At 36.6% G+C, this 144,179-nt stretch overlaps 1 long non-coding RNA gene across 2 annotated transcripts; it reads right to left on the reverse strand.

Annotated features, from left to right (window-relative positions):
• Positions 1-7,523: 7,523 nt before the first annotated feature.
• On the reverse strand, positions 7,524-114,493 carry LOC308062605. 2 transcript variants are annotated; one of them, XR_013927632.1, is made up of 3 exons: positions 70,243-114,493; positions 62,560-68,834; positions 7,524-60,085 (listed from the first exon to the last, which is right to left on the reverse strand). It is a non-coding gene; the product is annotated as an uncharacterized lncRNA (long non-coding RNA). The 2 variants fall into 2 exon arrangements; XR_013927633.1 differs by having other exon boundaries at positions 62,560-114,493.
• Between the last annotated feature and the right edge of the window lie 29,686 nt (positions 114,494-144,179).

Consider the following 144,179-nt stretch of genomic DNA (forward strand, 5'->3'; position numbering starts at 1 on the left):
TGTTTTGATATCTTAGAATCTGGTAAAGTGATTCTTCAGAAAGAACTTATCAAGCTGAACATCAGCAAAGTTGTCTTTTTCCATTACTGAGCAATCAAAAAATTCCTCAAAGATCACATCATGGAAGCAGATAGTGGGAAGAATTGGACCATTTCTCATGCAGTCAGCAACAGAACATTGCTAACAAGCATTTAAAACATGAGAGATCAAAGCCATGCATGCATTCATTCCAGAATATTTATCACCACCCTTCTTTAATAGGTTCATAAATCAACAGGTGAGGTAGACTTTCTTGTATTCAAATAATTTTGTAAACAAAGACAACATCATTATGAATTGTCTATTATAAACTTTTCTACAGAAAAGTTCTTTTATGTTTTTGTTTTATTTAACATCTTTATGCATATTATCTTCATTAAATGCCACATCTGCATGATCAGGCAATACTAGAGGGTAATAAGTAAAAGACATGAACTTCACAAAACTTTTACAATTCATATTGAATTTAGAAAGCCATGTCAGGTTTAAAAATAACACTTTTGTCCTTTTTTCAGCAGTTGCCTGGTATTTTGCTTGCTTTCCTTCATATCCTAAGATGCAAGTTTGTTTGTACATCTTTAATGTTAGCCTAACTATAAACTTACTAAACTATGTCAATTTAAATTATTGATAGTATAGATCTTTAAAAATGCTCCAATAGTTTTCCCTCATAAGGAGTTAAATTCAATAGCATCTGTTAACTTATATTTCTGTATCTTTCTCAGTGATGGAAATTGCATGCTACAAGAACTTTATAGACAATTTTATCGGCTTTAAATACTTTTTGTTCAATGTTTTTCCATTAAAAAAGATTTAATGACATTTTAGGCGCCTTTGAGTAAATCCCACCTTGTCAAGAAGCATTTTCAAAGTTATTCAAACTATTTCAGAATTTGTTACAAAAATTAGATAAAATATAAATATTTCCACATGTGCATGAGGGATGCTGTGCAGTTTCCATCCATGGAGATATTCAAAAACCCTGGCCCTGGATAACAGGCTGTAAATGGTCCTACTTGAGCAGGGAAGTTGGACCAGATGGCCTCCAGAGGTCCCTTTCAGCCTCACCATTCTGTGACCCTGTGATTCTGTGACCTGTAGGGAGGTAAGGATTATGGTCAACACTAAGCCCAGCTTTCTGGCCATGGTCAGAAGAGATAAATTTCATTGCATCTCTTATGCCATTTCAATCACGTGGCATGTGGAAAAAATATGGTCTTACTCTATCAGTGATCAAGCTGACTAGATGGGAGCTTCCAGCTTTGGATTGTGGAAACAGTGCAGTAACGTGCCCAGGGTAACATACTGCCCCTCTCTGCAGGGCGTTTTAGGTACATTGGCAGAGTGACACTTAGCAATGTGCAGTGTTCACATCAAAGAAGGCTGGCTTCTGCTCAGGATACATTGAGTCCTGTTTGTGCTGCATGTCTTGTTTTACTGTTAGGTAGGCAGGATTATTCCTTTCATGTCTGTGTAAAATCCATTTATTTAAGCTTGTAAAATTAGCCTTTGCAAAGGGCCAATTTTCACTTGCAGGCTTTTTCACTGCAAAAGCTGCAGACATAAATTAGAAAGCTGCTTCCTTAATTATTTTGCAGGGCTCTTTCTTGGGAAACAGGAGACCTAAGCTGTGAGTTTCATCTCATTCTTGTGGTTAATTGTGTCCTGTGAGTTTGTCTACTGAACACTGGGTGTTTTTTTTATTATTTTTCTTTAATGAACAATAAAGATATTTCCAAAAAGCAGCAAACACCACCTTGAAATGTAAAATGTGTGTAAAAGTTCTTTAATTTATTCATGTTAGAGAAAAAAACCAAGGGGGACGTGTGATAATTTAGTTGGCTCCAGAAGGCTTTTTATACTGCCAGTAAGGATCAGCCCCTTGAACTATAAACAACTTTCTGCCCACTCAAAATCTGCAAATACAAAAAGCAGGAATCCGCTGGGTGGACTAGTGCCAGTATTCTCACAATGGTGCAAATTGCTTTGTCAGTATCAGCCTGGCTGCACTGGGTAACTTCTGCCAGAGTTTAATACAAAAAGCTTCCTGAGCCAGGAAGATAGGCCAGTCTGTGAAAGCTTGAATCAACGTTTTGGTAGCTTCATGTTACTGGTTTGCTTTTGTGTTACTATGCATCTGCTTTACTCATTTCCCAATTTCCAACTTCGTTTTTCTAAATCCGTTCTGATCAGATTACATACAATCAAATTACTTCAGTGAACAAATCATGTTCATAAATTTGTCTTATTGATTGTCCAGAACACAGTGCTTCAAGAACCCAGTGTGCTGCATGGCTCCTGTACAGCTCTGCAAGACAATAAAATGATTTATTCTAATGGATGACCTATTTATGATGGAAAAACAAATCTAATTTCAATTACTGTTCTAATTAGGATGACTCATGAAAACTGGAACTTATGTTTTAGTATAGGTCAAAAAAACAATGAAGAATGATTATTATTTGTTAACCAGACTCCTTCTATTGGCTATTTACCAATTTAAATAATATATTTCAGTTTATGTTTTTGTTGACACTAAATTTTCAAGAGAGAAACGATCTGTAAGCTGCTTTTGTTATTCTTTTAGAGATGCCTGCAAAAAGGCATCAATATGGTGACTGATAATAATACATTATATAGACATTTATAGTGAAGAAAAGGTAATCTGCTACATCAGGTTTCTGTTTATTGGAAGTATTTTTCAGTGGAGTAAAGATCAAAGAGGAAGCAGCAAGGCCAGCACTGCTGGAGCAGGAGTGGTTCACTGTCTGCTCTGTCATTGCTGTCTGTGTGTGATTTCCAGAAAAGCCAGGCTAGGACATGCAGGCATTCAGTAAGTGGTGGTGGTGGTAGTAGAATACAGCAAGTGTTGCTCCTAATAACATGCCCACTCCTTCCACATCAGAAAAAGCAGATATACAGCTCCACAAGAACACACTGCTGACTCTGCCTGAGCTTTATAGCCTAGGTCCACCCCGTTTCCATCCATCCTTCTCTATGAAACTTCTAGCTCTGGTTACATCCCAGTCTGTGATCCTTGATGTGATCCTTGATTGCTTCAAATTCTTGACGTTGCTCTGAAAAGCAGAAAGAGATTTATAAGCTTGAGCTGTTGTAGTCATTCAAGACCCTAGTGAAAACAGCATCTTTCATGAAATAAGGACAGTTCACCTAGTCAGTATGAACTGCATGAACCTCCAGGGTGGATCCTGATAACACTGTGCCCTATTAATGACAGATGTTGAGAACAAATCTCACAAAACAGGTCAACATAGAAAATCATCGGATCTGTAGCCTCTGATAATATATTAGTACCAATATTAAGATTATTGTTTTATTTTGCAGTAAATATTCAAAGAGTCCTTGGGAATTTTGAGTGTCTGTTGTATAGACAAGCAAATTCTGAAGGAAGAAATTTTTTCTTAAAAATGCCGTTCTGTCACAATTCACTGACAAATGTATACTTTCCTAGTAAAGAGTATATTACATGAGGCCTTGTTTTACTGCTCAAAAAAGATTTGAAAGCCCTCCAAGATGTTAATGTGCATTTTCAGTTCTTCTCAATATTGGTTTGAAGAGAAGAAATATCTGGCAATTTGTTTTTGTATCCTCAGATTAGCTCCTTCTTTAGTGCCAATCTCTGGACAAAACACTTCAAGATATGTGAATTCCCAGAGGAAACTTATGTATATTGAAGGGTTGAAGTGTCAGGGGACAATCTCTGACAAGTGATGCCTCCCAAAATTTAATGACAGTGATGCAAATCAACCCAACCCTTAATTCAGCACTGTGTCTAGAAGCCTTATATAAAGACACTTTTTTTCCAAGTGAAAGGGAATAAATAAAACCTTTAAGCAGTGGAGCAGCAACAGGGAAAACACATCAAAGTCAGATGGCACATCCTTTATGAAAACAGTCTTACAAATATGCTGGTCAGGTCAGTGAGATGAGGGGTGGGCGGGGGGAAAAAACAAGTACTTTCTTTTCTCCAGCTTTTTTAAGTGAACTATCATAAATACACTCAGAACATGACTCTTTACCCAGCAGAAAATACAAGAGTTAACATATACTTCTTTACTGCTAAATATTAAAAATCCTTACATAGAACATACACCTTAGTTGAAGAGATTGCATATAATTGTATAGTCAGAATAAATTCCAATTCCATGAATTCCAGTGAGTGTGCAGTACTTCAGTTAGCAGAGAAATCCAAACCAGGCCTCTCAGATATTTTAAGAAATCAGTTTACTCAAAGGCTGGTGTTTATAAAACTGGGGTTTGAAATGTTAGTTCTTTTATTTTGCTGATTTGGTTGATTCTGTTTGGTGTTTGTTTGGTTGGGGTTTTTTTTGAACTGAATTTTTTTTTGAATTGAAAAATGGAAGTAAAGGACTGAAACAGCATAAGAAACTAATTTCTGCTATATTTCTAGTTTTTATGAGTCATCTTGTAGGATTTCCAAGTTTCTAAGCCATAGAAGTATGACTATATTAGGATAACTAATTTAAAACAGAATTTTCTGAGACGTTGTTTGAAAACTCATCAAAGTCAATGGTAGTCTGCCTAATAATTATGGTGGGGAAAACTCCTAATTATTCTGAAGTGATCAGGATTTGGCAGAAGATCTCAAAGGATTGGAATTAAGGATAAAAAACTAATGACACCCTACAAGCATACTACAGTAATGTATACCAGAACTTACAGTAAGACCATTTTTTTTCTAAAGGGACTCCTTGTGTGTGTCTGTGTCACCACAGATTTCTAATAACTTCTCTTCCAAGTGTTAGCAAATCTCAGGAGCGTTCAATGTCTAAGATCCAAAGTGATAGCACTGAACACATTCCAATGTCTATAGAGAATAAGAATGTTTACAAAAAGTATAAAATAATATATTTAATATATAAAACAGAAATAAATGGCTATTGTCATTTATTTAGAAAAAAAAACCCACAAAACTTAGATATCTGGCTTCTGGAATCACAATTAAACTGCAGTTAATTTAATCATGAACACGATGTGTGGTGCAGCAGCTCATAACAGTGAGATCTGATGTTTTTTTGATGTGAGAAATTCCATTTGATATCACTGGGAGAGCTACATGTCTTCAGATGAACTCAAAAATGGATGTGAATGTCTAAGATTAGTTTTGTCTGTAGAGAAGTTTGTTTTCGAATAAAGGTATTTTCATTATCAGACTTCCAGTATACTTGGACATACCCTCTATATTACTTTGTAAAATTAAACATGTGACTGTCATGCTGGCCATACCCGTTACAAAGCCATGGTAAAGAATTTGCATGACTGGTTAACAAGAGCTAAGCTATAGGCATTTGGCATTCAATTATGGGTTTCAGTGCTGAAGAAATATCCCTGGCTTAGTTCACTGGAAACTATTAATTTCTTATCAATTTTGAAACACCATTCAGCCTTTGGTCAGTTAGAGATTTAATTTTAACCCTTGTAGAATATTATTTGTTTGACTGCCTTATTTTCTGGATTCACTGAAGGTACTTATCTGGTGCTGATACCTTTTACATTTGTCAAGACATTCTCCCTCCTATTGCTGGCCCCGATGTTGTCTGGGCACAGATTCATCTTATGCTGGAAATATTTTGCCCTTTTAGAGATACTCTAACATATACTTCTTTATTTTTTTCTTTTAAAAAAAAAAACAAAATAAATTAAATCATCCTTTCAGAAATGTGACAATATACTCAAATCAGTTCAGCCCTCAAGGACTGTAAGGATTATAATTTCAGAAGACACTTGTCTGAACTAAGTGTGTGGGAACCGATTCATCAGTGCATTTTTTCAGTATTAGTCTGGAACTCTAGAAGGGTGTAAAATTGTAGCGGAGAATGGGTGCATGTCAAAAATGGATGGAAAGTGTCCTTGTGTTGTGACTAATGCTCGACTTTTGCTTTCACACTTTGCTGCAGCTTTGATAGAAGTCAACATGTTATTCCACTGAGTTCGATGGGAATGGTCTAAGTTTTCTGTTACCCACTGATAGCGGCCTCTGAATTTGACATAAAAAAGCAGTTTCAGTCCTGTTAGTCACATTTGCATTTCCACATAGCAAAAAACAAAATTCCAACCTGTTCTCAAGGGACCGAGACTTGGCTTAGACCACTGCTAAGACTTCAGTACTAAGAACTTCAGTATAAACATGAATACAGAGGTAGAAAAGATAATGGCACATAATTTTAAAGTGTTTAACTAGCTGACTGTCAGCAGATAGTTAAAATGAAATCTTTGCCCCCCACTTTAATCAGGACTGATTATTTTCAAGTGTAGTTGTGACAGTTTATGCCTCTGACATCTACCATATAACTGTGTGCAGTGTCATTTCTACAGCTGCATAAATCCTGGAGAAATGAAAGTACAACACAGAAGAAGAAGACAGACTATCCTGGGCCCTGTTTCAAAGCTGTTAATCACTGAAGTGCAGGAACAGTTTTCCAGGTCATATTGAGTTTAGAACAAGCATAATTTTTCTAAAGTGTTAATGACCATCAGTTCTACATAAGAGAAATGGAGCACTAGCTCTAGTGTCAAAAAACTAATTTCTCAGAAGTTTATTTTTTTACTTTTTCCTCCTTCCTGGTCCACCATGTTTACTTGTAGGTTGCCATTGGAACTGAGGAAGATGCTTAGGCTCCCAAAAGCACAATGCTGCTGAACTGCAAGACATTTAACACAGTGCACTGAACTTAAATTTACCTGAAAAAAGAGAAACAAAAGATTAGCCTGCCTGTCTTAAGGGCCACACTCTGTAATATTAAGATGCATGTCAGTTCCTTTTAAAGTAGATGTGGGTTTTTTTCCCCAACTACTTAATGGATATTTATTGTGGTCTTCAAAACTTTTCATTCTAAATAAGTTTTATTAGTACCTAAAATAGAGATGTTGGGTAGGTAATTATGCAATGCCTTCATCAAATCATAACTTTATCAGCAGCTGAGGTGATAATTACATTAAATTGAGTTTTTGCGCAATATTCCCCATGCATGTAACCCATATTAACGCATACACTAGCAACATAAACAGAAGTCAGGCACGGTGACATGTACCATTTATCTGGAATAATTTAAGGGGAAAAAGACATTATGGAAAGACAGATCATTCCTTACAGGTCCACCCAGAACCAGATCATTACAGAATCCTCCCTAAATTCTCACAACTTGCTTATAGTTACTATTACACATTCCTGCTGGCTGTACTGCTCAGACAATGCGGGTTCGGAGGAATGGTAGCATGAATCCTTTCCCTTTGGGCCAATGTGTTGCTGGAGAGAAGACTGAGATAAGTCTTCATTTTCCAGTGAACACCTGAGTCTGAAGTCAGAAAGAGGGTAGAAAAGTTATTTGCTCCTCTTTATCTTGCCAATCACCTTACACTCATGTGCTGATGGAGGTATATGTGGTCTTAACAGGAAGAATTCTTGCCTATGCACATATTTTTATTTAATTTTAATTGTTTGCTATTGTCTCAAGAAATGGTTTTCAGCCAGCATGATTAACATTTTTCAATACACAAAATCATTTTGATTAACACCAGGTAAACCATTAATCCAAAATCGTTTAGCTGTGCCTTTTCCTTTCTGCAAAATTTAATGATTTTTTTTTCTTTGGGTTGTTTTTTGGGTTTTTTTTTTTTTCCTTCATTATTTGCTGGACTTTAGTTCAATTTTGGTTTCATAAACTCAGGCAATTTTCTTGAGCATGGCCTACATCTTATTATGCTGTGCATATTTATTACAACTGAAAGTATTTAAAAGACATAACCACAGTCACCAAAGTTAGTAAATTGATAAGTAGTTTCCAGCATTATTACCTTTCTGTTCTTTTAATTTACCACTTGGTTTCTCAGCTTGTAACATTGTGCCTAGATAATATTTTCCAGCTTTTGTCTCCTAAAGTTATTTTCAAATTCCTTATATTCAGACAAGCTTATCTGGGATTTTAAAAACTTACATAGTCTCCAATGAAGAATTATTAATACATCATCAAGGGTTTGATTTGCAGACAAAAGAATTTTTCCGCTGTTCATTTGCTGCAAAATAAAGCACACAATGAGCAGACTTGAGTGGACTTTAATTCTCCCAGCTTGCTTTCAGTTTTGTCATTTGCTTTGTCTAGTGGTCAGAGTGAGCTTCTTCAAGGAAGATGCTTGGTGATTCTTTAAAGAAAAACTAGCCTGGAAGACATTTCAAAGGTCATCTAATTCATACCCTACTCTCAAAGAAGGCCAACATTCCCAAGAGATATTTGCCTAACCTTTTCTTAAGACCGTCTTCTATGTGATAAACCAGATAATATGTCCTGGTAGTTAACTTGCCTTACCGTCAGATCCTCTTCTCTTTGATGTTAATTTTCTCTCTCCCACTTTGATTTCTGCTTATCTTTTAACTTTTCATGTGTTGGGATTCTTTCTTCAAAAATGGCAAGTGTAATTCCTTTCTTCTTTCTTTCAGGTCAATTTTTGTAGGAGATTGACCATTCCACAGTGCTCATCTGAACTCTTCTGGATTCTTACCTTTGAATGCACTGCTCAGTGCTGGACACTGCTTCAGCTGGAGCTCTTCCAATGCTTTGTAAAGGCAGTTGATTCGTTATAGGTTCTACTCCTGTTTGCACATACCTATTGATATTGCCTGTCATTGCACAAGCATAAACGTTATTTTTATTCTGTTTGTGCTCTCTTATATCCCCAGATGATTTAATGCAAATATGCCATCTAAATCACTTCTTCATTCTAAACTTGTGCTGACGACTTCTTACCTAACTTTAGATCTTTGCACTCTTCCTTACAGAACTGCATCCTATTTCATCTTTTCAGAGCAATTCTCCAATCTGTTACTATAATGCCAATCCAGTACATTAATATAACACCATATATTTGTCATATGTAATTTAAATGAGCAGAATTTTTATTCCGGTATCCTATTAATTATAGAAAACAGCAGCACCAAATACAAAATTGACCCCAGAAGAAGTCTACAAAAATGAGCCAATATTAGGCAGCCTCTAAGTACAATCTTCTCATTTGCCTGTATCTGACTGTAGATGCAAATCAGCAAATTTTTAGTCTGATTTTTAAAAGATCATACAGGACATTTTGAAAATCTTCCTCTGGCTGATACATGAAAACTACAGTTTCTCCTTTGCCCACATGATTTGTCAGTTGATATATGCAAAAATTTTAAACTTTTTATTCTTGAGAATTGGTGTTTGCTATTTCAAATTTCCTGTTATTTTCTAGAATAATTGCTTACAAATAATTCTAGTATTTTACCTAGTATTTTTCTGTAACTGAAAACAAAATGAATGGTCTATAGTTGCACAACTCCTTCCTCTTTTAAAGATACATATTACAATTCAGACTCCCATCAAAATACTTTGGTCACTTATCTGTGGTACCCAAATTAAGAATCTTGACAAATTAGGCATCCCTTGTAATCACTGTAGAGAGATAGAAAACTTTTATATATTTGGATTAAATACTAAGTGTAGACAATTAACTAGTTTAGATATCTATATTAAATGCCTAAAGTCAGGGACCAAAAAAAGCTTGTTTATTCACGGAAATACCATCCATTCTCCATGAGTTCTCAATAATTCATTAATATTTTAAAGATTGACTAGGTTACTTCTCTAATCAATCCAGAATTAAGTTCACCAAACTCAGCTGATCCAAAAACAGGCATCTGTTCTAGCTTCATTTTTTTACCCTTTACTTTTTGTTATGTTAAAATCAACGGAAACCATTTGAAATTTTACTGAAATACGATGTAAAAATGACACTAAACTCTATGTTCTTCACATTATCATCCTTCAATAGATTTCTTTACTGGGCAGTAAATGAGGTCTCTTCCTTTTGTCAGCCTTTCACTACAGTATGCTTATTCTTTCTTGTTACACTTTATAGCCTTTTCTAGTTCCATATTACATTGTGCTTTGGTTTTCTCATTTTTGTCCCTAGAGGCTTTCTCCTGCAGTTATCTGAAGTCATTTGACCTACTTTCCTATATGCTTCCTTCAATATTTGTGATCACTGAAAAGCTGATGGTGTAGGAAAGTTAATAATTTTAAATGTCTTTCCATCAAAATGGTGGGTGTTTGTACACTATTAATATAATTTCCTTCAGGAATTGCCTGAATTATAATAATGCTGAAATGCCACCACAAAATACAAAATTAAATTAAATTAATGTTGTGGATGAGATTTTCATTTCAGTGATGTGTACCCTATAGAAGGATGGGCAAACAACAGAAAAAAAGGGTAGAGTAAAACTCCAAATCATCAAGGATTCATTTCAGCAAGGCTGCTTATAGGCAAATTCAGACTTCTCACCATGAGTGGCTTCTATATATACTTAATAAATATTTCATTCCTACTGTTCAATCTGCTCAATCCACCACTTGCTAATGAAACAGTTGTTTTTGAAAGCTTGTCTGTTTATATCCACCTGCTTCAAATGCACAAGCAGACTGCTTGATATAGAGAGATGAGGGAGACATAAATATAGATGTGCATTGATCTCATTTTGACTGCAGTTACACTTGGTATTACTAGAGTAATTCTAAATCTAAAGGTACATTAGTATAAAACCAGTGCATTTGAAATCAGTTTCAGACATGTAGTGTTATGTTGCTGACGTGTTTGTTCATCATGCAGCATTTCCTCATAAACAAAGCATTAGGAATACAGTATGCAACCTGGAAAAGAACAGTTGTTAATAGTATTTAATGTATTTTACTAAAAAATCCTTTGGCATAAGGCTTTGCTATTGCTTCAAGATTTTGGTGCCTCTGTTCTTTGAAGGAGCTCTAGTGGTTAAGGATACTCTAATTTCTCTTAAACTATTCCTCTATGTATGATTTCAGACATAAAATATTACAATGTCTGAGGTATTATAATCCTTTGTCCTTGTATTACATGATCAAAGACACTATGATACCAATGATGGGAGTAAATTGATGTTTGCTTTATTTCACTTAAGTAGAGAAAATGCATTTTAAAATGTCTGTTTACAAAGTCTGAGGAAGGTTGAGGTCAGTGTTTCTACAGTATCTTAGTTTGCAAGAAAAAAAAATTCTCCTCACTTGGAAAGAAATTATCATCTGGACCTTGACACTCGATCTTAACACAGAAATGAAGAGCTAAGTCTCCATTCAAAAATAAAAGAGTCTGTGTTTGACATATTTTCAAGTTTTTAAATAGAAGTGCCAATCTGTTTAAAATCTTAAGCTCTATGGTGATAGACATTTCCCAGGCATTTGCAATTCTTTGGCCTGTATTAAGCAGAAAATCAGATGATAATGGTCTCTCTTAACCTTAAAATTTATTAATATAGCTTTAAAATTAGAAATAATAATGATAAAGATTATGGTCAGAACTTTTCCATGGAGTGCAATTGTAATGTAGCACTATGAAAAAAGAGAAATGCAAATGCAGATTCACAGAAACTATATAGAGTGGCGTAAACAATTCCTGGTCTAAGCCACTGAGTGTAAGTGGGCAAAAGATGAAATTTGTGCACCATTGTTACCCGTTGGAGGAAAACTAGGAAATGGTTTATTTTTATTTAAGTGGAAAAAAGAAATCAACTAACCAAATGGAAATAACCACAGTAAAGTACACCAGGGCTTAAAAACACAAAAGGGCCTCAGGTACACAAAAAGTACCTCACTGCCACTTCAGGAACCTACACTCAGCACTTAAGTCACTCATCCAAAAAACAGGGAGACCTGAGTATCGGACCGTACTGTCAAGATTGCTTTACTCTGTGTTGCACTTACACTGAGTTTTGCATCAGACAATCAGCAGATAAAGGGGGGGCGGGGGGGGGGGGGGGGGGGGGAGGTATAAAAAAAAAAAAAACCAAACCCAAGCTGTCTGCCTAACAGCTAGTCTAGTTCACTCTTTCTCTTAGTTCACTCTTTCTCTTCAAGAAAAATCTCATGCATTTGTGCACTCCCTAGTCCTACCAGGACAAAGTGGAGGGCTCCTTTTTAGACTGTTCTGCACTCTGATAGCTAGGAAGATGAGGATTTAAGCAGGCTCGAGCAGATGAAGGATCATCCCAGCTGCCTTCTCAGAGTGGACTGTTTCCCAAGGAAAGCAGCAGGAGCACCTCCTCCAGCCAGCTGTAGGCAGCACAGCACTTCTCCTTGCCAGAAACATGGCTCTGGTGAAGGCTTAGATTCTGGGAAGAACACGGATATCTGAACCCTAACTTGCCAGAGCATCGGGAGGAAGAGGAGTTCAGACTCCTACACCAATTGCCCCTTCCCCAAGCCAGTACTGAGGGGTGTCTGGGGCTTGTGTGACGCTATCCAGAAGTGCCTGGCTGGGCACTATGTGTGGGGTGTCCTTTACCTAACTTTAGCTGTGTGTTATGGAGAGGTCTGATGTCATCTGGTTATCTAGCTCCCTCTATAGCCAACTGAGCTGGAGATGCTACCAAAGGGTGGGTGGCTTATCCTTCCTCAGGTAGGAACACCTGGGGCTGGACTCTGAATCTCCTCTGGACTGGTTCTTCCCAGATGAAGAGGAACCTTGCAACTTCAACTGAATCACTAACTTTTAGATAAATTACGTGAAGTGTATTCCAGCCCAGACTTGCATATTAAAACAGGAGCTATTAATCTAATTATTGTGATATCTGAGTTGGGCATTCCCAGCTAGGTGCTCTGAATCTTAACTATCTATTCTTAACAGCACCAGTTAAAATGTCTCATAGTAACATTTTACTGACATGTGCCTGAGTTGTCAGATATATTACTTACATCTTGGATGAAAAAAACTCAAAAATTGATACTCTTATTAGATTTATATTCATCAAGTATCAGCTTTCTTTTACTGGCAGAGTCATTTAGCCTACCTGAATGCCAGACTTCTTACATTGTGAATCTACGTGCTTTAATAAGCGCAGATTTGCATCAACATCCTTTGAAAACATAGTTAAATGATCCACAGATCACTGAGGATGCATGTTATGTACCCCAGGTTCTATTTTTTCCCATGTTCTCAATATATTTGGCTGTAAATTTAACTCCAGTAAGCAGACTTACCTTTCACTTTCGGCACATTCCCTTTATTAAACTACATACATTCCAGACTTCATTTAAATAAAAACAAACAAACACACTTAGTTTCTTAAGATGTGTTTTGTTTTGATCGGGGAGTGTACAAGTGAAACCATACAGGAAAATATCCATTTTTTTCACCTTCATGTGAACCCTTCAGAAAGCAGAAACACAACTTTATTTTTAAAGCCAGAGGAAAATTTTTCATGGAACCTCAGAATTTGAATGTGTTGCTCTGCAGTTAAGTGCAAAAATAATTATGTTAGGGACCTCAGGTTAGCTAAACAGAGGTTGTTTTCTTGTTTATTTGTGTGTATGAGTGAGAAGGAGGGAGTTACTATATATGGTATTTCTTAGGTATTTGTGATTCAAAAATGTAGGCAAAAATCAAAAGTATTATTTACTTCCATGCCCATGGGATCAGAGCCACAAAACCAAGGAAAATGTGTGGGCCAGATCCAAGAATTTATTTAGGAGAATACAGCTGGCTTTGGTGTCTAAATAGTTTGAATGTTCAAACTTCTGAAAGGGTTTGGGACACTAAAATTTAAGTTTGATATTTACATGGTTTTAATGATCTCTGGCTTCCTTGACACTGTCATCAGTCATCACTGATACCATTCACATATACTCTTAGAACAAGAAACAATCGATTTTGTTTTATCCACATTTATAAAGAAGATGAGAGTATCACCCTTCATCTTAAGAAAATTAGAAACTTAAATAGAAAAGCATGTATACTATTGATACTGCTAATAAATTTATAACTTGGCCTAGTTAGAAGCTGTAACAATGCTAAGGGTGTTCAAATCCTTTGTTACTGTCTTAGTAAGGATATGACACACTTCCTACTCAAACACTTAAAAAAAGTTAACTTGAAGAAATTGGCTATAATCTGAGTGTTTGAATCAATACATGGTTCATGTCAATGGCACCTTCTTGGAAAGCAGCTCCTGTTTCCAGAAACAGGGTTTCCAGAAATACTTGGATCCCTCTCAAATCTGCAATAAATAATTTGTGGTTGTTAAAGGAATCATCCCTTCCTTGTCCATTGTGTCATTCTATTGTGCAGTGTGTCATTATCTGTCGAAACTGGTCCCAAATGTAAAGCCTTGATATAAACTAAAAAGCAGTGTGGTAATGCAAAAGACAGTTCCTTTTACAGTTTCCTAAGGACATCACATTTTTTTTCCTAAATTTTGACTATAGATCACCATGTAACAGTGGAAGTAGTGTTAGAACTACAATTCACATATGCATTGGCTCCATGGGCCTGTTCATTTTCAAGTAAACAATACAAAGAGAACTGTTTAGGTTAGCAATCAGACACCGGCAAAAAAAGATATTTAGAAAGAAAAATATTTTCAGAAGCATTATGTGAATGTTTTGAAAACAACCTGAAAGACAGTAACATTGTATCTTTAAATACTGGTCTCTAAAGAGATAATTACGAGCTCAGGTAGCTGGATGGCTTGCTGAGAAGGAGAAATCTTAGATCTTCATGTAATTAAACTATGGAACATTTATAGCCTTAGCCAGTGTCATCTGATGCTTCTTGAAACAACTTTTAGTTAAAACACAAGACTTAATGTTAAAAACTGAGTATGTTCCATTCACACCATTTTAATTGCGCTAGGAGTTAATGTCATTTGGTGACACACTGCAGTGCAGGAGGACCAGATGATCAGACCCATACAGGTCCAGTACATGATGGTTAATTCAGATGCTTCAATGAATTTGTCATTTATGTTTATTCATGAGGTGCATGGAACCACATCTTCTTAAATTTTCTTTCCACACAGACATCAGAACTCTTCCATTACCTCTGTAGTCAACTTTACCAAATGTAGTATTAGCAAGTGAGTCACTTGTGTGGATGAACACATGCACAGGAGAGAAAAAGGAAGAAATAAAGTCACTGATCTTCATTCAGGTCCCTGCTCCAGACTTTCCGTGCCAATACTTGTGTTGATATGATGCAGACAGGTGTAAGTTAAGACATTTAACTACGTGAATGAAGTTTCCTAATTATGTAATTACACTCTGCAGAATCTAACATGTTAAAAAATAGTATCTACAATTATCTGTACATTGGCGTTGCCAACTCTGCTTATCACTAAAATGCAATACACAGAGCGCAAGGTAGAGCAAAGGATGCGTATGTTGATCATTAAGTCTCAGGAAGTGCAAATTTAGATGTGTCTTTTGTCACACAAAAAATACAATCCATCAAAACAGCTCGTGATGAGCATGATGAGGCTCATTACCTGTGACAGTAATTGCTGAGTGATCTCTCCCTGTCAATATATTAGGCCAGAATCACCACACTTAAATTTAAGGACATTGAGGTCCCTAATTTAGAAGAGAAACATCATCTTCAGTCCCAGGTAGAATAAAGTAGTTGCTTATGCTGGTGTTCACACAGCATTGTCAGTTCAGGTCAGACATATACTGCTGTAACAAATTTCACAATTGACTAGTCTTACCACCCTTCTGTTTGTATCATGGAGAAATTCTTAAATCTTGGCGATCAGACACCTTTCAGGTAGAAACTAAACCAGAAGGTGCTCTCCAGAGGGACTCACAATGATTCCCAGCTCCTAATGGACCCGTAGCTTGCAGAAGCAGACCAGAAGTAATCTGAACAGCAACCCTAGAACACACCCAGTCTGGATTTTTGAGTCTCAGTAAGAAGTTTTCTAGATCTGCTCTTGGTGCAGTGCAGTACTTGGTGGCATACACATCACTTCCCTGTGTCTGTGGGCTGAATAAGAAAAGCATTTTTATAATTAGAAGTAAAGTAACTAAAGGGACTAATTTCCTAATTTAAGCTTCACAGTGAAGTACTTACAGTCGTGTGGTTCATATGTCATGTTTTGAAGGAATCTGCAGACCATTTTAGTGATTTACTTAAATCAGAAAGGCCCTTGACTGTGGCTGGAAGCCAGTTCCTGTTGCCTGATGTATTACATTAGAGGGGGAATGTATTCTGAGCTCAACACCTATTATGGCAAATATTCCACATCCTTTATGTTATTGAGCTAGTTAGAATATGGCTGGATTGTCTGGGGAAGATAAATATTGCTGCTGCAGTACTAATATGGACCAATTTCAGATCAGCTTCTTCACCAGAGAAACTGCAAATCAGAGAACAGATCTTACTTTTGTCACCCTTTAAATAGGGCCAATTACATTGATAAAAAATAATGTTTTTTTAGACTGTTCATAAATACAATTTGAAAACAGAACAAAACAAAACACAAAATACTGACCTGTGTTGCTTGATCATTTTTTTAAATCTCTTCTTCAGGACCAATACACCAGCATTTCTGATATATTATTAAAATTAAATATTAGATTTATTTTCATATACTTTTATTCTCTTTGAAATGCATAACCCTTTTAATAATGCATGATACGCTTAGTCCCTATTTGTGCAGGAAGAGTTGTGAAATTGACACCTTTGGAGCATACACAGGTGCAAATGTATTTCACTGCCACCCTTAAAATAAACATAACCCAGACGTCTTCTGAATAAAACCTTTAATTATGCATTACTTTTTATCTCATTATTTGTTTAAACATTTGCAGTTTTTGCAGAGCTGACATTGAACCAGTGGTTTGTGTTTCTGTATCCTGAAGGCACTGGTAATTTCACAACACTTTGGAGATTTATGAACTGCAGCAGACAAGTTTTCTGAGTATCCTTCAAAGACCACACCAATTTATTAACATGCCATTATGATTTTTTTAAAACTTAAGGACAAAATAATGTTTTCTCATCCATCTACTAAGACAGAAATTGCATTTTCATCATCTCTTGTGCTACTTTTTATGTCACATTATTTTTATTGATCATAGACAGGAATTAAATGGGAGGTCTCTTAGCAGGATTTATGAAATATTCAAATAGGATATCATAATCTGTTATAAAAATCTGTTTCCTTGCTATCTTTGATTTACTGTTTTTTAATGTATACATCCTACTGTGTTGGGCCCAATCCTCATCTGATAGAAAGCAATCAACCAAAGCAATACAATAGAAAGAAAGTAAAAGTAGTATATTTTTATGCACTGATGACCCAATCCCCTTTTCTACCATCTGAGAATTTTGTCTCATCTGCATACCTATTCCACCTGCTAGCTAAGAACAGACATTTTCTCCATTAGGTTTGTTAACATGGAGTTCGGATGTTTTTTTTCTGTCATCTGTGAAATATATTGCACAGGGGTGGTCTCATAAAAAAAAACCAACAACACAATTGATTAGTCTGATAATGCTTTAAGAGTATTTTGGTATGATTTAATTCTGTGATCATGCCATGCACATCATCCTGGCCACAAGCATGCCTAAATATTTCAATTATTTGGGTCAAATGTGTTTGATTTCCATTCTAAATGAAGGACCAGATAAGACAGACACAGTATCATGACTAGTTTTTGTTAAATTAATTATTTTAGTATGTTCTTTACTAACTGACTAGGAAATAAACAACAAAGTGAATCCTGGCTTTCTGAAGATTATAAGAACTTTTCCATTTAGTTAATATTTTATTCTCAATTTAAAACTGTTAATAGTCCTCATTGATGAAGATTTCTAGGCTGTTGGTGTCCACGTTTCTCTGGAACTTTGGAGTCTTTTCTCCTTTCCTTTGATTGCCATTTTTGTTGTTGTCAGGTGTACACTTACATTAAGCATCTGTTTTCATCATCAGCTATTTGTGGGCTTTGCATTTGACACTGCAGTAAAATCCAAATATTAAACTGTGATTCCTTAAGAACAAATCCATTTCATGAATTCATTGTAAGGTTGAGCAGAACAATAAAAACTTTTTCAAATATATTAAATAATTGCAAAGTACATGCAAGAAATGAGCACATAGTACATTAATTTTTATACTAAAATTTGCAGCATAGTGCAAATTCTTTTAAGGATTGATTCTAGGAATATTTTCAAAGACAGCAAGAACAGTTAGTTATCCAGTTCTTATTGAAAATTAGTGGGGCTTAGGTACATTACTCTGCACTGTCAAGAACTTCTTCAACATGGCATTGCAGTTGTCCATGTGTTTGTCAGTTTTGAGTTTCAGTTACTGTGCTGCACTTTTTCCCAGCCCTGTTTCTAGAATAAGTTTATTTGTGAGCATCTGTTCCCATTAAAAAAAAAAAAAACAAACCACCAACAAAAAAACAAAAACCAACTTACTTTTTTCCCATTGTAGCCTTTTCCTGAAGGCAAGAGAAATAAAGAAAAGAGCAAATTAAACAAACCAAATAAATAACTTACAAAATATAATTGGTCTGCAACAATTTATCTTAAGTAATACCGGTGATTTTGGGAAGGCTTTCTTGATTTTCTGAATTCTCATGCTCAACCGTAATGTTTTTTTTTAAAAAAAAAAAAAAAAAAAAAAAAAAAAAAAGTTAAAATTGGTTTAATTTGCATGCAGCTCCAAAAGGGCTAAAGCAAGAATATCTGGGTAGATGCAGCACAAGTGGAAAATTCACATATAGGTCAGTTCATACTGTTATCCCTACTAATGCAGCTGGGCAGCCTTGTAAACCTTTTGAACAGCTGGAAGACTGCCATTGTGGTTGTTTCTCCTGATACAGTGCCATAAGTAGTTTATTCTGGATATCTGTCACACAATCTCTTTTGACTGTCTTGTGACACCTGTAATAGAGATCAGTGTATTCATGTTATAGCTTTTGACAGTCTTTATTTTTTTAAATTACTTCAGTGGTCTTCCATCTCATCCCTAGCATGTCTATTTTTCCTGTTTTCTGTCAGCATGCCATGTCAAAATATCTATCAAAACTATCACCAGTCAGACAGAAAGGCACTGCAAATGTAAAAATCCACATCTGCTACTTATGCATCTTTGGTTTCCAACACCAGGCAAAACTATCTCCTTAGCAGAAATTCTATCATCAGGTGAGAACTGGGTGCCTGAAATGAGTAGTTGTGGGTACCATCATCCAATACTTCTGCTCTCAAATATGATCAGTGACTTCAAAAAACAGATGTCTGCTTGCTTTTAGAACATTCTAAATGCACTTTTGGCAATTATAAAGGGTGTCATTGGGCATCATATTTTCTCTGTCTGCAAGCAATTTTGAACAGCTAAGTAAATATTTATCTGAATAATGTTGAACGTTTCTTTTCTGTACCTTGTACAAATGGTCGTTCACTCATTCTCACTGTATTAATGATTTTAATTGCAGAAAAACTATAGTAGGAAACAGAGGTCCAAGAAAGAATACCCATGTGCTGTGGATTTATCCTCAGAACACTCACCATGGTTCTCTTAAGTGTTTATATTGTGTGTCATTTGGTATTAAAAATTATTGTAGTCCTTAAAGTAAAAGGAGGAAATATTTTTAAACATCAGCTTTTTCAGTATTTGAGTACAGGCTTCCACACCTTCCACACCTTATTTCATTATCTTAACTAGGCTGAACACAAAAAAAGGAGTTATATGTGGGAGAGCCAGGAGGAATTCAGGGCATTTAGGATCTGGACAAGGATTTCAAGAAAAATTGCTGAGCAGTATCAGTACGTGTTGGTTTATACTGTTTGGGAATTTGCTAACTTAGGTTCGAGAGGCTCCTCTTACAATTAGCAGGGAGATAAAGGTACTTTTAGGCCATGATCCATTTGGCGTACTTTATCTGCCTATTTATAATGAACTAAATAGTACCCTGGACTTTAATGACTATTGCCTTCACAATGCTTAGATCTCCACTGACTATAAAGGCTCAGGGCGAAGAGCTCAGATATAAATGTAAATGAACTGATCATCAGTCAAATGACTCAATTCAGGTTTGGTTTATCTTGCTACATTAAACAGAAGAAGTAAGGACCTAGATTTGAAAACCAATGCATTCTTCTCACTGATTTTAGCCAACTGACAGTTACTTTCAGAACCTGATTGATCCCAACAACTCATACACCTACCTTACAATGTCATCTATGGCACTCTGGAGGTGAAGGTACTTTTCTATTGACTATAGTGGAGGTTAGGTGGTTCATTTAGACTTAGACAAATAACATTTAGGTAGCTAAAATGAAGTGAGAGGAACATCCCTCAGATGCCAAGTTTGTGGTTTTGAAATGGCTTTGGGAATACCTTTATGAAGATTTGAACCATGTTGCTCAGTCAGAGATGTTGCCTTAAGAAGAGATGATAAACTACTTTAGAGACAGAGTCAGTATTATTTGATGATAATGTTGGTGATTTTAAGTACAAAGTGCTCAAATGGAAGGTTAGAATGTTCTGACCTTTAATTTATAGCTGTCAGTCAGCCACTGAGGTCAGTGGAAACATAACATGATATACAACTGGAATTAAGAGATAAAGCAACTTCTGTGTAACACCAGAACTGCAAAGATATACTGGCATGCACTATCTGCCCTTCCTTCTTCCTTGGCCTCCTTCAACGCAGCTTTTCTCTAGCTATCACTGTATGAATCTCCGTCATCTGTTCTTGGCCAGTAACAACATTTCCTTGCAAGATTGAAGTGTAGGCCCCTGGATTTGGAATAAGCTTTTCATCTTTGCCACCTTTCTGCATGGACCTGTGTAATTTCAGGAAAAGACGCAAACAGCTGTAAGTAAAAAAAAAAAAAAAAACAACAAAAAACAATGACAGAAGTTTAACAATTTATCTGCAGCAGGGTTAGGATGATACTTCTGATTTGTTCAGTAATAATTTAGCCCAAATAAGAAAGACAACAGTTTATTTAAGCAAGGGACGTTTCAATACCATTGGCTGCTATTTAACTTGTTGGCAACAACTACTTGGTAATTATGAAGGGAAAACATTTTGGTACATTTAACTGTTTCTGTTAAGTAGTTGTGTCCTCTATATAGTAATTTTCAGGCAAAATAGTTTTTGTAAGAAACCATTTCCATATGAAATTAATAAGAATTCTTCCTTTTGTAGGTTCCCCTAGATTTACATGTCTTGGGAAATTCCTAACTTGTTTAATCTAGGCAAACATGCTCAAAATTAACTGCAGACTTAGTTAAGGAAATGTTTGCAATAATTCTTATGATTTTCAAATCCTGTTTTGATCCCATGCAAGTTCATGAGATAGAAATTATTGGAATTTAATTAGGAAATTCTTGTATTTGTCCAAATAATTTCTTCTGTTATGTAAATGAACAATTTATATTTTCTTATTCAAATCAGGGAAATATAGACCAACTGTTAACATGGATTTACAGACCAAACAGCAACAAAATAAGAAGCAAACAGATTACCAGTTTGTGTCACTTTTTACAAAAACCTGAATGTCGAGGAAAGGGATTTGGTTTGATTTAGATTTCTTAGCTGGTTTTCATACTATTCCTTAGCTATATACATACATTTCTAGTCTAAAATCATCACACTAACATTCAATTTCATGGAAAGACAAGAAAGGAACATTTACTAGTCAATATATAGTAGAAATATATACTTTGTGGAATTCTTTAAATAATATCTATTTCACTCCAAATATAAAACTTCCACAAACCAGTTTGAGTCTGATGTTGCTTATTCTTGGGACTAGATCAGCCTTTCAAGCTCTAGATGCAGTTTTCAGGGGGTTGGCCTTTATGGAAGAAGGTTACTGTTACTTTCAACGAAATTTTGGGCTTTCTCAGATTTGAGATCAGCTGTTTTTACAACCTGGAGTGTTGCCTAATAGTGGCAGTAGAGAAGGTCTAAGAAAAGGGAAAGTTCCCTAAATGTAAAGTCAATGGTGGCTCTATTTTTACAATAAATAAAAATAGAAACATTAGTATTTTTATCTGAAAAGAAATGCTGAACTCTTAATAATAATGACAAGTGGCAGCTTTGAGGACCTTAATCCATAATGTTCTGAGGTAACGATAATATTTTAATTGACTTCGGAAAGACATTAATTCATACTTCAAATGTTATTTCAAATAATCTGATAGATAGTAATATCTTCCCTCACTCAAAGCACCACCTTACTCGTTCAAATGACATTATTAAATGGGAAGTGAGACACCTCTTAGAAGAATGTTAATCTACTGCCCATATCAATGGTATCTGTTTCTGAGATTCTTAATTCTATCTTCAACATTTGCATACAATTATAATATTTTGTTGTGGTTTATTATGAACAATATTACAACTAAATATGAAATATGCCACTAAGAAAAATCTCTTTTTACTTGCTTTAGAAAACACATTCAGAAAGTAATTATAGTCCAGTCCTTTGTCTTCATTACAACAGTACTGAACAGTCACTTCTCATAATGCTGCTATATTGTAAGTGCTCAGCTCTCTTGAAAAGCAAACTTCTGTTTAAATGTTTTTGTACTTTCAAAAGATTGGCTTATGTTGCTACGAAATATTTTAATTATAAAGGCTATACTAAGAACATTAAAAGCTATATATTTTTATATTGGAATAGTTAATCTCTAATCTCATATATTTCTGGTTTTAAAATTGGGTCCTGGGAAAAAATAATTTTGTTTTGCAAGAAATAATCCCCTTCATGAATTATTGACTAACCTCACCACATAAAAGCAAGACGCTCAAGGTTTTTGTAGGGGTATTACTCATAAATTAGGAACATTGCCAAAGATTGGGATAAACTAAAGAATGCAACTATAAATCTCTAGGGTCAAGTACAGGGAGTGTTTTATTTTGAACATGATTCAGATGATCTCTCAGTGTGTTTCTTTGTTCTTCAGCTCTTTAAAGCATAAGCTATCAGTAATTCAAAGTATGTGTCTAATGTGTACTTAAACCCTCTATATTCGGAAGGTGTAACAGTACATTTTCTTAGCTGTTTGAATTGTTGACACCCTAAAGCAAACAGTAAAAGTTCACATTCTTGCTCTTGTATAGAACAACTGCTAGGTGTTAAATTACCCTTAGGCATTTCTGCTTTAACAATACAATTAACAGTTGTTGTTTTTTCCCTCTTACCAAAATAAGTTCATTATTCTTGTGATATACAGGCAGAGATGTTGCCAATATTCCTTTCCTCACATGAATACACATCTTGATAATGCACAAAGTCAAGCTGGAGTATAGAAGAAAGACCAGCTGCAAAGCTCCTAGTGCCTCGGTTTCAGAGGAGGTAGGTAGGAGCTATAGCAGTCTCTTCTTCATTCCCCACAGGTCAAGTGACACGTGCTGGGCCTCATGACAAGCTATGGCAAAGACATTCACAGTCCTTTAAAAGGGGAAAGCAAGAATTAATGTATAGTGCTTCATGGATAGAGTACTAACTGGTTCCTAAAACTCTACAGATTAGAAAGGATCCGTTCTATTTTATGTCCAAGACCTCCTACAACATTAAGTTCTTCAATTTAAATAGCTTTTATGTTAGTGTAATAATAATAACAACAATAATAATAAGTGCAAGAGAGGAAAACATCCACATTTTTGCACGTAAAATTGATGTAGATTGAATCCTTGCTTACACGCATGTTAAGGTACAGACAGAATTGATCTACTGAATATTTCATTAAGGTGTTGACAGCTAAGCATCTGAGATACAACTGCTGAGATTATATGTGAAACATGCCAACAGAGAGTAAATAACAGACTAATCAATCTTTTTCTCTAGTTTCAGTTTCTTGGCCTCTCTCTTTCTCTTTTTAAACCGCATACAGTGTAAAATCTGGCTCACATGTTTCTGCAAAGGCAAGAGTTGAGGTTCTGATTACTCTGTGAGATTACAATGCACATTATTCATACAGAACTGCCTATGCAGTTGAGAAAAAGCCCTGAATCCTAGAAATAAACACAAATAAAGTCTATGTGAAAACTAACTCTGAGAGTCTTTATTGGATCTAATGGCTTCTTTCCAGCTTTAAAAAAGTCTCACATAGAAAATAACAATCCATAGGGTAAAACAGAATCTATGGAGACAAAGTGAACAGCTGCACTCAACAAAAGCAGTAACTTGCAAGCACTGTTATTAAATAGTTTGCAACCAATAAGTCCAATAAACATTATTTACAAATTTTAATAAACAGAAATCATTCATTTCCATTAAATAATTCTGTAACTCTGTGCTACTACAAATGCATTTCTCTATTTTAGTACATCAGCCTACAGCTAGTATAACAAAATGGGGAATTAGACCTATATATTTTACAAATTAGGACTACTGTGTCTATGATTAATTAATAGGAAAAGGGCTACATTTGCAACTAAATATTTTGACAATGAATAATTTATCCAGGTTTACTTTTAGCATACTGGTACAGTGAGCTTCATTTCACATACTGCACAATAAATTCTCTGTAAAGGAATTTATGAGACCAAAAAATTACAAACATAAAAATCAATTGCTCATTTCCGTTTAAAACTTGGAGTAGAACTATATACAGTAAACTTAGGATATACTCCTAATATATGTAATTGTCTAGGAAGGATATGGGTTCTATTATTCACAGAAAGAAAAAAATTGTTAATTTCCCTACAAGCAAGTTCTTTGTGTTAATTTATGCATTCACATATTCCACATCCCCGAGAAAATAGGTCTTTGTGAAGAAGGAGGAAAATATATAGTAAATTAAAATTGGTGCAGTGATTTAAAGGACCAGATATCCTGTAAAGGGGTCAAAAGATAAGTTATCTTAATTTATGAACCTTACAGTCGTGAGTCATGTCCTGTTATGGTGATTTTATTTATGAGGTCTAAATGACTGCTAAAATAAATAGCAGATCTATGACAATCCAAAATGCATGATAAGAATGCTACATAAAACCTTCAAAAAGATACCAAGATAACAACTACATATTTAATTTCATTTAGTCCACTCAGCTATTTTCAACAGCAATAATGATGTATACCAATATGCAATACTGATGTCACAAGAAACCTTAACTTTGACAAGCAGGGTCTAGAATTTAGAGGTATTCTTCTCTAAATTTCAAATAATTGATGGTATTGTGTTCTCTCTTGAGACAGCAGGAACTGAGATGCCAATGCGAAGAGAGGCAGAAGGACTGACATGTTACAGACTGTTCACGGATGTGGCACTATCACCAAAAGAGGCAAGAGGAGTGAACCCTTTGTGTATCTGGCTGGTTACATAGCACAGAATATCAATCACTGATGAAAAAAATGTACCATGTTTCAAAGCAAAACTCTTTATTGTACATTAGCCATAGAAACAACACCAGAAAATTATTTTCCATACAAAGTTAGCAAAGCTCTTTTTGCTCTAATGGCCTAATGCAAATTGACAGTGAAGTATATCCCTGGAGAACTGAAGCACTATGCTGTAAGTGAAGACAAGACAGCACAATTCCATTATTACTGACATAAATGCCAGCTTATAGATTTCAATAAGAAGAGGAATTTTTGACACTTCTTTAGGGGTTTTAACTAGTGTAGATTCAGATTTTGATAATGGCTTCTTTTCGTTTTCTTTTTTTTTTTTTTTTTTTTTTTTTTTTTTTTCTCTAGTAAAAACACTTAGGACATAATTGCCATGTCACATGTTTCATCACCTGAAAAGACAGAAAATAGATGACTGATCTGAATCTGCTGCTAACGTAGACTGCTAGAGTTTTGTACGCACCTCAGCCTCTGCCATACTCGTCCATCCATTTCCACCATTCAGTGCCAGAATCTTTAAAAAGCGTCACAACCACTAGTCTGGTTTATTACTTCCTTTGAAGGTTGCCTGATTAGTTGTGCAGCCCTGATTTTATTGTACAGTTCTCTCATTCTCTTTGTGTCAATTGCATTATATTTTTGTAGATTTTTCATGTTTCCACTAACTGGTAGACAAATGAGCTTTTACATGACTGCACAGTAAACTGCATATGCAAGTGCTGTGATGGTGTATGGATTCAATAATTCAAAACATGAATGAGACAGGAAATATAAGGCATTCTTTCCAAGCTCATTATTTATTGCAAAGAAAACACAAGAAAAAAGAATTATGCTCAGCAAAGGCAATTTCCCAGCTGCTGTGCCATACTTTTAAAAGATGGAGGTGCTGTTATATTCAAAATTCTTCTGATAGCTGTGATGAAAGCATCAATTTGTAGCCCTAGGCTGACTACCAGTGCTACCCAGGAACTTATTCTGCAATCAGTGAAGTGTAGTAATTATAACTGCCACCAGCACACCATGTGATCAAAGGAAAAGACTGACTACTTGCTACTGCTCGCACTTTTTTAGCCCATTGTTTAAATCCAGTAATTAAAGTTTGACTTCTATACAGGGTTCCTATGTCTGCAACATTTACAACACAAAATACCGCATCATCAAACTCATAAGACAGGAAATTTTGAAGTTGCTCCTATTAAGCAAATTTTTTATTGCAGTGTTCAAAACACAGTGAAAGTTTTAAACTTGTAGCAAGTCCAGTATTGTGGTAACATCTGAGCAAAGTACAAGGCATACTCCAAAAGTGAAGCTTAGGAAATTTCTATTGTCTTTTGTTTAGGCATTTAGACCCAGCTTGTATTTGGAAAGCAGGAAGTATGACCGTCTCACTAAATGGATGACCTTTACATTGTGGGGAATATCAGGGGTGTTAATGATGGCCACAGCCAATCTTACTCTTCTTTTGACACGAGTTGGAAATTACAACTGCTGGAGAACTCAGTAGTCACTTTTTGCTGGACGAAACGTACTACAATTCCTTTTACATTCTGGCACTGTGACTACTATCATTGTTCCCAGCCTCATGTGTGACCTCTAAGAGAGCTTCTTTCCATGGTTAAGTCTAATACCCAGGGAAAATCTGAATCTGAATGATGCAGCGGTGTGACAGTACAGGGCAGGAAACCACTTCCTTAAGGTATAGGCCTTTGCTACCTGAAAAAAATGCTCTCAAAACCAAATTTGTACACGTGTTTCAATAAACCACTCACAATTCTGTCTTCACAAATGCAAAATTCTAACAATATGGAAGCGTTGCAAAGGAGATGTAATATGATACTCTCAAATTAGAGGAAACTCAACAGGCCCTTAAATTCAACTCAGCTCAATATATAAATTGACATATTTGTTGTGGGTTCACTGTAATCATACAGCTTCACATCAACTGGCTTTACGAATACACTTGTCCTTTTATTTGTTCCCGCTGAGGTGCTCAGCATGAGAACTGCAGTGATTTAAAACTTTATTATTTAATTATGCCTTTAAGTTGTTATTTTGTTCCAGCTAGGAAAAGTGGCATTTCACTGAGTAAATTTTTTTTTTAATTCCAAAATGGAGTAATTTCTGGTGGATGCAAAAAGAAAAAGTAAACACATCAAAAAGAGCACATTTTTCCAACTTCACATATCTTAAAAATAGCTGAAAAGGGTTTTATTTCTTTTCTAACTTTACATGAAGAATATATCTGAGTTCAACAAAGTAAGAAACCTCTTAGACACAAAGGGCATATTTTCATAAAATTATGAACAATCAAAAATAGAAGGCTAGGTAGACTTGTTATACACATAAGGTTTGTATAACTATCAATGGCATAAATGCCATTCTACTTTCACTAAATATGATTTCAAACATTAGCTACTGGCCTTCTGGGTTAAATATTTATTTTCTAGAAGTCCCATCTGTTTCAAGCTACCAGCCAAATGAACTGAATAATACAATGTAAAATATACACAGTCACAAGGTACAGAACAATATTTTTCAGGATGTTTGCACTTCTGTTAACAAGAACAGAAAAACAGACCCACCACTGGCCAATGCACTTTTTACTGGTGCAAGTTTTATCCATTAATCTGCTGTTTGCTGTGTTAAAGAACTCCAGAAAAGCTATGTTTACATGCTGCCTTCCACTGCAACTTTCAAATGGTCAAATCTTTCTGGATTTCAATACTCTCTTTCTTGTTGTGACTGACGTGTTGCAGTAAATAATACATGGTAATGCTGGGGCGGGGGACAGGGGTGGGGAGAAGAAAGAAAGTGAAACTATAGCCTGAAAAACAAAGATATATTCCTATCTTTTCTGTAATGAAATAACATTTTCTTAGCTCACATGGCACAGAGCAGAACTGCCTTAATAAAAAGAGTTTACAGTAAATCCAATAACCTCTTATATAAGGAAAATTGTTCTGTTTACTTTGGTTGTTTTCATTTTATTTTGTTTTGATTCTGAGATGTTATCATAGAAATCATGGTTTCCAGCAACCTATATGCAATCTATAAACCCCAGAATATTTCAGCTGTTCCAGACAACAATTTTTATGCAATTATGTATGAAGTCTTAATCCAGTAACAGTCTGAGATTAAGCTCTGGCTGTAGCATGTATGTGGCACAACTGGGAGGCTGTAGACATGCAGGTTTTATCCTCATAATTTTGACGGTTTGGAAAATGCTAGTAAAAGCAAAGGGCAAAGCAAAGCTCCAAAGGAAATTCATTTAGGTTTACACATGCACTCATGCAATCCCCTTTCCACACTGTTACAATTGCAAGATATCACAGAGAAGACCTCTTGAAACAGATTCTTTAAATAAATAGATTGCTTACAGTTTAGAAATTGTGAGAAAAAACCATAATTTATAGTAGCATGCTTTATGAAACATTTCTTTGCAGTTTTTGTAACCTCAGTGCACTGCAGACATGAAATAACCTATAGTTATATTTCCTGGTGAGGCAAAAAAGTAGTATTATATTTCTTTAGTTCATTTTTAAAAAGCATGGTTCTCCCTTTTTTGTGTTTTCCTGCTTTATCAACATCATTTAAAGACTTCTGCTTTAGTCATTTTGAGTCATAGTCACAAACTGTACTGTCTTCTGTACTTTGGCAGTGATACTGTATCTGGGTTTCCGTAGTGATCCACCAAACAGATTATTTTTTCTCCTCCCATACAGAGCACATACTTCTAATGGCATTCCTGTTGTGTGGGAGGGCAGCTCCGCTCCATTCACACACTCACAGATGTGGCCTCCTGGGTTTACTCCTGTCAGGCTTTCCAACAGCAAACAGTTGTAGCCTCAAGGCCACTCTCCAGTCTTCTAGTAAGCAGTCAGGGCATCGCAGCACAGGCTTTGTTTGTTCCTTTTACTGATTTTTTTTTCTTTTTCTGTGAAGCTGAGAATTTGTCTTTGGAAGAGAGGGAGCAAGGGGGGAAGGGGAAGGGCAAAAGGAAGAGAAAAGGAAAGGGAAAGGAAAAAGCAAAAACAAAGGCAAAGGAAAGGGAAAAGGCAATGGGAAAGGGAAAGGGAAAGGGAAAGGGAAAGGGAAAGGGAAAGGGAAAGAAGGGAGTTTTGAAAAGCAATTGATTTTGGTGTTTTCTAAAACTGTCAAGGATCAAAGCACTGTTCCATTTATAACTGCTGTTTTACAACTAATTTTAGTTTACCTGGCTACAAAGTAACATGGAGTTTTAAAGTCCTTGGAATAAAATCATGCTTGAAGCCAGTGATTTGCTCAAGAAATGCCACAGATTACAGTGTAATCTAATCTCTTCTTAGGCAGTTAATGGTACACATGAATGACAGAGAAGAATACATTTAAATCATCTTATTTCTTTGAGAAATGTTACCGCAGCAAGCATTTTATCATAACAGCTGTAGCTGCTGCTTCTGCCAACAGGATATTTATATGACTGTATAGATCAGCACAGGCCATTTCCTGTGGGAATATTTTATTCCATACCTAAATCGGGGAAAAAAAAAACACGTGGAACACAGTTAAAGGATGTAGAGACAGTTATTTTGAACCAGATTTTACTCCATAGTATACTTCCTGATAGCTTGCTAATGGAGCTTTCTGGTGTATTGTAACATAACGCAGGAAATGCAATGGCCTCATGAAGGGAAAATGCAACTATATAGCTGTGCATCGGGAGGCTGGGGAACTGATAGCCTTGGTGCTAAACTGGTACTGCAGGGAGGGAGATGAGGTCATTGCTTCTGCCTGAAAAGCAATATGCCAAACACAAGTAACAAGTGAATCTGATTCTCCCAAAGCATCTCAACTTATTCTCTCTGCCTGGAGAAGACAAAGAGAGGGTCCATGAAGAACAGAGCTATTTCCATTTTCAACTTGACATTGTTGTCATAACAAAGCATGGGGAGAGGGAGAAATGAGAGGATTTCCCTGCATTTGATTGTGATCATACTCTCTCCACCAATAATTCCTCCTCAGTTCATAAAGATTCTTCTAAAGAGCAATTTGATTTGTCTTTGAAAAGCACTGGAGTGCATCAAATACCATCAGTTCTTTAAATATGCCTACAGATTAGTGCAGGCCTGGGGCTTTGTGCAAAGTCCCTTGTCACTCCTGGCCCTCACTTTTTATTTGTAGGCTTCCAAACTAAAGTTGTCTTCTGTGTGTTTCCAGTAGCACATAGGGAGTAAAGGACTTTAACCCATTCTCTATATGAGCAGCAAGGCATAGTGGGTTATGCTTCAGGATATGGTTAAATTGCATGATTATATTTTAATGGATTTTTCCAAGAAGGGAAATTTTGAGGCAGTTTTGAATTTTGAAAACTAAACAACTAATTAAAATTATTCATATTAAATCAGTAGTATATTATCATTGGACTCTTTTTTGGGTATACTTACTTAGCTAAATCTCCCTGCTTTATACTTGCCTAACCACTAAATTCTTCAAGAAATATCTGATGGTCTCTAGCCTTAACAATTACCTTTTTCTCTTCCGTCATCCTTTCACCTACTTTTCTTCTTTCTCCCCCACTTCCATCTCACTCTTTAGGCTCTCTGGTTTTCCAGTAAGGATAATTATTCTCCTACATCTTCACCTTCTTTCTTTTATAACTTGAGTAGTGTCAGCTATTTTTCTATACTGAATAATTCAAGCTCTGCAACTCCATCTTTAAATGTTTCTCTGTATCCATTCCCCTATGCATCTACTGAGCATTAATATGCTTTTGCATATTCCATCTTCCAGTACTTTCTTTCTCCTACATGCTCCATTAAGAAGTGGTTGCTCTGATTGTCCAAAAGGATTGATCATACAGGACTGCCTTTTTAGAAATGGTGTTACTTTTAAAGACCTGCAAAGGGAAATCTGGGCAACTGTGTCTAGTGCCAAAACTATAACCTACCTTCCCTGGGAAATGACATGCTTGTCCTGACTGGGACCAGCTTAAACCACAGACTGTTAGAGACATGTTCAGGCAGCACGTATGTTTAATATTAGACAGTTTTGTAGAAAAGTTTGCCAATCATATTGATTTGTGTCAAATAAAGTGCAATGGGATTTTTTTAATATTTTTTCTTAAAAATCCCTGTGGACAGCTTAGAGGCAGGAAATTAAACAAACCTTTTTTAATAATCATCTTGGCTGAAAGTAAACCATGGTCTTAATCAGAGAAGGACAATCATGTTTTAAAAAACTATCCCTCAGATAAGGAATGCTTGCCAAAATTAAACTCTCTGAAAAGAAACAATAAGAGAGGCAACTTCACAGGCATGATCTTGATTTTACAAACAATACTCTAAAATTAAGAGATAATTCCACACATTCATCAACTTCCAATGAAGTTTCTCATCACCTTACACTATCAATGGATTATTGTTAGAGTTGTCCTATGAATCAGGGAAAGATACTGATATTAAAGAAAGACATACCCTATTTTCATAGATTTCACAAGTCTATCAAGTCCTCACTTCACTTCCAAATACTTTAAAACACCCTTTCTAAGCTTAAAAAGCTTCTTTGTGGATTACTATTTTAAATGAGGGCAGAGCCAGCAGTAACATTGTACATAATTTGTGAAAATTACCAATTACTTCAATCAAGAAGATACTTCTATGGGTCTGCATCACAGAGCTTTTGGGACTCAAACTTGCCCCTCCTATGAAGGTGAAGACAAAGACGTTTCGCCTTTAAAATACGTTACTGTCAGGATTACTACTGAGAAGTGTTATGGATGACTATATTTCTCTTTTCCCTCTTCTGTAGTATCCAGATCAGGTTTTGGCTGCTGCATGACTGATGGCTGGTTTTGATACCCAGAGCAGACAGTAGTACATCATTTGTATGAGCTCTGAAGGCTGGCAGAGTCCCCAGTTGCAGTGACTGGAGAGTGCTTGGAGGGATCTTGTCATATTAAACTCACTGGGATGTAGAACAGCAACACTTTTCACAGCCCCTCTTGTTAAGGTGACAGAAGAGGGAAGCCAAATCACAACTAAAAAAAATTTCCTATAAGAAATAGCAATAAACTTTCCCATATATCTCACTTTTCCAGGAAAAAATATAACTGGCAGAACTTTGCATGTGCTGTTGATAATTAGGAGTGACCCATGTCTGGATTTTATTTAAAAGCATATCCAAGAGAGGATAGAAAAGTCCAAGAAGTTTATCACATAAATAATCATTTACTGAAGGTGCAAAGATAAGGCACCAAGACATGCCTCAATACTTGCTGCCAAGGATTCTTCTAACCTAGCTTTACACATTTACATGCAGATGACAACAGTGTAAGCTGGTTTTATAGTAAGTTTGTTTGTAAGGCATCATTAATGTTTTTTAGGCATTTACTTTAAGAAAGTTTAATTGTGTCTTAGATGCAACTTTACTATCCTGACTTGATGTTCGAGAGCAGCAAAGACAACTTAGGGTGACTGTGTTGTAGATGTGTACATTTAGTCAGATAAATCCCACCTTGGCTTGCTGCTAAGTCACCATATATATATGGTATATATATTAATGAGAAGACGTGTCCTGCCTTCTTTTGCTGTGCATGGAGTTATTGCATATTGCCACACAGTAAAAGTGAAAACTAAGAGCAGCTTCCAACACAAAATCAGTTGTGTGTGTTGCGTGGCATTTCCTAAATTTCACAGTTGAAATCCTTGAGAGTTTTGGCTTTCAACCAATATGAACAGGTCTGAGAGTTTTGCTTGCCCCCACCTCCACCACCAATACACTCAGGGAAAAAAATAAAAATTCCAGAGGGACAAGGACACTTCCAAATGTTCCTTTCCTAGATGACAGACTGCTATCTCTGTCCCTGCCATCAGCAAATAACTTGTCACAATTTGTTTAGAAAGACACTGAGACATCTTGCCTTTGCACCTTAAATGCAATATTTTTTTTTTAATAATATGTGTTTTGTTGTTGTTTTTTGTGCATTGCATAGAGATATAAATGGCCTATTTGTGTGTGTGTGTACACCTGTAAAGGACTGCTTCCTATGTTGTGTTACTGAGCATTTTGCTAGATATCGTTTCAAGAACAGGATTTTCTTGCTAAATTTCAAGACACACTAGACATCTCTACTCACATTTAACCATTTTTGAAATTCTGTTTAGATGGCTATAATTAAAGGTTGTTTGGTGACATTGGTTGGTTATTGCTTTGTATATGCTTAAAAATGTTACTGCAATATACAACTGTTTTGTGTCTATTTCTGTCACCTTAAAAAATGCATACATATATATATGTGTGTGTGTATATATAGATATGTATGTATAAATTTGGAATCTCATACAGTAGGTGTCATAATGCCAGAGCTTCATAGACATTCCAGATTGAGATCGTCATGATTTGCCATTTAGTCCACCTTTATGTCAATATCTAGGCATGTCTCTCTCCAACAAATATCTATATTTTCTATCAATTTTCAAATATCTGTATTTTCTGATAATCCAAAATTTGTCTTGGTATGCTGGTCTTCAAGATGTATACATTTTCTTTTCCTGAAATTGATTCCTGAAAGTAATTATATCTCCATGGATTTCATTTAACATCTCAACTGATACAAGATAAGAAAACAGATTTTTCCCTGTTCTGGCCTTTTGTGAAATACATAAATCCCATTGATCATGAATCTTCCTGATGACAATATGGCATAAAAAATCTTTTAAGGAAAACTCTGCCACAAGCTAATATTTGCTAATGACACACTAATAAACCTTACCTAGTTAGATGTCTGACTGTACTAATACACTATGAATAGACTATTATAGTCTTTAATTTTTATTTTTATTTTTTTTCATTTTATACTGGTGTCCTGAGTGCCAAATGGCATTCAGTTCTCCTTGGGCTGAGTACTTCTTAAAAAGAAATAGTAGCAATAGATGGATAATGTTGAAGCTGTGCAAACTGTTTCAGAAGACCTTTGTGAAATCTGAAGACAAGTTGTCTCTACCCTGTGCTTGCGCTAGATGCCTATGCCTTTTGCTTTAAGCAAATCAGATTGGACACAGAAAACATTTTAACTCTTCAATATAAAACCAGGTGCAGCCATCTAGCATTTTATCTTGCTGTAGAGAAGTGTGCCTCTTGCTCAACTCCCTAGCTGTCTGATGCAGAAATACTCCCATATTCTTCCAAATCCCATACTGGTCCTTTAATCCGACCAAAGCTAATGGCCTCCTCTGCTAAAGCACAGCCTGTCTGCTGTGTGGAGGAAAAGCCTTCATGTCACTGTTCCCAATATCAAACACAAAGTGCAGCAGAGAGGAGGATTTCTCCCTGACATCATCTTCTGTTTTAATCAAGTCCCTAACTTATTTTCTTCATAGGCTTCTTGGTAAATAAGCCCTACTAAGTATTTTCTTCAGGAAGAAAGTTTCTTTCAGAATTCTACATACAAATAAATTTTATTTAAATCCTTTACTATTTTTTTCCTTAATTTTTTGAATCATGGTCTCTCTTTTTCATTTACATCACAGGTAGATTATTTGTACTCATTTTCTAATAATTTTTATAGATATTTCAATAGAAACACTCTTGGGTTTAATCTTGAACCTCATCCAGTTCTGTACTAACACTTCAATAAGGTCAGGTCTATGCAAATGACTTCTGCTCCTAGCCCAGCTAATGCTGAGAAAGGCTAAAATACCCTACAACAGTTTCAGCACTAAGTATCTTATTTTTCACATCTACAATTTTAAACTGAGAATTTTGCTAACCAAAAAAACCTTAAAGACTATTCAGGCACTTTGATCTTACCAGGTCTTGTGCTTTTACCACGAACTTAGCAGTACTTGCAGTGAAGTCAAAACTTTTGTGTTGACTTCCCCAGGGCCTACCACTTTATCTGTAGTGTTGTCATTTTTCTACAGCCCCAGATTCTGGCATTATGAACTTGTAAATGAAACTCAGCTTTCATTTTTTAATGTCAATTTTTACCGACACAATACTTGCAAAGAAATCCAAATGCCAAAACCAAATAAAACCACCCAAACAAGACAACAAAAACCCAAACAAACATCTCAAGACAAAAACAACAAACCCACTCCTCAGACAAAAACCAAAATTTATTTGTGGAGCATTAAAGTTGCACTAAATTTAGTCATTCCTATTTTTTCGAGCCTGAAAGAAAATATAGGAACATTTTCAGTTTTCAAATCTGTATTTTGAAATATGTCTTTAATCTTATATTTTATTTTATTCTCATTCTTATTTTGAAGTATATATTTCATTTTATTGATGTGCTTAAGGTATTTACTATATCTCTCCAGCCTTTACTTTTCTAAGCAATTTTGATTTTTATTGCCTTCTTACATTTTTATTGATTTCCCTGTTCCTCTTTCCATAAATTTTTCCAGTTTATGGATGACTCTTCGTTCACATGACATTGGTTTGTAGAGTAAAAAAGATGAGAGGTTATAACAGGGCTTTTCAGTGGTCACCTCATCTAAGCTTGTTTGTTATCGGCACGAATAGATCACTAGCAACATATTGACTGAAGTGTTTAAGCTTCAGGAGTTTTATCTTGCACCACTGACATTAATGGAAGTTTGCAACTGACACAGTAGATGCTGAATAAGACTTTGGATTGCTACCGTATCATGCCAATCTAAAATGAGCTTCAATTTCTTCTCTATTTTGTATAATCATAATTTGCTTGATTATTTTTCTGTAATGATTTAGGTATATTTTTTACAACTTCATCACATAAGTAAAGTTTTTGTGCAATCTTTTTCCAAAGAGAGGCAAGAACCCAGTTCACACTAATCTGTATTCATCCGTTAGTTGGAATTTCCACAAATAATTGTCAGTGCACCATTAAGATGTTCTACTGTTTTCCAAGGATTGAAATACCTATACTAGCATTTCCACGGGCACCTGCTTGACATGTGTGTTCAGCGTGAATAACTGTGTATGTACCACTGAGAATAAGATCTAAGGTAAGCTTTTGAGTTCCTGATCGTAATTTGGTTTCTAGTTTTTATATTCTTACCTAACTGGAGTATGGGTTTCCTAAAAACATACCAGTTGCTTTAAGTTGCATTCCAGATAAACAAAGAACATTAATGGAGTGTCTGCAGAAATTCAGGATACTCATATTACACTCAAGAATTCCAACAAGCAGACAGTATATGTCTAGAAGTCTTAATATATCAAGATAATCTACATCCTCACAGTAGTATATAACTTCTAGGGTCAAATTAAAACAAACAAACAAACAAAACCCTCACCTAAATGTATGTCTGCTTCAATTTTCCTTCCCAACAAACTTCTAGCATCTAAATAATCACATAATAGGATTCAATTAAGAAAACTCCTTTGGCATTTCAAAAAAATGGGTGTTTTTCTGTTTTATTTCTCTACCTACTGCAAAGATATGTTTATAATATTCACAGAAATTAATGCTTAAAAGGATAGATGAATTTGTGATGATAAGATGAACACACCTAAGTGGAATTCCTCTTCTATTTTGGATACATAGGGGCAAAGATGTGTTTATAGTGAAGAAACATTACAATCTGATATACTTCATAAGCTGACATTTTAAGCATAGCATAAAGTTTTCCAAGTTCAAGTAGGCACTAGTGCAGTTGTGTGTCTTCCTGTCCATATATATATATGTGTCTTTTACCCTTCCAATAGCTTTCTGGAAGAGCCACCACTGACCTGGAGAAAAGTCATTCCTATAACATGCATGTTTCATAACACCAGTATATATTCTTCCTCCCTTTGGCAATAATATGTTGGTATCTGCTACCATGTCTCCATCCTCCTTGTGAACAATGAGCAAAATTATTAATTTTGGTCTCAAGCAAATTTCCTCTTCAATAACTTCCCTTTGCTGTCTCTTAGAAGAACGATGTTCTCATTCACTGGCTTCTTGTTCTACATATTACCGAAATATTTCCTATTATTTATCTTAATCACTTGTGTAATTATCTTATTCTCTTCTTTTTGTTTTTCTTATAATTTTTTAACTTCTTTTGCCTTGTTTCAATGACCTTTTAGTTCTTCTCCAACAAATGTGTTTTATAGTTCATCTCTGCTGCCTTCTTAATTTCTTTATTATTTTTATGATGAATCATTTTATTATTAAATGTGTTTGTCTTATATGCATATACTCCATATTTTTTAATTAGGGTATGCAGGTAGCATTTTTTTTTTTTTTCTGGAATGTACAGCCCTGAGAAAGAAGGAAATAGGGACTTTAAAAACTGATATGTCTTAATATATGGCTACAGCATTAATTTTACCTTCTAGATTAAAAACATATATTTCTCCAAATGCTTAAATATAAAAATGCACAAATATAAATATATATTTAAATAAAGTTTATAAATTAGCTTAGCATATGATAGGACAAAGCAAGCAGAGCCAAGAACCCAATAACTCAGATCAACCAAGCCCAGTGTTCCGGGAGCTTGCTGAAGTCTTAGTGAGTGGAGCTTGCCCACTACAGATCCACAGACAGGAAAGCCTATGATTTCCTGGGGTTTAGGTGTTACTTACGCTGCTGCAGTTCTTCTCTGAAAGTAAACAACTGTGATCACAGATGGGATGTGCTTGTCAGAAATAGGACTCTAAACCCCATAAATCTAGAATCAATCACCTATGCAAGTGCAGGGTGGGAAAGTTCTTGGTTACTTTTGAGTTCCTTCTTGAAAATGCTGTAGAAATATACAACAACCAAATGTCTTCTATTGACATGAAGGTAGACGTTTTTCAAAAGTGTATGTGCATACCTTTAATGGACATAAGAATCTTTGCTATGAGGCCTATAATACACCACTGAAATAAATATAGCAACATTTTAGAAGCCCTTGAAACAGATTACACAGGACATTAAACAAAGTGGCATTTTTTCCAGTGTTATTCAGTACTTGTAGACATAGGTCACTAGATTCTTTTCTAGTTGTTGGAAGCCTAACCTAATTATTAGAAGATACAAAGAAGAGTTGAAGGAACCCTGAATATTACATAGTTGTTTTTAATTTAATTTAATGTTTTTAATTGCTCCTTCTCTTCTTTAAGATCCTGTCAGCAGGTCTATTTTCCAAAATTAATCATAACCAGATCTAAATTACTTCTAAAATCCTATCCAGTTGACTTACAGGTATCCAGCTTATTTCTGCAGAACACTGACAAAGAAACCTTTTGATGGCTCTGAGCAATCAGAAGATTGTTTAATAAAACAATAAATATTTGATGCTTGTTTAAATCCGAGATTGTAAAAAAAAAATAAATCAGTTTTTTAAAACACATGTGAGTTTATGAACCTGCTTTAGGTTAGTTAAGTATTATTCATAAATCTGAATGTACATCAACATGGTACAGAACAATAAACCAAATAGAATAAGAAGTGTCAACATGAAACAAAACATCTGAAAGGTTTGGATCATCACAAATCCTTTCACTGAAGCCCTAATATGTGAACTTCTCATGAATTTATTCTTCCACTTCCTTCTACTCGTTCTTGCTGTCATATCCATTGTCAGCTAAGAACATATGTACTTCCACAACACAAGCAAAGACAAACCAAAATATGTATACAAATGAACTGCAATTAATAATATGTTGCTTCAATACATTTTTATTCTCACAAACAAAGAGTGAGAGATTGTCTTGTGGTAGTCATTAAAGTTAGTATTTTTTGTAGGGGCTTATGTATATAAAGAATTAATTGTTCTGAACTACCACATGAGTTTAATTGTTATTTACTTGTGCACCCCCACCACCCCCACCCCCATTTCATTAGAGATGTGGAAGGATTCAGATCCCTTCTGTTTTGGGACTTATGTTCAATATAAGGGAAAAGGTCAACAAGACATCATGAAAAAATGTGCTGATCTGGATGGCTGTTGCAGCTGGTCATATCTTTTATTAAAAAAAAAAAAAAACAACACGAGACATTTCTATATTTAGAAGCTCTAAATTACTTTCTTCCTGGTCTTCAGCAATTTACTTTTCCTAGGCCTCTATTTTTCTTTCAGCTGAAAACAGCAGACTCAACTACAGTTGTTATATATTGACCTAAAATGTGATATTTTTTGTCTGCTTTTTATTTGATTCATGAATCATGCAGTTCACCTGATTGTGATTTTACTTTGCATTCACAGATTTTCTGCTGAATATACTTGATGCAAAAGTTTCAGATTATGACCTATTAAGAACTCGTCTAACAATTGTTGCCTACTGCAAGAATAACAGCACAGGCTCCAGGAGCTGTTTATGGAGGTCTGTTAGTATTTCAGATTGCTTTTTTGGCTTCCTATTTTTCCTGTTATAGTAGTGAATTATGGCCAGGTCTCTTGTTTATCAATGCACTTCAGCTTAACATTTTTATTGCTTGTCCACCAGCTTACAGTAATGGGAGAAATCAACCTTGAATAGAAAGGCATATTTTGTTTTAAACTTAAAAAAAAGGGAGGTTAAATGTAATCACATACCTTTTTCATTACTGCCAGAAAGTTTAAATTCTGGATGTGTTATGTGTATTGTTTATTGTTTCTCCTGAATTTTTTGTATGATTTCTCTACTTTGATGTGGTTGGTTTGAAACATTTTAGACCATCTCCTTTTTCTTGTGGAAGGAATCTTAAGAGAGAAATTAAAGCTGTATCATTTAGTTGTTCCACTTCTGCTTCACTCACCACGTTATTTGGTTTTTTTCTTCCTATTACATCATTGCTTCAGAGGAAAATTACTGGAGGATATGTTCTCCTGTTAAGCTTCCTTTGCCATGTAGTAAGAGGGTGGGTAGAGGCTGAGCAAGGAATAACAAAGAACATATTGTACCAGTAAAGAAAGTCTTATTCAGATTCCTAAAGGCACAGAGAGAATCTGGCCAAGACTCTGCTAACATTTTCCATCACTTTTTATTGACCTTAGCTTTGAATCAGAAAACATCACCTGGGTATACCATCTGCAATGTAGCCCAAAATAAACACTGCCAGTTACCACACACTCAGGGGATTCCCTTCCCTTTGTAATAGGAAGCAAAAGTAATAGCAAGTGCAGAAGAATTTATGTGGTGCTGTAAGTCTTCCATTCTGGAAGTCTGGAATCCTCACTATGATGTTACAGCCATGGTAACTGATCATCCAGTGTTTTGTAGCTAGGGCTATGACAAGCCCCAAGGCAGAGCTGTATTAGTTTTTTTTCTGATTGTTATTTACGCTGACATTTCCTAACCCATTAAATATAGTCATTGCAGACTCGATGCTATCTTTTAGCCAAAGTCCTCAGCAGGAACAGCTGGATGTCTATACAGGCCCAGAAAAAGAAGGGCAACTTCTTCAGCAGTTGTCCAGCATAACACTAAATTTAAACTTGAGAAGGTTCATAGGCAAAGATCTAGCATAGGACTTAAGCAACAGAAGTGTAACTGAGGGGAAATTCAGAGACCCACATTCAGAAGACAGCCAAATAAATGCCAAACCATTCTTAACTTCCTTAGTGTCTGAAATGGAGCAGTAACCAAACACGGAGGTAAACATTCCTTTAAATAAACAAAATTCTGCTTTATGCTTGGCCTGATCATCTAGATCTCCTGTGCTTTAATTCTGTGGGATCTTAAATAAAGTCTTTGAAAAGTCTGTGTTACTAGAAATACTTTGAGTACACCTAAATGCATGACACTGCCAACCTTTCGCATAACAACGCTTCAGTCAGAGACCTCACGTAACAAATTGGAAATATGAGTCAAATGGGAAACCTGAGATTTTTTCTTAGATTAGGCTGGAAGGAAATTGTACCTCCTCTTCTGAGGGAGATACTATGAAGTACAGTTCAAGCCAGCCTTCTCAGTTTTTCAGACTATGTAGCTTCAACTTGCATAGCAAAGTTCCGAATAAAAAGATAACAGTGTCTCAGAACCTTTCAGCACATGTAAACCCTGAATACAGCAGTAGTTTCTGATGTTGATCAGACACATGAGCCCTAGGATCAGCAAATCTCATCAACTCACAGCAGAGACTGAGTCCAGAACACCTTGATAAACTTGGGAACAAGGCCAACAGAAATTGTAGAAGATTCAAGAAGAAAAAGTGCAAAGTTCAGCAGATAGAGAATAGTAGAGGCTGGGAAGACAATAGCTAAGAAACAGCCTTGTTGAAATGGCTTCCATCATAGTATTTATGCAGAAGAACCTCCAAAGCACCACATGAGATAGGCAGCCTTACCTGTCTTGTGTGCATGCAAAGGGGCTTTACAGTTAAAAACATGGCTTTAGCTTCTCAGCCAAATTGGACAAGACTCAGTAAAGAATACTTTTTTTGTTGCCTGTATTTTATGATTTTTACTTCATAGGCACATCTTCAGGTACTGTTTACGTATTTTTTGGCACTGAGTGGAATATCTCCAGTAGAAGTCAGCAAGCATAATTTCTCCCAAATCCCACTCCCATCATCTTGTTCTTGAAATCTTCTAAAAAGCTTGTGAGACAGATTTAAATCTTTAAGTCCACAGAGAAAAATGCATATATTCAGTACACTTAAGTATATGCAGGAGAATGTCTTCTGGTTCCTCCAGCTGGGTATATTTCATTTTGCATGGGACACATATTTATTCAGAGAGCAAGTGAGAATGACTGTCTTAGCCTAATGATTTCCATTTGTGATACTAATAGCTGTGGTTCTTCTTTCTGCTCTCTCAAAAGTCATTCCAAGAAAAAGTTAACATCCTTAGATGGAGAGAATACCTAAAAGTAGGCTGAAGCACCAAAAAGAGGACACAGTTCTGGGGGAAAGGAGAGACATAAAATTAATCAGTCATGAAAGGTATTGAATTTTAGTTCTCCTGTACTGAATGTATTCTTTCCATTCTGGACTGCTGCATCAGAGAACACCACCAATCACTGCTTCTGGCCCATTTGCAAATGCAACCTAAAAATGCAGAATTTTTTTCTGAAATTCAAACAATGTAGTTCGCATATTTTTAGTCAACTGCATTTCACTAACAAAAGCTGCAGCCTGCCACTTGAAGTGCCTTATTTTACACGGGAAACAAGTGGAGCCATTGTGCTTGGCAACCCTGGGAAGAGGGATGCAAAAGGAAAGCAATTTCTGTGCCTTTCCATGAAAGCTACATAGTAAAGATTACCAATCTCATTCAACACACAATGTACAAATGTGCCAACACTCCGATTCACAAGCAGCAGTATTTAGCACTCTGGCTAATATTTTAAACTGGCAGGGAAGGAGTTAAAAGGGCTCCAGTACGAGTATTTCTCCTTCTTCATGGTACTGGAATCTCTGGGTCAGAGATGATCTACTCTTGCAAAATACCAGTGGTTCCCTCCTTTATTTCTCTCTATGTCTGTCTTTAGGTTATGGAGATTATTTTCACCTCAGAGGGTATCAGTCATTACAGTCACACAGTACATTCATCTAAATATTGCTGGAGAAGAAAAGCATACTTCCATTTATAACACTTTACAAAGATGACTAGGGCTTTCAAACTAGTATATTATCAAAACCCACACATTTAATATTTGTTCTCTTAGCTAACTCAATGAAGACAACACTTTTTTTTTTCTTTTTTTTTTTTTTTTTTTCATTTTCCTTTCTGGATGTTGCCTAGCAATGTATTACACTGACTTTGAACAAATCTGTAATAGTAAATATTATGGTTCCATCTAACATTTCAACTATGAAAATAAACTGCATAAAATGGAGTTCACATAAAAGATCCAGGGTCAAAGACCATTGGAGTAGGCATTCTGCATCCATTACAATACACTACCCATAGGCAGTGATTATTTATTGGAATATGTTATGAGTCATGGCAATTCATAACACTACAGTCTCTGGAAAATTCCATTTTCCACTCTGAGCCAACATCAGGCTTACAGTACATACATTTTGATTAACTGAGACACAAATGTATCCCAGCAGTTACAGGAGAGTTGTTTCCTATCTTTCCTAAAATTGAGAGATACTTATTATTTCCAGGAAAATAAATAAGGTCATGTGGAATGAAGCATTTACAATTCTTGGCAGGACAGTTAAAATTAATAAGACTGTACATGAAAGCTTGTTTGACTGTCTATTTAGTTTCATTTTAAAGATTTTAGTCTTATCATTCATGATTTATGCACAACATGTACTGCCACTTGCTGGTCTGTTCTATAAATACCTTCATAATTTGAATTAAGATAATGCGTTATCTGTGCTTGGTAGATGTATTACAGTTTTGTACTCACTTAAAGTTCCACCAAACCGTAAAGCCTTTTTGCATTTTAGATTTAGCTAAAAATATTCCCCCATTAAAACAGCAATCATCATTAAAATTAGTTCCCTGATTCTACTGATTAATTTTTCAGTAACAAGCAAGGTTTCCAAAAAGTTACAATTAAACATATTTTTAGACAAAACACGGCAATTTTTTAAGAGTCTAGAGAAGTAATTACCTGGTCTAAAAATCTGCAGGACACAATTAGAGGGAAGAGGAAGTCATGTGAAATAAAAATATATATTAATATATACACAGTCATAAGAATATTGCCAGAGGCAACACAGTGGTGTTGCTAAAAAAGTTTTACATTAGTATTTCTGAGACCTTTCCATTTCTTTCCAGACAAATGTGAATCCTTCTATAAAGGCAGCAGATTGTTTATTTCTGAGTGTATAGTTTCTGGTTAATGGGGTTTCGAACCTTTCATCTTCTATCACCTCTGTAGTCCCACTAAGACAAATGCTAGTACTTGGCTGATGAGATGCAAGATAAGGATTTGTAATTACTTTCTGGTAAACAGGCATTTTTAGCCACATGAGTAATTTCAATCTTGTGCTCAGCGTTGGCTGTTACAAAAGGGGAGGGGAAGAACCTGTTCTCTGTATCTGTGAGACAGAACAAAAAGTGATGGAGCCAAGTTGCAGTGAGAGGTATAGCTTATGTCTATTAGGGAATGGTTAATAACTGGCACAGGTTGCTCAGAGATTTTGTGAAAAAGCTATCACTGGAGATCTTTAAGATAAGTTAGGCAGTAAAAGTTTGATGCCTTTATTCAGTTAATCTAAGTATCACATAAATGTTCTGAAGAGCATTTAAGAGATATATAACATTTCACATAAAGCCATAGAGCATCTTGTATCTTTCTTCCATATTCACCTTCGTTTACAATCAGAAAAATCTGAGATTTGAGTGTTCATTTATTATTTTTACTTTTACTATTTTCTTTCGTTTGATTACTTTAGTTCTACGAGGAGGGCTCAGGTATTTTTAAATATTTTGTGGACCATTTCTCATGTCTTGTGGTCTGGCAGTTGGTAGCCACTGAATTAGAAAACCTCTTGAACATCTCTGTCCTCTTGTTTGCCACAAAGAAGTTGTAAAAGATCATCTTTCTGTTTACCATTTAAACTATGCTTAAAATTCAACTGCAATAATACAGATTTTAATTTTAAGTCTGAAAACAAGCCAATGATGATGACTGCCAAGTACTGTCATTGGTTAGGAAATATTAACATAGGTACAACCCCTTAGAGTTTGGCACATTCTAGAACTTTTGTAATCTTAGGCTGATTCTCAAAGAAAGCTGTAATGGCATATATTTTTAAATTTAGGTCTGCCATCACCCTTAGATGATGGGGGTAAGGGGAAACCCTGCATAGGCCCATGGCTTTAGGGTTTTTTTAATACAAAAGTACCACTTTTCTTTTTAAGTGGAAATGATGCCCATTGCCTTAAATAAGCTATGTACCAGCAAACAATTTCTTCAGTTTACCACCTTTTAAAATTATTTCATTACTCTATTGCTCTTGAATGTTGGATATCTTAGTAAAACTTGATTTCCAGCAGCAGTAAAAATAAAAAAGAAAGCAACCTGCAAATGCCACTAGAAGCATAATGGGGCCTGAGAATGTGTATTTGTTGACAAGACAGAGTTTGTGAGTCAAGGAATTAAATATTGTTCAGCTGACAGTAACTGCAAATGCAGTCATAAAATATTGGTGATGGACTGAAATTGCAAATAATAGCAGGGTACAGGCTGTCACAGATGACCACCAAATAATAATCTTTCCTGAAATACCATCCTTGAGTGTTTTAAATAAAGACCGGTGGTAGATTTTCCAAAAGTGTGGGGGAAGGGGAAGGAAGAGCTTGTAACAGACTGTTTTGATGTGTCAGGGCAACACAGAAATCATTAACTCAGGCCTACCTGTCTGTGCTGTACAGGAAGCGCATTGTGCAGAACTCACAGCTCCCTCCTTGGCCTTGTGAACATTGCAGGGATAAACAGGAATGACCTAAACTCTAAGAAACAGCTCCAAAGCCTTCTGAAGGCAACAGGCTCATAATCAGCTCCATGACTTGGCTGAAGTCCTTTGTGCACATCGCACCCCCTCCGTAAAGGCTGTCCTGAGCCTTTAGAATGAGCCAAGCATGGGGGCCTGGTGATAACTACCTCAGCTCTCAGCACATCAGACAATAAACTTTGTCTCCCCTTTTGTTCTGTATTCTGCAACATAGAAAAGCGTACAGTAAACATATCAGCACTTCTGGCTCAGCCCTTTTCTGACACAGCATACAGAGGAGGCCCTGTTTGTTCCTCACCCTTTGTTGCTTCCCCACAACGTTCCCTTGATCCACATCCTCATATTTAGCAGATAAAGGACATCAATACAGTTCAAACATTTTTTTAAAGTCATCAATCAAAAAGATGGAAGAGCCTCATGGGCTACATTGCTGCTTCAATTTATGGAAAAGAGAACAAAATTTCCCCTTCCTCTGCAAGAGGAGCTCGGGCGTGCTCACAGCCCTCTGTCACCCTGTGGTGGGGCAGGGAAGTCAAGGCGACATGACTGTCTCCTGCACAGCCCCACATAGTGAGGTCTTGTTCATATCATTCAAGTAAGCTCTGAATTGAGATATTCACCCAAGAATTCCTGGTAAATTCTCACTTCTGACTCAGAATGGTTAGTACATACCCTTAGCCATTTGAATAAGAAAAAAGAGCCTGTCTCCATTCCATCAGACTTCAGCCACCTAAAAGTGACTGGTTTGGACAACTGCCCATGTTCTCGCTGCAGGTGAAGGAAAAGGAGTATTTCCAATCCCCAGTTATACAATACCCACTTTGGTACTAAACAAATCACTTCCTAGCAATGCCTGCTTCTCTGCAAAGGCAGTATGGGCTCCTGGGGGACAAGGCTGGAGGAGGGCTCTCTACCTTTTAGACGGTGCAAGTAAAGTCAAACGCATTTCACCAACAGAGTGCTGCTGCTGTAAATCGCAGCGTGCTGCTGCCCAGCCCCCTGCCACACGGCTCTCCCAAAGTAGCTGTAAGAAGTGACAGCTGCCTGGCAAGATACTAGACCTACATGTAAGCAGATAAGAAGTGAGATGCCAGCATTTTAGAGTTAGAAGAAAAAAGAGGAAAATTTGAATCATCCACTTTATACAGTATACTATATCCTTCATAATTCAAAGCAACTTTGGTGTGCCCCCACCCTCCTCAGCTCCCCTGACCTGGAGGGTCAATTTCAAATAGGTTGTCTCAAGATGCTTTTCAGACATGTAACAGAAATGTTCTAGTATTCATCTGAAATGCAATAACACCCCTCAATTTTATTGCTTCATAAAAAAAAAAAAAAAAAAAAAAAAAAAAGAGAGAGAGAAACTTTCTCACAAGATTTTGGTTGTTTCCAAGCATCAAAAATAAAGATAAATTTTTATTTCAGTAAGAGTTCATGGTTATCGGCTTTAAATCCTAGACACAGACATGAAGAAAAGAAAATAGAGGGAGCATTGAGGGAGAGAGGAAGACGTTTCTGAACTGATTAAAGATGTAGATTTAAGTGGGGCTCTTTTGGATTTATGGCAGGTTTTATGTCTGTTTTTTATAGTTTTGTTCACGATTAAGAATTCCCTTTCTATAAGTGGAAATCTTCTAAAATACCTCAAAGTGAATGGTCATGTTCACCATTCCTACAGTTGTAGAGGAATGCAGGCAGTGGGTTAATTAACATTGATAATATGAAGCTGTGGGCTTGCTTCAGGAGTGGTGGGTTGATTGACATGGAGGATGTGCAGCTGTAGCTCGTTCCTGCTAAGTGGTTAAATAGCCCTGAGGAGTGTGGGAGAGGGGGTTGGATGGAGGTGGAGCAGGGTGGTCTGGCCTCTGGAGGAAGGAGAAATGGCACAGACAGTGGAGTCTGTCTGATGGTCAAGCCTTTCTGCAGCCTGGTTGCTTGCTTGTGCTGCAACATACAGAAAGTGACCATTGTTACTTGTTTGTTTCATGAGGGAAATTTGGCAGTACTAATCCTTTTAAAACAAAGAAAGAGCAGGCCAGGCTCAGGCAAATGCTCAAATACCATTAATGGCTAAAAGTAATGTCAAAGCAATGTTATTGATGATGAAAAAGGGCTGATGAAAGGGTTTGTGATTGAGATGTAAGCTTCCCCTTCTTCTTTCTTTCTGTTGTTCAGTGTTTTTAATTAATTAAAAGAATGTTATGAATATTTAGAGAATCCTAGGTGGAGGCTGTTTATTGAGTATGGTTAGTTCTTCTTCTGCCTGCCATGCTTGTATTGCTTTGAGATTCATGCTTTAGTTTACACAAACAGGGATGATTGACCTGTGCAATGATTAATAAGATATTATTATTAATTTGCAAAACATTTCAGTACTCTTTAAAGGAATTAGTAATAAGGTATTCATGGCAATATATTTTCGGTGGTTTCAACAGGTACTGGTTAAGTCCCACTGAACACTGCATATGTAAGGAGATAAGAGATGAAACTAAATAGGAAGCTGTCAATAGCAGCAGGTCAAGTCCTATACAATATTTCTATGCTGTTATTCTAGATCTACCTTGAGATCATATTAACTAGATTGAGCTACATTAAGTCTTCATATAATAATTTGTAGCACATTTGTATTTTTCTTCTGTATTTAGAATGATGTTGTAGTAGGAATTGATTCCTCTCTAGGAATTTAGAGTCAGAGAATCATAAAATGATGTCTTTTCCCTTTTCTCTTACTGTGAGACACAAAAGGAGGAATCCTGGTTAAGAAAGACCTTCTTTCAGGGACAGGGAAGATGGGACCAACTGGTGGACATCCTGTTCCTCAAAAGCTATGTTTACAACTATTTCACACACACAGCAGAAAAGGGAAAGCTGGGAGACATCTTCATATCCGGCAATGCAACAAAGCTTCTGTGATGTCAAGCCACAGTGTTTGCAATATAGATTATCAAACTCATTTTGAGTTTTAGGCCAGCTTCCAGACTGACAGATGTTACCTTAACTAGAAAATCAGACACTGGTGAGCAAAACTAAAAATATAGACTAACTGGAAACAAGATCTTCGTATTTAGAAACAATGTGAATTGTCAGTTTATTTTAGTTTCACTTTAGCATAAAAAAAACCTAAAAAAAAGAAAAAAAACCAAGAAAAGAAAACATTTGTGCAAAGTTAAAACTTAGGTTTTATCATATTTTCAATATGATTCTGAACATGCTTTACATGTAGTACACTCCAAGTATTCAAGCAGACTGGGACCAAAATTTTAGATCCAGAATATATTTTTTTTAAAAAAGACACTTTTCTTAAAAGGTGTGTTGAAAAGGCATTTCAGCCCAAGTATTGTTTCTTTGTTTTGTTATTGTTATTTGTTTGGGGTTTGTGTGAGCAAGTACCATTTTTTAGTAGTCAGGAAGGGAGAGTTCTTAAATACAGTGGTGTCTTACAGTCATTATTATATGGGGTTTTCTATGGTAATTGGCATTTAAAAAAAACCAACCTTGATATCAGCAAAGAAACATATTTATCCAGAATAGGTGGAATTGGACCTAACATGCTAATTTCCTTTCCCTTTGTGAGTTAGAAAAAACAGAATGTCCTCTCCGCTGCTGGATACTGTTCTACAAACTCCTTCCAGGTAAGCTGATCAGACTGGTCTGATCCATCTACCCAATGTCAGCAAAATATGATAAAATTAAAGCTATAACACAGCCCCCAAAAGTGTTAGATACAGAATTACATAGTAATCTTTTTTTGTAATAAGTTGCATACTGGCATTGAAATAGTTAAGCCCATGAACCTTTACTCACATTTCCATTCCTCAGAAGACGGTTAACATTTTTTCACTCTATTCCAACAGGAGTGAACTAAAAGACATACCTATTCCCGAAATACATTACATATCTTCTTAATTTCAAGTTATGGTTCAGGCATATTTAGGTATTCTAAGGGGCAAAATGGTATGTACTGGGATTTTCTGAAATATGCGAGTACCTGTCTCCCAGGAAGGATATTTATGAGCCTTAAGTTCCATTTTTACCTGCACAAAGATATCAGAAGATCCTCTACTCTGTGTAAAATATTTGGGTGTGCTTACAAAATTTTCAGATTCATAGTTCTGTGAGCAGTCGACTGTATCAGAATCTGTGACACTGATTGCAAAGTCTAGGTGAGACCAGTAACTCCAAGGCATGTGAATAACCCAGACTCACAGGAACAATTCTGTTGAAAGCAACAAAAATGAAACAACCCCCCCAAGGCAAAACTTAAGAATGAAGTCCCCCTGCTGTCAGAAGTGTTTGGGGAAAGCATTCTTTCTTATCAATGTCTTTATAGTGCTAAAAGTTGTCTTATCGGTCTGAGATTAATTTTACTTCTATTTTACTATAAGCCTTTAGTAAATTACTGCCCAGAGCACTTTTGTACCTTGTCAATACCTGAACTTCTTCAAAAACATTGCTTTTTAAGCAGCACTTTTCAGCTCTGAATATGAAATTGTTTTCCCTCATTTCTCCTTAATAATCTTTCAATTTAAAAGATACTTTTATAAAATATTTTTTTTCTACTAAAAAAAATGAGCATTTCATTTTAGTTTGCTGTTATCCTTGAAGTTTGGTGATAGCAGTACTGCTCTTAGTGCCAGTGGACCTTCATAAAATTAGGAGCTGGTAATCCCTTTTATGCTTTATTATTTACATGTGCCAAGTGCTGCACTCTGGAGCACACCAGGCTTCAATTACAGTGAAAATCTCTAATAAAATATTCCATCAAGTTTTATTTTCTGAGAAAGTTATTGAACTTGGCTCCATTTACTGCAAAGTTTGTAGAGGCCAGGTTATATAAAAAGCATATGCTGAATAGACACCATGCAAAAAAAGTTTTCTTGAGAATAATATATGGAAAAACCCAAACAAAACCATGCAGTGAGAAACAATGTTTAAATAAGATCACATTACTAAGTAGTGAAAAGATTTGGTGTTTAGCTTTTGGTATTCTGAAATCAGCTTCCACTCATGTTATTTTTCTTAACAGTTTTCTGTCTCTGTGAAGAAGTATTTCCAAATAGAAAGTTATGTCTGAAATTGATCAGTCTTAACAGCAATATGAAATGCCTAACAGAAATCTTTTATTTCAGAGGTATTAGTCTAGCATGGAGGAATCTCTTTGTATAGTCCAACATGCGTATGCTGGCAAACAAAATTTTGTAGTGGGAGCAGAAAAGTTGTACAGATACCAGGTTATGTATGGGAACAAATGATGACAAATGTAGTATGGGAGAAATTACGCTCATCATTATCTTATTGCCATAAGCTTTCTTAGCAATAGTGTAAGTGTATCAATTAAAGTCTCCAGGCAAATCCTTACTTTTGAGGACAAGGGAAATTCACCAGCTGAACAAACTCTAGGTAAGTGAGATACAGGTTGTCTGAGGCATGTGTGCATGAGAGCAGCCATGTAAGAGTTTTTCTCACCTAACGCCCTTGCTGAATCTTCTCTAAAGTTGCCCCTTCTCTTGGATTTGCCATTTATGCTGCCTTGGAAACAAAGAAGAAACTGTAAAGTGCAACACCAACTTACTCCTTTGTTGTTGCCTCTGCCTTTATGTCCACCTGGCTCTCAGAGAAAACCTCATCCTTTCACACCCCTGGAAGTGAAAGGATCCATCTGTTTGATAGGAGAGTGAGTCAGTGTGAGAGCTCAGTATCTGTATGAAGGACCCTTAGAAACAGTTATGAAAAAACAGATCATGTTTGCAGATTATATTACGTTTCATTATTATAGCAGAGGAAAATGTCTCAACTTCTTTCAAACACTCATCAATACATTTTTATGCTGATAATTTCTGGTTTTATCTACCTCTCAGCACTTCTGCAATGAATTCTGCCACCGCAGGTATCATTTGATGTATATGGCATTTTCCTTGAAAATTCATACAGGTGTAGCTTGAAGATACTGATATTTACCTTGAAACAGTTTTTGCACTTAAAAAGTTTCATTGAACCTTGGAAAATATATCCGTTCTTCCTTTGCTTGTGATTTAGTTTGAAGCTGTCAGCAAGCACAGTTCCTCTGATGATCCATGAGCAAAGCATCACAATGTCAAAACCTGACTAAGGAGAGTCATCAGGAAAAGGGACATAACTTTCATAGTCATTAATATTCATCAGTTCTAGAAGATTTTAAGTTAGCTTGAAGACAAGTTCCCTGGGTAAAGGCACTGAGGAGAGCTATGATGCCAAAAACCTCTGCTTTTTTTTTTTTTTTTTGGCAGGTAAGCACCACCTGTGATTTTCCAGCAGCAGATGTCTCAGCTGTATCCACTTCATTTCACAGTGGAGAGGAATGGAGTTAACATTAGCTGAGAACAACCAGACCTGAAGTATGCAATTTATGTGAACCATGCAGTTATTATTTTGTGCCTTTTGAATCTGTCTGGAATTACTTCCTAGCTCTATCTATTTATTTCCAGTATTTATGTTTAGCTGTGCTCTGTCCAGGTCTGACAAAAGAGGTTGATTTTGGCTACTTAGATGTGGAAATGGGTGTCAAACCAAGAATATTCTGTTAACTGGTACCAGCACGACTGATTCATATATGGGTCTCTATATAAAGTTGGGTTTCTTAAGCACGCCCACAATTTTTGCCCCCTACCATGCAGTCACATGGCTGAATTAATCTATTGTAGTTCAACTTTCAAACACTTTTGTTAGAAATTTACCTATAAGTGGGCTAGATCCTTATTACTCAATTCCCTACACTTTTCTAAATGGACTTCTACTCATCCCTTTAAGAAATGGAGAGCTAAAGGAGAGGGCCACGGCTCCGATCCAATGTAGGGAAATGGCCAGGTTTATTTATAGCTGTGGTCAAACAATTAGGCTTTAAATAATTTACCTTACCACAGACAAAGCCACTTCCAGAAACAGCTATAAGTTTCTGGAAGGCATTGGCTGCCTGTACAATGGCTGCTGCAGCATTCCACTCCTCTCTGCTCGACATGTGCCCCATGCACAAAACATGAGTTTCTTTTAAGCGTTGGATGGAACAGCAAAGAAATTGCTAAGAAGAAGCACTGCTGGAATAGACTGGTCAAACCAGGAGGAAGCACTAGGAAGCAGCCACATGTCTAAATCATTCTTCATGTTATCCTCATTGGAAAGAGACATAGTTTATGTTGTCTAGCCAGACACAGTAAAATTGATTTGCTTATATTTACAGTGGGAAATGGTATTTAGTGCTGATTTAGTACCATTTAGGGTGATATCTAATATTCTATTCAACAACAGTGGTATAACGTCTTTCCAAAGCAATAGTACGTACTTACAGGCTGTGGACAGTTAAGGAGAAAGCAGATCAATTTCAGTTGCTGGGTCTACACATACTCTCCAGAGCAAACAACAGCTCATTTATTACCAGTAAGATTAGAACACTCTTTCTGTTGTATCTATGAAAGGCAAAACTGCAATGAGCATGGAAGAGAATCCAGGAGTTTGGATGAGCAAAACATCAGCATACAAAGAGCTACATACACCATGGTGTTAAACTGTGAACACATGAGACCATTCCTAGAAACAATTTAGCCCTTTTACCCACAAACTTACTCAGAATGAATCAGGGCTACATTTGTTGTACTTTCAAATACCTTTCCAGAGACAGAATGTTTCTTTTTCATGCTTTCAAATGCACAACTTGCTTTTTTTTTTTATGCTGCTGTCATGGTGTGATTTGCTCCAGGTTTGTGCCTCTAGCTTCATCTCTCTGTCCATGTGTGCATGGCCTTGCTATCCATTTCAAAGCTACTATTACTTCATTTTTCTCTCTCAAATATGAACACAGTCACTTAGTTATAATGGCAAGGTTTGATTTTCACTCCTTCAAATAATTTTATATTCATAATTACTTTTTGGTTTGGTTTATTTTCTTGGAGGAAAAATGATGAAAATTCCAGTCATAGTATGTATATATGTGTATATGGGTATACATGTATGTATATATGTAGATATCCATATACTTATGAGCCAGCAGTCAGTTGGAGATTAACGACTGTGCTTTACAGTTGTGGGGCTGGCACTTTTATAATATAATAAATTTTCCTAATAAATTGGGAAAGATTGTACTCTGGTAGCAAGTGAGGAAAAAAAGTCTTTCACTAATGTCTTGGTAATGGACTGCTCACAGGTGAAAAAAACAAAGACTTAAAAAATTAATTTGGGGACTTTTTGTAATTTTTTTCCTAAGAATTGTTTCCTAGAGCTTGAGATGTCTGGGCAAACATACCCGCAACGAGTTCCTGTGATATGTGGCTCACATGGCCAGAACTCTGTTTCAGTCGAATCCAATGTACTTGCAGTTTTGCCTGATAACTACTGTACAAACCATGTGCTTGCTACACTAATGGGACTGTCCAAACTAAGAATAGATGACTGCCAGTCAAATTCAGATGATTAATGTCACAGAGAATGAAGCAGAGATTAACAAAGAAGTGAGCCAGTTGGATCCTGTCCTAGTGTTTGCTAATAACAAAGGCTTTGTTGCATCTTGGACATTTTATTTTATTTTATTCCCATCAGAACAATCCCATTCTCCATGTTGTTGTTACTGCCCTCTAAGATGGTTTACACAATTGCTTCATACAGATTAGTGCTGTGTGATCTCCTATCTTGCTGATTTATTTGGACAGATACTTCAACATTTATATCATCAGTATGGATTTTCACATTGTGGTTTAAGATGGCTTCTTTTCTACCCGTGTTTCCTTTTCAAAAGTGTGACAGGAGCCTAGAAAACTCTATATGCTCTAAGGGGAACAGAATAAAATGTGTAATGCTTTTTAATTTTGATGTTTGACACACTCTTGCTTCCAGATGCAGGCTCAAGTTCAGCTCAAGAAAAAGCTGGCAGTCAGGAAAGGTGTTTAAGCACATGTGTAACATTAGGCCCATCTTTACTTCCTTTGGGCATTCAAAATTGAAAATGTGTTTAAGTATGTTCCCGATTAGGACATTAAATCTCTCTTTGCATTTTGCATTTTTAAGCCGATCCTTGCCTGTACCCAAGGCATAATTTCTATTAATTTCCATACGACTCTTTAAATATTAGCATTTCTTAGATTTGCCCAAAGAGGCACAAGCATGTGAGAAACTGAACAAGCCACACAATTTTTGTTTAGATTTCAATTAATAGCATATATAACAATATATTCTTCAAGTTATTTTTGTATTTATTATTTTTTTTCTATAAACACTAAGACAGTGATGAAAAACATTTTTAACTTAGTGCAAAAAACCACTTTGTGGTTTGTATTATTAATCAAAACATCCCTGATGCTATCAGAGGGAAAATGACCCTGTGCAATGTGATATGTTTTTTTGTAAGATCACAGTAATTACAGGCAGAGTTTAGTTTTCAGTGCTCAAAGGCTAGGATTGATCCTGGAGTCACTTGTAAAAGCTTCCAGAAACTTTGTTCAGATTATTTAACCAGAAAATGTATTTTTAAACATCAGTGCATTTGTTTGAAGACACTTGCTATAACTGAAATCTCTGTCCCAGACAGATACTTTGAGTGGGATTCACCTGACCCCATGAGTCTGATAAAACTTGTTGTAACACACACCTCTGGCTTTGATCAGATGATCTGCATCCTAAAAGTTACTCTGTTAAATCTAAAGGGAACCTGGAATGAACTGACCCTGATGTAGACTTCTAAACTGTAGATGTCTAAAAATAGTACGTGAAATAAATTAATTCCTTTAATCTACTGAGCCAGATTTGAAGTATACCTACCAAATTTTAACAATTTCAACAAATACTGCTTAGTAAAAGGAGAATGTAATCCAACCTGGGGATACTCAGTCTCTAAGAAATAGTACACACACCAAAAAAATTTACTTTCTAAACTTATTATTTTCATTTATGATTTTTACTTAATGGTACATTTCTACACTGTTCACTTACATATTATTTCAGTTTGGGAGTTCAGTTTATATGGCTTCAGCTTTGTATACCTGAACTAGTCATATGGGCTCCCTCTATTCAGTAGGACTAAGAGAGACATGAGCTCTGGGGGTACCTGTCCCTCTGTGTTAAACATTGAGGATGCCCCTGTGACAGGCATAGAAAAGATGCCCAGCTAATACCCTGAATGTCAAAGAATATATACTTAAGTAACTAATTATCTAACTACTATTCAAGATGCCATAGGTATCAAACCCTAATTTTTTAGCAGATTTGGTGATCTTTGGGGGGGGGGGGTTACTGTCATCATTGTAAATCTGTCTTTCCTTTCTATTTTTTAAAGATCCCTTATATTCCACCAAACATAGTGTGATTATATTCTCTTGTCTTAAAGCTGCTCTGGTGTGATTTATAAATGTTTCACTAGTATACCTGGGTTTCTGGTGAATCTGAAAGTGTGCACACTGCATAACTAATGGCAACAGTTTCACTGCCTCTCACTCTCAGCTGGATGCCAGCCCAGGAGCAAACAGCATCAGGTGCCAAGTTTCAGGGACCTGTTCCAGGGTTCAGAACTCTCTTATACACCTGTCCATTGTTATTACAATTCACAATATGCATTTCTTCTTCCAGCTGTCCTCCGTCATGCTGGCATGTGTTGCTTTGCATAGCAGTCCTCAGTTAGGTTTTCAGTTACTTCAGCAGAAGGCACAACAGTGAGAAATTTATTTTAGCTTTTTACATCTCCATGGTTTACTCTGCTCCCTATGAATCTAAGCACTTTGCAATTATGATTGCTTGTCCACCATTCTCAGCGAGAGAAAAACAGAGGATAATTTTGAATCTTTTGCAGAGTGTGGCTTTGGGTTGACTGTGCTGGTCAGTGGTGTATTGCTCACTTTGAAGAAAGAAAGAAGAAAGCGAGTTCTGTTCCTGTACGTGTTTTCAGTGTTCATGAAAGCTACCCTCTTTGTATTCAATCCAAAACAAACTTATGCCATTTGGTAGGGGAAGGAGAGGACCAGGGAAATATTAATGTAATGTGACTCTAGAGAGGTAGAATACTTCAGATATAAGCCAGAACATCTAGTTGAGGAATCTGTATTTCTCCGTGACTATATAAAGGACCTAGCTTCCTATTTGTGGCACTTGGGTGCTTACATTGTACATTTGACTTCCTTCCAGTAACAGCAGAGCTCTAGCAGAAGCACTGGCTAGTTAACCCTTCAGTTACAAGCCTGCTGTTCCACCCACATGTTTTCTTTGAAACACTTACACTCCGCTGAAATTCTGTGGGAGGTACATGTAGGAAGAGCAGCAGTGAATTCTGGTTCACACCAAAAGCATCACTGGAAACCAGTGAAGCTGCTAGGCTGTCTTGGAATTTTTATTGGTGTGCTGGAGCAAAATTACTTCAGAAATTATGGAATAAACCCAGTACTGTTTCATTATTATTTTATTTTGATTTCTTCTTGTTTCTGGTAGTATGATATTCTGAATGCACACCTACGTATCTTATTCAAAAAGTTTATTTTAGCAGAGTTTAGAAAGTCAATCTTGTTGCTCAGCACAGATTGAGGACTCTAAAAGCAAGGGCAATTTTGAAGAAGGAGGGACAACCGAGTTTATATTATCCTTTCAGTTTAAAACCTTTGAAATTGTTCCTGTATGGGGAAAGCATGGAGGTGAATTCTGCAAAGTGTGTGTTAGGCTGTGTACCAGATAACAGGATTAACCCAGGATTTCAGCTTTGACTTTGTACCAGGCACAAAAGCTTCAAATCCTGTGAAAGATGGCAAAGAAAGAATGTCCTGCCTCTGCCCCGCAGGAACAGGGGGAGCAGGCTAAGATGCTAGAGCTTTCTCCTGAAGAAATATTGCCTCAATGCTGTATAGATAACTGGATTCATAGATTTTCACGGTGAGAGGAGACCTTATAATCACTTCATCTGTGAAGTATGCTATTTATATAGCACTACACTTGGGAATGCTCACATCACTCCAGGCAGCGAGGGCCTCTGAGAGAGTGGAGGTGACAGAGCCGTCATTCTGCAGTGGCCAGGTACTCGGGGGTGAAGGCAGAGAAAGAGAGAAGCACCTGAGCAAAGACACTTTTCATTCTCTGCATCACCATGTGCTTCAGCCATACTTGCCCACTAGCTATAAAAAACTGTATTTCAGAAAGACAGGTAATACTTTTGTAAGCATAGAGTATGGTAGAACACATTCCTCCAGAAAGGAGTGATGTTCACTAATTTTTGCACCACTGCGAAAGCTTTGTGTATATTTGTTTGGGTTTGTCTACCTTCATTTTCCAGCCTCCAAAACTTGCCTCAGCCATGTGGAAATTCATACTAGGAGAGAGATAAGAGCAAGCAATTTTAAAGTGGTATGACACAGAGGTGTAATTTTAACTCCTACTCTTACTTAGTTTTTGCTTGCTCAAGAGAAAAACAGGCACACTGAAAATACCTTAGAAGTGTTTTGTCCCTGGTTTTCATGGGTTTGGATGCCTTCCGCTTCTCAAATTTCCAGGCTTCTTTAATGTTGACACCTGGAAAAAAAGTCATTCTTCCACCTTCCAAAAGCAGACTTCTTGTTGCCTGTTATCTAACTTCATAGATCTTTATTACATTAATGTATTTCAATGAAGTACTCTTCCTTGCTTGTATTAGGTGTCTTAGATCCATGAAGCCCTTTCTTCCGAAGTGCTTCATGAGTGATGCTCTGATCTACTTTTATTTTTATTATTATTTTTCTTTTCCAGTTTGGTAATAATGACAATATAGGGCCAAATATAGCTGTTAATACTATAAACATTTTCTATTTCTATGCATATTGCAAGTGGGCTGTGCAATGTAACACTGATTAACTGCCAGCGGACCATTTCCAGGCATTGGACTAACAAAGAACCTCTAATCACTTAAATCCTACTTAGAAAGCTTGAGTGTGAAAACTCTGTTGCACCCTTTGTATAAGAAAGATTTTTAGTAAAAGAGGATAGCTCCCTTGATACGTTGTGAAATAGCCATAAATTTCTTAATGCATATTTATGTGTCCTCTGAGGCTGATAAGTGTTATGGGAAAGGAGAGGAAGACTTGTGGTATCTGAGCAATGTTATCAAAAGGCATTATCCCTGCAAAAGACATGTTTCAAGTATGATAGGGGTTGCTTCAAGAGATATATATTTGATTCCCCTGAGTAGAATAAAATATAATGCTTCAAGCTTCTAAGCCACTAAAATTGCACCTTTTGTGTAATAGAAAGTATCTGTGATTTTAGGTGTAGTTTAATTATCAGATTGGACTAAGATAAAAAAGAAAGAAAAAAAACACTGGAGGAAATCAGACCAATTTATTTGATATAAAAAATTTCCTCTCTGGTTTATATGCTTTAAGAGGAAGTTTTATTAAAGTTAATCAAAAAGAAAGAAAAAAGGGAGGAATGGAGAAAACCCCTTCACTAAAATCAAACACATTTTGCTTTTCATCAAAGAAAAATTAATTCAGATATTCTTTTTCCTCCTAGGTTTTTTCTTATTTTGGTGAGAAAGAAATCAGAAGAATTAAACTTTTATGATCAGATCAAGCCAAAACAACTTTATGTTCTGATTTCCATCTTGGTCATCTGTCAAAAACTGTTCATCTCTTATAGTGTGTAGTAATTGTTCCATACCTCTGTGTCACACTGGAATCCAGGATTTCTCTCAACAGCCATGGAGCATCTGCCCGCCCCAAGCAGCAGTGTGCTGGAACGGGCTCCCCAGCTAATGCATCAGCAGAATGGGAAATGCTGAGTTTAAGATAATGAGCTCTTCTGAGCAGCAAGTTACCTTGAGCATGATGTTTTCCCCGACTTTTCAGGTTTTTCAGCTCTAGGTAAGGGCTTGTCTCCACACCCCTATACATACAAACACTCCCCCACCCCTGACCACCAGCAGCTCCTTGGGGACAGCACAGTAACTGTCCCACTTCACCGCCACTCTCTCCTGACATCTGCCTGCATTCAACTTGGATACTGTTTTCTTTTCCTGAAATACTGTTTACTTGGCTGTGAAGACCAGCCAGCTGTGGCCATACTCAAAGACATACTTAGCCGAGACAGTCTGATTTTTGCTCTGTGTACCCCTGCATCATGAGCAATGCAAATGCATGTATTGTCCTGATTCAGTATCTGAGGTCTGAAGCATCAAACCAAGGAACAACTACTTTCCTGCTCTTCACATAAAATCTATTATATTTGTAGCTTTTTAAAGAAATGATTAGTGTTGTGAGTCCTGTTCAAAACAGCCAAATGTCAAACATCCCTTTCAAATCCCTTTTCTTTTGCCTAGTTCTCTATCCATGTAATATATGCTTAATATTTATGATGAAAAAATTCAGAGCTCGAGGAAAAAAAAAAGAGTAAAAGAACAATAAATTTAGTGGAGCTCACTGTTAAGCATCTGATATAACCTTGCAAAGTACCTCAATCCTGGTCCACAAGATTTCTATCATTTCAATTCTGGTACCTTTTTGAAGTGAGACTGATAACCGCATCAAATTCCATGGCACTTCTGTGAGTTTTGTAAATATGTACCAGATTAAGGTGATCAAATTCATTCCCACTGGTGACCTAGGACAAGACGAAAACAGCAAGATATTTAAGTGTGGAAGGATTGAGCATTAGACCTCCACAGCTCTTAGCTGCCCTACAGATAGCTGCTATTTGATACAATAAAGATTCAAAGATCCCAATAAGCAGCATTACAAATGGAGACTCTGGAAGAAAGGCTATCTGGATTCAAATGGATAAAATCTTCCATTACAAATTACAATACACATCTGCTGCAATAATTTGTGTCAATCAAATAATCCTAAAGAAAACAGTCGATATCAAATAAGATTCTGTAGTCAATGGGTCATAGTCATTTCTGGTTTTGTTCCACTGAGGTTAATGGAGTTGGAAGGGGAACGGGCTTAGCCTTGTATAAATAAAACATAATAGGTAAACAGTATGCCATCTGGAAAATACATGGAGGAAATAGAGGGAAAATGCTAATCTAACACATCCAAGGTTCCAATTTCTCCTTTGCTATCTGCACTATCTAATGAGCAGCTGCATGAAGTTATCATTGGTTTTCAGGAAAACAGAATCCTATTTCAGGGCAGCCCACAGGTCTGAGCATTACTGCAGCTCTAAAAGGCTCTCTTCCAGCTCATTAATTTCCCTTGATCTTACTGTCTGTTCCTGACTTAATAGATTCCTTTTTCCTTCTGTAAAAGGAATGGTGACCTAGGGAAACATTTCTCTTTAATGCACCCTGCGGCTTAGTTTTTTCAGGCATTTCCTGGTCTCCCAAGGAAAATATTTCCCATAGACCTTTTACTCATACTACAATAACATATTCCCCTATGAGCTCTGAATCATCATCCTTTAAGTATACATTTTCTGATCCCTTTGTTCTGCTTTCCCATAGACTAATGAAGAGACTGTAACTCCAAAGTTTGCCTTCTTTTATTTTTAGTAACATTTTTCCATAAACTCACCTAAAATGTGTTGGTTTTCCTCATACCTCATTCTCTATCACCCTAGCCAATACAATTACCTCTTGTATCCAGTGGCATTGTTCTTTTGAGTAAGAACAGAACTAATAGTGTTTGCATAACTATATATGCACATATAAAACTCAGAGTTTATGTCCCTAGGTAGCTCACGGTTGGTGTCTGTTTTATTATTCCTTATTTCTGTATCATTATTGCTGTACAGGTATGTATATATACATATGCATACATGCCAAAATAAAACTAGGAAAAGAAGGAGGTATGTTCGAAAAATGGTATTCAGGTCCTGCGATCTGCAGATTACAAAAAGGAGACTATACAAATCAGCATATTTGACTAGAATTTTACAAATTACTAGAGATACCTTACAAAACTTAATAAAGCATGGAAAAATGTAATTGATTATGCTAAATGTTTGGTGACATTAATGAGGAAATTTCAGCTTTGGAGGAATTCTACAAAAGGTCCAGCCCCTGCATGTGAAATTCCAGAGACAACTTTTGATTTGAATGGTATTCAATTCCAACAGAACGTCCCTAAAGCCCGAGAGAAAAAGGAGATGTGACAGATATACTGCATTTCTGACACTGTGAAGGATGTTTACTCCAGATAACTGCAGAGGTGTAGGATGCAGACATCATCTCTCAGCTCAGCTCAGCTCAGCTCAGCTCAGCTGCTCCTCTGGTGACTTTTGTAAGCAATAGAGGAATATGCATTTCTCTTTTAGGGAGCAATTCATCTGACCTAGTGTAGCTATCTACCTTACGGTGAGATTGATTTAGCCTTAACTCTTATTGACTATATTTCCTAGATGTCTGTTGGCTTTAAAGAAATCCATGGTGACTAGCTTAGATTTAATAAAATAAATCCCAACACTGAGTTATTACCCCAGTCTGTATGATATGCAGAAGAACTATTTTATAGCAAAAAATCGGAATGAAAGGCAGCATGGCCTGCCTAGGCAGCACAGGAAACAAATCTGATGATTCATTAGGTGGATTTTCACATCTGAATCAGCTGTGACTAGGGAAAGTTGTGATGTGGATGACATTATTTTCAGTTTAATTTTAATCATAAATGCTAAATACATCTTTCCAAAATCATGGAACAATATTCTTGTAGAAGCAGTGATCTTAACATCAATGACATGGTGAAGTTTTGTCAGGAATTAGATTTGAAACAACTAAATCATTCTCTCCCCCTTTATACAGGATGGATATAACATGGCATCCATTTTCTGTCCTAAACTATTACACAGTGTTTTTTCACTATGCAAGAATCCAACAGGGTTTCGGAACTGAAAAGCTTTCTGAGGTTCAAGAGATTAGGGTGTAACTGCTAAGCTTTCTTTACTTGATTTGAGATTTCAGAATAGTTCACCTCTGATGCTGAAATTTATGTTATTTACTTTTAATCTGAAAAAAAGAACTCTGAAAAACAACTACCAACACCCCTCCATCCCTGTACCAATGACAATTTGGGTCGGAAATTTGAGAATCAGATATTGTTTTTAAAAGCAGCTTAATACATTTAAATACTACAAACCTGATCTTGAGAGATTCCAGTCTAAAGCCGAGCTGAATTTTATAAATCAAAGCCATCTCTGAAACTTCTGAGAGAGTTGGGTTGGTCTGGATTGCATCTTCATTCAGTGGGCACTCAAGCTCTCCATTCTCCAGAATCAGTCACATTACATTATAAAGACAACTGGCAGATGCCCCTTCAACCAACAGTTATAAATCAATCCTTCATAAATAAAAAATATTAGTTTTTCTTTCAAGGCATTTTTCATTCTGAATTTAACTCTGTTGAGGAGTTTTGCCAACCTGTACACAGCGAAAAAGGAGCCAAGGCAGCACAAATACTTTCCTGCATTATGTGCCTTTTTTACTCCAGTGCTGGTTTCTTTATTTCCCCTATGGCAATTTCACTTTGCAGAAGAAAATAGAGAAGGAAGAGTTTTGTAAAGCTGTATCTCAAATTTTCTGGTTCCAGTTTCATTTCCGAGGTAGTTCTGGTTCTAATTTGGCTTCGCTGCACAGCCCACACCCACTTATGCTGATCTTTTACAGAAGATCTGCACAGTGCCAGTTTTACACTTGCCATACCATGCGGCAGCGTGCCAGTGAGGATGCACTGACCAAGCAGGCATCTTAAGCTGGACCTCTGGTACATTTCTTCGCTTACCACCAGCAGATAGTGTGCCTGGGTAAGGATCATACAGCCCTCAGTGATTAAAGATCTGCTTATTTCCCAGCTGTACACAGATGAGTAAAAACAGGGAAGCCAACGAAAAGGAGAAAAAAAAAAGGAATTCTCTGTACACATTAATATGCACTCCCATACTGTCGGACCACATTATAATTAAAAGGTCCAATTGACACTTGTTACCCTTTCTAGGTTCATTTCTGATTAGCCCCAATAACATCACAAAAAGCCATGGGCTTACTTGAACAGAAATTAAGATGCGGAGTTAGCATTCTTGTCCGCTGAAGCCAAAGACTTTTTTTACTTTGGCTTGGCAAATGCATACAGCATTGTGTCCAGAAACATCACTTTAACAAAAACTAGAAAAGTTACTTTTGCTCACTTACGCAATAATTGGCTATTTCTTACTTTTGCTCACTTACATAATAATTGACTAAGTATTTCTTAAATACATAGTTCAATATGTTAGAATAAAATTCTTACTAGCTGCAGAAGTAATTTTCTTCAAAATCACACCATTGCTTATTATCATATTACTATGGTTATGTTGCAGTTACAGCTGAGGATTACATATCATTATGAACTATTCCAGCAAGCAACCCAAGCATAATATATTATCAAACCCAAATTGGTTTGGGTTTATATCTTTTTTTTCTTTTCTTAAACAAAACCAAGACTATAGCAACCCTCTGAGTTATATGATACTTTCTATATAGTAATGACCTTACAGTGCAGTTCACAAGCATCTCAGTGTGAAATTTACCCACCTGTGTTTCCACACACCTAAGACATACCCACTCCGCCAGACATCACCAGCAATAAGTAATTGACTATTACCAAACATTTGGGCTGTGTGCTGGAGGCATGTGGGTACTAAAGGAAACCTCATGCTGCTGAAGATATGAGTGTTCTATGATTGTTGCTCAGCAAATGTGCTTTTTCCTTCTTACTACTCATCACAGCTTCTTGCCAGAGGAATAGCAGCAGTTCATAGGAGGCAACTGAGTTGTAGAGAGGCTCCTGATACTGCCAGCAGGTCACTTCAACCTCATCTGGTAGTGGGAGAAAGCTCTGAGGATGGCTTGGAGAGGTGGCACTCACCAAAGATGCATGCATCTCCCCAGTGCTTGGCCTCTCTGCACCAGCATCGCACTGGGAGAATTCTAGTCATCAACACCCACACACTGACCTTAAGTCTCTTACTGGCCCAGCTCTGCTGGAGTCAGTAATTAATAGAATCAGCTAGTAACTCCTGTATGTGATTTTAATGTAGAAAACACCAGTTGGAAAAATCTGTTAGGCAAACATCTTTAGGACAGGTTTTAGGGACTTCACTCCTGTGTAACTCATTCATTTTCAGTCCTCTCCCACAGAGTATGCAGGGCTCTGAGCTCTGGCTTGGTTCGGTGGAGACAGTTACAGCCACCATGGGGTCATCCAGGGAGGAGGGAGAGCAACAAAACCTGATGCATGGCCGTGTTGTGTTGTCTCCAGTAACACCAGGATGACCTTCATTTCTGATCCTTCTTTGAGATACCTTTCTGCTAAGTGTTTAAGAAAACCTCAGTAATTCATCATTCCCTTATCAACACTTATGGGAAGAAAAAATTTATCACCCTTAGAGAGAGCCAGGCTATAGGTGTGGAATAATGTGTGAAGCCATTTCATCTTGTCTGTTCTAGGTGAGGTCTTCTCATCCTTTGAAAACCAGAAGTATCCAAACATCCCACTACCCGGATGCAGGGACTTTCATCACCAATGTGTCATCTCTTAAGCATTGCTTCTGTACACTATGGTAAATAAGTGGAATCCAATGTGTATATATTATTTTTTTTAATAGTTAAGGCAAGGCAAAGCACGTGTGATCTGCTTGTGCAAAGAACATTAAATTGGTCTGTAAAAGCCTCTTCCTTCCCAGAAAGGGCTGGAAAGGCCACATTGTTTAATAAAGCTGTTTTTGCAGTCAGTGTTACTTTTGTACTTCCCAAGAAGTGCTCATACAGCCAGATTCAGATAACCTGGCATTTGAGTCACAGGCACGGTTTTTAGGGAGAGAGAGATTTGATTGTCCTTCTCCACACGTCATGTTTTACAGTAAAAGCTGAAACAATCCTGCAAGCACTGCTTTTCACGTAACTCAAAATAAAATGAGCATGTTATACATGAGAAGGTTAAGATTTATTTTAAACTTGCTGTGTCATTCAAGCTTGGCCTGAGGCTTACCCGTATAACCAGAGGTCTTGGCAGTAAGTCATAGTGGCAGCTTTTTAGGTTAGCAAAATCTCCCTCAGATATCTAATTGCAATCTACATTTTAAAGCCAAAGAACCAACACGGGATAATCCCCCTTTTTTTTTCTCAGCCACATTTTCATTCAGTTAAGTAACTTTATTTTCCTTTGATTTGTTTGCAGACAACAGAAAGCTATTTAAACAAAGTCCTCCACCAAGTAGGGTTGTTGATGTTAAAAGGGAAAGGAAATTGCTTAGCATTTTCTGCAAAGAACTTCAAAAAGAAATGGCTGAAGGAAAACACTGTGCTAATTGTATTCTTTCAAAGCCAACACTAACATCTTTCGACTTTCTTACCATTTTAGGAGCACTGGGAAGCTCTAATTATTAGCTGTGAGCTGAACACCAATTATTATTTTCTTTAAGATATAAGCAATCTCCCGCAAGCCCTGTGTGCTACCTTCCCAGCCAGTGCAAGCTTGCAGAGCCAGGCTGTTCTCTGGCCCTTGGATGGGATGAGTGACTCAGCTTCCCCAGCCTCAGCCAGGAGCCAGTGGTCACCCACTGCCAGGTCTGTCTTACGAGGCAAGACTTGGTGGCCTCCAAATGCTGTGCTGACAGTAAAAGGGGTCTAAAAAATCCCACATGCTGGCATTAGGGTAAATCAATCTCACTGTGGTTGTTCAACTCTGTTCTCTCTTCACCCTAATAGTGCCAGCTATAAATACTTTTTTTTTTGAGAAGGTCGATTTTAGCTGTGGTGCTGGCATTCATAAATGCATCACAACAGCCAAGATGTAGTGCTACTTCATGTATAAACTTTATGTAATTGTAAATGACAGAGTTAGACTTCACTGTCATCTCAGAACATCCCTCATTAGTTTATATGGTTAGCTACAAATAAAGCAGAATTTTTTGGTGTGGAGGAGTTTGAAGTTAAACACCATATTTTAATCTCAAAATTTAAATTACTTGCATACTTTTCAAAGTTTTCTTGCTCTGTCTTCTGCTGACATATCTTGTTTAAATAGAGAAATAAAAATTATTATGTTATCTTTACTTGTTAGTGCATTATTTATCCAGGAAATAAATTCTGACATCTCATTTTATATAGGAAATCAGTCAATTGCTTCATACATCAGCTTCAGAGTTGATTATTTCCAAAGGCCTATCAAAGCTTTTCCTTTCCTGTTTTCAGAACCTGTTCAGCAGGGACAAGCAGTAAATATTTTCTTTCACCTCCTGACTGAGGCTTATTTACTTATTTAACTGTCTGTCCACTGCAATTGCTTGTGAAGATCTTATGTAATGCAGAATATAGTAGTGTTGTATTTTGGATTATCTCGCTTTCAGTTAAATTAGGTAGAGGCACTTAATAAATAAAATGGGCAGTGACAAAAATATAGTGTCTAGAGAAAGAAGATTTTCAGTGCTTACTCAATGAAATGTTGATAGGGTGAAAAGGTGTAGGAAATCTGAAGTGTTTCCAAAGAACAGTGCATAACTTTAAGTGATATATGATTGAACATACATGAATTTTAAATGCCCAATGTTCAATTTTGAACTAAAAGCTAGGCGAAGAGTAAGTATATCAGGTTGTCTGGTATTCAGAGTGGAAATCTCTCTTAAAAGGATAGTGCTTGATTGATTAGGCTTGTTCAGAGTTACTAACTTGAGGAATGCTGAAGAAGGTAAAATGAGCAACTGAACATTAACCTCTAACCTGAATTAAATTCCCTAATCACAGAAAACAGTGAACATCAAAAGTTCCCCAGAAGACTGTTAAGGTAATTAAAAGATGCTTTTCACACAGTAAAAGTCTTTCTGAGGGGTTTGGCAAACTACTTTATTTGCTGGCAGAGACTGAGGATAAAATGCAAAAAATAAAATTTATTTTGGAACACAGCTTTATGTTTATTAAATATTTTTTCCATCCATTTAATGTGTGTAGCTTATTCCCCTTCAGCAGTTTGCTTTCTAACTTTAATATACTTGAATATTTCTGTCTTGTACAACCGAGTAAAAGCTACTGATTCCAGCGGAGTATTCTGACATGGTCATTTTATACCAAATTAAAGACTTAACTCAAGCAATGGTTTTCCTTCACATTGTGTGAAGCAGAAACTTAAAGACAGGACTGCCTTAACACATGCTACACTCATATTAAAGAACATAACATTTTCCTAAGAGCTTTTTGATTATTTTTATCTTTACTTTTCTTCTTCATTGTCAAATGTAAACTGAATACCCATTGCTTGTGTCGAGGGAGGTTTTGTATATAATACCATGCATAGTTTGTAATGTGAAAGCATTTGGGGGGAGCTTTTCTTTCCTCACTATTGTGTTGTCTATAAATTATGCTTGACTGGAACAGTATAAATGCAAGCACCTGACTTCCATTCAAAGGATCTATTATGTTTACATAAATAGACATATAAATATGTGCATATAAATACCTACATGTAAATGTATATTATTTCTTATTGCCAACTACACATTAATAACAGTTTTGTGTTGACAGCAACTAGACAGGGATATTTTCATGAGTATTTCTTGAACAAACTAGCAAAAGCTTTAATTCTAGGTGATAGCTCCTAAATGACTGAAGGCAACTAGAGGATGCGATAGCTCATATCTCTGCAGTTCCATTACAGAGAAAGTACCCGGGATTCTTGAAACATTATAATCACTATAATGCAGCTCTTAACATAAGTTAATTTGCCTTACTGAGAAGATTTATAGCTGAAACACAGAACTGTGGAATAATAAAATTGGCATAGCTCACCTCATCATCCCTCTGGTCATCCTGACAAACTTTTATAACTTTTTCTTAAGGACTTACTGTAACAGAACTGAATCACTGTTAATGTTTTGCTTACATTAGAAGCTATTCCTGATATCTTAAAATGTGTCCTGCTGAAATTCAATTTCATGTATTTCTTACTGGTTTTGCCTTGCAGTGAGAATGAAGTCTTCCATTCTTCTGTGGCAGAATTTTGTGTATTCTGTACTCTAAACCCTAAAGCTCACCCCCCTCAACCTTCCCTCATTTAGACTACACAATCCCAGTTCTTCCCAGTATTTTCTCTCACCATTCATGTTTTCTCCACCTTGTTGCTCTGCTCTGGCTTGTCTCTGCACCTCGCCTGAAGGGAGGTGTCCAAAGCAGTGCTCAGTTTCCAGATGAGCCCTCCCCAGGGCCGAGTGGAGCCCAGGGATTACTGCGTGTTTCCTACGGGTGGTAGGAAACCTGGGCCGGGTGCTGACATGGCTGTTCCACTTCCAGTTCCAGAATTATCTCATTGGCTCGGATACCTCTGACTGTTGCCATGTTGCAGAGAAGGCAAAATCCCTTCAGCATTTTGGAAATCTTTCCATTGATCTGAATGGAGAAAGGATTTGGGACCTGAGTTATCCAAATCTTATGACTGGTATCCTTAATTGAACTGATATTCCAGGCCAAAAAGTAAAATAAAATAAATCCACCCCTAGACCCCCACCTTTAAACCCCCAGAAAGGTTTGTACATGCCAGTAACACAAAACAAATATTAATGTTGAAGGAAAATAAGAAGAATATTACACTTTTTAGCACCGCAGAAGGGAAGTTTTCAGCTCAACCTTCATCTGGACTGTCTGTGTATGTATGTCAGTTAGAGACTAAAGCTAAATCTCTTTTTCTTTTCCAAGCCTAACAGTGAATTAATGTTATTAAGTATCTCTTTCTATTCTTCTGGTGCAATGTGGCTCTAGATCTTATTTAGAGGATACTAGCTCCACTCTGAAGAAATACAAGATCATTATAACTATTCCTGTGGTCTTCTGTGCAAGCAGTTGACATACTTTACACATGAGGTGTTTTTCACTTCATGCTACTCCTGAGAGTTTGATGGGGCTATTATTCATATATTATGAACAGAGAACTGATGCACAGATAAACATCAATGTTGTCAAGATTATACACTTATTTTAGATTCCCTACTTAAAATACACAAGCTCAGAAATAACAACACTTTTTAGAACACTTTTCAAACATAACTGTCTTCATTTTCAGATGTGAGTTTTGTGATGTGATGTTCATTTGCAGTTCATTTGCTCAGTTTGGGAAAGTCTGGCCCCATGAGACCCAGGCTGGGCAACCAGAAAATGAGTAACATGCAGTAGTAGCTACTGGTGAAAAATTTGGTTTAAGTGAATTGCTTGGCTCCATCAAAAATGCCACTGATGCAAAGATCTGGATTCTCACAGCATTCAGTTGTCTTGATTAAACCATCTTTTCTCTCTCGACACTTCTCTTACTATGCTTACTACGCAACTTTGGACTTCTGTATCTAATAAGGCAAGAAGCCAGTTTGCAGCACACTCATTTGCTGTGTGATCTTAATTAATTTCTCAGGCAGTGTTTTCCATCATAGTGGAGGAAGCAGATTTTTAGAAGAAAAAAATGCAGTGCAGCAAAAGCAATAAAGATTACCCTAAGAAGCCTGTATTGGGAAATCTAACTCCACATGTAAGGGGCAATCTAGCATTGAGATCATCTAGTTTCTCAGTGTGTGTGTAGGTCAAACTTATTTCACCCAGTTTTACATATCTAAATCTGAAGTAGCCCATTAGGCTGTAGGATTCTTTCGTAATTGGTGGGGAGAAGTCTAGTTAACCTGTCCCAGCAGTCTACTCAGGGTTGTCAAAGTGCTTGATTCTCTCCATGTATTATAAAGGCAGAGCTGTTCAAATTTAGTTGTTTGAACTTCAACACATAGTACTTACATACTCATCAACTCCCAGTTCTTACCTCATTCTCCCTGTTTAATTTCCTTTCTCCATCTCCATGTTTTCTCCTGTCCAGGTGGGTTTGCTCAGCTCTTATCCAAAGCATCTTCTGTCTCTAACTTCTTGGTAAAGTTCCCAAGAAACATGTATGCCATCTCCTCAAGTGTCACCCATTTCACTGCCCTCTGCAAGCAGGGAGGAGTTCAAACACTGTTACCCTGTAGAGCACACACTGGATCTCTACATCATTTGGTGATGAAAACATTTTTTGGATCATGCACTTCCTGAGACCTCTGAGGGTCACAGGGCCAGTTCTTTCCAGCTGCTCAGTTTCCATCTAGATGGCAAAAATCCTGCCACTGCAAGAAAAGTGGTCTACCAGCCTATTTTTGATTCTCAAATTATAGGAGCCTTACAGCAACTTTTCTTTTTCTAAAACTATTCCTTACATGGGCACAGGAAAACACATTTCCCCCAATACCATTCTGTGCAATGCGTGATTTTTTTTTCTTTTTGATGCCATGAAAGAAATGTACCTTTTAGAAGAAAACTTACTTTTCATTTCATAAAGTTATAATCAGCTAAAAACAAGGTCAACCAAACTTACCTGCTTTGCTATACCACCTGCGTTTAATAAATGATCATTAGAAGTGAAATGCACTTGCTGCAATTTTCTATTCATAAGCTGCACTGAGATGGGACAGACACAGAAGTGATACAGAATTTATCCTAATGGAGAGTAGGGGGTTATAAGGCATTTCCTGGGGTTATGACATGTGACATGGGAACACACATGCCCCATGGCTAATGAGGGCTGGGGGAGGTGCATGGCCATAGTGCCCTCTTCCCCATTTACTCATTAGTTAGCTTGTATCTCTGGGGAGATGAGAGGAAGGGGGGAGAAGTACCCAAACAAACAAAGGAAATTTTAACCCCATCTGACTGTATTATTTCAGGTTTTATAAAGTACTTTGAAACATTAACAAGGAAGATCCTAAGCAAACAAATACTGTTATTGTCTTGAAAACATTGCTAGCTCAGTTGATAGGGCTCTGATTATGACCTGAAGCTTCCTTGGGAAACTTGACATAAGCAGCATGTTTGGTAGAAAGGATACAAAAGCAAGCAAAGATGTAATATATGTAAATGGACAGAAGTTCTGCATGCTCTGCTAGATTATATAAACAGGTGATTAAAAAAATTTGTTGTTCATTTAGTATATTTTATGGAAAAAATTTGCAATAGAGACACCACAAACCAGAAACAGCTAAAGGTGCTGTAAGTCCCAGTAAGGCTGACACACTGGCACATGCAGAAATCTATAAATTTAAGAGCTTTGCAGTACGCAATATACCCGTTATTGAATCATACTTAGAATTTAATTAGTAATAAATATGAAATCCTGTGGTTTTTACAGAGCCATGAAGACAGAAGGATAGAGATAAACAACAAAATCGACATTTCTCTTGGAGGTTTCCTTCTAAATTAATTCATAACTTTGGTACAGACCTAAATAAAAGACCACTTCAATAAATCAGACTGTTTTCCTTAATTTCTTAATTCCAGCACATGTTCTCTACAAGTATCTCATTAAATCCCTGTAATCTGTAATGACCTAAATGCACAGAATCCTACTGACATCTGCCCTACTTCATCTGTGCTGGTGATTTTACCCACCTGAGGTTACTACAAGACCATTGTATTGAATTGCAAACACCAACAGTTGTGTTGAATGCTATTTCAAAATGTATATAGCATATAAATTTCATTATAAATAATAGAGATAAATAAAATAGGCTGATAAAGACAGTGTAAGTGGGAGAAAGAATGGTAAGTATCCTGAGTTTGGTGAAAAAAGTGAAAATAGAGAAAGAGAAAATAAAAATTTTTAACTGATTTTTCCAGAGCTTCCCCTCCCCCTTCTTTTTTCTTCCATCCTAAATTATAGTCTGGAAGCTTAACGCTCAGTGACTAAATAATTCCAGACACTTAAAAAAAAAAATATCTGAGACCTGCTAAAAGTAAATGTAATTCAAATTTGATGGCAATAATGGTTTACGAGCTTTTAAGATTCACACCACACGAGTAACTGTAAATGTGATCTAGTTAACAAGCCTACTGGTGAATTGTACTCTATATGCTGTGTTTCTTGCAGAGAATCAAAATTCAGGAAGAACAGGTCATATCAGCTTTATTCATGCTAGGGTTATACAGAAAACAAAATGCTGAGTAATAAAGAAAAATAAATAAATAAAAGCATTTTTTTTTTCACAATCAGTGACATTTTTCAAACATTTAAATAATAGAGCTTTAAGTGCCAAAAGCTTTAAGGTCCCAAAATTCCCCACAAGTCGTTGTAACTGTATTATTAGTTGATGTCTTTCTAGTTTTGAAATCTTTTGTATTTTTAATAAAAAAGCTTGAGTGCAGACACAATATACATTTATGGTAAATATAGCCTGTAGACTTACACATTTTTTAGAAGAGCTCTTGGTCTTGACTTGAAAATAAATGGTTATGAATAGGAGATAATTCGAGAAAAATGCCAAGTCTTTCCATTTCTTTCTTAGTTGGTAGTGAATGGCGAACTTATTTTGGAATAAATTAGTAGCATGATGCTATTACATGGGAATGCACAGCCTGTTAATCATCCTTTGCAAGCCTCCAAGCATTCTCTGTAAAACTATTGTTGAGAATGAAAAATTATTACTCATCTACCTTGAACACTTCACAGATGTAATAAATGTAAAGTATCAGCTACTTCATTTCTAGGGGAATTATTTCATGCTTCCTGCAATTTCCTCAATATGAATGAAGTTATAAAGAAATCTGAATAATAATGAATTGCATGTTTTAGTTCAGATTGTCCTACTAAATCCTACCACTTCATAAATAACAAATTAAAGAGTGGAATTGTAAGGAATTAAACAACAAACAGTATTTCTGCCTCTGTGCCAGGGTTTCCTTCATTCTCTGGGAGTGAGTCAGTGACTGGCAACCAACAAATCTATATTGTCCGTTGAGAAATAATATAGATATTGAACATCTTTGATATGAGTTCCCTTTTCAAGGGTCAAAGTAACCTGTAAAGGATGAACGGTTTTACTACCAGTAAAAAGACACCAGATTCACAGATTGGTTCTTGCGGTAGAAGTTGTTTAGCTGACAGTAAAACCAAAAGTTTCAATAGATCAGTGCCTATTCCTTGCCTAATTTTTACTGTAATGTTTGCCAAAACGTTCAGTTATCTAGGAGGATGTTGGCTCAGCTCTGTCCCCAGTATGAGACGTTGCTCCCATTAAGCTGAAGTTGAATTGAGAGCTTGTTGTGTTTAATTGTAAAACCTGAATGACCAAGGGAAATTCATCCCACAAATAAATAAAAGTAATTTCTGTAGACCTCAGCTTGTCTCACTGACATTTTTCTATGATGTAATTTCTTTCCAGTCTAATATGCACTGCCACTAGCTTTACAGCATTATTACCAATTAACATGACACTCACAGCATGTCTGCCCCTTCAATCCACTGAGTTGCTGAATGAATAATAGTCACAGGTTATAGCTGGCCAAATACTGAAGAAAGAGTTTTCAGGAATATTCATTTGACCTCAAGGTAGCTGTTTCTTTTGCTCATCCCTAGCCAGAAAATATGAAAAAAACCCCCCATATTTAAATAAAGAGGAAAAAATAAAAGTTAATAATTTTCAGCTCAAAATCGAAAATTTTTAATCTAAGGTTTAAAACTGTTGTGCATTAGTAACCCCATGACTATATTCTCCTGTCACTTAATTTTCAATCAGATAACATGTCCCACAATGTATCACAGCATTCTCCCCTTACTGAGACAGTATTGTTAATACTTTTTGCCATAGCGAAAAATCCAGAGAAGGGGATAGAGACCTGACACAATTACAGTTCCATAAAACACTGTGGTGACGCTTCTGAAATAGTTAATTTCTTAATAAAAAATCACCTAGTTTTCCAGTACTGAGTATTCTTATTTAAAAAACAAAAAAAAAAAAAAAACAAACAAAAAAAAAAAACCAAACAAAAGCGAACCAAAAAAAACCCCAAAGATGGGTTTTTTCCACAGAATATAAATTCCACAGAAATAAATTATTCTGAAGTCATTATTCCCTGGAAAAAAAGAAACCATTTTCAACAGAATTTTTTTTAGTACAAAGAGATGTGCCATTCTGTTCTTAGATCATTTAGTGATTGAAAATATAACAGGTATACATGTCCATTTTCATTAATTTTATAAACTGACTTTTTATCATAGAAGAACATCCATTAAAGCACTTATTCTATTTTAAACATGTTGTTTTCTTAAAAAAATAGAAGTGAAGCTGTCAGAAATAGTAAGCATAGCATGCATAAGTGCCAATGGCAGAAACTGTAAGTAACCAAGGCTATCATGGGAGTGACCTATTGATCAACTAGCCATAAGCTTAAATGGTTCTTCTACACCACTTACCAATAACAAAAACATCAGCAGAATTAAAGATTGTCCTAACTGATTGTGAACTGACATGAAGATTACATTTTTCAGTACAGCTTTTCGTTGCAACACATAATCATACATTCTGTAGCAGACAGAAAAAAAAATTGATTAATGTTCAGAAAGGACAGGAGTGTTAGGATCAGAGAATCATAATTTTGCCATCTATACTTGTTGTCTGTTCAATACCCACTTTATAGGAGGATTCCCCTGGTATTTCATGCTTATCATGCAATTACTGCACCTGGCAAATGGATATGAAAAGAGAATTTCATGTCCATTGCGATTATATTTTATATTTTGAAGCAGGAGGCACAGCGGGAGTCAGTGAATGGAAGGAAAGTTGAGAAGCTGATATTTTTTCCAAAGGCAAGGGTAAGGCGCTGAATGAAAAGTTAGAGGGGCTGTGGCAGAGAAGGGGAAAAGCTCACACACATTTCTACTAACAGACTCCTAATACTGGTGTAATACTGAGATAACACACACAAGCTATTGGGAATATGTCGTAATCACAAGACCTGCTCATTAAACTCCATTAAACCTTTTGTAATTTTCTTTGTCTATCAATAATGCAAATAACATTTGCTTTTCAAGTGGGACTGCCTTGAGTACACTACTTTGCCAGTTCATGTCCTTTAAATATACATCACCAAAAATCCTACGTGAAAGGGTCCCTAACTGGAATTGTCAAATTGAATAAAACAACATTGCAGTTATTTAATTGTTATGTGTGGGCTTAGATACTGCATAGAATTCATAGATTATTTTGGCAGGAAAATAATTGATTAAAATATTGCAGAGTTATTTTTAGTTCTTGACATATTTAATGACATATTGTCAAGATAAGATCTAATAGAAAGTGTCCATTACATTAATAGCTTATCTTCTGGCAACTTCAAACAGGAAGATGTTAACAGAGACCTGTTAAGAAAGATCTTCATTTGTGTTACAGCTGACTACAAAACATCTCCTTACAAATTTTATACAGTCTCAGCTTAATGTACAAGACGACAACATTTGGATTACTGAGACTTTCCTGTGAGAACTCTAATCACAACATACCAAAGCCTTTTGCCTTTTTCTGGCCAAAGAAATCTGACTTGTCTTTTGCACATTGTCTGAGACCACAAGAAATCAGCTTGTCTTTCTCAGCCCTTCAGAAGAGACTGTTGTTTCATCATTCAGGCAATCAGTTTGGAGAATGAATAGAGAAATAAACCGTCATCTTCCTTTTTTCTGGGAGAACCCTCTGACTGCTCAGATTTTGTGCAGAAGTGACTTCATCACTACCACAGAAATTTTCTATGTATGTGGAATCCACATAAGCACAGGTCCTGGGTTCTTCTCTTAAGGCCTGAAAACCTTATGATATAACATGTTTGACTAGGAATGGTTAACTACACCTGATATAGAGTCTTGGTTTAGAGTAATAAAGATGAGAATTTTGAGCTTCCATTTTCAAAAACAAAACCTTGATGAATCACATAACTGGCTAAGAAATTGGACTTTTTTTAAAAAAAAAAAAAAGTAAATATAAGGCATTTAGTGAAGAAGGCAAAAGTCCGATGCATTGAAAAATGCCTTCTCTCTTTATAAAAAGTGTCAGTGGCCAGGGTTAGACCATAGATGATGGGGCAGGATCACCGCTAAGGCCAACTACAATCTTTAAGCTTCAGATCTCTGTTTTTAGGTTGACTTAAACTAGAATATGGCCTTAGCAAGCATGGCCACAAGGATAACCTTTCCATAGTGTTGGTAACCAAAGCAACATTACTTCTAAAAATCCTGAGCCCTGAGCGGTTCCATGAGGGGACAGTGGGCTGGGAATAATGGAGCGTGGGAAGTAAGAAGATCCAAAATTCCACAGTGTTACTTTTGCAATATTTTTGTTTTTTCAGAGCAAACTGTCTTTGGAATGCATCAGCTTGTTTCAGGTCCATAATTCACAGTATTTTGTAAACTCTCCAGCATGGAAGACCTCAGAAACATTGGGCCTGATCCTTTTCTCATTACATCAGCTTTGCTGATGCACTTATGGCCTCTCTCTGAGTAACACTGCTTTTTTTCACAAGAACGGGATGGAGGAGATTCAAGTAATTGTTTCAGATTAAAACTTTGACTTCTGGCTAACACCAGAATTGTTATATTTTCTTAAGGATGGATACATGTCTCAACAAAAGCAGTTAATTTTTGACCAACAAAGTATACCTGTAAAATGAAGTACCACACACATTACATGTGTCATGTTTGCAAATCTGAAAATACTTACTTTTGGATGCTTCTTCCATTCATAATAAAAGATGTTTGTTATTGTAAGTGATTTTTATATATTGTAAGAAATATTTATATTTTTACAAACTTTTTTTTACTAGCCTCTCCACTCTTAATGTTTTTTGCATACTAAGCTAGAGCTAGAACAAAAGAATTCTTCACTGGACATCAGGATAATACTGGTCTTTCTATAGCTCTTGTTAAGTTGGAATTTAATTTCATTAATTTCAAGGTGTAGGACACTGGAGGAAAGGCACTTGTAGCCATCCCATTCCAAAGCTCAACAAAATCACTGGAAACAGGTTTTCACTCAGGCCTTTTTATTCATCTAATTCTAACACAAGCATAATCCCATTGATTTTTAAAGAGCCTTCAAAATGTTTAAAATTAGGTTTGTGCTTACTCAGTTGAGGCCTATGAAGGCAGAACACATATACTGGAAGGAATTTTTCCATTAACATCAAACATTTTTTACATCCCCCCTCTATAAAAAGGAAAGGAAGAAAAGAATTGAGTAACGCTTAGTCTGACTTTCCTCCTGTGGTTTGCTTTGTTTTTCAGAGACATTCCAGAAATGTATTCCAGATGTTTTCAAATCCTTGAAACTTATTTTCCATGCTATATATAACTTTTTCTACCATATCTGTTCTCTCTCTCCCTTTCTTTCACTGGTTGCTGTCTTCCTATCTTTTTCTTTTTGTTGTCTTAATATTTTTTTACTCCAAGTTCCAGATGAGTTCATTTGTATTCTTTCAGAGGTCCCGCTTGGAAACATGCATTATCTGCTAGAAGACATATTGTTGCACACACTAATATCTCTTGCTTTCTAAAGTTCTTAATTAAATAATCATATTTAGTTGCATTAGCAGGATTTTAACAATTGTAAAGGGTATCAACTTCTTACTGTCAAAACAATAAATAGGCTTTTGAATATTAAATTGGCGTTGCATTTAGGCACACATGCTGTCTGATAAAACACAAATTACAGTATCATCCAGTGCTCACAATGTGAAATGTGTTTTAAAAAAGTGTCTTATTTGTCTAGCTAATTATAAGCCAGTTGCCTAATAATTCTTTCCATAAAGGTTGCTTCAGCATTATTTGGCAGATTTGTTGTTGGAAAGTGTTGCTGTCATGAAACAGAAAGTGGCTGTCAGGCTCTCAGAAGGAGAAAGTCATTTTAATGAAACCCAGGATATTTTTCCAATCATTCAGATGAACTTGGTCAACATTCCTTTCTCCACATGAACTAAACATGTGAAATTTCACCCTTCTCCTCAGGAGCTGCTGCTTGGCAGTGATGTTTATTCGCTCCTTCTTGAGGTTACAGTTCTGCTCTGCAGAGCTGATGGGAAACTGCCACTCTCCAGTGTTATTGCTGGAAGAAAAGTGTATGGGAACGGGCCAGAGCTCCACTGGGGGTTCCAGATGCTCACTGAGAAGAAACAATTTTTTCACAGCCCCAGAGTACCTACTCAGGACTTGTTAAAACTCTCTTTATTTAGGGTGGTGATATTTTTTCTTGGTTGACTAAGTAAAAATAGCTCACAGCATTGCTTACAACAGTATCTGAGATCCCTTTTTATTTAAAAGGCAGAGAGCCAAACCTAATATGGTGTAAATCAGAGCAACACTGACTTACATCAACCAGGGAATGTGCCTATCACATTCTAAAAAATGCAAATGGCAAATGTTTGTATCATAGATATATTTTTAAAAGCCTTAAAAAAAAAATAGAGGTAATCACATCATCAATTTTTTCCTGCAACTGAGGACTGACTGAACCCTGAATACAGGTCTAAGTAGTGCTCCAAATGATGTGACTCATTAGTGAGTGGTACTGACTTTTTGGAAGCGGGAGGACTTCTTGTCATTGTTTACAATGTGCTTATCCTGTCAGAGAGGAAAATGATTAAGATTGGGTCTGAACTTCCACCAAGTGTGAGGTTCTTTGGAATCTGGGATTTAATTATTATTAGTTATTTTATCGCAATGTCTCACAGAAGGCTCACGTGAGATCAGCAATCTACTGTGGTAGTTCTTGTACACACATGGAACACTTTGTTCCTAAAATCTTCAAAACAAATAAAAGAGGGGAAAACCCCCAAAACCACACACACACACACAAAAAAACAAAAAACAAAAAACAAAAAACAAAAAACAAAAAACAAAAAAAAAACACCCCTCAAAACCATAAAGAAGTATTTTTTCCTCATTTTACAGGTGAAAAACTCAGATAGTTATCTGTCAAAGCCTCAGAGAAGACTGTGGGAGAACTGTAGATGAGATTGATCTAGCTCTTTAATCACAAAAACTCCTTTATCTTCTAATTTCACCCCACTCTTTTTTGCAATCCAGAAGGGAATGCTTGATTATAACATGAATCAATCCCGAGCAGTTTCAAAATAGAATAGCTTTGCCATGACTTGTCTAAGGCACAGTAAATACGATTCTGTAAGGAATAGTACACTACTCTGGAAGTGTGCCATCGTTATGAGTTTACTTCTGAAATAAAGAAACAAGTTGCCTTTGTTCTAGGATTGAAATGTTCAAATACCAGAGCCAACATTTGTAACGTTTGGAAGGAGAGGGAGGAGAAAGGAGAGAAGGGAAGAGGAGCTTTATTTTGCAAATTCCGTTTGAATTGAGAGTTCCAGAAAACAACAAAAAAAGAGTGCTTAGGTGGTAGACAGGATGTACCATGAATAACAATGTATCCTGTGGATATTTACTACCAAATGCTGTTTAACTGAAAGGAAAGTGGGAGTCACCACAGCGAGCAATTCCCATCCGATTCCTTAACATGTAAATCAGGAGCACAGAAAGGCCATTTATGGGAGTCTCACCGAAACAATGGCTTCGTCGCTGCCAAGTGGTGACATCAGGCTGCACAAAGGAGAAGGAAGAGGACTCGAAGTTCAGGATGCCTTGCCAAGAGCTTTGTTTTTTTTTTTTCACAGAAGCGAGGAGGAGGGGAGAGTAAAAAAAGCAACGTAGAAATTTTTCTCAAGAATATAACATTACACACACAGGGTAAAAAAAAAAAAAAAAAAAAAAAAAAGAAACCCCAAACAAACAACAAAAAAAAACCCCAACCAAAATGACTTTCAAGGAAGTTGCCATGTGACCAATGGAATGTACCTTGCACCTTTTTACCGTGATTTGAATGGCGCTTGTGAAAAATCAAAAGTGATTGTGCACTTACGGTATCCAAGCAAACAGAAAGTAACACAAACGCAGGCACACTCACACATGCAAACACACGCAAAGAGATGAACCGAAGCATTCTCCTTGCCAGCTGTGGTGTTAAGCTTTTCCAAACTGTAATGCTGACTCCAGCTTATTTTGCAGACAACTAAGTGCTGAAACGTTACTTGTCTTGAAGTAAACTAATATGCAAATACATGAAAAGTTTGGTCTTTATGTCTTCTAAGGAACCTAGAATTGTTAATGTACAGAAACTTGCAGAAATCATATATTAACAGCACCTATCTCCTAATTAGTTTGGGATCTTAATAGTTTTTAGCCTCAGGAATCTCATAAAATTTACTTTTTCCTTTTGATTCTTACAAATAGCACAAATAAATTAAACCATTGGAATGGATAAAAGAACTGGAAAATTTCAGGGCTTCTGATTCATAGAAATGAAAAAGAAAACTTTTGCTATTAATTTACAAGACCCAGCATTTTTCTCCTTTTCTGTTATGCGATGTCTTCTGTAACATTGCAGCATATCAGGGAATCCCAGAGCAATGATTTTCTGTGCCATATACCTGACATTTTAATTTGTAAGAGCGTGGACAATTACTATACGCTGTATATTGTGCTGATAACTAATAGTTTCAGTAGGGAGGGAACACGTATACTTTTCCTAAACACATATATTTGGTGCCATATGGTTTTAAAAAGCCTGATTCTATTTATGACTTACATAGTGCTGACAACACAGACGTAGCAAGGCCCCCTTCTGTCCCAAACATTAAAGCATTATAAAGACCTTCACTATGTTTGCTGTGGTTCCATTCCTAGCCAAAGCCTGGGGTGAAAAAAGCAAAAATGAAATTAAACACACACAAAAGTGTTTCAGAATGTTTGACAAGTGAGACTTTTTTAGTGTCTATTAATAGAAAATGAAAGTACCTACTTTAAAAAAACCAAAAAAACCCAAAAAATAAAAACCCACCGAAAAGCCCTATGCTTTATCCACCTATTTATTATTTTGCTTGTGTGTTGTTCATTCCACTGTTAAGGTCAGGAAACACTGTGAGATAAATGGAAAACTATTTAGAGGTTTTTGTAAAAGCCAGCTTTTGTTCAAAGCCTCTTCTGGTTAAAGAAATGTGATACTTGGGGAGAAATCCAAAACTGCACTTAATGAACAAAAGTGCAACTCTGGTGGAACTTGTATTTCTTAATTTTGTAGAGACACATTCAAAATCATCCTTCCTGATCCAATGTAGGGCCTGAGAGGCTACCAGTGCTCACACATCCTTGGGTACCTCCATTTCTGCTACTGATTTTACACAGAACTCTTAATGACTTGATGGGGTAAGAATGAACCGTATTCCTGCAATCATTAATTTGGTAGATACATGCCTAAAATGCAAAGACACCACTGAGTTTGTGTCAGAGGACTTGAGAAGAAGGCTGTGCTACCTGCTAAAATGGTTTTGGTCCTGCAGGTAAAAGCACCTAGGACGATTGTGTAATAGCTGAGCTTGTATCGCCTACATTGTGGGAGAGATCCCCAGCTACCAGGGAGGAGAAATGAAAATCTCCTAAGCCTCTACCTTCCTGTTGAACCTGGGTCATGCAGCAAGGAGTAGGCAATCATGGTGGGGCATGATGCTGTAGCTTGGTGGTTAGACTTGAGCTGTCAGCAGGAATTTTTGTCTCTGCTCCAACAGTTCATATGCTTTTCCTTGAGCAGCCAGGCGTTAAGAAGCAGAAAACACAAACAGCTACCAGCCGCCAGGCTGCTCCTCCCTAGTTAAGCAATTAACCACCAGCACTATGTCACCTAATTACGATAGCCTGAGGAGCCTTCCATGTTCCATACTTTCCTCAGACAGTATGCTTTTTTTTCAGATAAAATTTTATGATCTGCAGATAAATAATAAACGTGGGAAGAGTCGTAGAACATCTGATAAAGCACTCAGTAAAGTGGTAGTGAGGAAGTATGTGTCAGTATGACCTGCATTTACCAGAACTAAGGATGAAGACAGTAGATATGGGGTCAGGGAATAAAGAACTTAGGAAACTGCAAGAAAATATTAAGGAATAGCCTCCATAATTAGATGGGGCTTACATTAAAGACCTTACAGTGATCATCTTTAGATCTTACAGAAAATACATAAAAGTAATTCATCACTTTAAAGAATTAGATGAATTTTTATAGTAGGTTCAAGCAAATGGCAAAACAGACAAAATAAGTCAGGCTCAAATTGTTAGACTGGAAAATTGGCTCCCAGGAGCAACATAAGCCTAAATTTTACTTTATTAGATTAAAAATCAGCATAAAGGTGTAAAAGGAAAAAACTACTCAGAATTTAATCACTATTATTTTTTCTGAATTTTACTGCAAAATTCCATGGTAACAACCTGAATACTGAAGTATTTTTCATTAAACATTGCATAAGTGAAATTATAAAGTCTGATGGGAAACTATGATTTAGCTGTGAATTTAAGCAGCTTTCAGGGAAGCAGAGGCTTTGTTATACCACCTCAAGTCACAACTATGTCCACTCTAATGACATAGTAGAAAATAGTGTTAAACAAATGCCTTGTCAAAAGATTCAAAATAAAACTCAAAGCCATATTTAATGATGTTAAATTAGGGAACAGCACCAATGAATCCAGAATTGAGACCTGCTGGTGTTTCATTCAGTCTAAACCTGGAAAAATAAAGCCAAAAGTCTTAGAAATTGATTTTATACCCTCTGGGGACTTTCAGATTTATGAAAAGACAAACAAAGCTATGTAAAATGATCCATTTAACGAGAGGTCCTAGGAGTAAGCCATCCAGGGGAAATAATAAAATGCTTGTCTCCAGTGGAGAACAGTAATATTTTAAACAACAGTGGTATCCTAAGATGCCTCCAGTCACGTGAGAGTATCACTTCAGACATACACAATGAAAGACAGCTGACAGCCTTCTCCACATCTCAAAGAAATAAGAGATAAACCAAATGCCCAGTTTTGAGTTATTTTGTTGTGCCTTGGGTTTTTTGCCCCAAGAAGATCTCAGACAGCAACTATAGCGGATTGCGATGGCTGGGCATCAGAACATGATACAGCCAGAACCAATGGATTTGTCATTGTCTGACAGTAGTCTTGAAAGAAGACAGGGCTGTAAAATGTCATTGGGGAACCTTAACAGTATGCATACATTGCAGATAAAGTAGTGAGAAATGTATATGTATTTATGTGCTCTAAAAGTTTTCTATCTTGTTTATTATATTGTAATATTACATTATTATAATAATTGCTATTATTAACTACAGAGGAATATGCAGGCAGCTATATCTTTAAGAGGTTCTGGGAAAAAGCATTTAATACCTGTTGCTATGACATGTGGAGACCTATGTTATGCAATGCAGAGCAGTTAAAATTTATACATTGAATATAACAAAACCCTGTTAGGTTCCTTGGCTGGGAGTGATTTTTGAATAACAAAATGTGGGTAAGAATTTAAAATTTAAACTTGCTGTGATATCTCAAGTTCCCGTGTATATTCTCCCACCATCTCTATTCATGAAGTAACTAGCATTTTTGGAAACAGTCTCATGGGTGACTGGAAGATTTGAATCAAAGTTTGAGTATACATTCCAAAGTCTGTGTATACACAAAACAATTTCCACTTGAGAACTTTGTAAAATGTGAATAACAAGGTAAGAAGCACTGACCACTTTCAAGGTAAAGTACATTTGCATCTTGTACATCCAGCGCATCTCCCCAATATGGAATATTCCTAATGCTTGCAGTCTGAGTTTAAATTTCTCTAGGGATGGTGTTTTCAAACCACTTATCTTTCTCTATGTGTTACCTTTAAATAGTAATAATATTCCTCTATGAAACCTCTGTAGAAATTATGAAACTGAAATTGCTTTACCTGAATGTTAAGTATATAGGATATTGATTTCATAGTTACCATTCAATATAGAGGATATAAAGGCTCATTTTTTAATTCAGTCAACACCAACAGGGCCAAACACTTCACTGGAATGTTCTCTGGAGGATCAAATCCCAAATGCCTCTTAGCACTACTGAAGTTTTGTCATTCATTTACTACTTCCATTTATATATGAATTGAAATTCATTTTTCCTTTCATTTTGGAGACTGATATTGTTTTGGTGTCACTGGTTCCTTAACAAATTGCTATACACCATGGACAGAATTAATAGAAAGTTAAGGCGTTTTCTGTCAAATAAAGAAAAAATAAGGTGTTCAAAATGTAGACATAGAAGAGTTATTTCCTTGGAAACATTGTAGGAGGATAGTGGAAACAGAGACAGCTGAACTGCCACAAAGTCATTGTAATTTGAGATTTTCCTGGACATTTGTTAGGAAAGCTGTAAACAGGATACAGTATTCTGTAAACTTAGATGCCGTATTTTAAAGACTCCTGTAACATAGCTCAGTGATTTAACATAGTTGAATTAAGATAGTAAATTAAAACAGACACAGAAGGGTAGAACAGGGAATATTAAAAATGTACATCATCTTGGAGTATTTATCCACGCACACTGTGTTTTCAGTAACTTTAAATAACTACTTTGGCAGTTACTCTTTTCCTGCTGAGTGTGAGGTATTTGAAACTCATTTACTGAAACTGTGTTTTGTGGATTTCCATAGATAATAGACATAATTCTACCTTACCAAAAATACCACCAACTAGCTGTCATATGAGTTTCTGAAAAGCCATAATAAATCTCTCTTGTCTGTTTTAATATGAACTTTGGGCTGAATTACAAGCTGTGCATTACTTTCCTCTCTGTGACCTCACTAATTCTCCTTGTTCAGAATTTAATAGGTAGTGACTGAACACCCATGGGGGTTGCAAGTTTGCACAAACAAAAACTTGCTGCCATTCCTGCTTGTAAACATCCTCTTAACGAGTAATACACTGCAGCACTCCCTCAAATATTGCCCATTTCAGTCTAAAAGGAAAATGGGCCTCACACTCTTGGAGATGGTTAGCAACTCACCATGTGTATGGTGAAATATATAGCTAACATAAGAACAGTATACATTGGAGTGAAAATACAGCATTTGAAATATATTAATTATTATTAAACCTATTATAATACATAGACATCAGAACATAGTGGATAGCACATCATTAATCATGTGGATTAGATGGAAAAGAAATAAGTTGGGGAAAAAGTGACCAAAGTCACATAGAAAACAAAAGACAGATCTGGGAATGAGGCTCACATTTTCTGAGGATCTTCCTTAGCATAATATTGACCAGACCAGTAAGTTTAAATGGTAAACTTCATGTGAAATCTGAACTCCAGCTACATTTGCCTAAACCTTGCCAGTGTTACAAGCATCAAAAATTCTTCAAAGACATTGTGTATCCCTTATCACAGTCCCTGAGGCGTTTTGCTGAACACCAAGGTACATGGGAACAACACTATAATTCCCACTTAGATGGTGGCATGTGACAGAAAGACTGAATGTGTGGTACCACTAGTCCTCCTTGGCCAAAATAAAGATGAAATTAATGGTCCAGTGCTAAACCGTATTACTTCTTTCTGCTGCTATGGTAGGCTTTTGGCTGTCATAATCTCTCTCGGGGATGAGCAAAGTCAAAATTAATTAGGACCTCCAAACCCACAATCTATGTGTCTGTGTTAAATGTATAACACAGGACAGCCACATAGAGGCTGCTCCTGACCTGTAATCCTCTGTTCATCCAGAAAGAATTTGCCCATTCAGTTCAAGGAGACAAAGACCCATAGCATATTTGTTTCTGTTTAAATAAAACTGAACTGCTAGTCCATTGCTACCACTAAAGAAACAAGTTATAGTTTCAACAAGCCTGAGTCTAATATCTTTTCTGAAGGGTAAATATATATTAATAAATGTCTCCCAAAGAACACAGTGAGTGAATTAACCCCAAGCATTGATGAGTTCTGCTACAGGTTGTGATCCAAGTTCCTGATTTCCTGTCATTTTAAAAGAAATAAAAGTCTACACTCTGTATTGCTTTCTTTGAGTAAACACATTTTTATTCTGCCATAAAGAAATCTCCTCCTGCCATTTTTCCCTGCTGCGAACAGCAGCCTATCAAAAAAATAAAACGTTAAAGGTCACATTGGAAGCAGGACGTATATTACAGTTCCAGACACGAGTCTCGAAGACCTGAGAAGTGCTTTATTCGGATTCATAAAAGCTACAGCAAGTTGAAAGGAACTTCAATTTGTTGACATTAAATCTTTTTTCAACTTCCAAATGATTATCTGAAAGGAAGGATTTGTCTTCAGTGTTAACTACACAAGTATGACTAGATCAAGCCAATGAAGTTTTGCCAATAGAGCAAGATTGCTTGAGTTTTTAAATGCTGGGGGAGATTTTATAAGTCAATTTCTAAAAACGAAAGAAAATAATTCCACCTGGTAAAACATACAAAGTTTATATGTCCCTGTGCTTTATGAGTAGATATGGTATCTGATTCTCTGAGGCATGGTGATATTTTTCTAGCAATTTATTTTTTATAGATGGAGTGACTACACAGATCTACATGTGAATTTATATGTTAATCTCCGAAGAAACTGTAATTTGCATAGTTTACCTGACTTAGGGCTGAAGTGACCAGCTCAGGAGTGTGACAGCCTCCAGCTCAGAGAACTAATTCTCTGGCTATAAGGTAGGTATGGCCTCATGCATTGTTTTCATTCATTGCTGAAGCACCCAATCTATAATGAACTTCAGGCTTCTGTCCTGGTTGAGACTGCTGTCATATTCTCCCACAGAAAGAGACAGGGAAATCCTAAAGATCCTATAGGAATAATGGTGTAGTTGAAGCACTAGCAAGTATTTACAGGGCTTTTTGCCCACAGTGTTAAAGAACAGGATCTGCTGAATGACAGATAACCTTCATATTTGTCCCATTTATCTTGTCTGGGGTGGCCCTCTTCTAATGGTGTGGAAGGGTTTCCACAGGGTTGGTGTTGTGCATGATGGAAATCATACACAAAGACATTCTCAGATCCTGTTCTATCTTATAGCCCACACAGGTGGCATTACTACACTGTTGCTGGCAACTAAAGGGAGTGGATCAGACTTTGAAGAGATCCACAGAAATAAACAGGGCATAGTACTGTGCAAGAGTGATGAAAAACTGAGTATCAGAGCACTTATTTAGCTTTTTTTGATTTCAATACTCAGTTGCAGGTTTTAATTTTATCTTCTACTGTAACTTCATCTCAAGTCCATGAAAAAATGTACAATCAGAAAAGGATCATAAATTAAAAAAATAGGGAACAATCATTATATATAGATATAATTATATGGAAAAATACATGCATCGGTTATGTTTTATATATATACATATATAAAGCTTTTATCAATAGTGTTGGTAATACATAACAAAAGAAATGTGATTCCATTGCCTCATGGATAGCAAACCTAACTAAAACGCAGTTTATTAGGTGACTGCTCCTAGGATTACTGTAGGCTGTAGAACGCCTCGTCCCTAGTGGGGTTTCAGAGAAGCTTAGACAAACAGTGAGACATGCATGGCCAAAGCCTGTAACATGGGACCAGATAAAAAACTCTCAGCACTTCTCTCTATATATCTAATTATTTACCTTCATGTCAGGAATATTGGAGAGCCTAAATGAATTAGGGAATGAGGTCCTTGGAAAAAAATTTGGCTGTTGTTTTCTCGTGACTCCAATCTATCCTTGGTGTGTCCTGGTCTAGCACCTTTTACCTGACTTGGATTAATGAACAAGTGTCTATGGATGTGTCTCCACCAGCATTTCAATTCAGATCTGGTGCAACCTTGTTGAAGTAAATCTTCCCCATCTCTTCTGATCTCGCTTTGGTACACTTTCAGATATGTCTGCGGTCATTTATATCATAGAGCTACATCAAATGGACAGAAAAAGTAACACTTCCAAGTGGAAGAGGCAGGGAGAGGGATAGAGGAAGGAGGCTCAAGTAGCAAAAAGTCTTAAAAGTAATAAACTTTCCTCACTGAGCCATAAAAACGCCCTCTTCAATGTCCAACAGCACATACCACAAGACTAGTAGGATATGAATAATATATCCTTTCAAGCAAACGGGCTACACAGGATTCTTGGAAACAGACTTTGTCAACAGTCTTCACAGGGATAGGCAAAGGTAAGACTCCATTCTCTATTCCTGCCAATGTTCTGCACACAGCTTCTCCCCTCCTACTCAGGGATTAAAGCCAGAGAAAGCAGAATAAAATGCAGAAAGATAAGAAAAAGCCAGTGACTTTGATACTGCCTGAGTGTTCTTTTCCTTCATGTGCTTGGGAAAATTGAGTGCCATAAAAAATAGACGATGAATTAAAAACCCCAACAGTAAAAAGCATTAGATGAAAGACATCTTGATCTTTTTCACTCTGCTTTCTGTTTGAAAAGTAAAGTTCTATCTTTCCGTACTTAATAAAAAGACACAGTAAGCAAAAGACTGGCCCTGAAGCAAAATTCCTTTACAGTATGTTTTATAATGCTTCATCAAGTATGGTCTCAGAGAATGGACATTGTACCCACAGCTGAGCAATTTCTTGCCTTCCATGTCTGTGCCAAACATATTTAGCATGTAACTGTTGATGGTTTTGTCTAAATCTTATCTACATACCACATCAACAAGAATGGATACAGTGGCACATTAAAGCTTTGTCGCTATCACCTAAAGGAATATTAAAGCAGAAGCCCTGAGGAGATATGAAGGCAGGATTTTTCCTTCTTGGTTCCACCTGAAGGTTTAGAGAGAATCTAGTCTCAAGTGACTTGTTCATAAGAAGAAACTGTCTCCCATAGTGGAAGGAGAACTCCACAACCTCCAGTTTTTAATTCTCTTTTCTACACAACAAAGGTGCATGGGTATGAAAAGAAATCTTCAGAGAAAGGATCTCTGGCAGTGATGCATCGAACTTGAGACTTGATGCAGTCTTTCAGAAGTTATTCAAAACAACAAGAAAAGAAAACTGTTCATTTTAGACTCTCCTGTTTGTTAAGGTGGCCTTCAGAGGCTGAGCTGGCTGTGAATTGCTGCAGTTGAGGTCATTCTATTTTGAGGGCAGATTTTTCAGAAGACAAAGCAGTTTGAGAAAGTGCAAACTGCTTTTTCTCACCTTTGTGGGATATTAAGTAGGAACTCCTATTGTTATCAGTCAAGAGTCAACGTTGTTAGCCGTAGTTTTGCTCATCTCAGGAAAAAAAAAAAAAAGCCTCTTGGTTCATTATGAAAAAGCATAGCAGAGGGAGAAGCACATTAAAAAATCTTCACAATCTCCCATGGATAGTGCTTTGTCTTTATAGTACTGCCAAGAGACAAGTTTGTACAGGCCAGAGTTTAGGATATAACTTTTTTTTGTTTGGTTGCATTTTCAAATCCTTTATTTTCCCAACCAATTTAACCTTGAGGCACCGTTTAAAGGATAATCCACATTTGTCTCTTTCCTAAGACAAATGAATATTCACAACGGGAAACAAAAGAACTAGAGGATTAACTGAGAAACAGCCTTTTAAATGATGAATGAAGAAATACATACGGAAGGATATGAATAGATATGAATGAGCTGCTCAGCTTCACAATGTAATTGAGAAATGTTTAAACTAGTCAGAAAATCTACTGTCACCGTTGTTAAAAGGTGATGTTACATAAGATAGGACAGAAAAGTACAGACGTACCTTCTGGCTGTTTAAGGAGACTGACAATGAAAACTGTTATTCTTGGGGACAGGGAACACACAGAGTATATTACTTTTCCCATAAAAAGTCAGACTCACTGGAGGCCAAGAGGTGCATCAATTTACCCATGGTGTAAAGTCAGAGTTGTCTATGGAGTTGTATTTAAAATTACTACAGTCCATTTCAATGCTATGGATGTCCAACATTTGTAGGTGGGCAGTACAGTTTAAAATATGTTTAATAAAACTGAAAATGCAAATGCCTCAAATAATGACAGAGCAACTCAAAGGGCAGCAGTTGGCTGTCATATAGTTTTGCTGTAGAATTATAGATTGTCACCGCTTTGTTATAAAATTCTGTGTGATCTGAAATAAATAATTTTGTGTCACTAAATTTTTTCATCTCTGCGAGGGGAGTCATGGTGCTCACAGTGTGATGAGACTGAATCCATTCAATTTGGAACTGTAATCTGAAATCCCTTGAGAAAAATTAATTTATTGCACTAAGCTTGCTATATTTAAGTAATATTTATATGCACGTATTTAAATTATTTTTTATCCAGAGATTTACTCAGTAGGATTATGAAGCTGCAAGCTGATCTGCGCTGAAGTCTATTTAGACAAGCATGGAAGGTCTCTCTGCCTGTGGTGTTGCTTTACAGTGGAGGAGCTACTTCCAAGTAACCTGCCTGCAGAAGTGTTTCCACCTCACCCCCACCTACCAGTAGGAATCTGCAGCATGACAGTGTAATGTACACTTCAACTTCAAAAAATATAGCATATCTGGCTGCACTTTAACAGGGTTATTGTCACCTCATTTTGAATCTCTCCATACGATTGCCCAACCTATTGTTTCAAGCCTTCATACATAGAAGGAACAGAGGGAGGATGAGAGCCATGGGGGCTGTATTTATACTGTCTGGTGGAGCACACCACAAATAATCCTTATCTGCTACTGGCTAAGTCTGCCCTGGCGCTGGAAATAATTGTGTTAACAAAGAATGGATTTTATGCTAGTAAAAGATTTTTCCTGGAGCCTCTTCTCTTGTCTCAGGCCTTGTTATGGGCTCTGGGCTGCGTCACTGCAACTGGAAGAGTGCTGAGTGCGGTCTCCAGCACCGTACGCTGCAGTGAATCCAGGCACAGCCGATCAGCAAATGGCAATGTTGAGTGGCAACCAGACATGGGCAAACTGCATTTTGGGTGGTGCCTCCAAACTGCATTTAAGAAGGAGCAAGACAGTGTCACACCCAGTGTAGCAGTCTGAACAAGCCTGCCAAACCTGCTGGAAAGTTACTGGTTTGGGAAAAGTTGTGCTGATGCTGAAGCACGGTCTTCAGCCCAAGCCAGTATGTTCGCTTGGCTGGTGTGATGCATGTCCTGGGCTAGGACCTCTGCTGTGCCTTCCCTGCAGCACACAGTGAGACCTCAGACCATTGACAAGCTGTTACATAGGTACAGGAGTGAAGTTTACAGATTTTGTATCTTCCTATTTGCTGAAAAAATCCAATGGCTGCAACGGTATCAGTGATCCCAAACTAAGCACAGATTAATATTGCCTTAATGCTTCTTGATTACTTTGTGTGCTCCTACATAAGGCACAATACCCAGTGTGTGACTGGTCTGTTTTTCCATTAATTTTCGGGTTTCCTTCCAGATCTGTCTGTGAAATTAAGAGTATGTAGAAAATTGCAGCTTTCTTGCCTTCTCTACCATCAAAGAAGATGTTTTCACTGTTCTTTAAAAGATAAAGATAGTAAGGATCTGCAAAAACAACCAACATTTTTAAAATATTCTGATTTCATTACATAAAAAGCAATGGGTTTGTTTCACTCACTGAAGTTGCAACAAGCTAACATTATCTTTAATCTCTTACTTTCTCAGATTTTTTCACTCCGAAGGTTTCTGGCAGAATAAGGAAGAAGTTCAAGTCCAGTATAAATAAAAGTTTTATTAGGGTGACTTTCAGGATTCAGATCTATAGTACAGAATGAATAAAAACTAGAAAATATCCAGATAAAGGCTTTTTTAAAAAGGGTCATATTCTTTCTGGGGAATAAGTTGATTAAGATTTGAAAATTTTACTATTTATCTATTTTCTCAGTTTCAGTTTCACTGTTTGTCCTGCACTGTTCCAGAACTCTCTTTCCCATGGATGATTCATGTGGTAGATTATATAAGATTTTATTTTACAATCCTCATATAAAAAAATAAATAAAATTTAAAGCATGGCAAGGGAACAGATAGACCTTTTATATTTCCAGATTCTTTACAGATGTTTTCTTTAATGCTGCCTTTTTTGCCAGCACTGTTTCCTAATTTCCTTTTTTTATTATTTTTTAGTTAATAGCTCCTTGCACCTGCACATCTGAAAACACTGCTACATGGACTGACATAGTCATAACCCAAACCTGTGAATAGGAAACAGGCACAAAGTGATAAAGTTGCTTGCCAAACATTGCAAGGTTGTCTGGTCATAGAAGTACAGTCAAGCATGCTATCAGCTGCAACACACTGGAAAACATTTTACTTCTCTGCTGGTAGCTGAACACTTCAGGGCTGGGATGTTTTCACTTACTGTATATCTGAACAATTTCTGGAACATGGAACTGGGGTCTTCAGGTACTAATTCAGTGCTAAATTATAATAATCACAGTGATTAGATTTGGTAACATGAAGTAGCTTTTTGAAGTAGCTTTTAGATATTTTTGCTTACATTCATCTTTCCATGTACCAGTGTTCCGCAGTTCTCTTAACAAGAAGGATGGATCGGTCTGTTTGGACATGGGGAAAGTCCTTCTTTGCTACAGACTTCCAATGGCAACACCTGAAGTGTGATATGTACTGTGGGGATGATCCTGCCTCCGTGGCATTCCAGTGTGTTACTGACATGGACCAGTCCTTTATCTCCCCATAGCTCAGGAGCCTGCCACTGAAAGGGGAAAATTAATTTCCCTATCTTCTAGTAAATGGGACCAGAAAGTGATAGGAAGAGCAGCAATGGACTGTATATCACTTAAGGACCTAAAATAGAAAGACTGATAATTTTAGGAATATTTTCAAATATTTTAAATCAATATATAGAATATCCATAAAAAGAATATTAAAATTATTATTTTCAACAGCAATTCTAAGAGATATAATCATTAAACATTCATAACATAATATATGCCCTTAAGGTCTAGTAAAAATAACTTTCACTTATGAATATTATACAAATGAAACCAAAATTACTACAAAAAACTGTCAAAAGAAAAAAAAAAAAAAAAACCCACAAAATTTTCCCACCACCTTCTGCAAACTCCACAGATACAGATTTTATATCTACCTAAACTTTTCTTGGATAGCTATCTGTGAATAAACTTATAGAAATTGCAGTTAATTTTTATGAGCTGTGGGACAGATGCACAGAAGGAAGGAGGAAGGGTGGGAAATTATGCTGAACTTCATAAATAAATGTTTTGTGCTGATTCATTAATGTTGTGCAAAGAAATATGATAAATAACAATTACAGAGTCTGTAAATAAAACTGCAAAGGGAAAGAGTAGAAATTTGTTCCCTATCATCTTTGTACTTAATGAATTGTTCATCTCTCCAATTAACACTTTCAGTCTTCTGTCCTTAAAAGAGCAGCTGGATGGAATGACTGCCTTAAACATGAGCGGGAGGACGTGCCTTTTAACGTGTATTTCCCTTGGTTTAGGTAATACAATTGCCTGTGAATACAGCCACAGATCTGATTGACATGACAGTACCTAAAAACTAAGCAGAAACAAATTGCTGCCCAAAGGCATCAGCAGTCAAAACATTGCTGACAATTACTCTTGAAGTTAGAAATTCCTCCAAGAATAACTTCTCTATCAAATAATTAAAAATCACGTTATCAGATGGAAGTTTGGATTTCTTCAAACTATTTTGTTTGGTTTGAGAGACAATGACATTTCTGCATTATTTCTCCATTTTCTAAGATGTTCACACTTGGTCTCCATTTCCCTGTTCCCTCCTCTCTGACTTTTTTCTTCCTTTATGTTCACAGACTTGTTACTAGCTCACAGTGGAGTTTTGAGATATCTGACAAAATGTTCCTGCAGCACATGAAGGAAACGCAGTTAGTGGTTCCAGGTGGGCCGAAAACAATTGTGGGCTGTTTTCCCCTTCCTCATCCAAAATACGGAGTGTGCAAATTTGCTGTGTTAACATTTGTGTTTCTTTGCTCAGCTTAGGGTTCGGTTTCTCCTTATATGTTTCTTAATGTGCAGAGTTATGATGGTAGAACCACCTGAAACTGTAGCATATCTATACCACAGGTATTGTACCCCCAGCCACCATCAGTATATCGGTGTATCAATACCAATCCGATACACAGGTGTCTGATGCAGCAACCTGTTTTTTTCTTCCTTTCTGTAGAAAAGGATACGCATATTACATTTCCAGTGTAATCAAAGTCAAGATACTGCCACATATAAAGTACTTGCAAGGGACTGAATTTTTAATTATGTTTGAGCAGTATAGACAGATGTATCAAATGTTTCCATTAAACCCACTGCCAGTGGTCAGACCTCCATGGACACCAGGAACTACAGTCCCAGGGAGCCTGAACTCCAGCTCTGCCGACTGTCATCACCATCATCATCTGAAACCAAGCCTTTAGCACACTCCTGATTCACACTCCTATTGCACACACAGCAATAGGACAAGGCAATTTTAATTAAGGGGATGTAATTTTACGTTTCAGCGAAGAAGGATGAATTCAAGCACTTGTGAACTTTGTGCATTTGTTTATCTCCTGTCAAGACCCCAGTGCTTTCGGTCCTTGCTAGAGAGATTGAAGGACAGCGGTGGAATCAAAGACTGTTTAAAATCACCATTGCAGATAGCTTTAATGAGTTATCATCAGCACTTCTTTAAACCCATCACACTGACCTTTCCCTGCATGTTTTCTCTTTCTTTGCATTAACAGCATTTTTACATAATACCTAGTTGAAAAAAAGGCTGCGGAGAAGGATATTGAAGCTTTCCTTTTAATTCTAACAATGAAATGCGTGTATTTCACTTCCAAAACTTTATGACAGTAGAGAATGTGTGACTGTAGTGAAAAAAGATGCTTTGTCAGGATGGCACCTTGACAGTGCATATGTATGAGCCTACCCTAGTGATTTCCTTGTCATGTTTGCTTAGTTGGACACTCTGAGCAATGCTCTGTTTTCCATTTGTTTGCTTAGCTATTCCCAGTCCTAGGAGGTCAACAAGGTGATTAATTCCTGAAGAGTATAAAAATATAAACCAATCCAGTCTATAGTAGTGCCAATCATACCAAACCCAGAAATACTGAGGCGCACTAAAGACTGTTTTGTCCCTTTGATTCTGAATGCATGAATGATCCAATTTCACTGTTAGCACACCTGCATCCTAAGTAAAATAAGACAGGTGCGGGCAGAAGCTGAAGAGAAGAATCAAAATAAGAAAATGAAGAAAATTTTTAAAAATAAGTAAGAAAAAAAGGCACAAAAAAGGAAAAGATGTGTCATATACAAGGTGTTGGTGATGTTGGTACATGGATGAATTTTGTCTGCAGTTGCTGAACAGGCTGTAACGTCCTAATTCGTGATTTGTACAAGCCTTTCCATGCAAAACTTGGCATGTAAAAGGAGTATGTGCAGCTGTACTGAAGTACTTTGTAAATTCATGTTTATCAATGGTTCTTGTTAAAAATTCAGAAAAAAAAAGAGAAAATATTCAATTTCAAAAGGTTTTTAAAACAATATTTCTTGTTTTAATCAATATTAAAAGTCATTTAATGCCTTTACACTCATTGATTGTATCTGGTTTTAGAGCTGCCAGCAAACAGAAAAAACTGTTATTCATGCACCTCTAATTATAGAAGATGCACATGCAATTGAGAAAACCATCCACACTTAAAACAACTATTTGTGTTTGGACTTATTCAAGCACTTTTCTGAGGGACTAACTCTTTCCAGGTGTATAATTTTATTCCAGAATATATTTTTTGCTGTTGTTTGGATACTGCTGTAACATTCACGCATTTGTAAGAAAGAAGAAAAAATGAAAAGTAAAATTAGTGTGAAACTGTGAATTTGCTATTGCAATACATCTTAAACCTGGTTGGAGGTGTTTGCCAATGCAAAACCATTCTGTGATTGTTCTGTTCTTATGTACCATCTTATATGATCAATTAGACATAAATAGCAGTGTGCAAATTCCTCCCAGTTGTGAGGTAGGAATATATAACTCTCATAATCTGAAGGTGGGCTCGTGGGAACTTGTGCAGATGCTCCCTTTCGTTTAGGCATATGTCGTACTTTTGCTTTGTATTTTTATTGACACCAAACCTTGTTTTTCTTTCTGTAGCAGAATTTGAATAAAGATTGGGGGTTAAGTGGAAATTATCTGGATTTTTTTTTTCCTAGACCAAACCAGTTTTTGAGTGGTCTTTGTGCCCAAGTGCTCATTAATATAAATTCCTCATTACCAACTTTTCATTAATACCTGATTATCTTCTTTTGTGTTTTACCACATAAACACTTAGTTGTCTCAGTTTAGGGCATGCCAAATTTTTGTTGACAGGGGAGATTACAGGTTTCTTTGGTTCTAAAGCCTGGGAGAGGTCATCTTGGCCAGTCAGCTGCCTTCATCTGGGTGTAAAAAAGTGAGAGGAAAAACTCCAAATTATAAAGTTTTCAAACAGTTATCTCCTGGTCCCTCATGCATTTGGACTATTTAGTAGTTTACAACTGTCCAGTGGTTCCACTGAGTGCTCTGAGCTAACCCTGCAAGCAGTGATGGTGGTGAGGATGGATGTGAGGCAGACTTGGGCTTTGATAAACAGCTCCCAGAAGGCTGTTAAGTAGCATCCTGCCTGGAGGCTCATTTATTTTGCATCTCACTTTGTGAAGCTGCATTACAGCATCTCTTTCAAAGTACTGCCTTGGAAGGACAGCAAATGCATCATCTGAAAAAGTGCAGGAGCTAAGAGCTTTCAGTTCACATCAACTAAAAGCAAAAGTTTTGCCACGGACTTTCACTGGGCACCCACAGTGACATAACACACCACTTCAGAGCAGCAGCTTTTCCTCCGTATCTCCACATGGATCAAGTGTGAGGTTTTGCTATCCCAGATATATTTTGTGCATATTTCAGAGTCTCAATCATAGGCTATTATCTAAAGATAGCTTTGTTTACACTTCACAGAAATGCTTTCCAGCAGACAATTCCTTAGATCCGTCTCTGCAAACATGGCTGCAGCACATCTTAAGAAACGCTTTTCCTTCTGACAAGAGATATGTGAGCACAAATGAGAATTTTCATAGGCTGATTTCTTAAAGATTTATGACAATCTCAGTGCAAACTTAGCCTGCTTACTAAAGCATAGCTGGGAGGAGTCAAGGAACAAAGAGAGTATGATTAAATTGTAAGCATACAATTATGAAAACAAGTTTTTAATTCAGAAATAAGTATTTGCTGAACTTTTTCACAGTGAAATAAAATTAAGTAACTTCCTTTGAGCATTCAGTAGTTTCCATGCAGAGGATCTAGGATATCTGCTCTGTGAAGATGAAGATGTCAATCCATGTCTTTTCATGGGACATGTCTCACTGGTCACTTATGAGGAATTTGAAACTTGTTTGATTGCAATGAATGATGGCAGTAAAGAAGATGGCAGACTATAGTCTCATTCACACTGCCCCTATTTTCAAAATATTATTCTTAAAATTCTGTTTAATTTACCTTGTTGGTAACAAACCTTATTCAAATTTGCCAAGGCAAATGTCTGCCTTTCTTTCCCTTGGCTGGTTTTCAGATAGCGGGCAGAGCATGAACAGAGAGGTGCATCAGGACTGATCTCCAAGATGCCTCCTATATACTCAACCGTTTGATTCATGCTTTCTAAAAAGTATTTTTATCCTGGTCTTTCCACATTTATCTGAAGAGTATAGCCATACTTTGCAACTGTTCAAGATCTAAACATGGAAGACCTGTCATGATTTTAAGTTAACTGTAATCAATGATCTGTTTATTGAGTGATAACTTCAGGACTTTATTCTTCCAGCCTAAAGCCTGAGTTGCCTAAAGGTGTCCCTAAATACATCTAATAAGCACAAGCCATCTATGTTAATTACGTAGGTGTGCAGGGTGCCCAAAATGCAATGGAAGTGAGGTTGAGGTCATGGTGCAGGTATATGGACACTTATGGCATCTCAGAGGTGTGGGGATGGCAACTTCTATCAGTAGAGCACTGCTGAGTAGGATTTTAGATAACTATTAAATCATGCTGGAGCAATCCTGCCTATGTCATTTGCCAGAGGTCAAACTAAATGTAGAACAATTATTTAGAAAACTGAAAGATCTCCATAAATTAAGCTTTTGGTAACTTTTTCAGTCTTTCATTTACAGTAAATACTGTTCAGTCAGAGTGGAAAGTAGTAGTACTGGGACTATGCTTAAATTAAGTACTTCTGGAGAGACGAGTAAATCTATTATGGTTTATTAGGTGTTTATTAGAGGGCAGAGGTTGAAATGTCAATGTTAATTTCACCTAAATTTTATTGTTATTATTGTTGGATTTATTATAATGTTATTACTAATTAACTTCTATGTTTCTAACACTTGTTTTGTAATTCTAAATATATCAAACAAGGTTTTTTGAAGGAACAGATACAGCATTTGAATATCTTTCTTTCAAAAAATACTTGTCTGCTCTGTAGGTAGGCAAAGAATGTTCAAGTACACATCTATGCCATGAATCTGAACACAAATTTTCAAATATCAGTGTTGAAAGTCAAGCATCTAAATTCCAAGCAAACAGACTCCTCATTTTTTTTCTGAAAATGAAGAGTCACTTAGGATTCGGGAATAACTCTTCTAACAATTAGAAACTTTAAATTCCTGGATTCCTAAGGAAAGCAACAGATATCAGGCTTGCAAGATAAGTGGATACTTGAAGAAAAATTTGCTTTAACAGTCTCCTTAAGCTACCCAAGTTTGAGGACATAATAGCCATCTTCCAGGCAAATCATGGGGAGCCTGTAACATAGCATTTGGCTGACTCAAGCTTGTCTCTTTCTGTAACAGAAATTGGCTTCCCTAACTACCCCGTGACTTACCATCACAGTGGTAAACACTCTCCAGAACCCTTTTGAAAGGGATGATTCATCCCTGGAGTATTTTTAGGAATTTGTTAACTTGCATTTAGCTTAGTGTGTTGGTAGCCAATAAACAGAGTGAAGACAAGCTTTGAGTAGTCACACATAAACCATTTTGAATGCTATAATTGTAATACATTATCTTGGTCTGTAGACTGAGTCATCTGCTGGTTAAGCAGAATGGAAAAAACAGCATAAGACCGTTGCTACAACAGGGAGTTTGATAAAATGCTAAAGTAATCAGTGCTAGCAACTGGATTATATTTATCTTCCCAGGATTACACCTGCTTGTTCCAGGCACAACTTGCAATACGTGTTGATTTTTCCAAAGTTACCGAAGTCTTATGTGTGAATGTTACACGAATCTAAGCACCAATATCACAGGAAAAAATGCAGTCTAATATACTAACATGCATTTTTGAGCAAGTTTCACTCCAGACAGTACTCATTCTATGTCTTGTATTTCAATCCAGCTGAAAGAGAAATGAAACACAGCAGGCAATGCCTATTGTACGTGGCTGGGGACCCAGTTTTTGCTGACACTTGGAAGCATGCCCAAAGGGGGTGGGGAGCGGGCTGAGAGGGGGTGGAATAAGAAGAAAGCAAGAGAGTGAGAAAGAGAGTTTATTAGTAGCTGACCACCAGTTCAAACCAAGTGCAAATCAGAAACAGGTTTTGCAGCAGTTAGCCTAACAGAAAGGTAATAAGTAAGAGATTTTACACTGTCCTTGGGACTGTGAAATAGAAACCAGCTTTTGGCAGTCAGATTAGGGGAATGCCACTTCGCAGAGAATGGAAAGTGATGAGTTACAGGAACTTGGCACACTGATCAGATCATCTCATCCTCCCACTCAGAGCAGTAAGCCCCTGGCATCCTAGTTTACGCAGATATCAGAAACATGATCTTTACCAAAGCGCACATGTATTAGAAGCCAGTGACACAGTCTGTCATGTTCCTCTATAGAGAGTTCTTCGGCGTGTGTCGTTGAACTGTCTGGCTACACTACGTGTAATGAATTACGCCTGCAAAGTAAACATTTCGCTGTTTGTAAAATATGAACAATTTTGCTTTTTCTGTTGAAGAATGCTGAATCAGTGAAAGCAAAATATTTTTCAGAGATCACAGTGAAATTTAACTACAAGACAGATAGGGTTTTGATGGATCTGCTCAGGCCAAAAATGTTTCAAAACCTTGTAATCACATGCCAGGGTACCTGCTGAGTTCTTTAGCACCTGATTAATGAATAAATGAACAAGTGAGAGGACAAAGACCCTTGGAGTCTGTCTCCTTTATAACTTGCCTGAAGGTTTCCAGGCTTTTCAAATTCACAGGTCAACAGATGGGATTATATGGATTTAGGGGCCTGGAAACTGAAAGCTTCACAATTGCTTCCCTGGCTCTGTAGTGACCGTGATAATTTCCAGCTTCTCTGTCTCTTCGCTTTGGGCATAATGAAATATTCATTGAGCCAAAATAGACTGTCTCAGTAGTTTAGTAGTTTAGGAGACCACCTGATTTAAAATGGAGATTTGAATCCAAGCTGATGGATGCCTTCATACTGAAATACCAGCTGGCACAGGAACTAGGATTCAGATTACTGTCCTAATCATCAGGCTATAGAGTAACTTTAATGCCTTGATAAATATTTTATTATGAAGTGTAAAATGGAATAGAATAACAGAGGTGATAGAAGAAGGCACCTATCTCAAGTACAAAGTTTCATACATCTCTCAGGAATCATAAGGGTTTGAATCCTCTCTAGCAAAAAGAACAGAAGCCAACTCCCCTAATTCTGTATTGCTATGTGGCCTTTTGGCGACCATGTGTTCCTTGTTATGCCTGGAACTTTATTATGAGTGTTTTAGTACAAATCTGTGAATAGTTTGGCTTCCTATTACATCACATATTTCAGATCATCAGCTCTTAGCTAAAGAAACAAGACAAAGTGCAAAGTTGCCAGATCTAGTACAGATTCTATTAGAAATCACAAGGTTGTAACAATTTTGTTATGTAATGTTATATTAAAAACAATTTTGCAATTTAACCACAATAGTCATTACTCACATAACTTAAAGTGGTAAAACCCAAAAGATTGAGACACAGAGTGCAATGATAATGAGCCAACACTATTCAACAGCTAATTTATTACAGATATTTTTAATTATTACATATATGGATAAAATGTCTCCTTCCATCAAAAACTACTTGTAAGGATCTCATTTTTTGTTTTATGTTCTTTGACAGTAGCCTGTACTATGCAAAACTTGCTAAAATTTCAAGCCTGTGTTTGAGATTAAAATCTTCCTATCAGAAAAAGCCATCTGCAGACACACTTATAGCTGATGTTCCCTCAGGTTCTGTAAGTTGATGTCAGTGTGACAGAGGTTATATAGGATTATTGTCACCAGCTTTACTCTTATTGTTCTGTATGTTGTGAACAAGATGATGAGCATTACGAGATGCTTTTTCAAAGACTTTTTGGTGTTAATGGTGCCTACTAACCACTACTAAAAAGAGTATTATGGCAAACATTAAAGGTTTGTTGCTTTTTTGTTTCTTCCTCCGCAGGGAAAATTGTCTCATTACTTTCTATACAACAAACACAGTATCTTCCCATGGTATCATCCGAGGAGGCACTGACCAAATGAGACCAGATGCCTTTCAGTAATTATGTTTGAAAGTTTTTCTCTGTCAAAATTAGCAAATAGAGTTGTGGTTGTCTGTTGAAGGAGCGACAAGATGAAAGCGACAGTGCTACCTGATATTCCCGTCGGGATTTCTTCAGTGTAAATTCAACTTCAACACAATTTTTAGAGCATGACACAGAGGGGTAAGGGCAGGAAAAGGAAGAAAAGGACAGGAGTGAAATCTTAACAGATGCAGAAGAAATAAAACCCCAGGAATTCAGGAAGTATTTGGTAGTATGAAATGAAAGCCTGACACCCAAAGGCTAAAACAGGACCACTGCAAAGCTGGGGACAGTAGCCACACCGTTGGGTTTATACAATCTCAGCAATCTTTTTGGTCCATTTTCTTTCCTTAAGGAAACCGATTGCCTTGTTTTCCTCTCTGGGTGCAATCCCAAAGAACCGGAAGTAAATTAAAACTACGATATAATTTAGTCGCTGAAGCTAGATTGATTACCACATATAACCCATATTTCAATGAAAGCACCTCCTAAATATCTGCATTCATATCTAACATATGCACACAGGACACGTATGTATCTCTGATACAGGAGACCAGTGGTGAGAAAGGTCCTGTGTCTTGTTCTCTGGCATCTGAATTGTGATCTTTTAGAGTACTGTAACACCTACAGAAAATTCAAATTATAATTTCACATTAGGAAGGTGGGAAAAAAAAAGATGCTGCAGTTCCCCATCACAACACGTTAACACATTCCTGATAGGGAATCTATCTGCATCTGATTATCCTGCAGCTGTTCTTGGTAAGGTTTCTTGTCTAGCTGGCATGAGCTCTATGAGAAATTGTATTAAATAAGATGAATCACAGATTGTTTCCTTAGGTTAGCTCTTGTTATACCTTCTTGATAGTTAATAGTAATTAAGATATCACCAGATAGCAGTTCACAAAGACTGTTTAAGACCGTTTAAAAATATGTTGAGACAAAATACCAGATAAACAAAACACAAAACAAATTTCATGCCAGTTCCCCCCAGCTATCTCAGATGCAATGAAAGTTGAATTGGGCCTTATTGATATTACCACTCTTGACCATAAACTTATACAATAAGGCAATTAAGCTTGACACCAAGTGCCAACACAATCAATGAAGCCTGTTTTCTGGAGAAGCCTGATCCTTCAGACGCTCACTCATTCATCCAAAAATGTAGCAGTTTCACCAGCCTGGCTTTGTGCCTCTTGACTTGTAACCCAGTCAATTTAATGCATTACATATTTTCCTATTGACTGCTACTAAAGAAAGAATGGCTTGCTAATCTATTTGCATTCCTTCTGGTTTTTGTCATTTACCTATGTGGCTTTATATATACTTATGAACTTTTTGCTTTTTGTCCAATGTGTCTAGCTTTAACAGAATCTTTAAATCACCAGTAAACCATGTTTGACACCCCCTTGCTTAACTCAAATCTCCTCGGTTCCCTCGTGTGTTTGTAACATAACCAGTCTGGCCAAAGTCTTCCATTTCCACCCACAGTAATTTCCAAAATGAGATCATGATTCATTCTGTGGTGCTTTTATTCTGAACGTAAACTTATGTTTCAATAGCTTCATGACTGGCACTTACTCTTACAAAGTCTGAAGAACAATTTGCAAAGGGATTTCCTTTGAGTTCCCTGTTATTTATGAGCTGCATGACATAAGCGTGTAAAGCTCTCTTAAAGAGATAATGGAGGTTTTAGTGAATTTCCCCATTAATTGGTCTTAAAGCATTTCTGGTGCTAATGCAGTTGCAATTATTTTGCAGTGGTCTGGTTTCAACACCTCCAATTGCTGCTTCTCCTACTGTGTTACATCCAGGAAGGAAAAAGTAGGGGAGAAGGAAGGGAAAAAAAACCAACCAACACACACACACACACATACACACAAATAATTAAAAAATTAAGAGAGAAAACTGAATTTCCATTTGTGTATAATTGGTGATCAACTTGAGAATTTACCATTAGCTGCAAAAATAATTTTTGCAGACTGGAAACAAGTGTTTCTAAAAAGCAGCTCCAGTGTGTAGGAGGTTATTTTAATTAGCAAGGACTATCAACACCTATCATAACACCTTAGGAATTGGTGACCTTTCAAATGGCCTTAACATAAGAAGCTGACTTCACAGAGGTATTGCTATTATTATTTTTAATGACTTTCAGGAAAACGTTGAACTACCTTTTTTCCTTGATATTTCAAATAAAAAGTGAACATTAGATTACACTATCAAAACGCAGTTTTCTGGTTTGTTCCCTATTATTTTTTTAACGTTGCTTAACATTTTATTTGCTTTTTGACTTCACTGAGCCCTGAGACAACAATTTCCACAGAATTTGATACTAAAACTCACTCTAGAGTAGTACTGGTAAACCATTATTTCTTACCTAAAATGAGGATCACTCTTCTTAGATATATTACTTTACATTTATCTGCATTATACTTCATCTCCTATGTTATTTTATCAGGTATTCAATATATCCAGGACTTGGTATGTTTTTCTGAAATGCTGCTACACTGTTGGCATGCATTTTTTTGCAGCCTCAAACAACTTCAACTTCAATGACTTCCTATCAGATTTTGTGACTTCAGCTATTCCCCTTACCAGATAATTTATGGGTAGGTTAACAGCACAGATCACATAAGTATGCCATTGATCATTTCTTTCTGTTGGGAATATTGACAATGTACTATACCTTTTGTATTCCATTTTTTGGCAAAGTGTTTATCTTGTAAGCATCTTCCTAATGGCCAATTAATTTTCACCCAGAAAAATCTTCAGCAAGGCAAAATTCATAAATGTGTTTTGGAGATCCAAGTAGATTTTATGAACCAACTTTCCCTTATCCACATCACTGCTGATCTCACCAAAGAGCTGTTGTAGGTTTGTTTAGGCATAATTAACCCATGGAAAATCCATGCTTGCTCTTCCCTAACGCATCACAGATATGATGCTAATTTTAGTCTGTACTACAGATTGCTTGATCTGTGTGGTATGGCTGTAAGAATTACAGGTTAGCCTTTGTCCAGATTTTCCCTGAAATAATTCTTAATTTTTGGCATCTTATTAACCAGCTTTGAGTCATCTGAGCCCTAAGCATTTCTCAGTGAAAAATTGCATACTACAGTCATAGCTCACCTATTGCAGCCTTGATTTCTGTTTAGGACTTCTGGGTGAGTAACACATGGTTCTAGTAATGTATTCTCCAAAACCTTTTTCTCTCACTTCAGTGTGAAGCACATTCTCTTTGCTCACATGAAAGTAAAAAAGATGAGGTTTATCCTCACCGCAATTTTCCAAAGTGAGCAAACACAGACACACACAGAAAGGTTGTCTGCTCTAGGCACCGTTTTTAGTGTTTTTTGGACTTTGCATATCTAAGTGCTATCACCCATCTGCAGAAGGAAATATGGCATGAATTACAACTAAATTGAAGTTTCTGTTAAAAAAATTAGTCAGAGGATTTCAGTGGTCAAATGCTTTGCTAAGTAACTGTTTGTTATAAGTAGGGGAATGTGGGGAATCTATAAAACAACTTGAAAAGCTGTCATATGAAATGGTTGCCTGATGCATGCAGATCTTGTCTGATATAAATGTACAAGTGTCTCATAAAGCAACTGTGTTGAAACAACAGTGTCATCTGACAAAATAAGCTGGATGAAACCAGCAGTATTAATTTAGGTTATGACAATGGTTGAGGAGTCCACGTGCTTTAAGCATTTACTGTGATTTGTCAGTGTAGTTCTCAGTAACCGGAGACAAAGGCATGTGGAATGCAGATCTGACTCCTAAGAGTACATTGATGTTATCACTGGAGTTTTCATTTCTTCCAAAGTGCTAAAACAAATGCACATACAATAATTTAAAATCATCAATCCCCTCTCATAAATAGAAGACTTAACAGTTTTGATTTTTCCAATATAAAAGAGGACCTAAGTCAACTCTCAGCATACTGCTCACTATTGGCTTTGTAATATCATACAGCTATTACAGAAATGATCTTCTCTAGTATACTCTCTAGTGAAAATCTGTTTTTATTCAACAGGCAGTATTATTGATTCCACTTCCTATCTGCAGCACTGCAAGTTTGTCCCTGTATGTTGTCCCTTTCTATCTCCTCAAGCCTGACAAGAGGATCCAGACAGCAGGATACTAAGGGACCTGTCCAAAAGGAGCTGCCTCTGCATGTCTGCCTTGGCATCTTTTTTTGATTTGCTTACATTAACACCCTAGGTGGGAACAGAGAGCTTTAAGCTGTTGGGATTGTCTGCAAAAATGAGAAAAAGTGCAGAAATTTAGGCCTGTGTGGCTGACCAGCTCTGCCCCTCTTGAGTGCTTCTGGAGGACCAAGAGATTCAGTATTATCATTATGCTGGTGTGCTGCAGGGCTGTGAGAGGCATTATGTCTTTTTCCCTGTCTGGAAGGGCAGTGGGTTTGGAGAGGATCTGTAGCCAGTTCAGCGTCTATATGCAGGGGAGAGACAAAGCTAAGCTGCAAAGTATGTCAACAGAACGATGGTAGTTATCATTTCCATGGTGGTAAGTGCAGGGAGGAATGCTGAATTGTTTACATTCTTTTTATATGCAGCCTGCTTACATTTCTGGTGGACTCCCCTTATCAATCACCTGCTGGATTCCTGCCGTGAATCACGTATGGATGAGCTGCCATGGGTGGTTATTTTACACTCGGGTGCTGATAAGAGTGTCTTTCTGCTTGCGTCAGCTTCTTCTCCATAAACAACTTCATTGACCCAATTCCCTGGTACTCTAGGTAATAAGTGAAGGCTTTTCAAGGATTATATTGTTAAACTGAAACCTTCAGTGTGCTTTAGCAGTGATGTTAATTTACCAACGTATTACACAAAATTGCTTGCAATGCTCACTAATTTTCCACCCATGGATGGGAGACTTTTGGAAATTATAACTGCTTATTTTGGGGTTTAAACTGGTCTTCAAGGTAAAGCTGTATTTCACCAACCCTTGGATGTCTATAGTGTAAATATTCACATATAAACTCACCACCTTGTTCGCTTCTATCTCTAACAGAAGGAATTAGGTAATTTAAAATAGGTGTGATGACTTGTGCTCTGGAAATGCCTGATTGTCATCTCTGACTAGAATGGAAATCTGAACAGTAAACCCAGATATAGAAGTCTATGTTGCTCACGTCAAAATCATGGCAAAATGAAACCTACCATGTCTGTCTGGGATGAAAGATATACCTGCCTAGAGGTAGGGCTTTTTAAAATCTGCAAATTGCAGGGTATCAAGTGCTTTTCACTGCAGTAGTTTGATGTTTGTCACTGGGAGGGAGAGGAAACATATTACCTGCATGGACTATATATGTGCTGTAGTATAATAGTTCCCCCATTGCTATTATAGAGCATTCCATCCACCAAGCATATGTTCTCCAACAAAATAAATAAAAAGAAATCATGGCAATTCTGAATAACAGAAATGCCTTTAAGATGATCTCGGTATTTCCTTCTGCTTTAATTCAAACCTTGAGAACAAGACTTCTCAGTTACATAGTCTGTTTGACACTGTATTGCACAATTTTGAAATGGGAAATAAATTTAACAGAAAAAGATTTCTTATGTAAATTTGAGCTGACATTGTATTGTTTTACACACAAAATCTCTAGGAAGAAAAATGCAATTCATGGTTGTTCAGCCACATGACTTTCTGGCCTGCAGTGAAACAAGTAGGAGGAATTTTCAAAAAGATACTTCAGTTCACATGCCACTGAGATATGCAAGATAAGCCCTGTCATGAGATTAACCTACTGTAGACCTGTTCTGCTTTCAAAACAACTGCAATTAAACCAGCATGATTTAGCTTTTAAGAACACATAAATAAAGGAAAAAAAATTAGCATTGTATTTATAGATGTTTAAAACTGAAATCAGCATTCAAGGTTGAATATTATTGCTTGCCTCCACATCCTCTCCTGAGACAAGAAGTTTTTAGCTGTCCTGAACAAAAAACAAACAAAACCCCATGATTACATTAGTATCCTTCTAGAAAACAGACTGCAAGAGGTAGCCTTGAAAAGTGAGTGAATATTCACATTCTTAGCAGTAAAAAGTAGTGATATTTGCATAACAACAGACTATTATTATCCAGAATAAATTGTAGATTGGACAGAACCTGTTCAAATTATCATCCTCAAAAGGCAAGATAATATTGTCAAGGTTCTTTTCAGAAGTATTTACATAAAACCACTTTATTTTTCATAATTTAAACATACTTTAAATTTTAAAAAAAGCTAAGGGAAATTTATGGGAGTACTCACACTAATTGAGAAACATATATTTCTGTAGATGTCAATATTAATCTTTGTCAATAGATACAAATACCAGGATTCATGCAAACCATTTTCGATGTTGTTTACACAGCTCTCCATCTGGTGATGTAGTCAATGTTGGTGGATATTGCAACTCTAGACCATTGTGAACAAGCAGAATTTTTGTCCATAAACTTCCATTAAGTGTAAATTACTGTACTGATGTATTATATTTAAAAAAAAATCCATTTCATTATAGGGTCATTGGTAGTCATGTAATTTCTTCCTGTAACAGTACATACACATCTGATATTTGTATAAAAACCATAAAAGAACTCTTCCAGTTTGTTCTTTTTGAATTTTCAAGTAATAATTATATGAAGAGGTTTCATGGTAGTGATTAAGTTTTATGGCTTATGGTAGATACACAATCAATAGGCACAATATATATTTGATGTTGCCATTTTTTACATGTCATTTTGGCTGTAAAAACCGAAGCCAGCTTCATAAAGAAACTATAGCTTGGTAATTGGAACAATCTGTGCAATAGTACCAGTGGCAGGAGGAACAAATATCTTTTGGACTAAATTGGAGTAACTCAGCTGAGTAAGAAATTACAGGTTGAAAAGCTGTGTGTTAGGGATTTATATATTCCCTCCTTGCATGGAACAACTATTTTCCCATGTTTAGCAACGTACAGCAAAGCATAATTCTTCGTCTCAAGAGAAGACTGAATAATGAGGAAGAAAAAAACCCACTCAACAAAAAAATCCCTAAACTCACCCAAATTGCTTAACTTTCCTCCATTTATTTTCCAAGGAACCGAGATGAGCTAATGACTTATATGGTTGCTGGCACACACATACAGCAAATTAGCTACAACCCAGTATGCAAGGAGATAAAAACCAGGAAGTATTCAGAAGTAATACACTTCATGAATAATTCCAGAGGTTAATTTAACTTTATATATATATATATATATATATATATATATATATATAAACACCTCTCTTTTGCTTTGCCTGGTGTTGTTTCCCAATTCTTTTCCCTAATCACCCTTGTAGCATTACTGTAAGTCATGCCATTCAGGGTCTATGACTGGATGTGACACAAAAAGACATTGATTTACAACACTTTAGGTTTTGTTACTATGTTCTGTATTAGTCTATTATTTGGGAGAGGGAAATTTATATAGTACATTATTTTTAGATAATTCTCGCCCCCCCCCCCCCCCTGCCCCGCCCCCCCAGCCTCTCATTTATCTTCCTGTCTCTCCATGGCTCTTTTAAACTTCTGCATGTGAGGTATGCATCTTGTTTATTTTAGAAGAATTTATCTGAGAGGAAGATATATTGGCATTATCTCTAACATACTTATTACAAGTAAGTTTTAGTTCTTGTGGTTGTGTTTCAAGCTGTGTGAGTATAGGCTATTGACTGCTTAACCACAACTTCATTTATTTCCTGGGATATCTGATGAAAAGAATATTTAATATAGTTTCTAAAGGTGTTAACTACAATGAAATTTCCTATCCTGAAGTTTGCTTGTGTTAGAGGAAAATGTGTAACACTGCTGCACTCCAACATTTGCATTTGCTGGTTACAGCATTCATGCAGAACTTTTAGCTGGCTTCAACAGAGTAAGACTAATTCATTTAGTACCACTAGGAGGGGAGCTGTTAGAATAAGACAAGAGTAGTACAAGCATGTGAAATTCTATTTGTCTATGACACAGCCCAAGGGGCTCTGAGCTGCCTATTAGGAATGCATTCACTGCCAGTCTCCAATATGAAGAGCTAGATACCCCTGAAGAAATGTTCATCAATGGTAATTGGACTGCCATGGCTTAGTATTGTATCATTAATTATATAATTGCATTTGATTAAAAATCCCTACAATAGCAGGTTGCTCTTTTTGATGAAACTAAAAGGAAAACAATAGAAAAAACACTGTGCATTAGTAATTGCAAAATTACATTAAGGATCTAGTACTGCAACTTGCAGTAACCAGACTCTTGTTCTGTTACAATGATAGAAAATATCACTGTTTCAAACAATCTTAAGCTTAGCATTTTGACCTCAGCCACTTTTGCTGATGTTAGGCCCTGATTTGTAGAAATAACTGCTCTTTGGTTTTAATGGAGAGTTCTTTCCAGCTTAACTGCCAAATTTTCTCTGAAAAATGACAAGCATTTTTTGTGGAAAGAAAAATGAATTTTTAAAAAACAGGATGGGTTTGGCCTGCTCCTGAATCTGATTTGTGTTTTTTTTCCCCATACTTCGTGTATTGCATATAGTGGTCAAGGGTGGCGGCAGCTTCTGAATGATGTTATCCACAGCATTTCAGTGCACTTCATGTGCTTTTAAAATGCTCTGACCAATATTCTGTCTGTGATAAATCTCAAAGTCCTTAGGTAGGGGAATGTGCCGCAGCAGTCTGAAATCAGTTTTTAGCAGCCATGCTATCAAGACAACAATATCTTTAAAGACTGCAGGTGTAATTGGAAAGTCACAAATTTTGGCATGTGATATTCTGTTAGCACTCTTTAAAATGGTTCTGATCCCTGAATCAGTTCCTCAATGATGGCACAGTTCAAGGAACCAGGAACATTTCTAGCATGGACAAAGCAAGCCAGACTGGGTGGAAGGGATGATGAGCCCTGTAGAGGTGTACTGAACTATACCTCTGACCCTCCCAGTGACAAAATAGCTTCTAGCCCTTTTTTATGTACTGATGCAGACATAGCCTTGATACCTGTGCCATGGATTTGAACAGGCTTAGGATCTTATATAATTGCCCAAATAGTTTTTCAGCAGGCAGCTTTCAGCTGAAGGGGAAGGGAGCAGTGGGAAGGAAGAGGACTCTTTCCATGAAAAAAGTTGTATTTAGTGCTGCTTTAGCAAGATGCAAGAGCCAAAGAAAAGCCAGTAACCTTACTCAATGGGTAAGAACATGATGGGTGTTTGGGGCTGTGTTCATGACAAGCAGGTGGGCCATGCTGCACTAAGTCTGAAAGCTCTGTTCCTCTGATGGATGCAGCCTTTGACTGCACTGATACTGCTAAAAATAGAGATGCAGGACCTTCTCTAGATCTCAGGGCAAATGGCAGAGCTCACATTTGAAAAGTTAAACCCATTTCCTCAAGGGGCAGGGGGTTGACCATACTCAAACAGCTGCGAGGGAATGGTCCTCTTGTCCTAAGGTGCTTAGCACAGGTACTGGCTTGGGCCTGCTCACTGTCTGTGACAGTGGGCAACCCCTGATCAGGACCATGCTGATGATATGATTATGTAGATGATCATGTCATTGAAGCCCTGGTCATGTGTAGATAACTAATACAGACATATCCTTTAAAAACTCGGCTTCTCTTCACATAGGTATAGAGGTGGGAGCCAATCTGTGAGTGGAAGTCAATTACTGCCCACAACACTATAATTAGGAAAATGTGTTTGAGATCATCCTTGTGCCCTGGAAAGTTCAAGGCAACATTCTGCCTTGCAAAAATTAAATGTCTTTTAGTGGTCTTAAGCTAATTACATATTTAATTAAATAGCATGTATTAACAGTACTGTATTAGAATCATAACGGTCAAAAAAAGAAAGACTAATGTGTCTCACACACCTCAGTAAATGCTATCAACTTTCATAGTGTTTCACTCCAAAGGTTGTATTTTGAAGTATATACAGGGAAAGATAAATCAGGGACAATCCTTTATCTGTGAGATTACTATTTGTTTCACAGGGTGACTGATTTTAATAAAATCAACATTTCAGGAAAACACCCCAAAATGTGCTGTCTGTGTTAGCTATCTATCAGCATCCATTCATTTGGCCAGAGCCAAATGAGAAGAAAATCAGTGTTGCTGTTGAATTCCATTTCATGCCTTATGTTAGAGATTTGTAAAACTGTCTCTTGCTGACTTGGAGATAAGTGAAATAACAATGAATTCAGCTTGAGGCAAGCTGCTTTTCAAGCAGACCTGTCAGGAGGTAGAAAGACAGTTCAGAGTAATTCATTCTTGTGCTGTCTCAAGGGACTAGCGAAGAAATATGGCATATCTGAAACACAAATACCATTAACGTACTGTACAGAAAAAAAAAAAAAACAACAAAAACACCCCCAAAAATACCACTAAAACCCAAACCCGAAACATGCATCACATTTCTTATTTATAAAGAAGCGCAGGCTATGGAGTAAACATAGGAATTTAGGAGCTAATTCACAGGAAAAAAGGGTCCATGTCTATAAACTGCTTTTTAACGAATACACAATTCAGAGTACAGTGAAGAACTGGTTTAATCCATTCTCTGTACTTTTACAAAAATGCCTGCTCAAGAAAACAACCTCTGAGGGATCAGGTGCAAATGAGCTATGAATTTAGAAATGAAAAGAGAACTCACCAGTTGGAAAATAATGTGGATAGGAACAACTAGAAACATACAGAATCAGCTTCCGGCAATGTACTTACAACTAAAAAATTCAGCCACCAAATAATTTTTCCCAAGACCAAAAAGTCCTTAACCAGTATCCATACTGGATGTGGAGTTTTCAAGGGAGCAAGGACTTCCACCTCACTGAGGGAGTAGAACCAGTGTCATAGATAATATTGCAAACAGTTATAGCAGCAGTGTTTTCCTAGTTCAGAGAAACGTAATGGATTGTTCCTTCTATTTTATGGCTGCAAAGTGTATACTAAAAAATAAGAGGATAAAGTTAACCTTTTTTAATATATTTAGGACATTATGGATTGTGAGTTATTATTATGAGTGTCTACGACATGCAAATAAATAACATTGAGGGAAAAACACCAAATGACCTCAATGAATGCAATCCACAAAGAAAGATACTTTCTCTCTGACAATTTCTGTGGAGATGAATCACCCACAACATTGCAGTACTTGGACCATTTCTGATGTGGGTCTTATTTAAGAGAAGAAAAAAAAAATATCTGAAGAGTTTTAAGCCACAATTTGATATCGCTTCTTGCATTTAGTAGAAGAGCAAATAACAGGGTGGGGAAAAATGTGCCCCTGTGTCTGATGAATCACCATTTCTCTTGTCACAGTTTAGGAATGCTAGTTTGCCTTTTTAAATGGAACTGATATTTAAAGCTTTCTCTGCTAGCAGCACATGAAAAACCCTCTGAACCCTCTGTCTGTAATTGAATGCCTGCTCCAGCTCAATGACCTGAGCATATGCAGAAGCGAGGTGCTGCTGGCCAGAGGAGAAGTTTGGTAAAATATCGATACACCGTGGAGCATCCTGGCTGAGCCTTTAAGTAACTGTGCTCCTGGCTACTGTAATTCTCTTTCATCTAGAATGTATGTAGTGGGTGACATGAAGGGAAAAACCCTGAACAAACAAATTAAAGATACAAGCCAGAGTCAAGAGAAGTTGAAGCAAACAGAGGAATATGTGATATACTTGGAACTGGTTACTAAGAGTGGCAAGTTTCTGCTATGTCTCTAATACGGAGGTGGAATTGATGAGGAACTGAGACAGGTGGCAGTGTGGGACTGATTATAGAGTCAGCATTTCCAGGAGGGCAACATGGATCTGCTCTTGACCTGGCCTGAGATTTTCCTGGTTCTGTTATTGGACTGTTCTACAACATAGATGCAAATAATCCTCTTTGTGCTTCTTTGAACATATTTGCTGGTGCTACTTCATACCCAGCTGCAAACATTGGGAAGGAGAGTGTCTATAGAAAACGCCTGGGAATCTTCTCTGCCAACATGAAAAAAGAACTATGTTCTGCAATTTGAGCCCAAGATCCCAAACTCAGCAATCAGGTGCAGTAAGAAGGAGCCTAAAGGCTCTAGAAATGACTGTAAACATTAGAAGAATTGGAAAGGAGGAAGGAATACAAAAGATTCCATCAAGGCCAGAAAGATGGAAAGTTTGGAAGAAAATGACCTAGTAGAATGTCAACACCCAACAGAGAAAAGAAACCCAAGCAGTTGATTAGAACAATGATAAGATCTCAGATGTCAGAATCATCTTTATTTTTGTCATCAAATTTCTTTTTTTTTTTGGTGGTATACATGGATGCATCCTAAATAATGAAAATGCTTCCAAATTGCACTGAATCTTAGAATTTATCAAGCATAAAATTAAGAGTAGTAAAGAGATATTTAAGAGGGAAAAAATACCTTTTCTCAAGCACCAAAAGCATAATAAATAATTTACTTCCAATTCTTGATTTTATTCCTAATATGCAAGAGGAGCATCAGGCTCAGTACTTCACTGGGAAACTATTTTTGTCCTCAGTACTCAAGTACAACTTTATCTGTGAAGGTATATGGAGTGCTGTTTCAGTGTCTCAGCACAAACGAAGCTAGCAAGTGGCAAAAAGGCTTTACCACTGGTCAAATTCTACTGTCCATGCTGTTTCTCCATCCTCCTGAGGTCAGACCACACTCCTCCTTGTCTCTGCTACCTTGGAGGTTTCCTTCCCCAGGTCCCTCCTTCACCCAGAGCCTCCTACACTCTCTTCATTCCCCTACATTTCAGCATTTCTGCTCATTTTATGTTAAAGAATTAAAGCAAGCAGAGAAAAACCAGCAACAGCACCAGCAGTGAAGCAACCCATGGTTGCCTTGTAGTGCGGACTGCTGTAAAGCATGGCTGTTGATTGTACATAAGGCTGACTAGTCTAGGGGAGAGAGGCAAGAAAGGACAACTTATTTATCAGGGATCCACAGTTGTTTCTTGAGGGGAAAAAAATGTATTTGGGGCGGTTTGAAAATGTCTTGTCCTGGACTTCTCTGGTGTTTCACTACAGCTAAGCTGGTGGAGAGTTATGGATGCTTCAATAGCATACAGGAAAACCTTCATGGACTATACTGTAATTATGTGTACATGATTCTTCCCGTTGAAAAATTCTTTCACAATGAGAACAACAGTACTGAAGAAGATTATAATAGTTTCATAAGAATTAAATACCTACAGGTATTTGTTCTACATAAATTAGATACATTTGGGGAAGAAGGTATTTCTAATATGCTTTTTTGAGATATCTGTTAGAATTCCCTGTCAGGATATGAAACTATATTAAATTCTATACATATTTCCCCAAAGGGTTATAGTATTAGATAAATTTAAGAAAAATCAAGACCTAATTAAACTTTGAATGATAGATTACTAAGAAAAAGTCTGTCTTGGGCCATTTTTAATGCTTGAACTGGTATTTCATATTGTTATCAACAGATTTATGATGGATATTTTTCAGTCTCCCTGAATAATATGGTCCTGATCCCTTATGATAGTTAATATTTTCTTACTTGTTCTATCCAACAGTGGCTTAAAAAAAACCCAAAACCCTTCAACGAATTTGTTGCTTGCTACAAGAAGCTGTGGTTATTTAATATAGTAACTATATTTGTACAATGTACATGCAAGATGGTGGGGTTTTTTTCATAATTGCTGCCAAAAGAGTTTAAGGAAATGCAAGAGAAATATAAGAAAAATCTCAAACTAATAAGCAGACATGAAAATTATTGGACAAATACTCTATCAGAGCAAATGAAGCAATGTAAAATAAAAAAAAAAAAAAAAGAGAAGTATTAACATGTTTTTCCTATGTGTGGAACAAAGGAGGGACAGACATCCTGAAAGTCTCCTAGTAATGATAAAAAGAGGAGAATGAAGTTAGTATTGGTCTTTACAAATCACCAAATTATGCTGATTAGTTCCACAAAATATTTTTTGAGCACCACTCAAAACATAGGAGAGTGTGGAGCTATGATTATTGAATAATTTGGAGGACTAGGAAAACTGACTAAGCAGCAAGCTCTGGAGCTCTTCAGTGACTTTTTGAAAATCCTTTTCTCTTCAGATCATAAGGAAATAATCCAGAGAGAAGTTGCAGGGTACTGCCCTCACCCAGGAAATCACAGCGTCAGAGTCATTGGGGTGACAGGGACTCAGGAGGTGCTCCAAACTGAGTCAATGCAGAATTCAGATGAGGTTGCTTAGGGCTTTGTACAGATGTGTCTTTAAAATCTCCACAGATCACCAAAACCAAAGACCACTATATTCAATGATAATATTATAACTGCATATTATGCTATGTTTGCTGACAGGAAGCAGGGCTAGATTAATATTTTGGATTGCCCATAGTGGTGTTCTTAAATCCCTCTAAATATGACTAAAGAATATTTAAGAACTTGGTGAAAATATTACAGCAGAATGCAACATGGATCATACTGGTAATTCATAAAAAAATGCTATAGGTAGAGGAAAGCAGGAGAGCAACACAGTCCACTTTTGAACTTTTAAATTACTTCAAAGACTAAAAGAAAGCCTATCGTAAGTGAAACCCAGGATATTTTACTAAGGAAAAGTAAATGCAAAGAACAAAATAAAAATAAGGTCAAATCTCAAGAGAGTTTTAATTAGCCAGGGAATAATAAAAAATTGTTCTAGAACTGTTAGCAGCTGTGAGAGGAAGAAAAAGACATTTTGATCAAGGAAGATACCAAGAGTCTGAAAGGTTTTTGCCTTTCAGTATTCACAGAAAGACAATACATCTCTACTTATGTCTATCAGAAAGGATGATAGAAATGTTTGTGTCATTTCTGATTTTATTTTATTTTTTTTTTTTTCATAATTAGATACATCCTTTCAGTAGCAGAACGTTTCATTTTTACAGCAGTTGTTATGTCAGGAAGTAAAGAGGAAAATAAAAAAGTTGGAGAGCTTTTTCTTCCCATTCCTATGAAGAACAACATTTTTTAAAAAAAGGTTTTATAATGTGTTTTCTAAGGAACTGAGGCAAATACATCAATCATTCCTGCTTCATCTAGGAATTCCTAGTCTCTTGTCCATCACTTTCAGTCAACATTTTCCTATAGTTCTGCAAAACCACATATTTTTTCCATTATACCAAGACTGAGTGCACTAGCCCAAGCCTGAAACATGGATGAATATTCCATAGAACGTATATATAACAGCCTCTGTGAAGTTTCTGTAAAAACTTAGTATAGGTACAAGGGACTAGATAGGTAGGTAGGTACATGTCTAGATAGATAGCAAGCACAGATTAAAACAGACATATCTGTATATTTTCCACTACATATCTCCTTTCTACAAATAGCTGTTTTTTTCTCACCATGCTAACTGGATAAGCTTCCTAACATCCTAAAAACTAGAAAGAAAACTGTCTATAGCTGAAGGTCTTTCAGGGAGTATGTAACATCAAATTCATTAATTCTACAGCACTTCACGTCAGTCTTCAGTATGGCTGTTAAAGGTCCAGTGTAAGGTCCAGATGAGACCAGGGATTATCTTCTTCCCAGAACTGTAAATGTCCATAAAAAGTGTCTTCTCTGAAGACATTTGAAGGGGTGGTGTATTTGATGTGATCTCATTTTCAGCAGCTGTAACTGTTGATTTTTTGCCATTATATGCTGCCTATAAAAAGAAGAAAGTATTTTCTTTTTAGTAACAATGCCTTTTGTAAAGCTGAATCACAGAAACACTGCAGTCAATTCATATGTTGGGTTATTTTCTACTCACACACCTGAGCAAATTGCTTCCTTATCTCACAGGGTGTAATGTTCTAGTCTGTAGTTCTTACATTGTTAAATATATTGTTAACAGAAAAACAGATTGGAGCTTTGTACAAAAGACTAACTCTGGACTAAATGCAATTCAATCTATTATTACCTTTGTGGAAGCCCGCAGTAATGAAATAAAACTTCAAGTGTGGTATTTCTAATTGTCATTAATGTTATTTTTCTGAGTAATTTATTTTGCTAGTAAAAAAAGCAGAGAACGAAAGTTATTCTCATGCCAGATCATTATATAAAAGGGCATATTTTAATTATTGTCTTAAAAATGTGTTTACATGTGTTAAAACATCAAGATTTTTCCTTTAAAAGATAAACCATTGTAAAACAAACCCCCAAACCCAACAACTTAATTTAATATACAAAAACATTACTCTCCTCTGCCAGGGAAAGACAGCAGCAGCTAAATTAAATTCAGATATGTCCAGTACTAACCCTTTTGACCTTTAGTTCCAAATCCATTTCTCTGTATGAATCAGGAGGGAAAGGGGGAGGGAGAAAAGGATGGAAGGGGGGGATGAATGGAAAAGTGGAAATGACATGCTGTCTTTTCGTTAAAAGAAATTTCAGACTGAAAAATGGAAATACTTCCAAAATTATTTGATGGATGGAATTAAGTCTCCATATTTCTTTTTTCTAATACTACTAGACACAACACTGCTGCTGTTTTAGTGGCTTTGATTATAGGGGCAGATTCTTTGGCTTGAGAGCACAGTGAACAAAATTTGTGCCAGGGTCACTTGGCTAGGGAAAACTGCAACTTGAGAGATCTCAGTAAGATGCATAAATGGCATCTGTGACTCTGTGTGTCCATCCTTGTGGAACAGTGCGCTGGGGAAGAAGAAAAGGAGTGGCTGAGACACAGAGTGCCTTGCTCAACCCTGCTGTCTTTGGAATGCTGGAGCCAAAAGCTTTTCCATGGAAGCGATAAACACTGTACTGGGATCCAAAAATCTTATTTCCTTTTAAGTAAAAAAAATAAAATAACCAAAACCACCACCCAAAACCCACACAGCTGATTTTCCTATTGGGTGTGGTGCATGTGCATAGTATATTTATGGAATTGTAAATGCAAAAGGATCCCACTCCTTAACATGGAAAATAAAGACCTTAAAATCAGAAAAAAAATAAAAATTAAAAAAAAATACTTAGGTGTGATCATTGTCCTGTGTACATATGGTGATGATCTTAGATAATAAACAGTAAACCACCAAAGTTTATGTGTAAGAGGAAGTGTATATGGACTAAGACCGAGATAATGCTGTACTAAAAAGAACAGTCATTTATTTCCTGGCCTTTATATGCTTTACATTCCACCTCTTAGTCTTGCACTCACACTAGTTTTGTTCTTGGTTTCTTTGCATTTAATTTTCTTGTTGCTTTTAAGGGAATTGGAGGCATGAAAGGTGAAATAGCTCTAACAGTTGACTACAGAAGGAACACAACAGTTATTTTTTGTGAACAAAATTTATCCATCAGCTATTAAAGAAGATGATTCACAGTCCTGTACTGTGGTCATCTAGGGATGACATCCAAAAATTATAATCAAAAGCATAACAGAACTAAGCCTTGGAGATGCATGTTAAACTAAAACAAAATGTATTATTGTATTAAGCAAGTTCTTTGTATCATTAAATCTGTGTAAGTTTCTTTTCTAAGAAAATAATGTGGCTTTTGCTGGTGCATAGAGTTTGAAATAGTAAATAACTTATATAAACACTGAACTGATTTTTTTTTTTTTCCGTACAAGATTGTTTTACATCTCACCTGTGATTTACAGATCTAAATAAATGTACAGTCTCTAAATTTATAGTTTTCAATAAATACAAACCTTTCAAGACAAGAGTCTAAACCCGCTATAAATATCTTAAGAACGTTTTAAGAAAATGAAATAATACCATATAGATATGACACTTGGAAAATTTTATTCAAAACTTATTAAACTTATGAAAAACTGACACTGAGGACAAAAATGTAAGTAAAATCATAACAATGGCAACTAGAGCTCTGTGAAATCTCCCAAATTTCAAACTAAACATTAAAAAGGGAGGAAGCAGCAAATTTCAACAAATATTTTCCATATTTTTGGGTGATCTTCCAACCCTTCACAGCAGTAATTTCTTGAAATATCTGAAATTCCAAATAGCGATTATGAGGCCAGGATTATATATTTTTATTACCATATGTTTTGCATAGTCATATTATTGGCAAGTGATAAAGTAAGTAAAAGCTATGTACAGGTTTTTAAACATATGGCAATATACTTCTTTGGCCTTTCTGCTTTGTTGCACCAGCATTTTTAGGAAGCTATTTTAAGGAATTTACTGAATTTAAATTATAGCAACTGTGCTACTTAGCCTGGTTCCTTAATGCATTACAGACACATTAACCATGCTGACTGCAAATACCGTGTTTATGGAAGAACATAGCCAAGCAAAGAAAATTATTATAAAGCAAATGTTTTTTCTGAACTCAGTCATTATTAAGTACTAAAAATCATACTATAATAGGATACAACGCTTCACTTTTCCTAATGTTAACATATCTGCTATTTCTTTCATTGAAAAATGTTGATGAATTAATGTATGTTTTTAGCTTTTTAAAAGTAAACACAAGTGCAATACATGCATTATTTCCTTTAATATCTAAAAGACATTGTGTATTTCCCTTTTGAAAATTTCATGTCCAACATTTTATTGTTAGAACAAGCTGTGATAGCATAAGAATTTAAGTTTCCCTGAATGAGGTCAGTGGGAATGATTTCTATATTAAGGAACATTGCTGAAGATAATGTGTAAATTTCTTTGAGAAGATCTTGCTCATCGTGGCCTAAATAGATGTGCTCAAATCACCAGTTTTTAATGTGACAGAGGTGGAGAGCTGAATACAAGTCATTATCACCCAAGTGTGTTTATAACAGGAACCCCTGATTTTTGTTAATACATCAGCCAAAGCAGTAAGGAAGTTTGTAATGTTATGAATATTCATGGAAAGAATAAATCATTGTCATTGACAGGGTGTTGAGAAGGAGCAGCTCAATGTCTGTACATAATTGTACAGTTTACTCAGGGTCTTTAAAAAATCTTATTATGACTTGTCTGTTTAAGTATACCATGATATAGCTAAAATAAGAAAGAGTAGAAGTATTTTTGTAAATTCTTCAACATAGAACAATATAAAATTATTTTCAGCCTCTGAAAATGTGAAAAAACCCCACCCCAAACCAAAAATCCAAATCAGTCCTTCCACAATCACCAATACTTCCCTCTGAAATCTGTTTCCTAGGTAACACCATAGAACTAACTTACAATGTATAAGGAAATAACAACCTGCAGCATCTCTATGTTAAAATTTGTGACAGATTCCTCCACCAAGGGTAGTGCATATGCACAGATCAGTTACACTTAAAAATGACAGTCTTAAGCCTTTAGTTACCTTTTCTTTATTCATTTTGGTTTAGATCTTTTTCCCCTCAGAATTTTTTTTCCCTAATTGTTATGCAATATGAAACACACACACTGAAGTTTTGCCTATTACATTGAGTACCACATAGTTTTAAATTTAGGGACTGTGCCTTACTTGTTGATTTGAAAGCCTAAAGCCACAACAGAAAGAAAAGGTGAGGAAAGTTTTTGGTTTCATGAGTAGAGTCATCCCAGGGTTTATCTCACCTATCTTTCACCACATAAAATTCACATGTTTGGGAATGACTTCCTCACAAGCTTAAAACTAAACAAACAAATAACTAAATAAATGAAAATTGGGGTGATCTCCACAATATGGTTTTCTATAGGGGAGTGAAAAGCAGCAAACCAGTACTGCATGCGTACGCTTAGGTGGGACTCATCCTATGCAAGAAAAGGAACATTGGCAGGAAAGATACCTAGGTATGAAAGTCTCTAAACACCTACTGATTTCATAAGCCAAGACATATATTCAGTACAACTCACTATTTCAAAAAAGGTTTTTTGAAAGTTGAAGGATAGTTAATTCTCGCAGGTCACTTGACATCTCCATGCCTAAGCTCCTCATCTTTAAGTTCAGGATTCTAACTGCAGTGAATCACCCAAAATTTTTGAGAAAAAAATACTTTACTGTAGGGGTTGTTCATTTTAGTAATATGAAGTGAAAACTGTATTGTTGATGGTCAATAGTTTTCTGATTGCAGTGCTAGGAAATAAGGCCACCTGACTGTGTAACATAAATGATAGGTGAATCTGGTTCAATCTGAGACTAAGGCAATTTGGAGCAATTCTGCCCTCAGTTGTTTGGGTTCAGTTGCTACTGATTCCATTAAGAATGGCACCTTGAACCTGGATGAAGAGAGTAGCTGCTACCAGAAATGCATGAATATAGTCACAACGTATTAAAAAGCAGAGAGAAAAAGTATTATTTATTCATCTGTGGATTTTTCAGTAATAGTTTTATGAAGATTTAGTGCTGATAGTCTATCCTGAAACATGCTGAGTGCACAGGCTATGAACTAGAAGAACATTTAATTCAATTTTACATTGTTGAGCAAAAAACTGTGAGCTGAAATCAGGTGATCAGCTGAAATGCCCAGTACTGATAAGCTGGCCTAACTGCGCTTGTCAAAGTTGGGGCAGATGGACGTTTTGCAGGACAGAGCTTTGGTAAGAAATAGCTGAGATATAATCCCAGTGGAAAAAAAAAAAAAAAATTCTTTTTTAAACCCATATACAGTCAAAAGAGTAGTCACTGCTTTCTAGCTTTTGCTAGGGAAACTGGACAGAATCATGGTATTTGTGCAACTGGATGATGTCTTCACTCCCTTGAGTATGGCTTTATCTTTTACCATGTATGATGAGAGCTGTGCGATAATATTTGCATTCAGAGCAAAGCCACCACATTTTTTGGCTTTCCTCCAGTTCCACTTAAGCACAAGCATTTCTGGAATGTTGCCAGACATATTTTTGTGTTCATTCTCAAGCACTCTCAAGTCTCTGTTTTTCTTGAAGTCTTTTGTCCCATTAAAGAGGACTGCCATGAATTTGGGTGCAATCACAGATCGCACAAGCATCTCAGAGGAAAGATGGGACTGGGGGCCTCATGGCTTGTGACTGACAACTACACTTGCAAGTCTTCCCAGCTTTTCTGTTTGAAATGGTGCTTTAACAGAAATCCAGAGGTCTTTTTTATTGTGTTTTGTTTTGCTAGTGATTTGCAGCATTACAACATTTACCAGTTTGCTTGCTTAGGATAGCCTGCCCCCAAAAGCCTGCCGAAAAGTACAGAGGAAGAGATGTTCCTGATTACAGCTAGGCTAGCCTGCACCTCATCCCATGGGAGTCAGTTCCTCACCATGCCCACACTGCGCACGAGTCCTGTAGTTTCTTTGAGGCATAGCGAGCAGACTTTGCAAAACTCCATCCTGTCTTTTCCTGTGCCTAAACAGGGTTGGGAGAAGGTTGACGGAAACAGTCTTGTCTTGATTTACCATATATTGACCACTGGGAAAATTATTTCAATGACAACAGTGGCCTGATGGGTTCTTCTTTTCACTGTCCTCAGACAAAACTTTTTTTGAGAACTGTTAGCAGGGTACCTGGACATGTAATCAGGTAGATGCAGTCTCTTTTTGTTTATTTGTTTATTTTTTTGCCTTCTCCATGCTCCGTAGATGCAAGATGTGAGGTGCTGGTCCCTGCCTAAAAGTGTACACTTCACTTCAGGTACAGGTGACTCAGTGCAATGCTTCTGAACTTTCGGTACCTGGTGGGAACAATAGTGAAGAGCTTGGCTGCTTTTCTGAAGCACACTATTTACAAATTTTTAAAGACTTTCTTTCTGCATTTTCAAGAAGATTATAATGAGTAGACATTGCCTGAATAATTACATACAGTCTATTTTCATAAAATTATATCTGTCATATGATAGTCCTAGCAATTAAATTTGAGCTGGGAATCTAAAGCTTTATTGCACAAAAAAAAAAAAAAAAAAAAAAAAAAAAAAAAAAGATACAACATTCAGTAATAAAAGTAAAGTGAATTTCAAGAACTATCAACCAGACTCAGAGATTTTAACTTAACAAAGTGAGATGATTATGTAATAATGTCATTCTGGACTGCTAAGATTTCTTCCATACTTGTCACCTCTTTGACATGTGTTGCCATTCACAATATTCTCTGACAGATGTTACTGTTTGTGCTTTCACTGTTGTTAAAGTGACCAACCAACCCTGACAAAAATGATGAGCCTCAGATGTACTCTTAGCAGATTAGGATGCATCCTTGGAGAATACTGTTCTCTTCAGTAGAAGGCTGTACATACATGTTCATCGTTCCCCAGAAACACATGAACCAAATTTGAGAAAGATTTTTTCAAGTAATCAGAAAAGTTTTCCAAAAATATCTTACCCGGAAGATTCAAACCAACCAACAAAAACCCCATCCAAAACCCTATTTTATTCAAAAAATAATGAAAAAAACCCCAGGTAAACAAAACCTTTTCTGAAAAATGTTCCACGTCTAAAACAGATTTCCTGACCTAAGAACACTCTCGCACTAAAAATGGATAGTTGGACTGACAATAAGTGTTGTACTGTAGAAAGTCAAGGTTTGTACTCTTCTTGAGCCTGACTTGGAACAGCAATGTTAATCTGGATCCTCTATGCCAATAATTTCCCAATTGTCAGTTTGCTTATTGGGGTTTAAACCCAGGAAGTAGCTCAGTCCCACACAGCCTCTCATTCACTCTATCCCAGTGGGATGGGAGAGAGACTCAGAAGGATAAAAGTGAGAAAACTCATAGGCTGAAATAAAGACAATTTAATTGATAAAGCAAAAGCTGTGTGCATAAGTAAAACAAAACAAGAATTCATTCACCACTTCCCATCGGCAGGCAGGTGTCCAGCCACCTCCAGGTTCCATCACATGTAACAGTGACTTGGGAAGGCAAATGCCATCACTCAGAACATTTCCCTGCTTCCTTCTTTCCCCAGCTTCATGTGCTTAGCACAGTGTCATATGGTGTGGAATATCCGTTTAGTCAGTCAGGGTCAGCTGTCCTGGCTGTGTCACCTCCCAGCTTCTTGTGCACCCCCAGCCTCCTCGCTGGTGGGGCAGCGTGAGAAACAGAGGACTGGACACTGAGTAAGCAGGCACTGCTCAGCAATAGCTAAAACATCAGTATGTTATCAATTCTGTTTTCAGCACAAATCCAAACCATAGCCCCATACTAGCTACTATGAAGAAAATTAACCCAAACCCAACCAAAACTAATACACTGCTGTTTCTTTCCTTAGGTGACACCACAAGCAAAACTTCAAACAAAACCAAGGAATCAAAAGCTTTAGAAACACAATGTTTCATGTTTTAAATGGAATTTTTTTTTCTGTCTAGCTGTAGTTCACAACAGTGCAACAATCAGACACCAATTTATACTATGTAGATCCAATCTAATTTTACATCAGAATGACCACAAGACCATCCATATTTATGAAAATTGCAGTCATATTTAATAACAAAAGCCCCATATATTATTTTCTTATTTATCTCAGCCAACAGATGCAGGTGCATATAACAATAGTCTATAAATATTTAAATCTTGAGGCGAGAAAGGAATTATTTAGGGTGGATTTAATACACTTACAAAAATAATAATAATAAAAAAAAACTATAAAAGAATCTGTGGGCTGAAGATCAGATCAACAGCTTGGTGATAAAATCTTATGGAATACTCCTCCCTAAAAATGTGACACGTTACTCAAAGTGGAAGGATTATGTGTGGACACAAGAAGCTGTACATGTCATAGAATATGCCATAGGTGGACTAGACTAAACGTATTCCCTTTGTTAGTCTTTGAATTACTGATTACCGGTTTATAAGTCAGAAAAGATTCTTTTCATTTATTGCATGAGGGTTTTTTGTGGTTTTGTTTTTGGTTTTGTTTTGCTTTGTTTTTTAAAATATACACAAAATACTAGAAATAGCTCTGTTTTTGAAATCTCTTAACAGAATGGCAGATTATAATGCTTTTTCATCTCTAGTTCTTATTTCTATGATACATGTATGCCACAGATCAAATACTGCTTCATGAAATTATGTATAGTAGAACAAAATATTGAAAAAAACACAGAGATGTTTAGTTCAAAAGAACAGCCCTTTACTCATATTATATATGTGTATTTTGAACATCACATTTCATTCCAAGGCTAATACACAGACGATGAAAAAATTTATTCAGATTAAATTGCATTTTCAGTGTCATGACTTAGTATTGCCAGAAACTTTTCTTGACTTCAACTAAGACTTAAGGAGTGTTTTTGCTGATATTTTACTAGAAAAAAAAAAAATTAAAATAATGAAAAAATACTACCAGCTTTTTGGATTTGTCAGAAAATGGGGATTTTAAAAATAGAAGTATTTACAAACTTTTTTATTCAAAATATTTGTATTTGTAAATTTTTTCTAAATCTATTCTTTACAAATTTTTAAATCTAATTCCATTCTAAACTTCCATTCATTTTGGAGCTTAACTGCACTTTTTGCAGATTGACAAAGTGGGTCAGGCAGTTTCCACACCGTGAAACTGCTCCAATTCACTGCAGTGACACTGGTCAATATGGATCAGAAATGTGCTTGGAAGATTTTCACTTTTTTCTGAGTCTTTTCTCTTCCTTGTTTTCCTATAACACTAGGGCATTCCAGCACTAAATGTAATTGATTAATAATATTCCTTTCTGATTACCAGCTTGAAAATATGCCCTTAAGAATTTTGCAGTTATTTTCCACTTTCCTTCCTCCCCACCAGGTGCAGTGAACTGCACACTTTGGAAGAAAAAAAAAAAAAAAAAAAAAAAAAAGAAAGGGTCAGTTTTCTCCTCATTAATTTTCAAATAATTTTCAGCATCATATGTATTGAGAAGATAGGAAAAATGTGCTATATATCAAATTAGTCAGTAGATGCCAAACCATGCCCCCCTCGCCCCCAGCCCATATGCTAGCTTGCTGTGCAGATTGTGATTAAATAAAGAACAGAGTCCTACTGTAAATAGGCAAAGCTGTGTGTTTAGTTTTGTTGAATCATCACATCCTTTGTGCTCCTTCTGATTTTTCATACATACCTTCTCCCTTCTTGTGTTTTAAATGATGAATATCCCTAAGGCAAACTCCTTGTGAGGTTTTATGGCCAAGTTACTATTCTCTATGGGCTGTTGTAATGGCGCAGGTTTGGGCGGTGGGGGAATTCTTTCTCCCCCTTCGTAGCTATGTATTGAAGGTTGTCAGGGAATTAGCCAATTATTTCACATGTTCTCATCTTCCCTTTTCTTTTGAAGACTTTCTTGTTACCGAGTTTAACAATTTTGTCCTTAACTGTTGTGCAGTGCACATTTTCAGTTCAGGTATTAAAATTTTAAGAGCTCATTAGAGACTTTTTCTTAACACAGTGAATTTATATCTTGCCATTCACTTATATGAAGCACATGTGGCCACTGATGATCCTGTGGTAGAATAATTATTCCACATTTAACAGCTTATATAACCTTGCATTCAGCGATTCAAGGTAAGGCTAGTTTTATACAGTTCAGTATTTTCCTAGAGTTAGAACATTATGTAAGATTATTCTTGTTAAAGAAGCTGTAGCGTACCACAAGCCAGCTAAAACATATCAGAAAGAGAAAAAATGTTAAATGAGATCAGTGAAATGCTCTATCCACTCTTGTATTCTATTATGAGAGATATTTCAGGGCTAGTCTTAGAAAACCTGAAAAAAACCTTCACCCTCTTTTCCTCCGCCAAGAAAGCTTACCTTGCAGCTTTAGTAATTCATTAACATTACTTTCCATTGGCATACCATATGAGTAATTTTTAAGCACTTCTCACCACGAAAACTGGCATAAATTTCTCCTTAAAAGCTGAGAACATGATCTGATTCAATTACAGAGATGTACTCCAGTTTTTAGCATGGCTTCCAAATAACTATATTAAAAAAAAGTCCACAAGGTGAAGTAATTGCATGCGTAATGAAAAGAAATCAAAGTTCAGTAATAATCCTGTCTAATATGTTTGATAGGACATTTCATGGAAGATCTGAACATGGAAGACAGATTGGCCACCGCCTGGAGAAAATTATTTTCTAAGACAGAAAAAACCTTCATTAATCTGCAAAAGCTGTTGGTATGTTCATAGGAGAATCAAGGACTGGACTCTGGGCTGTTAGTGTTACTGTGAAACCTCACACACATGAACATTTCATGCACAGTCTTTTACTATGCCCATTCCAACTGCTCTGAGGCCTAAAGTGGTCTCTCAATTCACTTCATTTTCATCTGAGCAAAAGCCAAGAGAAAAACTTAGCTTTTTCCATGAGGATGTGATCTTAGAGTCTTCTTTGTGCTTACCATACATGTTCATCCTCTGCTATTCTCCCGAACATAGAAGATAAATACACCTTTACAGAGGAAATTTTTTAAGGTGCAGACTTTAGAGCAAGGCATATGGCTTGATAAATGCAGGAAAAGGTTTGAAGAAGAAGCAGAAAGAGAAGAAGCTTGGAACTGCACAGAAGAACAGTAAGTAAAGTAGCAGCATTAAAAAATATTTAAATTAATAGAAAGCTTCAATGCTGGTCTCCAGAAAGCCCATTGCAAGGAAACTTTCCTCGCGAGCACATTCTTGTGAAATATAGATCAAGGGTTTAAACAGCTCCTCAGTATCAGCAGGACTGCAAATAGCAGAGCAAAAAAATATCATCAGGAAGCATATTGCCTCCCCACAGCTGCTCTCAGGATTTCTGTGTCCCCAGGGTCTGCAACTGCCATGTGCATCTGCAGAGGACTGCATCTGCAGACAGCTGCACAGCAAACTCCCATGCCCAGCTCCAAGGCTTTCTGCACAGGAGGGAGATAAATTCCTCACACTGTCTCACCTTGCACTGAATACCTCCTCTAACATCTGTCTCACACCTCCAGTGGTCTTCTCTTTTATTTTTTAGTCACAGGGTTTGATTGCTTAACTTGGATCTAGTACCTGCTCTGGAGTCTCTGCACAGAATTTCTTTTCTGCCTTAGATCTGGCCCATGGGGAGGAAGCCTGGAGTGGTATAAATGTGACAATGAGTTTGCAGCAAAATAAAAAGTATCAATGTAGCTCTTGGACTTAAAGGTTCTCTTCCTCTTGGTCAAATACATATATCTTAAAAGTCAAATATTAGAAAGGAAAAATAGGAAGGTGGAAGGATATAGGATTTGAAGAATATGGCAATAGTTTCAAGAATTGCATGAAGGTTACCAGGGCATTTTAATAACATTTAATGTCTGACTTCCCTTTCAGTTTCACCTGTTTTAGTGTTTACTAACAGCCAATGGCTTTCTGTCATAGTTTAAACTTCACTGACTTCCATAACTTTGGCCTTTGATAGCAAAGCTGGTATTAGCCTTAGGCTTTTTGCTTATGTTTTACAGAACTCAAAGCAAGCAGCTGTAGTCTAATTTAAAAGGGGCGTCATCTGAACTGCAGTCCCTGCTGTCTCTAAAATAAAGAGAGGTAAAATGAAAAGCATCAGAAGTTAGGCTCTGCTCGGATGAAAACTAAAGTCCAGTTATTTATTGAGTTGAAAGAAGCAGCTGACTGCAGATATTCTTTCCCTTACAGTCATAAGTGACAAAATTAATTTTTATCCATTTATCCCTTCATGATAATGTCACACAATATAAATGCCTATGTAAAGTAACTACAATTAGAAAAATCTTTAACGGCTGTTCTCCATGGCTGGAAATGCACAATATATGAAAATGAGTAGATTTTATTAAAGAGTTTAGACTTTGAAAGTCCAGTGATGCCATGAACTTGGTAATATAAATTAAGTCAGTGAATAAATAAAATACAAAGTCAGTGAAGTTGAAAAGCCAATTCTTATACTTATCTAAAGTAGCAGAGTCCTACACAAAATATTTAAACTCTGTCAAATTACACCACTCATATAGCAAGGTAGCTCAGCAAAACTGTGCGTGGCATCATTTTTCCCAACCTACTTGCAATTCATATTTTAACCTAAAGATGAGAGAGCACCCATACATGTTTTTAGTCGATAAATTTCTTGCCAGTTCAGTTTACTGACATTTTTACTTCAACATGAAATTAAGTAGTAAAGATTTTTGTCTTAAAATGATCAGAAATGCCCATAGTGTCTTAAAAAATTCCTTGTTCCTCTTAGTAAGGGGTTATTGAAAGAAAAGTTGTCTATATAACCTGTTCTTTGAGCAAGCCAGTTCAGTTTTTTTAATGCAGACATCCTGCAAGTCTACATGGCCTGATAAGGATCTTTGGGCCTTGGTTCCCCCACCTGCAAAGCACTGTTCTGCTCAAACATGTGAGCTTGCTACATTCAGGATAGTGATGTATTCAGATACTCCACTGATGGAAACCATATACATACCATATTTTTATTTTCCAGTCTGTGACATTCCTTCTTTAAAGTATGCTGTCTTTTTATTGTTTTTATTTCTATTACTTAACTGATGTGGAAGGTAATCTCACTGGTCTAAGTACATCTACTAATGCAATCTATCAAGCTGTAGAGATTACACTGCAGGGGCTGTTTCAGAATTGCACTGGATCAATAACACAAGATTGTTTAAGCACACTTGCCTTCTTCTCACCTGAAGCAAATGGTTTGATTATCTCTTCACAGAGATTATGACACAAGGTGCTGACTATGGTTTTAATCTTATTTGATTGATGGATTTAGATTTCAGCTGCACACTATCTATCTATGCTTATCCACCCACAGTCCAGTTGCCACGTTGATATGCCTTTTCTTGTGTGTGTGCGTCTCATCTAAAGAGTGGAGATGATATAGTGGAATAATAACTTTCCAGTTTAATATTCTGTTGAGCATCCCCACTGCAGTTCAGCAAATGCAAAGCTGAGAATTTTGCTCATTACATTTCTGGGAGCTGTTATCTTATTGGCCTTGGAATATGCTAGGAGAAAATAGAAGACTCAGAAACCGAATGAAGAACATAAAATGTAAAAGCCCAGAAGCTCAGTTACTGAACTGAAAGAAGTTACTTACATATGAAAGAAGTAAGAAAAATAAGCCATTTGCCCCAGGCTGCCTGATTTGTGCGGGCCTCATTACATTACAACAGATGTAGTTTGGAGCTGCTAGTATTTTTCTTCTTCTATCCTAAGCTAGGAAGAATCATTCTGAGTGTTCATATTATGTCTCATAGTCATGCTCCCTACAAATGAAATCAACTTCCTTGCGGGGGGGGGGGGGGGGGGGGGGGGAGAAAAGGAAATTAAAAAACCTTGTAGCATGTTACAGTATTTCACAATGTGATAAGATATGATTGATTTAGCTACTATGTTTTTGTTGTGCAGTGTAATCAACATAGTTGCAAAGTCAAACTTTATTTTGCAAAGAGAGATTCTTTTCCCACCAATGTGGACAGAGAAGCAAGCAATTCAGGAAGGCCTTGAAGATTTGCAACATGCGTCAGTTTGGCTAGTGACATAATCCACTGTGGTGGGCTTTGGATAATAGGACATAGGCAGCTGTATTTGAAGGTGTCCAATCTCACAGTTTTGGGAGATAGGTGACATCCTGTCATCCAGCTTTACATTAATTACCAAGTATAACTAAGCAATAATTTATATTTCCACACTCAGAGGTATCCAAATAAGCTTAAAGCCACCATAAAATTTTATATGATGCAACTTTTTATAGACAAAAAATAGGGGATAGCAAGAAAGGACTATCATTTTGCTGAATGCCAGCGTTCCCCATCTGTCCGTACATGCAGATAATGTCTATATGTGATGATGTGGGCAGGTGTTAAAGCAAAACCGATTTTGTCCAGTTTGCTATCGTAAACTAATACACAGCTCTTATATTCAAATAATATCTTGAATTTATGTATTTAAAACTTTTTTTTTCTTTAACTAATCATCACAGAAGGTCAAAAAGTATTTTGCTTCTCTATTACATACATGCAAAGTATTGCTATTTTCTCCCTGTTCATTTGAGATCTAATAGCCTGTCTGCCCAAGCTGTGAAATGAAACCCTAGGTCTCCAATTAAGAGTCAATCACATAAATCTTGAGATAAAGAAGAAGAACAAACACTTGCTCACAGTTTCATTTTTACATTATGCCTTTAATTGTGATGACCTTTCCCCATGCACTGCTTTAGCATTGAAATCATGGACTGGAATGAATGCTTTTTATCTTTACATTAGGTTGGCGTAAGACTGCCATTTGAGTTGCTCTTTATGACAAATACCAAAAGCCAAATTCTGATCTCATGTACGTGGTGTAAATTTAAGGTCTCTCTATTGAATTTCATGTGATATTAAGCTACTAATTAATTCTGTTTTAATCGAGTCCTTTTTTAAAAACATGTATACAGTATGAATAACAGAAAGAACAGCAGTTTTTTGATAAAATGTAAGTTTGATATAGGCAATATTCCTTTAGTAATTAATTACCTGTTAAACAGGAAAAACAATTAAAGACTATTATAAAAATACAATGTAATTTCAAAAATTATGGAAGATAGATACTTTTACAGGATCACATTCTTGAAATAAGCATGAACCATCTGATGAGTTAAATAAACATGGATGAAATAAACATCACCAAGACCATGAAATAAACATGGAACATTGACACTGGAGAGAAAAGAGGTCCAAGGAAACTGCTTAATAATCAAGTATTGCCGCCTCCATGATGAAAAGCAATCTACCCCAACGAGCAGGGAGCCAGGCAAAAATATCAGGAGGTCTGTGTGAATGAACACAGAGCTCCTGGCAAAACTCAGACTTGCTAAGAAAATATACCAAAGCACACAGTTTCTACGTTCCCCAGCATCAGAGAGAGATGGAGCTACTGGAGAGAGGCCAGAGAAGAGTCACAAAGGTGATTAAGGGACTGGACCATCTCTCATATGAGGAAAGGCTAAGAGAGGAGACTGCTCAGTCTAGAGAAGGGAAGACTCAGGGGAAAACTCATAAATGTGTGGAAATATCTGAAGGGAGGCTGTAAAGAAGACAGAGCCAGTTCTGGAAAATTTACCTTAAGAACAAGAGCCAATGAGCACAAACTGAAACACAGGAGGTTATGTCTGAACACAATGAAACACTTCTGTGCTGAGGGTGATTCAGCAGTGGCACAGGTTGCCTAAGGAGGTTGTGCAGTCTCCATCCTTGGAAATATTCAAAAGCTGTCTGGACATAGTCCTGGGCAAACTGCTTTAGCTGCCTCTTCTTAAGCAGGTGGGTTGGACTAGATGCCCTCCAGATATTGCTGCCAACCTCAAATATTCTATGATTCTGTGATTTCAGTAGAGGATCTAGCTAATTCAGTATAAATCTTGGCAAAAATTCCATTATGGAATGTGATTAACAAGATATTTATCCAATATCATGATTGAAAACCATTGAGGAAGCTCTTCAATTAAAGACCTTGCCAACCTCCTTTTACATCTAACTTCTAAGGTCACATTTCCTTTTGAAAACTTGTGTGACAGGTCAGGGTTTGGGGGTTTTGCTTCTTTGCTTCCTTGTTCCTGTCAGCACAACAGCATTTGGACTGAAGGACTTCTACATCCACTAAGCCAAACTTAAATTAGAGAGCCAAGGATACAGGATTAAGAGAGACAGCTTATGCTGAGCTTGTGCACAGCTGAACTCGTAACACACCGATGAGTGTGTTACCATTACAGCAAATGGATATATGGAATTCTGCCTCCAATCTTAAGGATTTTATGCTGCTTTTTAAAAAAAAAAAACAAAACTGTATTGAATGGCTTAAGATTTGAGGTATCACAAACATTCTAAAGTTAGTATAAAAAGATTATTGGTATTTCAAAACAGAATAGCTTTTCTCCACACAGTACTGTACAGACTGTCATGTGACATGATGAAAGACCACAGTAATAGGTTGTAGTAATGGTACAAATGAAAAGCTTTTCCAGGGAAATAAATTGTGATTTTTAGAATGTGAGGTGCAGAGCGTAAAGCAGAATAAATGTGCCTTGTGCTGTAGAGTAGAAAATTTGTGTCCCAAAAGGCTACGGCATAAAGAAGGGAAAAATAAAGAGAGAGAGAAAAAAAAAAACAAAACAGAGAATAAAAATGGAATTGAATGACTGAAGGAGGATACATCTCACTGTTCATTAGCCTAAATGCATATTGGAAGGAATGGGATATTTGAAAGTTAAGGTATTATTTTTACTAACATCCTTGGCACTAAGAAAATCAATAGAATTTGTTTATAATATTTAGTTGGTAGAAAACAGATGTGTTCAAAGGAATTAAAGCATGACTGGATTAAAGTTTTTTTAAATGAGATAATATAACACAAAAAATATAAATCTCATGTGACTTCTACACATTCAAACAGTTAAAAAAAAGAGGAATTCTAAAAGAAAGAGATCAGAAATAGCTTTTGTATTTGACATTCAATAATTGCTATGTCTAATATTGCTGGGTCAGATCAGAGGTCTCTGTCAGTGTCTCAAATACTTGCCAGGAGAGTGGACCTGGAACATTTTTATGGAGTCATCTTTCCTTTGAAATATCTTCCCTCTTGCAACAAATACGTTTAGGGGATTCCAGAATGAAAGTTGTATCTGAACCGTTGCTTTCCTCATAGTTACATATTTATCTAATACCTTCTTGAACCTTATTTACTTCTGGTCTCTGCAATATTCGGTTTCTATGGATATGTTCTAAATGCTAAATAAAAAAGGGTCAGAAAATGACACTTGAAGACAAATGTCATGGTTTGTCTTATGTCCTCTTAGCCTCATGAGTAGCTTGGTCACATCCCTACTACATAGCACTTGACCTTATGCATCCAAGCAGTCCCCCATGATAGTAAGACCACTATTCTCATGTTAGCTTGGTTCAAAATGTCTGAGGTAAAGTTTGGGCTGTGCAGTACTAGCATCAGTACAGTAGTGCTCTACAACACCAAACAGAGTGCGCTGACTGCCTTCCCTCAGGTGTGGTGTGACAAGAAGAATAAGCAAAATATTTCAAAACACAAATCCCTGCTGGGATATGGTATATGGTAGTTAGAATCAAACTGCATACAGCATCACCTATATGGCCTTTTAGGAACACTATCTTCAGTAATTCCAAAACTTCTAGTCTTTGTAGAGAACTTATTGCTAAAACTGAGGTACAAGCAGCATAAGGAACAATTATCAGTATTATTGTTAACCATGTCTGTATTTACATTAGAAAATAACACAATGCAGAGTGTTCACTGGCCCTGAATGTCTAGTGCAAATGCTGTAATTCTCTTCATACCCCAGATAGTCTGTTGTCATTCATCCCACATGTGGGACACAGCCCACGTAAAAGCAGTTCCTTGAAGAGTATGCAAGATGTCTGTGTATTACGCAGGACAACCTAAATCCAGAGAAGACCATTAATTACATAAAGCAAAGAGCTGCACGTCTGTACTTGAGTTCATGGTCATACTCTATTTTAATAGGCTGATCCCATGTATTCAGAGTTGGTCTCATACAGAAAAGTATTTCCTTTGGTCATTGAACCTACTATGAATTAGTTTTGGTGGTTCTGTTTTAGCTTTATAAAGATAGAAATTGAGAGCAAATTCTCTAATCATATTCTCCATAACCTTCACAAACCCAACAAATCTAGTCTTTCCCACTAAGTATTTTCCAAGATTAAAAGTTTTAATTATTTAATATTTCCTCTAATAATCTTATCCTTTTTTCCCACTGTTATGGTTTAACCCCAGCCGTCAACCAAGTGCCATGGAGCCGCTTGCTCACTCCCCCTCACCCAGAGGGATGGGGAGAAGAATCGGAAAGGAATGTAAAACTCGAGGGTTGAGATAAGAGCAATTTAATGGGTAAAGCAGAAGCCACACACACAAGTAAAGCAAAGCAAGGAATTCATTGACTGCTTCCCACGGGCAGGCCATCTCCAGGAAAGTGAAGACAAACGCCATAATGCCAAATGTCCCCCCTTCCTTCTTCTTCCCCCAGTTTATATACTCAGTGTGATGCCATGTGGTATGGAATATCCCTTTGGCTAGTTCAGGTCACCTGTCCTGGCTGTGCCCCCTCCCAGTTTCTTGTGTGCCTCCATCCCTTTGGCTGGCAGGGCCTGAGAAACCGAAAAGTCCTTGACTTAGTGTAAGCATCACCCAGCAACGACTGAAAACATCAGTGTCCTGTCAACATTGTTCTCAGATCAGAGCCAACACCCAGCACTGCACCAGCTACTAAGAAGAAAACTAACTCCATTCCAGATGAAACCAGGGCACCCACTTTACAGTTTTTCCTACAGCTTTTTACGAGGTAGAGTGACCTTGTGGAAATAGGGCTTAAAAGGTTTTTCTTGTATGAGATGATACTGCTTGTTGTGACCTTTGATTTTTGAAAAGACAAAAGATTTATGGCCTAGATCAAATAAAACATTTAAATGTACCTTTAAGCATCTCATTACTATTTTCAGGTAAGTTAGGCAAAGTTGTAATGAACCTAACCATTTATCTAAGGGTAAACAATATTTCAACTTTTTCTTGGCTTGAGTATAAAAATTCAGATCAAGCCCACAATAGCAGCCGTAGTGGAGGGAATAAGAAACAGATTACCTGTTACTTTTTTACTTCAATCACTGTTGGTATATTTTTTGATATTAAACATTTAATTGTCATACTCTTTTTTTTTTTTCTCCTATCAAGTCAATGATCTGATAATTGTTAAAATCAGAGAAATGTTAGCTGACTACAGTGGATGCTGATATGGTTTGTAATTCCTTAAGTATCTGTACGAAGATAAGAGTCAATGAAGGATTATTTTACATTGCACTATAAATAAATGGTATGACTAGAACCAAACCAAATCCTGATTCAAAATTTATCCATTCTGTAAAGCTCGATTTCATATCACAGCCATGATTAGGTATCTCAGACAAGTCATTGACTATAACAGCATCATTCATCATCCAGGAATATAGCCACCTTGTCCATCTGAGCTGACACGTGTTAGCAGATACACAAAACTATTTATCTGCACAGTCACCTCTGTGGTTACACTGCAGCAATACACTCATCTTCCAACTCTGCTAATAGAGCTGTTCCAACTACAATTATACCTTCTAAGGTCAAAGCTCAGACTGTGCCCAGGGGAGATACTGGAGAAGGGCAAAGCTACTTACAGTCATATGAAGCAAGTGCATTTTTTTACTGTATTTTTTAAGCTATGGGTTTCCTGGAGAGAAGCCTGAGACAACCTTGAGCTTTTGTTAAAGAATCATAGATCAGTTTAGTAGTTAGATTAGTTTGTTTGGTCTAAAAATAGTAAGAACACTATTAAAACTGAGAGGAGAATTAAAAGGGAGACTAGACTTGGTACTAGCATGGACCTGAAGAAGACTTAGGGAGGCAGTGGGACTTTAGTTAGACAATATGAAGAATGCTGGAGGCATCACACACAAGCAGTACAGAAGCCCTCACAGCATATCTGGCCTTTATTTGCCTTATCAAAGTGGTTTTCAGCTTTCAGGGACATCTTTTCTGGGTTTTCACCATTCCTGGGGCATGCTAACAGCCATCAGCATGGATTTTCTTGTAGAGGTGAAGGCAAAATTGGGCACTTTAATCATTGCTCTAGCTGCTTGCTAGCTGAAACAGGAATAATAAGAATATTAACAGTTCAGGTTGTGTTTTTCAGTTCTTGTAAACTGCATTACAAAGACAAGAAAGTTATCACAGAAATGTAATAGAGATTAACATAATACCTGTAAGCAACATATGTTAGAGGTATGTTGTCTTTAGGTTGTTTCACTAAGTATATCTAGAAAAGACAGCCAGAATACACTCAGGAAAAGGTGTAGCAAGAGAGGGTTTCTGGGGAGATGTGTAAGTACATGGATGCTTACAAAACTATGTAATGGTCTTTTTCACAGCTACTGAAATACTCAGGAGGTCATAGTATTCCAATGACAGTAGAACACACTGGATTTAATACTCTGATACATTTTCCTCACTTTTCCATTTTTTTCAAATATCTAGTGTTATACACAAAGGCCTTAGTTAACCACTAGTGCAAATCCTACAATATTAATATGTAGCACAGAACCCCTGTTATCAGATGAAAAAATTCAAGGGTCCCCAGAACGTATAATAGATGTCCACAGCATTTGGAGAGGGAAAAGTTAATTGGATCAAGTTAATTGGATCATCCCAGTTTGCTATGATATTGAGGGTGGAATTGGACAGAGTCTTAGCTTAGTCACAGCTCTCTCATATAATGGAAAACGACTTTCTCAGCCTCTACTTCCTAAAGAACCTATATCCATCCATGGCAGCTCTCCAGTTTTATGAACTATCCCACCAAGCCTCTCTGATCCCAATGGGATTATAGCGCTGTGACTGCATGCAGACCTCTAGTTCCTCCTGTTTGTTCCTCATGCTGTATGCAGCAATTTACAAGCATTCAGAGGCACCCCGTCCTACCGTTGGGATGGACCTCTTTCTACCCTGTTATGAAGACTTTGAGGTCTCTCCTGTCCATATCACTGTACACCCTTTGCTTGCCAACCCAGTCCATGATTTCCTCACTTGACTGGATTATCACGTCTCTTCCCTATTGCTCCCCACTGGGGCATCCCCCAATGATGCAGTCTGTAAGTCGTCAAGGCCAGACTGAAATTTCTACACCAAACCCAAACTTCTGTATAGAGAAGACAGTAATGATATTATTTTGGTTATTTCCTTCAGCTCCACAATCAATATAAATCTAATGGGTGTCAATGTTGTTTGGTGATAGCTAACAGTGCCTTCTTGGAGACTGTTCTCTACCAGAAGTTTTCTAGGTCTCTAAGTGACACAACCCCTTACATTTTCCTTGTTAAACGTAGGTAGTAGTTGTGCTTTTACTTTTTTATGCCTTTGTTTTTCTGAAGTACTTGCTGATTTTTTGAAGGGATTGTAAGGTGATAGGGATGTGAACTTAGTAGTAAACATGGCTTTTAGTTGTGTAAGTGATGAATTCAAAGACCAAAGGTGATAACAAACAGGGTTTCTCAGGGAGCTCTGTACATGTATGTGAATACCTCTGTATCATTATCTATATCCTAATGAAGGATGCTGAAAAGTGTGGTATTAATACAGAGTTCTTGTCTGGAGCTTATCTGCCTACTGCCTACTGCTCTTAATTCTTTAAAAGATATCTCATGGATGGATTGATATAAGGGTATAGTCTGTGATGATACCAGAATATCTGATATATTAATAAATTTAGATATTTAGAAAAAAAAAAGAAAAAGGATGTTGATTTAAAATTTCTTTAAAAACAGCATATTGTCTTTGTCTTTAAATGTCATATGGACAGATCGGTAAAGAGGATAGGATGGGTAATTGAGGAAAAATTTACTCTAGCTAAAAATTCCTTGGATACCAGTGTTGCAAGTTTCATTTAAATTACAATGGGAAAAAATCCAAAGAAATGCAAGCTATTATTTGTTGTAAATACCAGAGATCTGTCACTGTGTCCCTACAAAGTAATTGAGCATGCATGCAGCTGTCAAGCTGCCTTCATCTGGGTATAATAGATATCATTACAGTTATCTAGCTAAATTAGGCCCTGCCAAAAAAAAAAAAAAAAAAAAAAATGCACCACTTCCAACATTGTCCTCGCTAAACTGGAAGAGATGATCACAAAGTCTGAGCTTTTATGTTTTTATCCAGCTCCAAAATGTGTTTTTTAGAAATTGTAATATTAGGAGCTTTTATATACCACACCAGGTGAATGCCCAGTGATGACATACGCAGCTTTCATATTAGATAGAAATAGCGCACATTGTTCATTGCTTGATCAGTGTAGGGACTCAGAAGTCTTGCCTTCCACAGATGTTTGACTTGAAGTTTATTTTCTTATATGTTTGGAAAACAAGACTGTATAAATAGCAGTACATATAGTAGTATTGGTTGCCTTTTGCTGGGACAGTGTCGATAAGGCTGTTTCTGGGAAAGAAATTTTTCATTAGTGTTCTCAGAAACTTAGGGAATTTGGGTAATCTCCCTGAAAAAAAGCCCACGTGTCATGTTACAGGATGGTCTGGTCATGAATGGACACAGAAAAGATCATCTGACAGCTGGTTGAAAAGACATGTATAAATTTTAATCCAAGCTGCAGAAAGCACAAGCTTGTAACAAAGTTCCTGTGGAAGATTGTATGTATTATTTCAAAAATCCCATTCAGTCAAATGCAGGGATATCATATTTTTTAACAGAAAGATTAAAATGGTTCTGCTACATTTATATTCCTTTCCAGAATGCTCAGCATTTCTGCATGATCAGCCCTTTTCCTATCCTTGTTCCACCTTTGTAGCATTAATCTTCTTGTAGTAACTGCTCACTTGCTAAATATATCCATCAGTAAAAGATAACTATAATATATGACAAATGCACCTTGAGAAGAATTCATTATAGACACCAATCTGACATCACAGGATAGTGGTATGTTAGCAGCATCTTTTCTCCCAGAACAGGTTGTGAAATCAGACTTTAAGATAATTGCATGTCTTATCTAAAATTCTCCCACCTAAATTGATACTCTGTAGATGACTACTGAACTGTTCCTCCAAAGCCACAAATCTAAATTAACCTCAAGTGCAAGAGAGGTTTAGTGGTTCAGCACTAAAAGTTAATATAAATAGAGAAGTTTAAAATCTCTTTAGCACTGAATCTGTTATCTTAATTATTTTTTCTTATCAAAGTAAGCATAAAGTTTGCAAACAATACACCAAAGACTCAGAAAGTATGTCATTCTGCTACCTCTGTTTCTTTCTTCTTGTCATTTTGCCTGAGAGAAATGAGGAGGAATGTTTTTTTTCCAGGTCCCTCAGTTCACAGGGTTATTATAACCTCCTCATTAAAACATTCTCTGTCACGGCTATCATGGAGAAACTGAAGTCCACTTGTACTGACTTTCAGTGATAGAAAATTCTCATCATTCTGGGTCTAACTGTGCTAACCTCAAACTAGGGCAATTTTAGGTGAAGCAGATAAAATATTGAATTCTATTAACACTGAAAAATGTTTGAAAGGCATAGTTAGATACCATTTAAAAACTTTTGCTTTCCCTTTCCATTTTTTTTTTTTTTGTTTTTATAAGATCTGGTCCACATCTCAGGCAGACCTTCAAATGAAGTCTTTTTTTTATTTGCTTTGTTTTTGTTAAAGTAGAAAATAATTCAGATGTGGGAAACTATATAACACTTGAAGTAATTATTTCTAGGAATTCTGTGCTGCAGGAATACCAGCACTGGCAATGGAAATGTCTTCAGAGCAATAGTTTATTGTCTGTATAAAATATGTTCCTCCACAGCAGAAACTTGTTCATCTGAAATGCTGCTTTACAGTCCAACTTAATCTGTATCTGATATAAGCATTAGTTGAGTCAAAACATGATGGATTAATTATTGGCTGAAATATGCATGGAGTCTAATATTAATTCAATAATATGCTGTTGTAAGTAACTTCTGTCTTTTTCTGAAGGTTTTTGTTTTTATCATCATCTCTTTGCAGGGCTCAGAAGTATGTTATTAAAAACCACATGAAAATGTATTTTATTTCAAAGTTTTATAACTTTTTAACACATAATGTAGTGACATTTTCAGCAGTGACAAATTTTGGCCATGCAGTTGGTACTAGCTTCATTTTCAAAGAACAATGCATTTCTAATCAATCTTACTCTTGGCCGAAAAGTTGAAAGGTGCAAATCAATTGCTACTTTTGAACAAGGTTAAGCTTTGGTTTTAGCTCTTCACATGTACTGTTTTGTACAGTTTAGTTTATGGTTCTGAAAGAAAGCATACACCATAGACCCTCACACCTTAAACATATTTAGAAAGCTGTCTGTTGTGAGCTAATCTAATACACTGAGCCCAAAAGTGTCTCCTCACAACATTTTCCATTCCTCCCCCCATGCAACTAAATCACTGCTGAAGGCAAAAGTAGTGCAGAGAACTTGGAAATATTGCCTTCACCGCTCCTCAAAGGCCTTTAAGGCACCTTCTTATTTCTCTGCAAGCACTTCTATATTGCTACTCATAGCATATCTGTGGAGAACAGAATAAAAGAAGCTCTTATTCTCTTTCTTTCTGATGGAAGATGACTGAGGAATGTTTGGCACCCTTCCTTGTGCTGAATATCAATGCAAGAAGAGGAATCAATCACCTATGGACCTTGCAGTTCAGTGCTGTTTTAATCCTTACTCTAGTTCTGAGGTAAAGTCACTGTATGGTCTTTTGCTTTAAGTGCAAAAACTAACAATGTTGAGGGAGGACTTTAACACTTCATTCCAAAATGAACCCTGCCCAAGAAATATTCAACAGATGTTATTTTCCCTGTAGTCTTTTCTCCATGGCCTTGTCAATGCAAGAGATTGAATTTTTACCTCAGGGACTCAAAATTTATTACAGAAATGCAAGTAAGATTCTTTCTTTGATCAAATAAAATAATGACAAAGAAACACCCTAACTTACAGCTGTACATGAAAACATCAGAGAGGAAAGCAGGCTGAAATTTTGGGTCATCTTAATCAAATTATACTCAAATGTGTTTGAAAGAGAGATACTACCCTCACTTTACTGCAGATGTGTTGCTGTTAACAGATGCATATTGCATTGCTCAAGAAGTAAAAGGCAAAAAGAGAAAAAATGGTAGATATTAAATGAGTCTTTCTCAGAGTATCACAATTGTAACAGCTATCTCCATCCCCAAGCCTCAGAAGAAGGAAAGGTGTGTGGAATGAAGCATAAGATTCAAGAATATTTAACTGTAACATGGCAGCTTAATCCTAAATCTGGAATATTTGTTTTACAACTGCAAGAAAGAAATTTTATTGACTCACTGCCGGTCTTTACCGTCTGTGAGTTATGGTTCTCTACAGAAGCTCAGCTGATCCAGATGATGTATTCGTAAGGGAGTCAAAGATCCACATGTATCTTTTTAAAAAATAAAAAGCTTTATCTGACTTTGTAGTGTTTCCACTAACAGTTCCTAGTATTTCCTTCCATTTCTGTAGTCCTGATTTTTCACACTGCAGACACTTTACTTTGAACACTCTGACAAGGAAACCCAAGCATGGACTAAACAATATTTTTGGTCTTACTGCTAAACTCAGCGTAGAAGGTGGGAATCAATTGGTACCATTTGGTTTAGACACGAAGCAGCATTCCTGGGATCTAATAAAAAGAGTAGCTGTTCTGTATTTAAAGAGTCCTAATGAAGAACAAAAAGCCTCTTAAGAAGGCATAATGCATATTCAAAATACTATGATTGTGCATGACCTAAGGAAAGAAAAAAATCTTTTAATTCCCTACTATCTGCAGAATGATCTGTAAATGTAATTTGTACACCATCCAAAAAGATCTCGTTTCCTACGTAAAATAAGCCATTACATACATACCCACAGTTAACACATAATGAGTTTTTGCAGATACTCACTACTATACATTTCTGATATTACATAATGAACCATTCACATCCCCTTTTCAAACTACCATGTCTTTCTGCTCTTTTGTTTGTTGCCTGTGAAACTGCTGCATTCTCTGAGTGGTGCCAATAGAATACAGAATGAAGAATTCAACAACCATAAGAATGTCCAGTTTTGCCAGATTTTTACCATTAATACAAAATTCTTGGTAGTATTTCCTCTAAGAGGGATCTAAAGCAGTGGATAATACACAGTATCAAGAGAGTTCACTGAGCAAGATAATAGCATTTGCTAAAATGGAAAAAAGTTAACTTTTTTTTATTCAGAAGGAGTACTTGATCTGTTCTATCAAAATAGACCCTAGGCTTCCAATGTGTTTTCCAGCCAGGAAAATGGAAATCTACTGTGGCCCTTGTCTTCTGCAGTAGAACTATATATGTTACATGAAGATTTAAGATACATCTTTGTGCATTACAATGTATGGATATGCCACACAGGTCCTTCCCACTTCATCCAAGTTCAACCCTGTCAGTCATAACAAAGTTGAAATTGCCCATTAAAAAAGTACCCAATTTTCTATCTGAGTAAAGGTAACATCAGTCTGATTAATATTCATATAGCTTCTCTCATTAACTACTTCATGATTTACATAGACTACATAATGGGAAATTGTTTTGCCGTTTGACATAACTCATATGACTATGTTAAACATAATATGTTCTCTCTAGCCTGTAGACCAGAACAGAGACAGAATTTTCTCAGTTGCTTTACTCTCAGAGTCATCAGTAGCAAAGACTTCTCACAGCTCTAGCTCACTGGCATTGACCAGTTCCAGCCACTAAAGAATGATCCTAGTTTCAGATTTGTCATGTCCAGGTAAAGACACCTTTATATATAAGAAGTCATTTTGCATGTTTACAGCAAATGTTGTCAGAAAGTATTTTACATTTTTACATTTATGTATTTTACACTTAGCTTCATGATAACTCTAGATACAAGTAAAAACACTGTTATTTCAAGTTGACATAGCTTCATGAGAGTCTGTCTATGGTTTCTAGATACTAGGTTTTCTGCAGGACCTCTTTGTGAGTAGTCCCAAACACCTGGCTAGCCCAGAAAGTTAATTAAGCTCCACAGTTT

Source organism: Falco punctatus (assembly GCF_963210335.1).
Source record: "Falco punctatus genome assembly, chromosome: 4".
Classification (NCBI taxonomy): domain Eukaryota; kingdom Metazoa; phylum Chordata; class Aves; order Falconiformes; family Falconidae; genus Falco; species Falco punctatus.